At 41.7% G+C, this 144,179-nt stretch overlaps 1 protein-coding gene across 2 annotated transcripts; it reads left to right on the top strand.

Annotated features, from left to right (window-relative positions):
* The first annotated feature begins 59,182 nt into the window (after positions 1 to 59,182).
* On the top strand, positions 59,183 to 106,470 carry LOC148034400 (E3 ubiquitin-protein ligase APD2-like). 2 transcript variants are annotated; one of them, XM_087679352.1, is made up of 10 exons: positions 59,183 to 59,414; positions 59,556 to 59,662; positions 61,087 to 61,212; positions 61,310 to 61,406; positions 61,587 to 61,652; positions 104,909 to 104,994; positions 105,099 to 105,242; positions 105,432 to 105,501; positions 105,597 to 105,882; positions 105,964 to 106,468. In XM_087679352.1, the coding sequence occupies exons 1-10, from the start codon at positions 59,318 to 59,320 to the stop codon at positions 106,040 to 106,042; spliced, it is 1,158 nt and encodes a 385-aa protein (XP_087535478.1). In that variant the 5' UTR covers positions 59,183 to 59,317; the 3' UTR covers positions 106,043 to 106,468. The 2 variants fall into 2 exon arrangements, with proteins under 2 accessions (XP_087535478.1, XP_087535479.1); XM_087679353.1 differs by having other exon boundaries at positions 59,263 to 59,406; positions 105,964 to 106,470.
* Positions 106,471 to 144,179: the final 37,709 nt, after the last annotated feature.

The raw sequence follows: 144,179 nt of genomic DNA, 5'->3' as shown, positions 1-144,179 counted from the left end.
ACTAGGAAGATAGAAGGACAATGGGAAAAAAGGCTACAGCCAGCCATGTAAAAAAGGGAAGAGGGGATGACCGCCCAAAAGGGATTTAGGGTTTTGTATATAAAGTTGGAAAGTGAATGAGAAGCTCATTCTTGTGTGTGGCAAAAAGTGGCTCTCCTCTTCTTCTTCTTCTTATTCTTCTTCTTGCTTGCTTGAGCTTGTGCTTGAGAGAGAGTGTGTGAGAGTGTGAGGGAGTGAGTGTGTGAGGGTGAGGGACCGAGGAGGAGAAGCTCTTCATCTTCTCCTCTCTTCTTCTCTTCTCTTCTCTTCTCTTCTCTTCTCTTCTCTTCTCTTCTCTTCTCTTCTCTTCTCTTGCTCGCGGTAATGGAGCTTGGAGCGTGGAGCTTGAGGATGGAGCTTGCTTGAAGCTTGCACTTGGATCGTGGAGCTACCGGAGTGCGAGGGAGAGGAGGTAACTCGAACAGCATGGAGGTAAGCTCACTACACCCATAGATATGGATGGCGCGTCGGCTATGTGAGAGGTAGCCATTATTGCTCGGCTTGGAACCCTTGAAACAATAAGTGGTCTGTGGGTCTTGGTGATTGAGCGAAAGCTCCCACATCTACTATCAACAATATGGCTGAACAGTTGCAATGCAATGTTCAAAGTGCTGCTTCAAGTAGTATCCCTCAGCTAGACACACAACAGTACTTCAATGCAATGCAACAAGTAATGCAAAATCCTCAATATATTACCATGGCTTATGACTATGCCTGAGAAACTTGAAGCCTATTCTGGGGGAGATTGAGATAGGGAAATGTGTACTCCTAACTTGTAATGTCAAGCAAATTCAGGAAGCTTTGTCAACACCAGAAATGGGGAAACAAGGAGTAGCATTGGCAATAGCATCTCGGACAATAAAGTAGTGAGCTACGGACTTGCCATTTCCCAATAGCAATGCACAAAGGACTTGCCATTTTCCCAATAACAGTGCACAAAGGACTTGCCATTTTCTCAATAGCAGTGCACAAAGGACAAGTAGAGGTATATTCAAAATTAGATCCTGGTAGGAGCACATGCTGCTCCCTAATGACACCGACACCCCTTATGCACTCTGTTTTGCCATTGGCGTATGTTATAATCCACTGTTTTCTTAAGAGCTGCATAGGTCTAGAACATATGTTGTTGATACAAATACGATAAGCAAAGAAGTATTGTCGCTTGCAAGGTTGACTTCGATCATTCACATAGGTGCTCCGCACCTGGACCCGTATGCCCTATGTTGTTGTATCACTATGCCTCATTATAAATTTGAGCTAATCCTGATATTTTGCAACATCTTGGAATCTTTAGAATCTTAGATATGTTGGCTAGAATTTTAAGTTGACCTCAAATTGTTCTTCGACAATAGCTTTCTCAATTGCTAGCTTAAGGTTCAATAATGGTTCTTGCTCCAAAAGCATGTTGATAGTGTCACAGATACAGACAACTTGTGCATAGCCCTCTCATGAAGTTACTAATCCATTTGATTTTGGAGTTGTCCAAGCTTCAAAGTTTGTTGCTTAAACATAGTAGTTAGGCTACAACAATGTTGGCCATTTTCAACAACTCCATGGTTTCTGCACCTCAAAAGTTCTACAAGCCTTCATCAACATCTAAAACTATCTCCCTGTGGACACCAGTTCTTATGCTGGTATGATGCCTTTGAAAGCTCTACAACAAGCAGCACAGTTGAAGCAAAACCACCATAAATGGTGCTTGTAGGCAAGCTTAGTAGATGAAGAACTTGTTATGGAATGCCTTTACATGATAGAAGTCTTAGAGTCAAGGTAGGAGCAGGGTTTATCCATGGAAATCCATGAAAGAAAGAGAAGAAACCCTGTCTTTTATAAAAGTAACTCAAGTTTGGTCTCCATTAAAGACTGTAGCCTTCATTTTGTCCACCTTGCCCTAAATTTTGGTTAGAAATTTTGTCACAACCTACCAAAATAGCTGGAGTTTGCCATTATCCACTAGGTCATGCCAAGAACCTCCATATTGGTCACAATTTGTGACAGATATCCATGTCTAACCACCACGATTATGAAGGAACTAACTCCTATGACTCAATTTAAATTGTGGTTTTCACTCTCTAGTCACTACAACTAAATCTAATGCATAAAAATGACTTTTGACAGGATCTAAACTAATGCTCTGATACCAACATAAAGAAGGACTATTCTACCATGGAAATCAACAAGAAAACTAATGAACTAAACTAAGGAAATAATAGGAAATAACATGAAATGCTTCAATCATGGCCATGCCATACATCTTCCATTATACCACAACACAACATAGCCATGGAAGCTAAAATCCATATACAAGAAACAAAGTTTGGTGCTCACCCCAAGATGGTGATGAACAAGAAATTTCTAAGAAAATAGTGCAAGTGTCAAAAAGCTACCTACATTAGCACTTCTTGCCTTTTTATAGTAAACCCTAGTACCATCATGGCTAAGGTATTTACATTGTTTATTTTGGTAAAGGTAAGTGAACTAATGTGGCTAATTTGCTTCATTTGGATAATTTTGATGATCCATGGGTTTTGGAGAGTACTACCAATTGAATGTTTGCTCCAACATTGTGGAAAGAGTATGGAAGTGACATGTTTGAGTTGGAATATGTTGCTAACCATAATTTATTTGTCATTGCTTCATATGGAAGTCATGCATGAGACTAAGCTACCTTTCAATTTGTAGATATTAAAAGACATCATATATTGGGATAAAGGCCATAGCATCCTCTGTGTGTGTGTGTGTGTCTGTGTGTGTGTGTGTGTGTGTGTGTGTGTGTGTGTGTGTGTGTGTGTGTGTGTGTGTGTGTGTGTGTGTGTGTGTGTGTGTGTGTGTGTGTGTGTGTGTGTGTGTGTGTGTGTGTGTGTGTGTGTGTGTGTGTGTGTGTGTGTGTGTGTGTGTGTGTGTGTGTGTGTGTGTGTGTGTGCGCGCGCCCGCACACACGCAATCTCCATTCTCCCTATAATTCTATCAACTAGTATTAGAGTGGGTAGGAGTCTCCACCTAGCATGGTCAACAAAAATCTTCATAGTCTCCATTTTGGATGAGATTTGACATGTGTGAAGAGGTTGACAATTTCTTAAGTAAGCCATAAGGGTTAGTCTACTCCAATTTTTTATTTTAAGGCTATTTAAAGTTCCATATTTTACCTATAAATGGTACATATCTTGTTTTGACTTTTTTTGCAATTCTGCAAAAGTTATTCAATTGCAAAGTAGGTCATGGATTATAATGTTCATTGTATAGATGCCATATATAGATTACCATGTATTGGTAAACTAGCGGCAAATTGTTAGAAATAAGTAGTTTCAGCTTGCAAGTTCTTTTGACACAAGCTACATATTATAGATTTCACACTTTTGGAGTTTGTTGTTGGCTACTACTATAAGTAGCAAGTATTACTAGACTAGAGACTTTGATGTACATTCTATAGCAATTCTTGAGTTGTGTATACTATCATATTTTCTATGCATATTTTCTCATGAATGAGCAAGAATATGGTTCCTTGACATACTACATTGGTTTCAAGGATATTTGTCTACTAATGTAGTTTTGAATAGTTGGATGTTGTTATGTTGCTATATCTATGAGGAAGTATTGATGCACTAATACAATGTTTTGACTATAGATAGTAATTTTCATTAAGTAATGATTTATTTTGTATATTCTTTTAGTTTGGTTATGTTGACAAGGTGCTATAGAAATTTTGCCAATTTTGTAGTGTAGTTTGTTAATTTTCTCAATGTTATTACTTGACAATTACTTAATTTTTTGCATAAGCGGCTTCATTACTTGCAATGGACAAGGAATTGTAATAACATTAGGAATCTTAATAGTATTAACTTCAGTTTGTGGAAGAAGTAGATCCAATATGTTTTTAATCAAAAGAAGCAACAAAGAACCATAAGAGGCATATATATAAAACCAAGAGACATGTCTAAATAGGACAATATATGTATTTTGTATGTGTAAAAGAGATCATTACACATGACTTATGGAAGAAGATATATGACACTTATGAGAAGGAAACTACTTCTAATAAGGTTTATCACGTGAAAAAGTGTTTAAGCTACTAATGAAGGATGGCACTACTATAACCTCCCACCTTAATGAATTTGGCATCATATTCAGTTAGATGCAAACCAAAAAGTTGAGTTCAAAGATGAGGTTAAGGCAATCTTTTATTGTGCTCCTTGCCTACATCATGGAACACCTTTGGGATAGTCATCAGTAATTCGGCTCCAAATGGTGAGCTAAAATTTAATGATGATGTGGAAAATGTGTGGGCTAAAGAGATACACAAGAAATCCATGAGCCAAGGCAATGTTGGTTCGACATTCTCACTTAGGAAGAAAGAGAGCAAAAATAGCATAAAAGCAAGAACCAGGACCACAGGTGATCATGTAGCAAATCTAGGTCCATGAAAGACATTGAATACTTCCATTGTAGCAAAATAAGTCATATCAAGAAAAGCTATTATAAATGGAAGCAAGAGAAGAAAGATAAGAAGAACGAGGATACATATGCTAACATGAAAGAAGATAAAGAAAAGGTGGAGATTGAGAAAATAAATATAGTGATAATGCATAATGACAATGTAAAGTGTTATTTACTTCTACTATTCTTGCACATATACTAGTTGAAGTAGATTGACACTTGGCTCAAGATTGGATACTTGATTTTGACATATCTTTTCATGTAACTCCTCATAAGGAGTAGTTTTACTTATATAATAGTAACAGCAACCATGGATCGATTAGTCCATCTTGGTAGTGACTATGTGATATAGTTGATGCAAGTGATGCAATATGCTTTTTAAAATGGATCTACATTCACTCTTCAGAATGTATGCCATGTTTCTACTAAGATCTTGAAATCTACTAGTTAATTGGATGACTTGGGATGCTCTACTACATTAGGGAGTCAATCATAAAAAGTCTACAAGAGATCATTTGTTGTTGCTAAAGGAGCCAAATGTGGCATATTGTATCTTATTCATGTATATTCTATTAAAAATCATGTAATTATAGTAACCAAGTAGCTAAATATATCTTTCTAGCATTGTCAATTGGGACATATGTCCAAAAAAAGAATGGAAATGCTAACTCATTTGGTTGGCTTTCCTTCCATTTTTAAAAAAATTTTGTTTGTGAGTATTGTATATATAGAAAGCACACATGTTTAGCCCATAAGAAAAATTTAAACAAAAAAAAAGAGCAAGTATCTTAACTTAGTACACTGTAATATATGTGGGTCTATGTCTACAAAGTTCTTTTTTTGGGTGGGGGGTATCATATGTTATCATTTCATTAACGATGAGGGTTGAAGCTATGGTGGTGGTTGTATATTTCATAAGCAAGTCAGTTGATACTAGTTTGGATGGTGTCATTCCTAAAGATACATGGTCGGACAAGAAGCCCTCTTACAAAGATCACTTGAGTGTACTTGGCTATGAAGCTTATGTATATGTACCAAAGAAAGTTGTAGCAAGTTAGAGCCAATATCCACTAAATGCATCTTTTTATGCTATGGATAGAGTGGTCGAATGGGCTATCACATCTAGAATCCATAAGTAGAAAGATTGTCAGTAGTAATGGCATAATCTTCAATGAGAATAAGATGCATAATCAACCTCTCAAGGAAGTAGAAATAATATATCTTACTTTCTAGGATGTAGTGCCACTTATTATTTTACTATGTAGGCAAGTACTAGCGCACTAACTATGCACAAAGGGAGCACAAGTGGTGCTCATGCTAGTAAGCAGAAAGTTGTGAGATTTATTGAGGCCTATGGTGCCTTGGGAAGAAAGAGTGGAGGTTGAAATTCCCACTCTAAGTCAGCCCATTGTGCCACATCGATCTCCTCTTCAAGAGATTTTAGCTTAGGGTTAACTATGTGATGTTGACACATTGTGGGGAGCCATCTTGCTATAAAGAGGCTACCATGAGTCTTGATAACATGCCTAAGAGGGAACTAGCTATATAGTTAGAAATGGATTCTATCATGAAAAAATAGACTTGGGAGTTACTTCCTTTATCAAAGGGTAAGAATACTTTTGCCATATAATTCCGTTTACAAATTGAAGGTTGCAATTGATAAATGTTAAGCCAAAGTACAAAAAGGCACATTTGGTAGCCAAAGGCTTCAAGTAGGAGAAAGGCGTTGTTGGGAGCTCATGCTCAACCACCAAGACCCACAGATCACTTATTGTTCAAGTGTTTCAAGCCAAGCACTAATGGCTACCTCTCACATAGCCGATGCACTATCTCTCTCTACGAGTGTAGTGAGCTTACCTCCATGCCCAATTGAGTTGCCTTCTCTCCCGAGCACTCTGGTAGCTCTACAATCCAAGTGCAAGCTTCAAGCAAGCTCGATCCTCAAGCTCCATGCACCAAGCTCCATTGCCGCGAGCAAGAGAAGAGAAGAGAAGAGAAGAGAAGAGAAGAAGAGAGGAGAATATGGAGAGCTTCAGAAGAAGAGAGGAGAATATGGAGAGCTTCTCCGCCACGGTCCCTCACCCTCACACACTCACTCCTTCACACTCTCACACTCCCTCTCTCAAGCACAAGCTCAAGCAAGCAAGCAAGCAAGAAGAAGAAGAAGAAGAAGAAGAAGAAGAAGAAGAAGAAGAAAAGGAGGAGGAGGAGAGCTACTTTTGGCCACACACAAGAATGAGCTCCTCATTCACTTTTCAACTCTATATACAAAACCTCAAATCTCTTTTGGGGGGTCATCTCCTTTTTGGTCCGTGTGGCTTGGCCCATTCCTCTAGCCCTTCTCCTCCTCTTCCTTGTTGGCATGGCCTCAACCCATAGCTCTAACCATTTACAATTTGCATGGGTGAGAGCTCAATGCTCTTTTACAAAATAAATCATGGTGTGCCTTGTGCTCTTTTACAAAAGTATTGACTTGCGCTTTTTCTTGTGCGCCTCTCTCCTTGATTTAAGACTTTTTTACACTTCTTGTGTTTCTTAGTACACATTCGTCTTCCATTTCACTTTTGCCTTGGCCTTATCTTCTACTTTAGTTTTTTGGATTTTCCAGCTTGTTCGTTTTAGGGTTAACATTACCCCCTCCTAGATGAGTGCCAGTCCCATGGCACTCACTATTGTAGGTAGTAGGCTTTGGCATGCATTGAAGACATGGGTGGAAGGGACTGCTGTGGTTTGCTGTGGAGGAGTTTTGGTGGTGGTGCGGATAAAGGCTATTGGTGGTACTTTGTTGCAATGATTGGTTGGTGATAGGGTTGTTGTAGTTGGTGATAAGGCTGTTATTTGTTGGGAGTTGCACTCATGGTTGGCACAAGTGTTGGTTTTTGGGGATTTTGCGAGTGACAATTCTTTGGTGGGCTTGCATGATGATAAAGGACAAGAGTTTAGAGTTGAGTGTTGATGAAGAGTTGACGGGAAGTCTTCAATACCTGCAATTAAAAACCTTCATATGATCTCTCCTTAAGGGTTAGTACTAGTCTTCTTATCATGCGCACAAGACATAGTTTGATTAGTTTGAGAGATAGGTCAAACTCTAAGCAAGCCGAGAGTATTGTCCTACACTTGAGGACCCAAACTATGTATAGATTGCGGTGCATATATTATGTGAGTGCACCTGCATACTTAGAAGACTATTGGTTTGGTTCCTCGTAGCAATGTGTGGATGAAGCGAGGGTTCAATGGGATGGAAAAATTTGTCGATGTTAAGGAGAAGTACACTTGAAGGCTTGTTGAGACATCATTTGTGATTTTGACAACACGATGTAGCATAATTGAGCTCATTGACACCTTATCTTTTGGTAGCTGGTGGCTACTTGTAGTGTTTGAAGAGTATGGTGTACTTTCCATGGTCTTTCGTGCCTTGCTCACCACTATTGATTGCAATGGCATTGAGATGGAGTGCAAAAAATAATAGTGCAAATGGTTCAGCCAGACAAACTCCCTAGGTATGTTGTGCCCTCAATATGCCCTGAACAATTGTGGGGGATGTGGAAAGGGCTACAAGACTAGGGACAGAGAGCCAATCAACCAAGGTTACTGGATGTACCTAATTTGAGGGCCCCTAGGTGTTGTGTTGTGATCATGGGTGCTTTTTCTTTTCTTTTCTTTTCTTTTTGTTTTCTCTTTTTTTTTGGGATAAAATGAATGCAATCAATACAATACGTTGAGGCTATTAGCTTTTTATTTGGATTGAGAAATGTTGAGATCCAAAGGTTGTGAAAAATGGATAATACAAAGATGGATTGTGTTACTAGCCTTGATGCTTGAGGAACAGCTGTTGAGATGAAGAGATACACTTGAGATTTTGCAAATCTCTATGTAACATGTGACATATCAAAACAATTGAGGTAGCAATTAGAGTGAGCTATGCATGAACTAGGGACAAAGCATAATTGAATCCTGGTTGATGAAGAAATGTTTGTCATTGTTGAGAGTGTGGCTCCTACCCGGATGTAGAGTCTGGCCAAGAAAGAAATAGTAGCCAATGATTATGCTTTGGGCCGTGCTCAAGTGCATTGTGTGCTTTTTGCAGGGGTTGATTTTCTCTTCCAACGGGGCTTCCGTCATGGCTCTTTGTTCTTGGTATTTATGTCGCTTTCTCCATAATGGTTCTTTGTGGGTTTGGTGGTCTTGTGGTGACTTGAACATTGAACACTTTCATACAAAGACCTGTGTCATCCTACATTCACTTGGCAACTTGTGAGAGTACATGCAAGTCATATGCTTCAACCATAATGAACAATTGCAGCTCAATGAGACATCACTTATCTAAATCCCATAGCATTGACTTCGATGCATATCACCTACGCTTGATTATCACTGCTTGTGTGTGTGCTGGCTTTGCTTCTTTTGGTATTATTTATACATAGTCCACAAAAAACATTGTTTATTTATGTACACGTTCATGAATCCATGTCACTTCGTGAGGATAAAAACCAATTGTAGAACTCGTGATTTTACTAGAGTGTGGCATATGTATCCAGTAATTGTGGTAGCCTACTCAGTAACAACAGATATTTTGCAACATCGAGTAGCATGGTGCCTTGTCTGAGTCTACTCACAACATGTAGCTCCTCCTCAGTGAGAATTTTATCAATCACAAAGTTCTCTTAGCTAGTTTCAGCTAAGCCCATACCCCGAATGGTACTCGAAAAGAAGTTGGGACCACATCGGTTAGATCTCTTTGAGACTACCATTGGCCAGTTGCTTCTCTGAGACTGGGCTCCAAGTTTTTGGCCTTTGTAGTACGATTTTCAAACCAACATTTTTCAAAATTGACTTTGACCCTCTAACTGTTGCTTTAGTTGCTCTATCTCTAAGAGATTTGGTTGGCAAAGCACTTTATTAAATGTCACAATTAAGTGTACTTCATCGGCTTCCTCATCAGAGATGAGCTGCATGCATTCATGTGGGAGCTTGTCATAGTGCTTGTTAAGATATTATTGCTCTTCCTAGGATAGCGAATATGACAAATATTCCTCAAGTTGCTCCCTAGGGAATGTGCCCATGTCCATAAGGATGTAGTTACATCTGAATAATTTGAGTTTAGCATCCAACTCAGTCAAGTACTCTATGGCACTTCTATGTTCGATGAGGGCTTGCTCGGTTGTTATCTCATGTAAGGTTTTGGGAGTTTCCCTAGGCTTTAGCGTAGCTAGGGGCTCAAGCCTAAATGAGCAAGATTGGTCAATGCTAGGATTTCTCATGTCCTTGGGGTTTTCATGTTTCTCCTAAGGCTTTGCTACTATTGTGTCATGGTTCTCCTTGGATGTGACTTGTATAGTTTCGTCAACATGTTGCAACAATGTTGTATCCACTCTTGATTGGTCAATGTAAGTTATGTTATTGTCGGTGGATTGAGCATTGCAAGCAACTGTTGGTGGTAATGGTTGCTTTGATTTATCAAAATACATGGATGTGTCTGATGTTTCACCGTCATTAGGAGAGATGGCAACGGGTTCATTCGTGGGTGGACTCAATGCTTTATTCCTCAACTCTTCAGCACTCTTGATCTCAATCTTCTTACATCTATAGCCACTTGCAACTGCGGTTGTTTTTGTTGTTTTCTCCTCTTTTTCTTGGGGAATCGAGGTGCATCCTTTAAAGACTCTGGACCTTAAACTAGGTCACCCATTGATGTGCTTGGTTGGGCCTCAGCATTCTCTTTTTTTGGCATGTCCTTATGGGACATAACTGTGGCATGTTGAACCAGCTGAAGAAGTCAAGGTTGTATTGATGAGAAGCATAGAGATCTAGGAATGGAGGGTCTTGAATGAGGCAAAAGACATATGTGCTAACATCAAGAACCATGCTCCCTACTCCTAGCCTACTAGCCACATGTAGATCTTCTTCTAGAAGCAATTTATCGTACAATGGGATGTTTTTGGATAGTGGCAGAAGTTGGACCTCATGGACCATTGCCAACACTCTTAATGAGGTCGGTCCAACATACATGGGATCATGTATTGATGTCCAAAGTGCTTTCCTTTGCTTAACGAGTGTCATTAGTCGGTGGCCAATTTTGGTTGCCAAACTTTGGTTGAAGTACCATTTCTGCACAAAGTTACCTTGTCCTTTCCCTTTTCATTTGATTGCTTTGAGCTTTTCCTTGTTTTTCTCACATTGAGCAGTATAGAGTGAGGGTATCAAGCACAATTATCTAACTCTGGTCTTTGGGATGTCCTTTATGACTTCCCAACAACAACTACATAGTGGGAGAAAGCATGTCATTGCTCGTCCCAAGTCAGGGGTTCGGCCATGAGCTTTGTGTGCTCTAGTGTTGGCCTTCCCATGTCCACATGGACATATGCACATGTGATGGCTGTCAATTGTGATCAAGCTTCATCATGCACTTTATCTCTAGTTCATTGGTCAGATGCGCCATCTTCTTAGCCAAATCTTTAAGAGATTTCTCCTCAAGCTTAGGCTTTAGGTGCTTCAAAAGTGTTGGAGGTGTCAAGGATGTTGGTTGCGACACCTCTTCCACTGGCGAATTGCTAAGGACACAAGGGGCGTCATCACGGCCAAAGGCTGTGACTGCTATGATTCCTAATTGGAAGTAGTAGCGGCTAGTTCAGTGGACTAGCTAATGTTGGTAGACTACAGTGTCAAGTCCTTAAGCAGATCAAAAGCGGTTGTGTCTTTTGTTACCCTTTGCGCATTCACTTGTGTAGAGCTAGTCAAGGTGGATTGCATAGGCATATCCTTAAGCTGAGAACTAAGGGTGGTATCATGTCTCGTATCTTGGACATTTGGAAGCTCAGATGGAGATAGATATTGGGATTGAGTAGCTACACTTGACGACTATTGTTGTGCTTCCTGTGTCCATTTTGGAAAAGAGGGTGTAGGAGATTTGGGACTCCTAGGTGGACTTGGCATTGGCTGGAAGATTTGCTCATGGCTATTAGACGATTCTACCATTTGCTTTGTTGAGCAATCAGCCTTATCATGAGCATCGTTGTGCCTATGGTGCTCATTATCCTCTTGGGAAGACAATGGCTCCTTGGGCACTAGTGGTCTTTGTGCACACTCGATGATTACATTTGATATCTACTTGTTAACACGCTAGGCTAAGGATCTACCTTTCGAATAGTCACGTTTGGTTTCTTGATTTCAATCACGAGGGACTCAGTCACTTCAATGTTTTTGCCTCAAGACTTGGATTTTCATTTAGATTTCCTCTCTTGCTTCTTCTCTTTTGATACGATCTGGCCTTCAGTTTGACAGAGGTGGTTTAGCAGGGGGTTTTGGTACCAAAATACATCAATTACCTGCATAATACCCTTGATCATGTAGCAACACTTTGGATATCCATCACGGTGTTGTCTGGCTCTCCATTGATACCTTTGTCTATAAGGCTTGGGCTTCTTTTGTGGTCTTCTACAATATTTGTAAGTCCAAAGCCAATCCTTGGCATTGACTACTAACCTTTTTGTTTCAAGCATGGCCTCACTCACTGGTTCTCTCTATTTAACATGCACTATATCAACTCTTTCAACAAGTCCTTGCTCTCAATACTAGGCTTGCCTAATATACTAGAACGTTCCTTGCCTTTCCCTCGAGGTTTGATGAGGTTACCCTTACTAAAGGTTGTGATTATCCTCACACCTAATAATGTCAATTGTATCCTCTATGCTACATAATCGGCCTCACACTTCATCACCCTTTTGAAGGGTCTTCCTAGGAGGGTTTCCTTTCCACAATTAGCACTATTTGGAGGAATATGGAATAGGATAGGCAAGCTTTCAGTTTCAATAGTTACAAGGATCCTGCACTTTCCTATAAGTGCTTGTGGGTGTCCCACGTAAGGATTAAGAGATGCATTAGTCGGTGTGAGCTCTTGTTGGCCTAGTAGGTCCATGCTTCATAGGTCAAGATATTAAAATCAACTCCTTCATATATGAGAGCATCGACATAGTGCACTCTTTTTGCAGTGAGTTTTGACCCTAAGATAAGCAGGTGATAGGTACTATGTCTTCATCTTTTGGATCTTAGCTTATAAGTTCAAGCCTTTTAATACATGCCTTTGAGTCCCCAAGTGCATAAATAGATGTGATTCTCTACTAATGTCTTGGGTTGTCTCTACAATGCCATTCATTTAAGGTGCATCTATCGTCATGACTATCATTTCTAGTCATCCTTGCACTTGTAGCTTGATGTTGTTGCATTCTGCTTTGACTAGATACAATCTGAATGTAACATATACATGTTTTTGTGGTGTAGCCTTTTTACCTCTGTTGGCTAGATTGGCCCATTGAGGTTCTAGGGTCTCTATTTGTCTTTGCTCGGGTATGGGCTTTTGGTTGTTGTTTTGCATGTGAGAATGTATGCCTATGTAGAGCCATTATTACGCTAGGATCTAATTTGAAGGACGGCGTGCATTTTCTCTCTAGTCTACTTGGGGGAGGTGCGGAGGGGGCAAACCCCCTCTGTGGGGTCCCCTTGGACCACATGGCCATTACGCTAAATACCATGGGTGATTTGAAGGACCATTCATAGTCAAGTTTTGAACTACTTGCTTTAAACTTCAGCCCAGTGATAAATCTATGATGTGCTTTCAGCTCTATATGGTCTCTAGATCGGTTTCAGGGATTAGATGTTATAATTTTGGAAATTTGAAATTTGGCCCAACAGGTCCAAATTGCAAGGGCAGAATGTCTGATTTGACCTGTTCGAATGGTCGAGGGCCGGATGCAATTGGTTTGAATGTCAAATTTGGCCAATTTGAATGTGGTTTTCCAAGGGCTGAATGGCCAAACAGTAGTGGGTCGAATCGACCAGGCCGAGGGTCGAGTGGGTCGTCTAAATGGATTCGGGCCGAATGACCAAGGGCCGAGTTACGTGGGCTGAATGCAAAGTTGGTCTGAATGGTAAATTCGGTATGTGAATGTCAACTTATCCAAGTGGGGTTTGGCCAAGTCGACAGAGCCAAGGGCCGACGAGTTGCCTCCTCTCCCGAGCACTCTGATAGCTCCATGATCCAAGTGCAAGCTTTAAGCGAGCTCGGTCCTCAAGCTCCACACTCCAAGCTCCATTTCTGTGAGCAAGAGAAGAGAAGAGAAGAAGAGAGGAGATGATGGAGAGCTTCTCAACCACGGTCCCTCAGCTCACACTCTCACACTCCCTCTCTCCTCAAGCACAAGCTCAAGTAAGCAAGCAAGAAGAAGAAGAAGAGGAGGAGAGCTACTTTTGGCCACACACAAGAATGAGCTTCTCATTCACTTTTCAACTTTATATAGAAAACCCTAAATCTCTTTTGGGTGATCATCCCCTTTTTGGTCCGGGTGGCTTGGCCCATTCCTCCAATCCTTCTCCTCCTCTTCCCTAACAAGAAAGTGTTTATGTATTCTCTACTTTTTTGTTAAGCATGTGTTAAACACTTTGGCAATCATGCCAGTTTCATGGGAAAAGTTCTCATGATTTAGGCTTTAGGCCTGGAAAGAAAGAAAGGGATATGGTTTTCGAATGAAGCAAGAAATGTCAGGGTCAGCCTATGAATGAGGAAAATAGTGGGATCTATGTACTTGCCGATTTTAATCGAGCACTCTATAGCTCAATAGATTCCATTTTTCAAGCTCTTTCCAATGATAGGTCACATCATATGGTTTTGAGGAACCTATGGGCATGTTATCCGAGTGCCACCTTTTTAGTATTCAAAAAATGGGAATTGGGAGATTCCCAAACTCACTAATATTGTGTTAACCTATGGGCATGTTATCTGGGTGCTTCAATTCAAAGAAATCTATTTTTTTTTCCAAGAAAATGTATCACGTCATCTTTGCATAATACGCATCTTGCAATCAAGTTGTTTGAAGGAGGACAATTTGAAGTTCTTATTTTTGAAGACTTCGATCTCTTCAAAAGTTTTCAATGCTAGGGATTCAAGGCAGATCGTGCAAGTTTTATCTTCCAATTTGAAGTTCTTGCTTCTAAGTCAGGCTGAAATATTCAGATCTCTAATCATTTTGAGAGTAGCATATTGTTGTGTATTATATGTTTGTATGTCATTCTTGCAAATGAAGTAATGTTTGTGGCTGATCTTAATTCGAGAAATAAAGGAGCTCTAATATTCAATCCTTGCCAGTTTTCATGGAAATCATTTCTTAATTAAGGCGCATGTATGGAATGAATCCTATCCTGACCAAGAGCAGATCTCAGGAAATCAAGGAGGCCTTAGCAAGACAGCAACAATAGGTTGCAGGGCTGAATGATAGGAGTGAATTAGAAGGCTTGGGCATGCTAGATGACAAGCAGTTTATTGAGGCAGCGTAGACTTCTGTTGGCAGGGGGTACCTCAATAGCATATCATTCCCCTGCCACTTCAACTGACTCTCCAAATTTGTTAGATGATGAAGCAATATTACCTTTGGAGCAGCAGGATACTCCTCTTGGGTGAGCATTTGAGAGGCTACAACATATAGTGTTGGGAAGAACAATTTTGTTGAGGAATGTTAGAATTCCAACTCAGAGGGTTCTGAATTTTAATCCTTTACCACCTCAAAGGAAGCGTAAGAAGCAAACCATAATGAATTTGAATTAGTTAGTTAATCCAAACGTTCGAGCATCTAAATTTTTAGGCAAAAGGAAGGAGGACCCTAACTACCATGTGGCACAATTGGACATCCGGTGGATTCAACAAGATGTATGGGTATCATGTTAAAAAACAATAGTTTGCTGCAACCTTCCAAAGAAAGGCCATGGATTGGTTTGCTAGTTATGGTATGGTAGCCTTCAATTCATATGATGCTTTAAAAACAACATTATTGGGCAGGTTTTGTAAGGACAAGACTTCGGGAGATATTCTTAGGAAGATTCAGAAGATCAAACAAAAGACTATGTTGGTGGAGGACTATGCCCACAAGTTTAAGAATCTATTGAACATGTGGGATGCTAATGATACACCTTCAGTGGAAATGCAAATCACTTATTTTATGAAGGGCCTGAGGGGTAAGATTAAGAACCCCATTGCCAATGTGGAGATGGATCAAAATGATACTTTGAATACATTGATTATTCAATTAGGGTTGCTATGAGAGTGGAAAGGAGACTTGATACTTCCAGATCTAAGACTAGTAAGGATTCAGATTATGATGAAGACTCAGATTCAGATTCAAATATAGATAGTGCTAATGAGGACAACAATGAGAGTTCAAATTCAGATGATGATTCTGGTGACTCTAATGATGAAGAATCTAGTAGGAAAAAGTGTAAGAAGAAAAAGAAGAAATCAGGATCGGCCAAGACTAAAAAGAAAAAAGTAAAGGATAAAGATAAGAAGAAGTCAGAGGACAATAGGTTGGATAAGATGATTAAATAGAAGTTGAAAGATTTGGGTCTTTCTGAAACTAAGAAGAAGGAAAAGAATTGTGAGATTTGTCAAAGAAAGGGCCATGAAACTAGGACTTGTTGATATAATCCTAATGTTAGGATGGCATAGCAGATGCCAATGATGTAGCCTGAGACTTATTCAGCCAGCTGCAGTGAATTAGATTATTATTGATATTATACCACGACAACTCTTTAGAGGAACTAGAAGAATGCAAGCAAGACAGCCTTGGGGAAATTTTCATGCACAACAGCAAACCACCCACATGGGAGCATGACACTATTGTGGAGATCAAGGACACTTTGTTGGACCAAACTATGAACTTTGGGCAAGCATAGGACTAAGAGAGGAATGCCAGTAGCAAGGTCCTGCAATGATGGAAGACATGCATGAGCATCTCATCAACAGCATCCACCTGCCCGAGTTGTAGCAGTTCTTATAGAGTTACCTGATCAAGATGAGAAAATAAAATTTCCTAAAGGTGCAAGAACTGTTGGTTGTAGGAATATTCACCAAGTACAGGTTCAAGAAGGGGCACAAGAGGTGTCTGGTGACACTAATGCTGCAAGTATGCATGTTCATTGTGATTGTTCTAACTGTATTGAAATAGAGCAGTGTTAAGAGGAACCCATGGTTTTAGCAATAACTAGAATCCAAGCAAGTGTAAAGCTTGATTGGCAAGCACACTTTGTTGGACCAAACTATGAACTTTGGGTGTTAACCCCAACACGAAGAAAGCAAAAGGAAGTGGAAAAGATGCAGGGCAAAGGCGGAAAAAAGGTAGCCCGACTGAAGAAAGGAAAGGAGAAAAGGCCAAAAGCGCAAGGGCAACCTTAAAAGTCCAAGGCAAAGGCAAAAGGGGAAAGGTGCATTTTAAAATAAAAAGGCGCACCCTGAAATCTTGTAACACCCGTGCAATTTGTAAATGTAGACGGGCGGTGGAAAGGAAGCTAGGAAGATAGAAGGACAATGGGGAAAAGGGCCTAGGCTACGGCCAGCCATGTAAAAAGGGGAAAAGGGGATGACCGCCCAAAAGGGATTTAGGGTTTTGTATATAAAGTTGAAAAGTGAATGAGAAGCTCATTCTTGTGTGTGGCCAAAAGTAGCTCTCATCTTCTTCTTCTTCTTCTTCTTCTTGCTTGCTTGAGCTTGTGCTTGAGAGAGGGAGTGTGAGAGTGTGAGGGAGTGAGTGTGTGAGGGTGAGGGACCGAGGAGGAGAAGCTCTCCATCGTCTCCTCTCTTCTTCTCTTCTCTTCTCTTCTCTTGTCTTGCTCTCGGCAATGGAGCTTGGAGCGTGGAGCTTGAGGATGGAGCTTGCTTGAAGCTTGCACTTGGATCGTGGAGCTACCGGAGTGCGCGGGAGAGGAGGTAACTCGAACGGCATCAAGGTAAGCTCACTACACCCGTAGATATGGATGGCGCGTCGGCTATGTGAGAGGTAGCCATTAGTGCTCGGCTTGGAACGTTTGAAACAATAAGCGGTCCAAGGGTCTTGGCGGTTGAGTGAAAGCTCCCACATTTTGGTTCCGTTGTCGGGACCTACTGATTCAAGCCTTGAGCGCTTGCACGCTTCGAATCGAGCATTGGAGTAGGGTTTTCCCCGAACCAGTGCTTGAGGTAGATAGGTAGAAAGCAAGGGGGTTGAAGATGGTATTCGATCTCCTTGGCAAGTAGGTTTTTTGATTTTTTGAGATTTATGTTGTGTGATGGAGTAGTGTAGGTATTTACTTTGTGATTTGGATACATTTAGGATAGGAAAAAACAAAGAAAAAGAAACAAACAGTAGGGTTTTCTGTTGCTGTATAACAGGCTGAACAGGAAAATAGGGGCACAGATCCTTGGAGCGCCGCTCGATTCGAGCACCATAGTGATTCGAGGCATGTCTGGCACTTCTTGGTAGTGTTTTGTACCTATCTGGAAGGCGCTGGCTGATTCGGTGCAGTAGACGTCAGTTTAGAGGCATCGCGCACAACTCGCGGGCCGTCGGCCGCGTTGTCAGAGCAGGCCGTCCGAGTCCCAGAATCGGACCACCTAGAATCGGACCAGTCCCAGAATCGGACCGTCCGACTACTAGAGTCGGACCAGCCCTGTCTGATTCCCAGAATCGGACGGATGTGCCACGTGGCACTCGGACCACCAAAATCGGACCAGATCTTAATCAGATCATCTTATCCGATCGAACCACTCGGACCAACCCGTCCTATTCGGACACTCGGACCACCTAGAATCGAACCAATCAGAATCGGACCCAATCACGGACCAGGCCATTCAAACCCCAGAATCAGACCAGGTCGTCCGAGTCCCAAAATCGGACCAGGTTGTCCGAGTCCCAGAATCGGACCAATCAGTCCAGAATCGGACCCGTCCAACTACTAGAATCGGACCACCCTATCCAATTGGACCAACCCAAAATCGGACGTCCGATTCTGATAATCGGACTCCTGAAAATCAGACATCTGAGAATCGGACAAAAAATTGTCAAAATCGGACAAGTATCTAGAACGCAAATTTTGACACATCTAAACCCCGAGATTGACCCCAAAGGCTACGTAGAGTTAAAGGCACATCACAGATCCATCACCGGGCTAAAATTTTGAGCACGTAGTTCAAAATTTGGCTATAAACGGTCCTCCATATTGCGTATGGCATTTACCGTAACGGCCCTGCGGGCCGAGGGGGACTGCCCCCCCCCCCCCCCGGACCCCCGCAGAGGGGGCTCTGCCCCCTCCGCACCTCCCCCAAGTAGGTTGGAGAGAAAACGCGCGCCGTGACAGGTCTTCCAAATTGGACCCTAGTGTAGTAATGGCTCTACACGAGCATGGATTCTCACTTGCAAAAGAGCAACCAAAAGCCCATACCCGAATAGAGACAAACAGAGACCCTAGAACCTCTATGGGCCAATCTAGCCATCAAGGGCAAAAAGGCCACACCACGAGAACACAAAGACATTGTGTTCATACCATGTCTAGTCAGAGCGGAATGCAACATCAGTAAGATGCAAATGCTGAGATGACTAGACGTGACACTCTTGATGAGAGATGTACCTTGAATAGCACTGTACTGACGATCCAAGACAGCAGTGGAGAATCCACATCTGGTCGTGCAGTCGAGAACTCAAGGGCATCTGTCAGAAGGCTTAAATTTACAAGCCAGGACCCGGAAGATAAAGACATAGTACCACCTGCTTATCTTAGGGTCAAACTCACCGCGAAAAGAGAGCATATTATAGATGCTCTGATTGATGAAGGAGCAGATTTTAACATCTTGACCTATGAATCATGGACCCTACTAGGCCAACCAGAGCTTACACCGACTAGTGCAACTCTTAGCCCCTATGGGGGACACCCACAAGCACTCGTAGGGAAGTGCAAAATCCTTGCGACAATTGAAACGGAAAGCTTGCCTATCCTATTTCATGTTCCTTCAAAAAGTGCTAGCTGCAGGAAAGAAACCCGCCTAGGAAGACCCTTTAAAAGGGCGACCAAATGTGAGGCTGACTATGTAGCACAGAGGATACACCTGACACTACCGGGTGTGAGAATAGTCACAACCTTTAGCAAGGGTGACCTCATCAAACCTCAAGGGAAAGGCAAGGAAGCTACTGACGTAATAGTCAAGCCTACAAATGAGGGCAAGGACTTGTTGGAAGAGTTGATACAAGCACAGGTCGAACAACAAGAACCAGTGAGTGAGGCCATGCCGGAAACAAGAAGGTCAAGAGACAAGGCCAAGGACAGGGTTTGGACTCACAAATATCGTAGAAGACCACGAAAGAAGCCCAAGCCTTATAGGCGAAGGCATCGATGGAGAGCTAGCACAACGCCGCGATGGATATCCAAAGCGTTGCTTCGTGCTCAAGGGTATTATACAGGCAACCAATGGATTTGGGTACCAAAACCCCCTGCTAAACCTCCTCTATCAGCTGAAGGCCAGAGTGCCTCAAAAGCATGGCACAAGAGGAAATCTAAGAGAAACTCTAGGTCTCAAGGCAAGAAAACAGACATGATTGTTCGAAGGAAAGAACCTCAGCCTAGCATGCTGAATAGACAGATGTCATATGCAGCCATTGAGCATGCACAAAAATCGTTAGTGCCCAAGAAGCCTTTGATTTCCCAAGGGGAGAACAAGCATCATAGGCACAACATTGCTCAAGGCAAGGCTGATTGCTCAACAAAGCAAACGGCACAATCGTCTAATAGCCTTGAGAAGATCATTCAGCTAGTGCCACTTCTACCTAGGAGTCCTAGATCTCCTACGCCCTCTTCTCCCTAACAGACACAGGAAGCACTACAGCAGTTGTCAAGGGCGACTGCTCAATTCCAAACTCTATCTCCATCTAAGCTTCCAAATATCCAAGAGGTGGGACATGACGCCATCTGTAGCTCGCGACCCAAGGATATGCATGAGCAACCTAATGTGACTAGATCAGCTCATGTTCGATCTACACAGATGAGTGCTCAAAGGCCAACAAAAGACATGACCACTTCTGATCGCCCTAGGGACTTGACACCGCAATCCACCAAGGGTAGCGAGCCCACTAAACTAGCTGCTACTACTTCCAATCAAGGATATGCATGAGCAACCTAATGCGACTAGATCAGCTCATGTTCGATCTACACAGATGAGTGCTCAAAGGCCAACAAAAGACATGACCACTTCTGATCGCCCTAGGGACTTGACACCGCAATCCACCAAGGGTAGCCAGCCCACTAAACTAGCTGCTACTACTTCCAATCAGGGATCACAGCAGTCACAGCCCTTGGCCGTGACAATACCCTATGTGGAACGTGTCCTTAGAAGTTCACCTATGGAAGAGGTGTCGCAACCAACTTCCTCGAAAACTCCAGCACTTTCAAAGAGCCTAAAGCCTAGGCTGGAGGAGTTAAACTCAAGGGAGCTGGCAGAAGAGCTAGACCCTCTGAAACGGGAGGTAATTGTGCCCTCACAACCGGGCAAGGCTATTCAGCAAAACATGGCTATGTCCCATAAGGACACACTAGAGAAGGGAAATTCTGAGGCCTGACCAAGCACATCAACGGTCGATATAGCCCAGGGTCCTCAGTTGTTGAGAGAGGCACCTTCATTGACCAAGAAAAAGAGGAGAAAGCAGAGAAAACAGCAACAGATGCAAGTGGTTGTGGACCCAAAGAACATTGAGACGAAGGGCGCTGGAGAGCTGATGAATAAAGCATCGAGTCCATCCACCAATGAACCCACTTATGCCTCCCTAATAGCGGTGAAACCTCAGACACATCTGTGTGCTCTGACAAACCAAAGCAATAGTTGCCATCAACAGTTGCTTGCAACACTCTATCCACCGACAATAGAACTCATATTGATCAATCAAGAGTGGATACAACCATGTCACAACAGGGTGACAAATCTATACCAGTCACATCCGAGAAGAACCATGATGAAATAACAGCAAAACCTCAGGAGAAACGTGAGAACCCCAAGAGCATAAGAAAACCTAGCGTTGACCAATCTTGCTCATCTAGGCCTGATCCCCCAGCCATGCTAAAGCCTAAGAAAACTCTTAGAACTTTGCATGAGATAGCAACCGAGCAAGCCCTCGTTGAACATAGAAGTGTCGCAGAATGCTTAACTGAGTTGGAGGCTAAGCTCAAAGTGGTCACACGTGTCTACATCCTTGCGGACATGGGCACGATCCCCAAGGAGTAGCTTGGAGATTACTTGACCTTTCCTCTATCGTGGGAAGAACAAGAACATCTTAACGGGCACTACGACAGGCTCCTGCATGAACATATGCGACTCATCCCTAACGAGGAGGCTGACGAACTGCGCTTAACCGTCACATTCAATGAAGTGCTCTGTCGACCGAATCTCGTAGACATAGAGCTACTAAAGCGACTGTCAGCAGGCCAGAGTCAATTTGAGCAGCGTTGGTGCGAAAGCCGCATTGTAATGGCCGAACTAGGGGCTTAGATTGTGACGGTCTCAGAAGAGCGATTGGCCAAATGGCCGTCTCAAAGAGACCCAACCTACGTGGCACCAACTTCCCTTCGAGTGCTCACTGACATTCGGGGTACGGGCTTAGCGAGGACTAGGCTACAGGGCCCTTTGATTGATAAGGTTCTCACTGAGGAGAAGTTACATATTGCCAGTAGACTCGGTCAAGGTTCCATGCTACTCGACGTGGCAAAATATCTATCAGTATTAAGTCAGCTACCACGAATACTAGATGCATGTGCCACGCTCCGGTACAACCCCGAGTTCTACACTTGGTTCTTATCCTCGTGAAGTGACATGGATTCATATATATGTATATAAATAAACACTGATTTTTGTGTCACCATGTATAAACAATATCAACACACACAAGTAATGATAGTCAAGCGCAGGGAAAAGAGCCGGGTTTGACAGGCTAAGCTCCTCAGGTCCTCCTCTCATCACACTTTTAAAAGTCGTATGACCAGCCCCACCTCCAAGTGAAGGGCATGCAACCCATATTGCCACCATAGGAGGCCTTGACCAACAACTCTGATGGTGTAGACAGGGTGTAGTCCCTTCCTATACACCTTCTTCCCTTTTTGGTCTATCCTTCCGAGGATGTACCCTGTCCCACTCCACGACAACCAGTCCATGCGAATTAGCATAAACTAATATCCACTAATGACTAGAGGCAACGCGAACATCAGCATGGGGACAATTCCTCTACAACAATCACCGCATGCCTCACCCCTCCCCTTCTTGTCATATGCGCTTCATAAACCACACTAAAATCCCTTCCATGCAAACAGTTGTATCCTGTATCAAGGTCTAAACCCTTGGATTGCATCTTGCAAGTTTCCTTTTGCGGCGAAACGCATGGAGGATCATGGAGATCTAGCATGCAAAGATGCTCTTCGCAGAAGGCGGGAGCATGTGGCACGCGCCCCTCCACCGGAGCGCTATGTGCCCACCATCAAGAGGTATGCCAAGAAGCGAGGCCCTAAGCAACATTGCCCAGGGCGAAGGCCGAAGAATCCTCGAGTCAAGAAAGTCGAGACTCGAAACGCGCAACAGGTGGCAGCACTAGTGGTGCGCACTCCCAGCTCCCGCTCGGGCCCCAGATGCTCAAAGGCAGAAAGGGCAGCTCGGGAAAGAGAAGAATTTAATGAGTTATTTAAAGAAATTCTGGAGACGGTAGCGGGCCGGGATTACACCATTCATGTCCCGGCCGACATGTTCCCTGCTCACCCCCATGGGAGCCCCACACCAGCAGAGCCCCAATCGCCCGGCTATCCAAACTCGCTTCGCCTCGTACAAATCGAGTAGCCCATAATGCATAAAGGGCTTATCAAATGATAACTGGCCAGGACTTTTTGTTTTTAAATGGTTAAGTGTTCCCGACTTGTTAAGTGTTGACATGTTCCTGACTTGTATGAACTTATCATATCTGCGTTTAATATATGCTACGCCTTTAGCAAAAGAAAAAGCTAATCAAGCGCAGGTGATAAATGTCTAGTCAACTAAGTGATGTCTCCTTGCATTGCACTGATTTATTATAGTTGCGGCATACACAATGCATATGCTCTCATGAAGAGACAAGTGGATGCAGGATGATACAGGTCCTTGTGCGAAAATGTTCAATGCCCAATCACCGCAACACCCACAACCCCACAACGAGCCACGGCAAAGCCACGCTGCCGAAAGCACCCTTACCAACCGCCCACATTGCATGGCCCACAAAACATTCCTGGGCCACGCCCCCTTTCTGCATCAAGCTCTATAGTTGGCTCACGGCAGCCGTTACCTCAATTATACCCACATCGCATGTGCCGCAAGGAGGGTTGCAATATTTCAAGTGTATCTCCCCCTTTCGCCAACTGCTTCTCTAACAGCGAGGCTAGGGCACCATCCTCATTGTACTGTTCATTTTCTGAGCCTTCGAAGCTTGACATTTTCCAACCCATTGAAAGGCTGATAGCCTCAACATATTGTAATGGTTGTACTCAGGCAAAAAAAAGAAAAAAAGAGAGAGAAGAAAAGAAAAGAAAAGAAAAGAAAAGAAAAGAAAAGAAAGAAAAGAAAAAGAAGTGAATGGAAAAATAAGAAGCACCCACAATCACAGCACAGCACCTGGGGGTCCTCAAATTAGGTACATCAGGTGACCTTGGTCGACCGGCTTCGTCCCTAGCCCCTTACAATCACCCACAATTGTTCAGGGCACATCAAGGGCAGGACATACCTGGGGAGCTTGTCTTGCCTAGGGTTAGACCTGTCACCCTGACCCACTTGCACAATTTTCTTTTGCACTCTGCCTTAGTACCATTGCAATCAGTGGTGATAAGCACCGCACGATTGGCCATGAAAAGTACACCGTACTCATCAAGCAAGTCCAATAGTTTCCAGCTACTGAAAGTGCGGTGTCCTTGTATTCCATTATGCTACATCGTGCAGTCACAATGCAAAGGATGTCTCATATGCCTTCACGCATACTCCTTCTCCACATGGACAACTTTGCTTCATCCACGAATTGTTATGAGAAACTAGCCCACGGTCTTCTAACTATGTAATATCTAAGTATGCACGAGCACTCACATAATATTTGCACCGAAGTATATCCACAGTTTGAGTCCTCAAGTGCAGGACAATACTCTAGGCTTGCTTAGAGTTCAACCTATCTCCCCAACTAATCAAAATATGTCTTGTGCACGATGAGAAGCCTAGCACTACCCCTTAAGGAGAGACCACATGTGAGGTTTTCCAATTGCAGGTATAAGGTGTTGTTCGCTCTTCATCAACACTCAACTTTGATACTTGTCCCTTACCATCCAACAAGCCCGCAAAGAATCGTCATGTGCAGAATCTCCAACAAACCAACACTTGTGCTAGCCATCAATGCAATCCCCAACAAAGCATAGCCCTATCACCAACTCCAACAACCTTCCACCACCCACCCTGGCCACCAACAGGCCCCCAAGGCCTTCTACCACACCACCACCAACACTCCTCCATGGAAACCACAAGCGTCCTTGTCACCCACGTCTTCGGTGCATACTACAGCCCGCTACCTACGATGGTGAGTGCCATGGGACTGGCACTCGTCTAGGAGGGGGGTAATGTTAACCCCAACACGAAGAAAGCAAAAGGAAGTGGAAAAGATGCAGGGCAAAGGCGGAAAAAAGGTAGCCCGACTGAAGAAAGGAAATGAGAAAAGGCCAAAAGCGCAACAGCAACCTTAAAAGTCCAAGGCAAAGGCAAAAGGGGAAAGGTGCATTTTAAAATAAAAAGGCGCACCCTGAAATCTTGTAACACCCGTGCAATTTGTAAATGTAGACGGGCGGTGGAAAGGAAGCTAGGAAGATAGAAGGACAATGGGGAAAAGGGCCTAGGCTACGGCCAGCCATGTAAAAAAGGGGAAAAGGGGATGACCGCCCAAAAGGGATTTAGGGTTTTGTATATAAAGTTGAAAAGTGAATGAGAAGCTCATTCTTGTGTGTGGCCAAAAGTAGCTCTCCTCTTCTTCTTCTTCTTCTTGTTCTTGCTTGCTTGAGCTTGTGCTTGAGAGAGGGAGTGTGAGAGTGTGAGGGAGTGAGTGTGTGAGGGTGAGGGACCGAGGAGGAGAAGCTCTCCATCGTCTCCTCTCTTCTTCTCTTCTCTTCTCTTCTCTTGTCTTGCTCGCGGCAATGGAGCTTGGAGCGTGGAGCTTGAGGATGGAGCTTGCTTGAAGCTTGCACTTGGATCGTGGAGCTACCGGAGCGCGCGGGAGAGGAGGTAACTCGAACGGCATCAAGGTAAGCTCACTACACCCGTAGATATGGATGGCGCGTCGGCTATGTGAGAGGTAGCCATTAGTGCTCGGCTTGGAACGCTTGAAACAATAAGCGGTCCGAGGGTCTTGGCGATTGAGTGAAAGCTCCCACATTGGGCCAAGCATAGGACTAAGAGAGGAATGCTAGTAGCAAGGTCCCGCAATGATGGAAGACATGCAGGAGCATCTCATCAACAGCATCCATCTGCCCAAGTTGTAGCAGTTCTTATAGAGTTACCTGATCAAGATGAGAAAATGTAATTTCCTAAAGGTGCAAGAACTATTGGCTGTAGGAATATTCACCAAGTACAGGTTCAAGAAGGGGCACAGGAGGTGTCTGGTAACACTAATACTACAAGTATGCATGTTCATTGCGATTGTTTTAATTGTATTGAAATATAGGAGTGTAAAGAGGAACCCATGGTTTTAGCAGTAACTAGAAGCCAAGTAGGTGTAAAGCTTGATTGACAAGAGCAAGAGAAAACAAGGGAAAATACATCAAAGCAGGTTAGAAAGTTGCAAAAACTTGCTAAAATTTTTGAATTTGATCAAGTTGATGATGTATAGGATTCAAGTGTGTAGAAACCTGAATTGCAGAAGCAGTTTCTTGAATATCAGGAGTATGTTCCTGAATAGCAAAATCAGTTTCATGATGATTAGGAATAGATTTTTGATACCAGAGTTGCTAGAAAATTAGAACAAGGAGGTTCAAATGAGTTATTTCAAGCTTTAGCGAAGTGTTCTTTGAATTTAACCTTGGAGCAAATTTTGGACAAGTTCAGGTAATTCTTAACTGTCAAGTAGTTATACCAAAAAAAGAAGTTGTGGATTATCAAGTGCCTACTATTCAAGTTGAGTATGCAGGAAGAAAACATGATAATGTCCTATTGGATGGGGGTTCAGGAGTTAATATACTCCCTAAACATACATATTTATCAACCGAGCAAGAAGAGTTATTGCCAACTCCATTTCAGGTTAGAATGGTAGATCAGAGAAGGTTACAGCCCTGGGGTATTTTACGAAATCAGCAAATTCGAGTGAGTAGGTGAGTTTTGTTGAGTTGAGAATGTTAGAGATTGGAGATTCTTTTACAATGCTTTTGGGGAGACCGTGGTTTAAATTGGCTAAAGTCAAGCAGGATTGGGAAAATGATTATGTGTGTATCCCAAGAGGACTAAAGGAAATCAGATTATCCATAGTTAATAAGGTTATTTTGAAGAGTTCTTCTAGACTTGTTGTAGCTCAAACTAGTAATTTTGCTTATGAAGTAGAAGATGATGAGGAGGAATTATTTCTTCAAGAAAATCATTCGGTGGTTCCGATTTTTGAAATAGATGTTGATGGTATCATACAAGAGTATCAAGAGCAGCCCAATGTGGCTAGAAATGTACTTTTGGAGCAGCAAAATATTCAAACTATAGTCCTCCGAAACCAGTCAAGGTAGATTTTAGAAGGGAAGCCTAAAGATTAGGAGCATCCTAAATTTCAGAAAAGATCCCAGAATGATTAGAGTAAATTAATTCAGGACCAAAGTACTACTCATCCTAAAATGTTTCAACAAGAAGGACTTGAAAAACAACAAACTGGTATGGACAGTTTTGGTGTACTGGAAGAGGAAGGGTAGAAAGCTATTGTTCAAGCTTAACTAAGATATGAGCATATAATGAGAAGATCTGCAAGAGTGGTTGAAGATGAGGTTCAAGAGCTTAACCTTAATAGTGAAGGAGAACCTAAACCTATCAAGGTCGATATTTTTGTTGAAGACAATTTCAAATAGGATTTGATTCAATTGTGTACTAAGCCTATTGTTCAGAAGAGGTATAGAATGAATCCTAACTATGCCAAACAGGTAAAGGAAGAAATTGACAAGCTTTTGAGAGTTGGGTTTATCAAACCTGTTAATGAGATTACTTGGTTATCTCCTATTGTTGTAGTGCCAAAGAAGAATGGGAAGATCAGAGTTTGTGTGGATTACATGTAATTAAATGCAGCCACTATTACTGATCCTTTCCCATTTCCTTTTACTGATTCTCTTTTGGATGATGTGGTAGGCCATGAGAAGTATAGTTTTCTGGATGGATTTTCACGATATAATCAAATTAGGATGCATCTGAAAGATATGGATAAGACAGCTTTTATTATAGAGTGGGGAGCTTATGTTAGCATAGTTAATGGATTTTGGGTTGAAAAATGGATTGTTTGAGTTTTAGGGAGCTACTCATAAAACATTTGAACCATACTTAACAACTTTTATGAGAGTATTCATTGATGATTTTTACGTTTTTGGCAGCAAATGGAAACATTTAAAACACCTGATATTATGCTTTTAGAGATGCAGAATGTTTGGCATGCCATTAAATCCTTTCAAATCAGTGTTTGCAGCCAAAAGGAGCGTGTTGTTAGGTCATATCCTATCTGAAGAGGGTATGAGTATAGATCCTAGAAAGATCGCAGTTGTTCAGAAGGCTAAGGTTCCAAGTAATGTGCAGGAGTTTATGTGGTTTGTGGGGCAAGTTAAGTGGCATAGCGGATATTTAAGGTATCTGTCACATATTTGCTCCACCTTATAGCTAAGGATGGTAGCTTGATAATGATAATCTTATATGTGGATGATATGTTGATTACTCGGACAAACCAATAAGATATTAAACCCTAAAGAAAATATTAATGGAAACCTTTGAGATGAAGGATTTGGGACATGCCAATCACATTCTTGGTATGTAATCAGGGATAGAACAAATAGATTGAACTATTTTTTCCAAAAGAATTATGTAAGCAAAGTGTTGCAATGTTTCAATATGGCAAGGGAAATGAAAATAAGTACTTCACTGCCTCCATATGCAAAACTTAGTAACAATAATATGCTACTTACCTAAACATTGTATTTTCATTAGGAGTTGTGAGTAAATACGTATCAAATCCTAACAATAAACATTGGAAATCAGTGAAAGGCAACTAATTGAGCACCACAATAGTACAAAAGATATGTGCATATCTTTTGTGAGGAATAGGTTGGTCTATTTGGGTACATAGATATAGACTATGTAGGAAATGTTGAAAATGGAAAGTCAACCATAAGATATGTATTTAGCTTGTATGGTGGTGCAATCTCATGGATGCCTCATTTGCAAAAATGTGGCATATGGGACCCTTACAGTATATGTCCCATTCAATTGGTTGATCACTAAACTGTGAATCACCTTTCACTTAATAACCAACAAATACCACTACATCTGGCTAGATTTAATCTTTTTTTATTTATTATTTTTATTTAAAAGTAGATTATTTAGTTCTAGTGCACAGATCGGATGCCGTAAGCGCGCGTAGTGAGCGTCAGAAGGTCCCCAAGAACAAAAGAACTCTACTTTTTGCACACAAATCAATGTAGAAAGCTTGCACGATATGAACAAGAGACCAATTGGGTGCAATCTCCCCCCATGCCTTGTGTGAGCGCTCCACAAAGCATGTATTTCATGTATTAATCATCTTCAAGCTCAAATAATAGCCCAAATTACAAAATAGCACGCTTTAGCTTTTGAGTTTGCTTTTGTGCCAAATAGAAATAAAGCTAATGGGCGCCCAAGAAGTCAAGCATACCCAAATACAATGCCCAAATACAGTTATCTAAATCGTGAGCCCATGCGCATAAAAAAATAATAAATAAATATCAAGCGCCTTGATAAATAAGCGCGACAAAATATAGGCGCCATGCCTAAGACACGGGCCCATCAAAATATTTGACGATAAATTTGAATACATGCTATCCTCCAATGCTTTCCACTGCCACCGCTGCTATTTGTACACATCAACTGAAGCATTCACAATCGTTAGTAAAATAATACAATTAAACTGACAAAAGTGAATACATAGCAGTCTTCAGCTACATAAATAAATAAATTGGTTAGAAATCAATCCTAACCTTAATTTATCACAAGTGCGCACTCTAAACTCATAAACGTTTATTAATTAAATATGTATTTTGTGGAATCACCCGCTATGGAATCACCCATGTACACATAAAATTAACAAAACGCCCGAAAAGGATAGGCATCCCCATCAACTTCTCGCACAAAGAATCCACTTTGTGTATGAGCCCCAGTAATAAAAGTTTACAGAATCCTCCGTAAAACCTCACGGAATCCACCATGTAATATGCCTCCTGGCATCATACCCCTGGGGTGGGATAGCAATTGTCCTCAATTGCTATTAGCTCAACGTGGAGCTAACAGAGTGGGAAAAGCATTTAAGTCTCTAGCGTGCATCCATTGGGCCTCTTCAACAGGATGGTTTTTAAACTTGACCAAATATCTAGAATATCTATGGCCAGTTCTAGTGGTCATAAAGTCAGTATCTATAATAGTTTTAGGCTCAAGGATTTCAGTCTCATCATCTAGCAAAGGTGGGTTTTCATAGACAGGGTGTACAAGTAATGGGCCTCTAAAGGGTCGTAGTAAACTAATACAAAAGGTGTTGTGGATTTTCTAATGTTGTGGTAGTTCCGGTTTAAATGCATTGTCATTGATTTTGTGTATGATCTTGAATGGTCCATAGAATCTAGGTGCTAATTTCACAACTGGGTGTTTATCTACACTTTGTAATCTACGTTTTTCTACTCGTAACCAAACATAATCATCAACTTTAAAATTCATGGCCTATCTTTTCTTATTGGCTTGTTTTGTATATGATTGCTGGGCTTTGGCAATCATATCTTTAACTTCATCAAAAATAGTAGCGTGCATGTTAGCAATATCATTAGTAGTTTGAATTTTGTTTGATAATGATGCAACAGGTGTAGGCAATCTATAACCATAAATAACTTCAAATGGTGCTTTCTTTGTAGCTGTGTGTGGTGTATTGTTATATGCAAACTAAAGTAAATGTAGATATGTATCCCACGTGTGTGGTTTTGAAATAATGTAAGCATGCAAAAGATCTAAAATAGTATTGTTAGTAGCTTATGTTTGACCATTTGTTTCAAGATGAAATGCAGATAAAAAATCAATCTTTGTGCCTAAGTTAGCAAACAAAGTAATCCAAAAATTATTATAGAATCTAGAAACACGATCAGAAATAATAACTTTTGATAAACCATGATTAGTAAAAACAGTTTTCAAAAATAATTGAGCTACTTGAGATGCAATTAAAGTTTTCTTGCATGGAATGAAATATGCTTGTTTGCTAAACCAGTCTCTACAACTGTCCAAATCATATCATGGTTAGCTTTAGTGTTAGGTAAACCAATAATAAAGTCCATTGAAATTTGTTCCCATGGTCGTGATGGAATAGATAGGGGCATTAGTAAACCATATTGTTTACCATGGTGTCTTTTAACTCGTTGACAAACTAAACATTCAGATACAAAGTTAGATACATCAGTGTCCATATGTGGCCAATAAAAATCTTCAGTCAATGTACGCAAAGTAGATATAGTACCTCTATGACCTTGATATGGAGGACAATGAATCTCATTCAAAACAAAAGATCTAAATGAAACTGTCACACATAATCTCTTTTCATAAAACATGAATCCATTATTGTAAGAAAGTGAATCAATAGGAATCCAATTATTTGCAACTAATTTATTCCAATTAGCTTGAAAAGTAAAATTCTGATTATAAGTATCTTTCATAGGGATAAGGGAATCAAATGATATGACAGAAATATTATGAATTGACAGTCTTCTACTTAAAGCGTCGGCTACAACATTCTCTTTTCTTGGTTGATATTGTATAAGGGGATGAAAACTTTGAATGAAAGCTGCCCATTTAATATGTCGGTCAGATATTTGGGGTTGACTAAGGAGATGTCTAATGCTTTGTTGGTCAGTTTTAATCATAAATTCAGAACCCATTAAGTAATGTTTCCATTGACGTGAGGCTTGTACTACAGCTAGCAATTCTTTATCATAGGTAGAATATTTAAGTTCAGATGGTTTCAGTTTATAGCTAGAATAGTCTATGGGATGATTATCTTGCATAAGGACGGCTCCTATTCCAGATCCACTAGCATCAGTAACTACTAAAAGAATGGTCTATTGAAATCAAGTAGTTGTAATACAAGAGCATGGGTTAATGCATGTTTCAATAAATCAAAGGATTTTTATCGATTATCAGACCAGTTATAAACAATACATTTCTTTAAAAGGTAAGTAATGAAAAATTTCACACAAACTTTCTGTAAAAACTAGCAAGACCTAGAAAAGAACGTAACTCATGCACATTTTTGGGTATGGACCAATTTAAAATTGCTTCTATCTTTTTAGGGTCAACCTTAATACCTTCTGATGAAACAATGTGTCCTAGATATTCAATTTTTGTTTGAAAGAATTCACTCTTTTCTGGATTAGCATACAATTGATTATCTTTTAACAACTTGAAAACTAAAGACAGATGTTCATAATGCTCATTCTCATTTTTACTGAATACTAATATATCGTCAAAGAATACTATAACACAATGCTGATATTTCAGAATATGCGATTCATCATGCGACTAAATGTAGCAGGTGCATTAGTTAGACCGAAAGGCATCACTAGAAATTCATAGTGTCCAAATTGTGTTCTAAATGCAGTTTTGAATATATCAGATTTATCTAATCTTACTTGATGATAACCAGATTTAAGATCTATCTTACTGAATATGGCAGAACCTTGTAGTTTATCCATAAGATCATCTACCCTAGGAATCGGATATCTATTCTTAACATGAATTTTATTCAGGGCACGATAATCAATGCACATGCGATAAGTATTATTATTCTTCTTTACTAATAAAACAGGTGCGCCAAATGGAGAACTACTAGGTCTAATTAATCCTCGGTTAAGCAATTCTTCTATTCAAATTTGAATTTCTTTCTGTTCAATTTGGTTATGCCTATATGGTGCTTTACATGGTGGTTGTGTACCAGGAATTAAATCTATTTTGTGATCTTCAGGTCGTGAAGATGGTAGTCCAGGTGGTAAATCATCAGCAAAACAATCTTTAAATTGAGCAAGAAATTGTGTATGCCTGGGATGCATATGTTTTTCTTTAGCTTGAAGTTCATTTACCCATATTAAATAAGATTTGCTACTTTTACGTAATGCACGTTTAGCCTGAGTATGAGTAAGTAGTGGAAAATTATTAGAAGCATGCATACCATGCAATGTAATTTGTTTTCCTTGAAAATAAATTTTAATTGAATACGTAGAATAATCTATATCAGGGTTATACTGATGACGCCAAGGCATACCTAAGATAATATCACTAGACTGCAAAGGTACAACTAGGAAATTTCTTCGTTCAGTATATTCCCCAATTTTAATTTCTAAGTTATGCACTTCTTGTGTTCCATTATATCTTGTGCCTAGGAATGCTGCTTTAATGCGATAATGTGTAGAAACAGTTTGTAAATTCAATTCTTTCACTAACTTTGCAGAAATAAAATCATGTGTGCTACCATATCAACAAAGAATGTGAAGTTGGCATACCTAGCAAAATATCCGAAGTAGTACCAATGTCGTCATTATCTTCCGTAAAATCAGGCATTTCCTCACGTTCTTCTTCTTCCATTGCTCCAAGATAATTGATATGGACATGTGGCTTTTTCGATTGGCAATTGACTGCTAAATGTCCAGGTTGATGGCATTTGTAACAAACTATAAGTTTGGCTTTAAATACATTGTTGATAATGGCAGGAAGTCTAGGAATATTAGGATTTGGCTGTGAGGATGGCTTGGTATTTGATGGCAAAGCAGGTGGTCGTGTCCAAAACTTACGAAATGAAGATGGAAGAAAACGACTTTGATTGAATCTTCTAAAATTTGAATTGAATTGTTTGGAACCATAGTTACCATTAGTTTGAAATTGTTGTGGACGCTTGTCTCTTCCTCGAATCTTGTCTTCAGTGTCATGAGCCAAGGAAATTGCATCTTCAAGGGTTGTTGGCTTGAACATATTGACTTCAGCATAGTAATGTCCAAGTAAGCCAAACATAAACTTGCGTTTGTGAGTCGCTTTAGGTACATCTTCGAGCATGCGTAGTTGCAGTAGGGCATTCCAAAAACGTTCAGTGTATTGGGAAATAGGTTCGCGATCTCTTTGCTGTAGAAGATCCCATTGCTTTATGGCTTTTTCATGGAATTGAGGAGGAAGGAAATTCTGCAAAAACTTCTTTTGGAAAGTCTCACGGGTAGTGGGACAATCAATGCTCTTGCGAACCACTGTCCACCATAGAGATGCTCGATCGACTAAATGGTTAGTGACACATTTAATTTTGTCTTTCTCAGCATATGTCTCTTCATGAAAGTAATCATCAAACTGACTGATAAATGCAAGTACAGTCTTTCCATCTCGAGATCCATTGAAAGTACGAAATTTGAAGTTTCTTTTACTTATCTTTGTTTCTTTGCGGATGGATTAAGCTTCAAGCGTCGCATCGATGGTACGTCATATAATATCTTCAGGTTGCGGTCCATCTTTATCAGTGGTAGATCGTTGCAAATTGGCCAATTGAACTTGCAAAGCTTGTCGGGCTCTTCGTTCTTCATCAAGTTGCAATCAAATCCAATTTTTGTTCCATCTTTGGTTCGGGTAAATCACCTTTAACCATTAAATCGTCCATATTTTATTCCGTCATCCTGTAAAATTCAAAAGACCTCACACTCTCGAAATCTGATTAGCAGGATGGGCATAGCTCAAAGTCGGGTATACAAGGCTTATAAATTTTGTTTGGCTTTTATAGTCTTTCTCTTTTGCAATTGCGGTTTTCGTTGTCTTCGTAGAAGTTGCGTATAATCTTCGTATGAACTTCTGCGTTTGCACTGAAACTGGTTCAGCAAGTCTGCAAATAGGAACAGGGTCTTCCAGAGAGCAATTCTGTGATTCTGTGCTTCTGCATATGAACAGCCTTTATGGGAGTGGTTGAAATAAGTAGTTGTTGACTTCTGCGGACTTAAGTGACTTGCAAAAGTAATAGAACTTGGAAGACTTGGAGTAACTTAGTGGATTAGAGAGCTTTAAGCTTGATAGGACCTGCATGATCATCGTGTATCTGAGGACGTGGACTGCCGTTTTGACGCCGCCCAGCACATATTCATGCCGCTCGATGACGAATTTTGTGTTTGAAGCTTTTATAAGCTTCTTTTAAAGCTTATTACTTAAGCTTAATAAACTTTGAAGTAAAGCTTTTAAGCTTTTGGATATGGAAGCTTACTGTCAATCTAGTTCAAAACGACTTGAAGAAGGAGATGTACAAGTGGTCCTCCGCCTCCTCAGGCCGGTCCTTCGTGATCAGAGGATGCAGATAGGGGTTCTTGACCGCCAGGAAGTCACCGGTATCGACCGTTTGCAACAAAATTGATTGTAGAGCTTGATCGTTCCAAGAGCTCTGCCTTCGCGCAAGATGGTAAGCGATTGGAAGCTCTCGATCTCAGCTTCGCTCTGATACCACTGGTGCACAGATCGGATGCCGTAAGCGCGCATAGTGAGCATCAGAAGGTCCCCAAGAACAAAAGAACTCTACTTTTTGCACACAAATCAATGTAGAAAGCTTGCACGACATAAACAAGAGACCAATTGGGTGCAATCTCTCCCCATGCCTTGTGTAAGCGCTCCACAAAGCATATATTTCATGTATTAATCATCTTCAAGCTCAAATAATAGCCCAAATTATAAAATAGCATGCTTTAGCTTTTGAGTTTGCTTTTGTGCCAAATAAAAATAAAGCTAATGGGCACCCAAGAAGTCAAGCGTACCCAAATACAATGTCCAAATACAATTATCTAAATCGTGTGCCCATGCACATACAAAAATAATAAATAAATATCAAGCGCCTTGATAAATAAGCGCGACAAAATATAGGCACCATGCCTAAGACACGCACCCATCAAAATATTTGACGATAAATTTGAATACACGCTATCCTCCAATGCTTTCCACTGCCACCGCTGCTATCTCTACACATCAACTGAAGCATTCACAATCGTTAGTAAAATAATACAATTAAACCGACAAATGTGAATACATAGCAGTCTTCAACTACATAAATAAATAAATTGGTTAGAAATCAATCCTAACCTTAATTTATCACAAGTGCGCACTCTAAACTCATAAACGTTTATTAATTAAATATGTATTTTGTGGAATCACCCATGTACACATAAAATTAAAAAAACACCCGAAAAGGATAGGCATCCCCATCGACTTCTCGCACAAAGAATCCACTTTGTGTATGAGCCCCGGTAATAAAAGTTTAGAGAATCCAGCGTAAAACCTCACAAAATCCACCGTGTAATATGCCTCCTGGCATCAAGTTCTTTAGGCACTTTTTTAAAAAAAGATAGGTTAGCATGGATTTTGGTCTTGTATCATTTGCTGATAGTAGTCAAGCGCATCAAAATAGTATGTTTTTGGCAAGTAACAATATTTTAGTTTGTGTTTTCGGATTCATTTTTTAAGTAAGCCAATGATATATTATCGTCATTGGTAGATTTATGATCTATAAACCAGGTTTCATTTTGGACCTAGCGAAACACTAGGGATGTTTAGCAAATTTAATTAATGGAGATTGAGACATATGTACCATAATCTTTTAAATAGGGGAATTAGTTCACCTACAAAGGGTTTGACAAAGACCTCTCAGTCCAACAACCACTAAGCCAAAGTAACAGTATCAATCACAAAAACATGTAAATAAACTATATGAATTGCTTCTCCAATGGGAATTTTGGGTTAGAGAAGACATGCCATTGTTGCATAATAATAGCCAAAGTGCCAATAATCATGTATTTTATGCAAAGACCAAGCACATAGAAGTGAGTAGCACTTCATTCATTAGGTCCTTGAGGATAAGCACATTGGACCTGTCAAAGTTCATATTGATGCCAGCCCTATAGACTTTCTCACCAAGAGTCTATCCTTTGAAAAGTACACATTGTAGGGAGTCGATGAGCATTGGGTGAGGGTACCTCACATGTATTTATCTCATACATTCTTTTCTTCTTTTATCTCACTTAAAGGAATATTGGCCTTTAAGTGGGAGCTTGTTGGGGTAAAGGCCAATGTGGTTGACCACCCATCTCACTCACTAACTCTAACTAATATATGTACATGCTCATTCTTTATGTGTTAAGTGATAAGGCAATAAGTTTTTACTCACAAGGGAGTTGTTGGAGGCACTACAAACATATCATATTGTGTGTGTGTGTGTGTGTGTGTGTGTGTGTGTGTGTGTGTGTGTGTGTGTGTGTGTGTGTGTGTGTGTGTGTGTGTGTGTGTGTCTGTGTGCATGCGCGCGCGTGCGTGCGTGCGTGCGTGCGTGCGTGCGTGCGTGCGTGCGTGCGTGCGTGTGTGTGTGTGTGTGTGTGTGTGTGTGTGTGTGTGATCTCCATTCTCATATGCATCTTCTAAATTATTATATTATATTAACTTCCAAGTGAGCAATTTATCATTCACAAGTGCACCGCTCTAGCTCCACAAACCACCTAGAATGTTGCAAAAGAGCATAGCTCTCATGATGAGGATGAGTGGGGTGCTCATGGGTCAGGTGAAGTTTAGTTCATTGGTTAGGTGTGAGTTTGTTTACTCCTTGGTCAAGCAATGATTTATCATCCAATAAGTGATGCTTTTCATGGGTTGCTTGGCACCCACATGCATGGGCCAAATAGATATATTATCCCATCATGAGGTAAATAAGTCTCTTGAGGCATAGGTTGAGTTTGGTTGGGTTGTTAAAATTTTGATACTCTTGTAGCCAAGGACAAGAGAACTTTCACTCATGTGTCCAAGGCTAGGTCTTGGAGAAGGAAAATGATATTGTTTTCTACTTTTTAGTTATTTGTTAAGGGATCACTTTGAAGAAATGTTGTGTAAGGGGTTACTAAAATAGAAGTTGATTTTATATGTCATAAGAATATGATACACAATTTGATTCAAACAATTAGAATTAGCTATCTATGTTGGATGGAAAGTGAAAGATTATGATCCAAATGGTCTTAATTTATAAATGGATGGACTCAATAAGTTAGTTAACTTTCTAAGCCTTACGTTAATTGAACAAGTAGAAGTGTGAGACTCTAACTTATAAAGGTTGAAACCCAATCAACTTCATTTTGGGAGAACTATCATCAATTGTGGCTTGGTTAATGAGGAAATGGATGAACTCAATTAGTCAGTTAACTTTCTAAGTCTTAAGTTAATTGAACAAGTAGAAGCGTGAAGCTCTAACCATAGAGGTTGAAACCTAATCAACTTTATTTTAGGGAATTTATCAATAATTGTGGCTTGGTCAATGAGGAAACATGCACCAACATCTATGAACAAAGTACATAATCAATTTACCTCAAGGTCAATCACATCTACCAAGTGGTTCACTCGAGTTTAAGGCTAGATGGCCCTAGATGATCTCAGGTCCATGTAAAATAGAGCTAAAGTTACTTGAGTCAATTAATTATATGAATCTCTAATGGTTTCAATGGCATTGGCTAGGATCTCAAGCTTTAGTCACCTATCAAGTGGTGTTGTTCTTGGACCATCGAGGGGGGTATCTCATAGTTGTAAATAACACAATGTTTTCAAAAAGTTAAAACAATTAGCAAATTTACATTTTACAATCCCAGTGGTATGTGAGGCCCTATGGTGTTGACTCATAAGAGAATAGATTAAGAAGTGCAAGCTAAAGGAAGCTAAATGACTATAAGAGATGAGGGCCAATATGATGCATTTGCCTTTGTGAATGCAAAGAGGATGACTATACATGTGTATTGGCCCAATTTGCAACTTGACCACTCCTCTTGTGAGAAGACCAAATTTGATAGCCTAGATGCCTAGGTTTTCCATCCTCACCTTGGGACGAGTGAGGAGAAAGCCTCCCATGAACAATTGCTACATCTAGAGGTTGATGATTATAAGAAGTTGAGGCCTAGGTAGGGTTGATGGCTTTTTCAGAAAGCCTTAGCAAGGAGCATTATAAGAGGACTCAATCACATGTCACTTGTGGCTATTGGGGCAAAGATAGTCCAAATTGCTAGACTAGTTAAACATTGTGCCAAGTTGATGAAAAGCTCTCTAGTTATCTAGAGCTCCAAAAGTTGTAATGTCCTTAGCCATTATAGAAGTTGGGTGTCACATAGGATGAAGGAAAGCCTTGTTTTGAAAGGCAACTAAAGTTGTATCTTTGGCATTGGTGAGATATTTCTTTACTATCACCAACTCATTAATCGAAAAGCTGTAGAGAATCACTCACAAGGAATAGGATATCTAACACGTCTATTGAAGCTTTAGTGGAGGGGTTGACACTTTAGTTAATTAGCATATCATATTCATTAGCAAAGCTTATCCTACATTTCTAGTGTACCTCTTAATCTAGAAAAGTGTAATTGCAAGGTGTAGTGAAAGTCATTATGTGGAGTAATCCATAGGGAATTGCCATCCCTACTAGGTTACTATAGCCATATGTTGGAGATAGCCAAGAAAGTTGCATCACATTCGGATCATCATCAAGAAAAGTGGGTGTGTTATGTCATAATTACTCAAGGCCACTTTATTGAGCCTCACCACAAACATCATGAAAATCCATGAGAAACATTTTGTAGTCCATACTTGCATTTTCAAAAGCGTGATTTTGTTGTACTCTCTTAGGTTTGTGAACCAATATTAAGTGAAGCCTCTGCATTAGGACAACCATCCACATTAACAATGAGGGAGGGCACGGCCCCTATCTTCATATACTCACATTAGAAAGGAGTCATGCTACCATATGGACTCCATAATTAGTGTGCAAATAAGTGATTTTCCACCCTATGCAAAAGAAGAATTGAACAAAGAAGGAGAGCTCATCACTATGGGATTACTATAGAATTAGGTATAGAAGAGAATATCATGATCGATTGTCAACTGTTTTATGCTCTCAAATCATAGTGGCTAGGAGATGGTAGGCTTGACTATTATGGTTAAGTATGGTTAGGGAGGCAACCAAGCACTATCAAAAGTGTGAATGCTAATTAGGATCTTTCAAAGTACAGGGGTGCCACAAGAGAAAGGAGCCATGAAAGAGACATTTGAAAGTAGATACTTGTGTGTTCATGATTGTCTTTAAATAGGTAAGAGACACATTATTTGTTGCTCCTAAAGGTTCACTCACAATCACCTTTCAATCTCATTGATTAAGAAGACACATTCGTATATTCTCTCCATCTCTTGGTGACTAATAAAGTCCCATTATGATTGAACTCTTCATAAGTGATTCATGGATTACATAAGTGCTTACATCATTGGTTTAATGTACTACTATGCTCTAAGACTAACCATAAATTAATTCACTAAAAGGTGAGCTAAAGACTAATCTACAATTCCATTCTTAGACCCCCTCAAGTAGTCTCCTTCCCTCCCTTAATCCTAACCTATTAGCTACAAGATTTACCAATGACTTAATAGCTTCTATAAGTTTTGATGTGTAGTAAACTTAGAATCCCCCCTCTTGTAAGGGTATAGGCTTTGTAGCTATACCATGGTGTTGGAGCCAGAAACACCTATGTAGAGAGTAGCAGCGACTCTGAGCCCTGCTTGGTTTTCACTCTACATGTGATTCCCATTGAGTATAGGGAATCACATGTAGAATGGAAACCAAGGAGGGCTCAGAGTAGCTACTACTCCCTACATAGGTGTTTCTAGCTCCAACGCTTGGGATTGCACCTATAAAGCTTTGCATGCAAAGCCATAAGCGCAAAGCCACATAAATTTAGGACTATGAAGCCTCCACTCCTCAAATGTAATTGAGTTGAGGGTAGACTAAAATGTAAAAGAATAACAATAACTAACTCTAGATACATAGACCCTATCTAACTTGATAGAAAAAGATATGTTAAGACCCCCAAGTCATAGTGTTAAGACACTGACTAGCTTGATAGAAAATGTTACGTTAAGATCCTGCTAATGAGTCAAGTCTTAGACTGGCATACACTAACCAGTTTGATAGAATGAGCTATGTTAAGACTACAGAATGAGTCAAGAGAGCCACCCTTGAATTGCTGAGGACAACAATCTATTAAGTGGAGGTAAGTGTAAGAGTATAGCCTTTGTAGCTGTACCATGGCATTGTGAAGGGGAGCTTCAAGCTCTACCCCGAGACCTACGGACCACTTATTGCTCAAGTGTTTCGAACCGAGCGGCCATGGCTACCTCTCACATAGCCGACGCGCAATGCCTACCTTACGGGTGTAGTGAGCTTACCTTGTTGCTCGATCGAGTATCCTCCTCTTTCTTGCACACCGGTAGCTCCACGATCCTTGAGGCAAGCTCAAGCAACCTCAATCCCTCTCCCATGAGCTTCATCCCCCATAGCCACACGTGAGACAAGAGAAGAGGAGAGAGGAGGGGAAGATGAAGAGAGGAGAAGGAGAGCTTCTTCTCCAAGATCCCTCACTCCCACACAATCACTCCCTCACACTCTCTCAATCCCTCTCTCAAGCACAAGCAAGAAGGCAAGAAACAAGAGAAGAAGAAGAAGAAGCTTTGGCCACACACAAGAATGAGCTTCCCATTCACTTTTCAACTTTATATACATGCGCTACTTTTCATGGGCGGTCATCCCCCTTTTTTACATGGCCGACCATTAGCCTAGGCCCATTTCTCATTTCCCACCGTTCTAGTCTATCCTATCCCCAACTAATGCGTACAATTTGCATAGGAGTGAGCCTGGCACTCTCTTATAAGGTTTTGGCAGCGTTTTCGCACTTAATGGTGCGTTTTTTATTCTTTTACTCTCCTTAGGCGACTCTAAGACTTCTTGAGGATCGTGCCCGTGCATTTAATTTTTTCCAGGGTCTAGTTGCCAGTTAAGGCGCCTTTTTCTTCTTTTCTTTTTTCCATTTCCTGCTCTTCTGTGCTGCGGTAAACATTACCCCCCTCCTAGCCAAGTGCCAGTCCCATGGCACTGTGGTGGGAGGTAGTGGGATAGATGATGATGTCGCAAGATGGACTGGTGAGTAGATGACGCTAATGCTTGTGAATGAGAAGTGATGGGGTTTGATGACGATGATCAGGAGAGATTCCGGCGTGCTTTAGGCTCCATGAAGATCCTAGGCATCTTTCACACTGTTGTGGTGCCCCTTTAGGTAGCTGGTTGTTCTTTGAGTATCTGAAACGCTTGAAGCAATAGCAAATCCCCTAGGAGGATGATATTGGAGGGATTTATTCTGGAAAAACTCCCCAAACACTGTTGGCCTTGAAAATCCACGACTGTGGTTGAAGATCCTTGTCTTTGAGTAGAAGGTCTTTAGTTTTGAGTTGAAGGTCCTCAGGCTTGTGGAATCAATAAGCGATCCGTAGATCTTGAGGCATTGGGCAGGGATCGTTGGATGATGAGGTTCCAAGATGTATGCCAACGGCAGATCCATCAATGGGGTTTTCTTCTGCTTGATTTGGTTCAGTCATGGCAGCCGTCAATAGACGGATGTTTGGCAACACAAAGTGTGTGGAGCCCTTTAAACCTTTGCAGTGAAGCTTCAAAGTTGTGGGAATGGAGTCATGTCCGACTGATGGAAAAATTCCTTGTCATTGAAGGATGTAGTGGACGATCTTCTTCAGCCAAGTAGCCGATTCGGAAAACACGAATATAAGCTGCAAGAAAAGTTGTGCACTTCCTAGGGGGTGTGTCTGTCCCACTGTGTAGTGCATGGTGCCCGTGCCAGTGGAACTGGGAAATGGGTCTGCCCTTAGTAATGTCCCACTCTTGAGGACCCAATTCGTGCGTCGTCGGAGGTGTGGTGCAAAACTTAGGGTGACAGGTCTAAAAGTCCTGCCCTTGATGTGCCCTAAGTGTGAAGTGGGGGAGGGGCTAGAGAGAACCCTAGATGTAGTGAGTGTGGTGCACAATAATAGTGAAGGAAGACTGCAAGCACATGTGAAGTGTCCTCCTTGTCAACCTGTTTAGTAGTAAATTCATCTTTCAACTTTGCTGTTTTTGCTCTTGTCTGGCTCTCCATTTTTTATTTTTTAAAAATAAGAATGAGAGAGAGAGTACATTTGGCAAGGTATATGGCACCTATTTAGTCATGGGGCAGTTGCAGGCATTGTGATAAGAATGCGCGACTTTGTAGGTATTCTTTAATATCGGCTTTAGCTCTCAGAGGAGTGGTGGACAAGAAGGGGTGATTACACCTTGCAAAGCGGGTGTCACTCATATTTTCTAAGAGCTCTAGACAGAAGGAAGGGAGGAGAGTAGCCCGCATCATCAACCTAGTCATAGATCTACTATCTATTCCTAGGTTAATATCAAAGAAGAGTGGGGGGAGATGGGCTTCCTCTGTTGCAGGTTTCTGGAGTAGCATGAATTTGATAAGTCGGAGGTAATTACAAGTGGTCAAAAATGCTGGATCAGGGCAGGAAGAAAAGTCTACAAGAAAATGGTTTATAGAGGGAAGTATATCTTCTACCCTAAACACTAAGCACTCCTTAGGGCTCCTAGCATTTACATTATATATTTTCAGGAAGTCATAATCCCCATGTAAATCTCTATCATCGTCCACTCCATGCCTATGAGGGTAGGGCATGTATATGGGATCGTTGCGCTCTTCGGGGAGTGAACTACAAAATGCGGTCCATGCATCAAAATTGGTGTCCCAAATCCTCCTTCGCCATTTCGACTGTGCCTCGTAGCCTTGGACGGTTTTGGAAACCAGATTGACCTTATCTTCCCAGTACTCCTATGGCTCTTGTCACCACCTAGTCATTATCATGCTTCTTTCTTCTATCCATCTGTTTGCAAGTTCGTTAGCCAGATCTTTGATCTTGGCTACAACTCCTAGAGACAGGGCCCAGTCCAGAGAGCGTGGGAAAGCAAACGAAAGCTCGAACGGCCTCTTATGTAACTCTCGCTGACACCAGATGACCAACTCCTAGGGCCAGTCTACAGGATGTGTATCATTCCTCAATGGCATGGTCTCCTCAGGGAGCTGTCGGGGAAGTGTGCATGCTCGGCGTTGGGCCTCCTCAGCTAACTCTTGTCTCCTTCTCCTTGCTGCAACTATGTGCTCAGGTAGACGGGCATCTGCAGATTCCTCCTATGGGATATCACGTTGAGGCAGACTCAGCATTCTTTGTGGCTCTTCGTCATCATCTTGCTCGAAATCAGGACCCTCTTCAACATTCCGCTCAACCACAGGTGGGATGACTGGTGGTGGTGGTGGTGGCTGCTCCTGCTCCTGAAAACCTAACTTGTTGAGCTCAACAGTGGAAAGGCCCGTACATCGTAGGTAGTAGAATTGTTGCTCTTTAGTGATTCCTGTACTTGTTGGAAGCTCCCACTCTTGAAGACCGTATCTTAGAGCTCGGGTGGTTAGCTCCAACTTTCTTTTCACCTTTTCCACTGGATCATCGCCCTCAGCTTGCGTAACGTGGAGCACCGTGTTGAGGAAGGCATTCCGTTGGGTTTTAGTGGTTATTTCTGCAGCCTCAACCCTAGCTTCTGCAAGCATTATTTCGCATTCTGCCACCGCCACGCGTTCGGTTAAGTCCCTCACCCTGTCAAAATTTTTCCTTTCCCATTCCATGGCTCTCTCCTCCATTCTTTTCCTTTCTTCCTCCAGTTGGCTCGCCAGGGTGGTTACTACCTGTTGCTGCTCATTTGATAAAAACCATAACTGGTTTATTTCTCTTAATTTCTGAGCCAGCTGCTCTTCAGCAATCCCTTTGGCTTGATCGATAATGCTGAGCCTTTGGTGCACCTCGGCCAGGATTTCTGATTTTTCCTGCACCAGCTGCTCTTGGCTTTGGATTTCAGCGAGGAATAACCTTTTTTGATTGAAAGCCATGGCCATGAGGGCTTCTACGTCTTCCTGGGAGGTCTCCAGCGCAACTTGTAATCTTTGCACTTCATCTTGTAGCCGTTTTGCTTCAGCTGCTGAGACTCCTGGCCCTTCACTCTTCAGGAATTCGATTTCGCTTATTAACCTGTTCTGTTCTTCTAGCTCCTGACTGGGGCTCTGTTGCATGTTCTTGTGGAACAGTGGCTTCACCTTCCTGAACCCCCTGGTAGAGCATTTCCACTTGAGCGAACCTTTGCTGTAGATCACTGTATTGCTGCATTAGTAGCTTTAGGCTCCTTTGTTCTGCCACCAAGCTCTGCTCCTCGTCTTCCAGCCTTTGTCTAAGGTGGCTTTCATTGTCTTGGGCTTCCTTCGTTTTTTCTGCTAGTTGGTCCTGCAGGGCCTTTATTTCTCTCCGTCTGTTGGCTTCCTGCCTTGAGACTTCTAGCCTAAGGGCCGCTGACGTTTCTTTTTCTTTCTCTAGCTCCAGCAATGCCACTTTCTTCTCTTCTTTTGCCTTGTCCAGTTGTGTCAGTAGCTCGGCCACATATACATCATAGTCGGTGTCGGCAGGCATGGGAGTATGGGGCGTGGTGGTCGATGCCTCTAGCCTTTGTCATTTAGGGTCTTGCCATGACTCTGCATCTGCGGCCGGCAGTGGGCCTTTTCAATCTAGTTTCTGGCACAATTTCGGCCACTTTGCTCACTAGCATCTACACCATGGTCATGAGATATGCCGTGTCGAGGGGAGATGTGGGTTGTGCAGTGGTTGCAGTCGTAGTTTCAGCCATTGTCGGCACAAAGGAGGAAGGAAGTGGATGTATTAGGGACTTGCCCTTGCCTACGACCACTGGAGTTGCTTCCACACTTGCACTAGCTTCGGCTTTATGGCGGGGGCTTACGGGTTTGAGTTCTCCACTCCCATGGGTCTCTTCCACAGATCTTCGTGTAGCTTCTGCCAATTCGGCCAGTTCCTTCAGTCGCTGCTCTTCGGCTTCTTCTCCCGCTCTTCTTTTCATGTCCTCTTCTGCCTTCTTCGACTCCTCTCTTATCCTTGCAAGCTCCTCCTCCTCTTTCCTCCTCCTTTCTTCCTCAGCCCTCCTAGACTCTCTTTGAGCCCTCTTGATGTCAGCCCGTTCTTCTTTACTTAATTTCTCTTTCTTCTCCTTCTATCTTCTGTCACTTTTGTTTTGTTCTTCGGGTTTGCTCACTCGTGTAGGCGGCACCACCTGTTCTCCTTTGTCACTTATTGTTCTTTCGCTTGATTCCCCTCCTTCGTGGTGAGGTGGACTTTGATGCGGTGGGCTTTGATGCGTAGCTTGCTCCTCCATGATGCCCGCATCCTTTATTGCTTCATCTATGATGGCTGTCAGAATACCACCGTATCTGATTGTAGCTGCCTTTGACGCAGGTTTCTTCCTTGTGGAACGCGCGGTTGAGGCAGGGGATTCTCCTCCTAGTGGTGCTTCCGTCGGAGTGAGGAGGGCAGCTGAACTTTGAATGGTTTTTTACACGAACCCATTCTAGTCTACCTCTTCAAGGACTCCTGCTGTGATGCTTTCCAACAGCGGGACCCCGATCCTGTTCATCAATGCATTGTACCATTGGCCCGAGAAGAGGGTATGGATCATCTTCGCTTGTAATTTCACTGCTGGCTCCAGGATGTCAGCCAAGCTGATTCCATCCACAGTGTGCACCTCTTCTTTCTTTACCCCCAGTATGGCGTAAACATCCCGTCTCGGTCGTCTCTCTTTCTTGGGTACGAGCCCCAGGGCCTTTTCTATGATTGTTGCATTGAGGGCACTTCGATTCTTCTTTCCTGCTCCCCTGTCCTTACTGTGACAGTGCCACAGTTCCTGCCTTTGTCGAAGTTCCTCAGGAAATCCGCACACATGCCGTAATCCACGGCCTGCCCCACCTTTTCCACATACTTGTGGAGGTGGCATCTGTCCACCAAGTCTTTGATCGCAGGTTCCCCTAGGATGGCCTCATCCAGATTCAGTGTGTGCTTGAAATTGAATTGACTGAATCCTCATGTCTCGATGCTGATGCCGAATTTGGTCATCTCTTCTTCAGAGAATGGGAGTTTGCCCCCTTTGTCTTGTCCTGCCATAGTGGTGACCTGTCAACACACCATGCCAACATTAATGCCTAACACTCGGCTTATTTCTAATCAAAACTCAATTTGAGAGAAAAATGTATGTGCCCAAAATTGGTATACTTGCTTAGAGGCTTGAATTTTAGAGATCAGCCCACAACAGCAATTGCTATTGTTTTCCCTTGCAGTATTCTTCCATAAAAACATTAATTAATTATAACATTCTGCTAGCTAGATAACATAACTCTCATTTTTGCTCTGCTCTTGCTCACATTGCTCCTCCCCTCCGTCGCGGATCTTTCAAGGAATCCTTCCTAGGATTAGCACAGGAAGGACAAGGTAACCGCTGTTTCGCGTGGGTTGACTTACTTGGCCAATAACCAATCATAGAAGCTTGGATTATATTCGAGTTGGGCAAGACAATCAAGAGCAGATGGTTGGATGGAGACTTGGGAAATGTAGGTCAAGACATCGTGGAAGAGATCTCCAGTATTGAGGTGACTGGCAACATGTAATTCCTCTTCGGTGAGGAATTGGTCAATGTAGGGGTGAGCGAGCACCTGATCGTCTAAATGCTGGTTACGGCCAATGGCCAAAATCCTAAACGATATAGGTGCCACATAAGTAGGGTCATATTCGAGGGTTTTAACGGCCCTGCGTTGCTCAACATTGGTCATTATCCGGCAAACTTTTGTCTCCCATTGGATCCTTAGAGTAAACCACTGCTGCAAGAACATGGAAGGCGAGCCTACCATCTGCGTGAGCTCTTGCAACTCGTGTTCAGGAGCAGAATGAGGGGGCTTACGATACGAAGTGATAAGTCTTCTGAGGGTAGCTTGTTCCTCTGAGATTTCGTCGTTTGCTATCAATTCGGCAATAATTTTGGGAAATTTAGTGGTCATAAGTTCGTATTCTTCCCAAGTGCATGGTAATGCATGAACATCCGAAGTAAGCATTTTGTCAAGAAGACCTAGGTCTAGCCTCTCATAACTTCTAGCGAATGTAGTGAAAGTTTCGTCCAACATCTTAGTGCAGGTTATTAAGTCATCCCCAGAAGTCGCGGCAAGGTCCTTAGCCCAGGAGAGGAAAGGTCGTATCGCATATGAAGGTTTAAGACCCGCTGGTGGGGGTGGTGCAACTGGACTGGATAGTGGTGACTCCCTCATCGGTGTCATGGGTTGGGCCTTGCACTCTGAAGCACTTTGAGGTGCTGTAGGAAGCTCCGGGGGCATGGGGGTTGTGCTGGGTTCTGAGTGAGCAATCATAGGGGTTTTTAAGTTCTCTGGATTAGGTAGGTTTAAGGCCTGTGGCATTTGCTTTGGTCGATAGATGAGCTAAGACTTACTAGCCATAGCTGGCAATGGCCTGCTGACTATGTTCTGGGCACCACTTGTGCAAGCCTCCCTCACTAGGGTGAGATTGCTTGTAGATGAGCTTTTTAGCTGGCCATTTTTAGGCACCCAAATCCAGGGGTTGCCCTCGTAGTATCCTTGTGCTCGCAAGAGATCTTTGGAAATCCATCGCGGCGTGGTTGTGTGTCTACGTCGATAGCACCTAGGCTGCCTCTTAGGTCGGGACGGCTGATGATTTTGGCGGTTAGGATCGCGTTTGGGTGGTGTACCCGGATGTGGTTTCTACCGTTTTGGCACCCATATAAGCTTGGACTCCTTGGCCTTGTGAGCACTCTTGGTGGGTTTCGGCCTGGGGTCGAGAGCATGGCACGAGGCCGTAGTTTCCTTCTGTTCAGACTCGGGCTGAAGCGTGGTCGTAGGGTTTCTACCAGTGGCTTCGTAATGGTGGAGGAATCAAGATAGCCCTTGCCGAAGGTCGTCATTATACGCACATTGCCGATAGCAAGATGTATGCGGTTTAGGTTGTAATCCACATTACAGTTTGTTTGCTTCTTGAAAGTGCGACCCAATAGTGACACATTACCGGCTCCTTTAGTGTCAGGCAACACATGGAAGAAGGCTGGTAAACTTTCAGACTCGATGGAAACGACCACCTTGCACTTCCCTAGGAGTGAATAAGCAGTACCCCCAAACGGGGTGAGTTTGGCCTTAGTGGGCTGTAGTTTCAGTTGACCAATGCGTGTCCAATGGTCATGCGTCAAGATGTTGTAGTCGGCACCTTCATCAATCAAGGCCTCGAAAGAATACACCGCTCCTGCTGTGATTGTGATTCGTAGATACGTCAGTGCCACTACTTCTTCGTCCTGATCTGTAAGGTCGGTTACAGTAGCCATGCGGACGTTCAGTGGGGGTTCTAGCATGGGTGGCTCATGTAATGGATGGGAAAGAGGATAGTACTTCTTTATGCGGATGCCGTTAAAAAAGCCTATTCCTTCACCGTCAAGTGTCTCCAACTCGACATTCCCGGTCCTACCAATCATGCGTACTCTGAAAGGCCCTAGCCCCCGAAACTTCATCTTCTGTTTATGTCCTTTTACCGAGTATAGCAGAACAAGGTCCCCTTGTTCGAAGTCTCACTGCTTGACATGCTTGTCAAACCACATCTTTCGTCGAGCCTTTTCACAAATCAGAGAGTGAGTGGCGAGGAGTCGGGTCTCCGTTAAGCGCTTTAGCTCCACCAAGCGGTTGTGGTCCAAACCTCTCTTCCCTCCCAACGCTCCTAGAATGCTAGCCTCAAGCTAGGGATGAAGAATTCTAAGGGTAAAATGGCTTCAATTCCGTACGTCAGCCTAAAAGGCGTTTGTTCTATAGCTATTTTATAAGCTGTGCGATAGGCCCACAAGGCCGCCATTAGCTTGTTGTCCCAGTCACTTCTTGAAGTAGACACGACTTTTGTAAGCACGTTGACTAAGATTTTATTTGTGGATTCAGCTTGGCCATTAGCCTGAGGGTAATAGGGAGAGGACTTCCGATGAATTATTAGGAAGGTAGAGAGCAAGTGGGCAATCACTTCATTAATGAAGTGTGTGCCTTGGTCGCTTACAAGTTCGATTGGACAGCCAAACCGTGAAATGACCTGCTCCCACAAGAACTTTGCGGTGGTCCTAGCATCATTCTTCCTCGTGGCTTGTGCCTCTGTCCATTTCATTAGAAAGTCGACTGCCACTATGATGTAGCAAGCTTGGGAATATTGTGCCGCATGACTAATAGGTCCAATAAAATCGATGCCCCATTTTTCAAAGGGTTGTCGGGCTATAACAGGGGTCAACTCCATCTTGTCCTTTCGCACAGGCACTTTGGTCCTTTGGCCCTCATCGCAGTGCTTTACGAATTTAGCTGCATCGCGGAAGAGGGTGGGCCACCATAGCTGGGATTGTAGCACTTTTCGGGCTGTCGTGTCCCCGCTAAAGTGTCCTCCAGCGATTCCTCCATGTGCTTCGTTCAATGCATCGTGCATCTCGTGCTCACACACGCACCTGCGCAACAAACCGTCTTGTCCCAACCTGTAGAGTTGACCAGCTATCAGTTGGTATGGCTGAATTTTCAAGATAAGTCTTTTTAGCCTGGTCTTCTCAATGGGTCGCTCTGGTAGTCTATTTTCTAGCACTTGCACTATGTCATCGGTCCAATACAACGTCAGATCAGCTTTAAATAATTCTCTCTCACTAGACAGGTTAAAGAGATGGGCATCCGGCAAATCGTCAGGCATGCCTTGTCCAGCCACTTCTCCTGTGGGTATGCGGGACATGTGGTCAGCCATGTAATGCTGCTTTCCTTTGCGTACAACCACAGAGAAGTCAAACTCCAGTAAGAGGAGTAACCATCTAGCTATGCGCCCCGTAGCGCAAGGCTTGTTCACAAGATACAACAAGGCTTGATGGTCAACAAAGAAGACAAAGGAAGTGGCCAACAGGTAATGCCTAAATTTCTTTACAGCAAAAACCATGGCCAACACCTCCCTTTCTGTCGTGGAATAGTTCATCTCGGTCTCTGTGAGCTGCCTGCTGGCAAAATTCACCGGGTAATCCAAGTTATCTTCACCAGGTTGGCATAGCACGGCTCCAATAGCGAACTTAGAGGCGTCTATGTGTACATGAAACGTTATGTTCCAGTCAGGGGCTCGTAGGATTGGTGCAGTCGTAAGAGCCTTTTTCAACTCCTCATATGCGTGCTGGCATTCCTATGTCCACTCAAACACTATCAATAGCTTGTACAATGGTCTAGCTATTAGTGCATAATTTAGTACAAAGTGTCAATAATATCCAGTGTGTCCTAAGAAGCACTGAACTCCCTTGTATTTATCGAGTGGTGGTAAGTTAACAATGACTCTGACTTTGGAAAAGTTAGTAGCAATGCCGTTCCTTGACACTACATGCCCTAAGATGCATTCGTGTTTTACCCAAAACTGGTACTTCAAGGGGTTCAACGAGAGGTGGTACAGCCTACACCTTTCAAAAACAGCTCTCAATTTCTCCAAGTGTTCAGCCCAACTAGAGTGTAAACATAAGTCGTCTACGAACACTTCCAGTTCGCGCCTAAGCATGTCCTTAAAGATAGTGCATATTAGGCGTTGGAAAGTTGCAGGTGCGTTCATTAGCCCAAAAGGCATGACAATGTAGGTGAACACGCCCCATTCCGTGGCAAAGGCAGTCTTGTGCGTGCCGTCAGGGTGCACTTGCACTTGATTGTAGCCCGAGAAACCATCCAGAAAACTGTAGGCTTTCTTTCCTGCTACCCTCTCAAGCATGTGCTCGGTGTAAGGTAAAGGATAGTTATCCCTCTTTGTAGCGGCATTCACTTTTTTGTAGTTTACGCACACTCGGATTTTTCCATTTTTTTTCATGACAATCACGATAGGTGATACCTAGTCCGTGTGCTCGATCTCATATATGAAACCTGCCCTCATGAGTTTATCAATCTCCTCTTTTACTGCATGGGCGTGCTTGGGATTCATGGGGTAAGGTCGTTGTTTCGTTGGCACTGCATCTGGGATCATTGGGATATTATGAGTCACGACCCTAGGGTCGACTTCCTTAAGTTCGGCAAATACGTCAATGTACTCTTGCAGGAGCGCAACGAGTCTGCTCTCTTCATCCTCCGCCAAGTCATTTGCAACAAACACCGGTCTTGGTTTTTCACCCTCCCCAGCCAAGTTAACCTCTTTGACTTTGGCGAGTCCCTCGATTGGTTCCCTAGTTTGACCTTGTCTTTTTGCACCTAACAGAATCACCACTCTATCACCCTTTTTAAATTTTGTAAACCGTTTGGGCAGATCCTGTGGTTTCTTCTGCCTTTCTGCTTCTGAGTCCCTTGCTTGCTTTCTGGCCTCCTCTTTTAGCCTCCTGCACCTCAAGTGAACTCACAAGTCTCCCTTGGTGCGTTTGACCTTAGAGGGTTGCGGTATCTCGGGATCACTCTCAGTGCTAACTTTCGACTCCGAGTTAAACTCGCATCCCTCACTTGAGGAAGGTGTTTCCCCAGGGGGTCATAGTTCCGTAGGTGCATCTGTCTTGAGCACTGGGATTACCTATGGTTGTGCTACTCCGGCTTGCTCATAATCCAGGCTCCTATGCGTTTTAGCCAGGATCTGTCACACTCCATTTGCATGACTCCTTTTTCGTTCCGACTGATCCCTTCTTTCCTAGGCCTCAAGTCTGCCCTGATTTGTTCTATCTATTGTGTCTATCTCTTTTGCACTCTCTTCTCCCGTAGAGTGATAGTCCTCATACTTCTCATCATCCAGGTCCTGTCCTTCTGACTGCTCATCATCCCCTAAGCTTCCCTCTTCAATGTCCTTGTCATCAATAACTAGAGCCTAGTTATATAACAAGTTCAGGTCGTGGACCTTGGTCCATTTCCATTCTGGTTTAGCTAAAAGGTCACGTAGAGGTTTTAAGTTAGCAGCCAAATTGCCGTCCAATTTATTGGTCAGATACTCTATGATTTCCTGAAGCTCTAATTTGTTGTTGGGGATGTGGGACGAGGCCGGTTTGCTCGGGTTGAGTGAGCTTCCTACCATCATGCAAAGTGGCACAACTGGCTCCTCAGTTGGCATGGTTGCGGCTTTAGCAGCCTACTGATGTGGTTCTTCCTCATCCGAGAATGGTAGGTCAATGGTCGCCAAAATGTGCATCCAATCCCTCTCATCCTTAGGGCAAGGAATATATCTAGCGAGCGATCCATAGGGTTTGGTCATTTGAGTATCGCCTTTTAGCATAGCCGAGATGGCAGCTAGGTCAACAGGTGTCGTCGTCCAAGTGTCCATCTCTACCCTTACTGCACTAGTTCTATTCCCTAGGAAAATCAACCCATTGCCCCAGTCCTCTATGACACGTGCATTCCTTATCCAAGGTCGGCCTTATAGTATGTCGTAATCCACTCCCTTCATGACAATGAAGTTTATTGAAAATTGTACACCGGCCAATTCTTTAAGACCCCAAATGGTCTTACCCTCATTCTGTTTGCTAACGTGACATTAAATCTAGCAGTCTCTATAGGAGGGTTTCCCCATGCCTCTAGGACTGCATGGTTTAGCACACTAACACCGGCGCCTATGTCTACAATTCCTTTTCGAGTCATGTCTCCTAAGGTTAGAACGGGCAAAACTGCGTGCATTTCAATGTCTTCCCAAAAAGCATTGATGTGCAAAGACTTAGGATTTGAGTGTAGAGTTAGACTTGGGATCCGTGTAACTGCATCATGATCTTGCGGATCAGCAACCGCAAGTCCTGTGTGTCCCTCGATCAAGTCTTTTAACTCCTACCACAAGGAATGATTTTGCCTAAGCAGATCCTCCAAGCTTAGAGTTACTGGAGTGGACAGCAAGGTTGTGAGGAGGTTACTGGACCCTTGTCTTCCTCTAAGGCTAGCAGTTCTAGGCCATGCGTTCTGTCTGCCCTGGTAAGTCTCCCCCCGGCCTTGCTGCTGAGTCGCTCCCAGTGGTGCAGGTATGCTCCCAGCCTGTGGTTTTGAGGGTGAGACTGGTGTGCTCACACTGGAGAAGTCGTCCATAGGATCTTCCAATATAGGTTCGGCATCCTCGAGGTGCTTTTGGGCATCCTTGACCCACTCCTTGACCTTGGCTATAGCCTCGAGTTGCCGTTTGGGGTGGGGATATTCCCCTACCTTGGCACTCCCTAGCTCAGCTGTCTTAGGAGCCGAGGTCTCTGCCTCTGCGTCTGTGACCTTCTTTCCCATTACTAGCGTAGTCGTTTCCTCGGTTTTAAGGGTTATCTTTGTATTGGTTCTCTTTTTCCGTCTCCTTCGGCTTTTCTTCCCCATTGAGGTTGCATCAAGGTTACTTGGCCCTGGCAAGGAGATGCCTGCTTGTTTCGTTTGAGCTCGCGTCATAGCATGTAGTGGGATGGGCGTATCCTCGCTACCAAGAGTTTCCACTCCAAAGAGCCCCAAAGGCACCGATGGCATGTTGGCAGAGCTGGTTGATGGCTTCCGCCTAGGACAGTCAGGAAACAAATGTGTGATTCCACACTCTGCGCATCGGAGATCCGCTTTGTCCTTGCTAGCTTGTTCTCGCTCTGGGCAGCGTGATGAAATGTGGCCTGGGTGGCCGCAAGTCCAGCATGTGACTGGCTGGGCCCTCCAGAGCCTCTGCCTCTTCCTCTTCCTAAAGCCATCACCGGCATTGGCCGATAGTCCATCAGGACTGGGTTGCCCTCCTCGTCATAGGATATGTACAGATTGACATATGTCTCTTCCTCATTAGGCTCTTCCACAAAGTGAACAGGAGCATCGCTAGATGGGTGAGTCACAAAAGGGCCTGGTGGCCTGGGTATACCAGTTGGGTTCATCTCTAGCCTAGGCACGGCAGGTCTTGAGTCAGTTTGGTGTTGGAAGAGCTAACTGGGCTCCCCTGCCAAAGAAATTAGGTGGCCTATTACCTAAGTATGGAGGGTTGTACTGCTGCGTGTATGGGAATCTCCTCGGCATTTTGCAATGCACTGCATCATGCCCGAATCTACCGCAATTTGAGCACGGCCGAGATCTAGGATCTCAGCACTCAACTGGGAGGTGATTGCCGCCGCAGTACACACATTGTACATGCAATCTCACAGACTTTCTCACGAACTCTTGCAACTGTGCAATCTCCATTCTCATCTCTGCCATCCCTTGGTCGTGGTCTACACTCTTTCCCTTATCCTGCACGCTAGCAGTTGCTTTTTCCCCCAAGGTGGTTGATCTCTCAGGGTCCCTCTGGCTTGCACTATCTTGGTTGGTAGTCCTCATGCTATGTTCCCTGAGTTGATCATCTATGCGTATTGCCTCCTCGAAGACTCGAGCTAGCACGTCTCGTTGTAAGGTGGAGTTACTGGCCAAAGCCTTGTAGAGCTCCTCACTCCGAATCCTGTTCATGAACACTGTAGACACTGCCCTCTCGGTAGGTCGCTCATTGGCAGGGATTCTCTTGTAGAGGCTGCGCACTTGAGTGACGTAATCCCTAACGTCCTCCTTCTCCCTTTGACTGATATTCATCAACCTAACAATGAGGTTATCGGAATACCCCGCCTCCAAAAACCTCTTGATGAAGAGGCCCTTAAGGCGAGAAAAGTTTGAACATTCTACGTCATCCAAACTAGAATACCAGGTCCTCCCCTTATCGCCTAAGCATAAGCCGAAGGCTTGAGCTCGCTGTGCAGGGTTAGTAAGACCGTTCGCCTCACATACTTGCTCGAACTGCTCCATGAAGCTGTACGGGTCACTGTTAGGTTCGTATCGAGTTAGTTGTTTTGCTACTATGGGGATTCTAGCCTGCCCTTTAGCCCCTTGTGTGACTCCTAATCCTGACAGTAGCGCGGTGACTAGGGCAGTAGCACTCTGTTCCACGGATGTATTGTCCATGAGTCACTTTGCCACCAGTTCACTCAATGTCATGCCAGCCTCTACTGCCCGTTTCCTCTCTACGTTCGGTTCGGACTTGGCTGCCCCAGCTAGGTCTAGTACTCGTCTAGCCTCGTACATGTCCACGTCTTGCTGCAGCCTTCTAGCCCTTTGCTCATGGTTGTAGGCAATTATGCCTTCCAGCGCTCTCTTGATAGCTCTTCTCTCTTCTTCCAGGTTAGCTACCACTTTCTCTACAGGTCTGCCTTGGATCACGGTCCTAGTGAGTAGATCGTAGTCGTGGACCAGTTCCTGGACCGAGGTTGAAAATTCTCCTAAGTTTAATTGGTCTTCCCCTTGTTCGCCTCTTGATCCCGACATTGTTTCTGCTTCTAGCTCCACGAGGTTGTCAATGAATCCAATCAGCTTCAACAGCTTCCACTCCTCTATCTTGTTGCTTCCCGTGTCTTCGTGTCTTCTCCAGGTACTGCTAGAAGGGCACTCATGCACCTGTCTAAGTCTTGGGGTCTTCTCCTACTAGTAGGTTCCTTAATGTTATTAGATATCCCGGTGTGTTCCTTGTTATTCGAAAGCAGCTACGATCCTTATTCACACGTTGTGCTTAGTGCCTTCGTGGTGCTTGGTGCGAAAACATGCTTTTCTCTTTTCTTGCTATGCAGACTTAGTGGGGCACAAGAGTGAAGTGTTGATGCAGAAAGTGTTTAATGCAAACTCCACCTTGTTTCCATCCACATTCCCAGCCTAGTTTAAGTTCTCAACTCGGTTCTCGGTTATTCTATGGTTTTTCTGCGGGTATGTGCTGCGTTTTCTGTTCTGCCCTAAGTTTGATTGGTCTCCGAGGTTGTAATGGTCAAACTGGGTCTTGGGGTGTTCAGGGTTGCGTCCTGGGGTCAGGTCTGTGGCAAGGCCAGCAAAAGATCCTTATCTTTTCCTTCTGGCAAGATGGTCTGATTTTGGGAATCGGACAGAGCCGGTCCGACTCTTGCAATCGGACAGGTCTGGTCCGACTCTAATAGTCGGACAGGGTTGGTCCGATTCTAGGACTCGTCCGACCCTGGTGGTCCGATTCTGGGAATCGAACCAGGAGGGTGGTCCTATTTTCAAAGTGGTCCAAAGTCCAAGTCTGGCTACGATGGTCCGACTCTAATGGGCAGTCCGAGTGCCACGTGGCACGTCCGATCGGGGTGTCTGATTCTGGGAATTGGATAGGGATGGAGTCGGACGGGTTCGATTCTGGGAATCGGACGGTCCGACTCCAGGACAAGGGTGGTCCGATTCTGGGAATCGGACCACTACGAGTTGGTCCGACTGCGTTGGCCCCGCATGTGTGATTCCGACGCGTTTGGATCCCTCTTAATGTCTGCTACACACAATCACTACAGACTTCCCATATCTGATTAGAGCACTATTACAAAACACCAGACTCACCTGGAGCAGCACGAATCGATGGCACCTAGAATCGTGGTAGCGTTTCCTCTTCCCGTGAACCAGAAAAGCTCTCTCTCTCTCTCTCTCTCTCTCTCTCTCACAAGGCTAACCAAAGAAATGAGGTTTGTCCTGGCGTCCCAAGCCTCTTAAGGTCCTTTCCCAACACTGCAAAACCTTACAACTAGTTCCCTTTCCCTGTTTTACCCAGAAACTTGAATCTGGTCCCCTGTTTTCCTATTTCCAGCAGCGGTCAAAACCTCTGTTTTCTCTTTTCTTACCCTAATCTAACCTTAATCTAGTGCAGCCAACATGCAAAACAAAAATGCAGAATGATAGTCCTAATCTAATGCTTCCAACAAACCCAAATACTTATTTGTTTCACGGATTAAACCCTCCTAAATCTCCTAGTTATCTCGAGCACCGGTTCAGGCTGCAAACCGTACTTCTATGCTCGATTTGATGCGCGCGACGCTCAAGGCTTGATTCCGTCTGTCCCGAAAACAGAACCAAAATGAAGGGGAGCTTCAAGCTCTACCCCGAGACCTACAGACCGCTTATTGCTCAAGTGTTTCGAATCGAGCGGCCATGGCTACCTCTCACATAGCCGACGCGCAATGCCTACCTTACGGGTATAGTGAGCTTACCTTGTTGCTCGATTGAGTACCCTCCTCTTTCTTGCACACCGGTAGCTCCACGATCCTTGAGGCAAGCTCAAGCAACCTCAATCCCTCTCCCATGAGCTTCATCCCCCATAGCCACACGCGAGACAAGAGAAGAGAAGAGAGGAGGGGAAGATGAAGAGAGGAGAAGGAGAGCTTCTTCTCCAAGATCCCTCACTCCCACACAATCACTCCCTCTCTTAAGCACAAGCAAGAAGGCAAGAAACAAGAGAAGAAGAAGAAGAAGCTTTGGCCACACACAAGAATGAGCTTCCCATTCACTTTTCAACTTTATATACATGCGCTACTTTTCATGGGCGGTCATCCCCCTTTTTTACATGGCCGACCATTAGCCTAGGCCCATTTCTCATTTCCCACCGTTCTAGTCTATCCTATCCCCAACTAATGCGTACAATTTGCATAGGAGTGAGCCTGGCGCTCTCTTACAAGGGTTTGGAAGCGTTTTCGCACTTAATGGTGCGCTTTTATTCTTTTACTCTCCTTGGGCGACTCTAAGACTTCTTGAGGATCGTGCCCGTGCGTTTAATTTTTTCCAGGGTCTAGTTGCCAGTTAAGGCGCCTTTTTCTTCTTTTCTTTTTTCCATTTCCCGCTCTTCTGTGCTGCCGTAAACACATTGGAGCCAAAATCACCTATATAGAGAGTAGTAGTAACTCTAAGCCCTGTTTGGTTCCACTGTACATGTGATTCCCTAAACTTAGTGGTGAATCCTCACATGTGCGACATCATAAGGGTGTAGTCTTGATATGTGCCTCAATGTTGTATCGTTCTATATCATGAACATAAAGGATTCCTTACTGATATATCTTGTGTGCCTTTCCATTGTGCCATTTTTGTATCTCATGTGACTCATGTGATAGGTTATGACTTGAAGTCCCATGAAGGTCTGTAACCCCCCCGAAAACCCACCTTTTGGTGGGTGGTTGGTCTCTTAATTAAGATGCACTCATTGCTATAAAATGACAAGGCTACTTCAATATTGAGATTTGTATGCATTTTGGAGAGATGTTATCTTAGCTCAATGGCTTTTTTACAAGCATGAGATTTGAGACATCGATTGACCCCTTGGATAATACTATGGCTTTGGCATATAATATCAGATTGGGATATTTAAGATTTATCTTCATGTTTGAATGTAGGCTTTTGAAGATGCTATTACTTTTAGTGAGCTTATAGCCTTCAATAGGGATACCTAATCGTATTTACTTTTTCCCAAATAGATGATGGGTCATTTTTTGAGCTTGACTTGTGCATATATTGATGGAAAGGGAAATGTATTTGATAGTTAGGTCGTACCACTAAAGTGATGGTGTTTGAACTCTTACAAAAACAGATCTTGCAAGCCTTGCAATAATAGAATGTTCATTGTAGCTCTTTCCGAGTAATTTACAAACTAAAATGAGGCTTTAAGTCCCAATGCATGCGTCTTTCATGTATATGATAATGAGTGCCTTCGAGAGAAATGCATGCCACCATGGGCTGACCAAGTAAGGCTAGGTTAACCTCATAGACCAAATTAGCTTTGGCCAACACTTAAAAAAAAGAGATGCCAATTTTAGTAATTGAATTGGTACCCTTACAACTCTCCTTAGAGATTGAGTTACAAAATCATTAGTTAGTGCCAATGGGGTTGAGTGGTTTGGATGGATTCATTAGTGTGTGCCAATTGGGTTGCATTATGGATCTTAATTCATCATTTTGTGCCTCGGACTCAAACCCAACGTCTCAAAAGAACACACATGCGCACAAGCTCTTGGCCGCGTCACGTGCCATACACACGTGCCTTATCGGCGGCTCTAAATGCAGCTGGGTACGATAGCCAAACTCTTCTCCGTGTCACGTGACTTTTCTCAGGCCATTGGGTCGCATCCTGCTAGTTTAGTACATGAATGAATGAGCCCTTCTTCGAGCGGTGAGAGCTCTCTCTCTCTCTCTGTGCGTCTGCCATACTGCGATGCCGGAAAGCCGCCCTCTGACACGGAGGCAGGAGATCCTTCTCCAGGAGGAATACTGCGCCTGCTTCACAATTCCTGTCCTGTTCTGGTTGCTCGGTCGTTCCTAAACCTTGCCCCCATTTCTATCTCAACATTCGGCACAGCAGCTATGAGACTTCCGTTAGCTATCATCTCCTAAATAATGTTTAGGTCTTCATTCGCTAACCTCAGTGACGCTCGTTGGTTTGTGCACTTCAGCTTCGTTGACCATCATAATGGGCTTTTATGGAACAAAATCAATGGTTTTGGGACCGAGCTACTCTCACCTTGTTGAAGCCAATCCGCTATTCGTTAGCGGGATAAAGGTAAGTATTTGACTCTTAAACCTGCAGTGAGGTGGTAGTAGGAAGGACCAAATCTAAACAAACAAAAAGCTGTTAGGAAGCTTATGAAAGGGAAGTGAAAACAACAAAACACTTTCTCTCCCTTCCACTCAACAATTATAATGATAGAGGGAAAAATAGTACAATGATGTGAGGTTTGCACGATCTTAGGGACTTCATTTTAGTGGATCCCAACCCTTTGGACATAAACTGTACTTAGACTTATATGGAGCTCAACACTTTATATGAAAACCCTCTCTCCATGGACATAAACTGTACCTGACTAATGTGGAGCTGAAAACTTCACCTGAAAACCCTCTCTCAATGAAATTTTGCGAAAAATGGGAGACTAACGAACTTGAAAGAGAGTGCCTACTAATGTTAGACGGATGAGGTGCAAGAAGCCCACCCCTCTCAAATGCTCAGGCGATGGATGCTCTCAGAGAATAGCTAATCCGGGCCCCTCCAAGGTAAAGCTTCATTGAAGACATCAATCAACTTGTCCTTGGTAGGAACATGTTTGAGGAAGCCCTCAAATCCTGGGCCGCCTTCATCTATGCCCATTGCCTACTCCATCTTCTATTGTGCCGTTTGAGCCAAGGTCCCCTTTGAGTCCCTGACTCACCTGCATGCTGCGATGTCTGAGGGACCTGTTACTTTGATAGTACCAGCACACTATGCGGGATTTGGAGATCATTCCATCTGATCCATCTTAGAGGGGTGGAGACACTTTGCTAGTGTCATATCTTTGGAAATCTAGGATGGATGCCTGCAACATATGTTGATGCCCTTTGCCATGCTCTTGAAGTTGAAACTTATGGAGGTTCCAAGTCAAGCACCAAATTGCTATGCAAGCTATAACATAATCTTAGTTTAAACTTCTAATGCGGATAAGAGAAGCTTTAAAAAAATCTAATGATTAATAAAAGAGGTTCAATCAGTGAGTCAGCAACTATTGAATTGCCTAATTTAGGTGAACTAGCCAAGTTTCTTAAATTTGGCCATGAGTTCTAAAGCTGGCCTAATCATTGTTTCAGTTCCCAAATTTACTGGGTTTTAGAGAAAATACTCAAGTTTATGCTCCAAGCATTTCTCATATGTGGGTTGTGGAGTGCTTCACTCAGGGCACTAATAGGTACATTTGTGGTGTTTCTGCTGCATTGAGAAATCACTACAGTTCCCCCAAATTAGGTCTCTTGAATGCCTTTGTGCCAGGATTTATCCAAAGCTCAGTTGAAGTGCAGGCTGTTTGTCCAAATACTAAGTTCAATTGAAGTGCAATCCGTCCAAATACCTAGCTGTTTGTAAAATTGTACTGTTCTGGTTGAATATTCTTTTCTCTGGAAAATGCTGAAGCCTCTTAACTGTTCCAAATGTGCAATGCTTTATTGTTGTTTGATTTTCAGTTCCAAGCAAAGGCAAACCATCAAGAAGGCCTTGCATTGTATAGCTTCTTTGTGCAGCCAATTCTCGGCTTTCGATCTCTGTGGAATGAAAGTCATTCTGTTTCTCTGAGACCAGATCACCATCAGGTTAGTGTTTATTCACCTGCGATATTCTGTGTCTTCGATTTTTGTGATAGGTGGATTCGTATACTGAGGTCTCTGGATTTCCTTTTTAAAAATTCAGGAATTCAGCCTGTGGCTAAATGAGGGATCGAGACTTCGTCTAACCTGCTTTATCAAATCAAGTGGTTTCTACAGTGTTATAATGACAGTTTCACAAGGTGGCTGAATGCATTCCCAATGTCTCCTCTATGTCTATTTTTACTTCTTTGCTGTTAAAGCAGTACTTGGGCTTTCTTTCTCTTTGATCTATTCAATATACTAGTGCCATTGTATAAGATACCGGTCTGGTGTCTTCTTGTTTTGGGCGAGCTTACGTCAGTCTTCTGCACTGTGATCAGGACACAATGGCTTGCAAAAATGGTTAAAGCATCCCAGTAATCGTCATGCAACAGCATCCTGGACAGGTATGTTGCTTAGTTGAGTTGCTATTGCAGGTGTATTAAGCTAGATGTTCAACCTTGTTCTAGTGGAACCTCTTGTCTCTTTTTCTGGTAGGGAAAGTGTATGTGGGGTGAATGAGTATCTTATTATATTTGGTGAAAATCTGAAACATACAGTAGTCTCTTCAGCAACACTACTAGAGCAAACAACAATTAAAAGAGGGGGCTATCTCAAGCCTATACTAGCACCTTTCTAGGAGTTTTGGGGTTGCTTTTATTTGATTTTTTGGTTTTGGTTGTGTGTGTGTGTGGGGGGGGGGGGGGGGGGGCGGGTTTTCAAACCAGCAGATTTTACCATACTGCAAACTGAAAAACAGGCTGTGCTGCCCTCAGTGCAAGGAAATACTCGAACATAGAAATATATGACAAAGCACAAAGTGATAATGGAACTCGAAGGTGAATAGTAACTCAAAGACAATGAGCACAGTAGAAGAATCAATAATGAATAGATATAATGCTCAATGCAGTAAACCCACTATGCAGAATGAATACAAAACTTTGAACTCTTGTGTCTCTAAAGAACTGGGGCAGAGAGGAGAGTTGGAGAGTGTGTTGTACCTTTTTATAGCTCGAAATGCAGCAAGCAGTCTCCGGATGGGACTAGCAGCTACAAATACGGATTTGGGAGATTGGATGAGGAACACAACAGTGGCAGCTTGGAATAGTGGGCAGCAGACTGAGGAAGATTAAGAGAATGATGGTGACAGCAGCTGGCGGCAAAAATCAGCTGTCAGCTGCCCTCGGAGAAGAAGGTGACCGCTATACACTGCAAACACAGGGTGCAGATGAGCTGTCAGCAGCAAACACAATGATTTGGAGATGCTGATTGATGGTGGCGATGGTTGAAAATAGTGGTAACAGGCCAGAAAACTGCCAGTTAGCAGCAGATGCAACGCTAAGAGGCCAAAGACTGATTGCTAGGAGCTGATGGAACGCTGATCGTCACCACAAATTAAGGTAACCGCCATGAAGGGGTGGAGACAGTAGTGGAGAAGTAGATGTCAGCTGGGGGAGAACTTGCAATGAATAACTAAGATGGGTTGAGCGGAAGGGTAGTGTGCTATTTATAGATGTGGATCCTCTCAAATTAGGGTTCGACTTATGGGACATAGATACTACATGCTTTACAGCTGATTAGCATTTTTAAATAGCCCCAAATCGTGCTTAATAAATGAAAAACACAAATTTGGTGTGCAGTTCGAGAGAGTTTCAGTGGTCCCCCCAAAACCCAAATCTTTTGGGGCACCCTTCAACATCTATAAATAGACAAGTTGCTCACCATTCAGTCTTATCCTTTTGTGCAAGTTTCTCACTCTATCGTGCAGATTTCAGCCATTAGCCACCTACCATCTGTTGTCCAGCCATCACCAACTACAACCCATCACTATCTAGCCCTAGGTGACTTATTTTTAGCCATTGCCCTGTTGTTTGGAGGTCTCTATTTGTTGTGCCATCATAGCAATTGATCAGCTTGCATTTTCAACATCTGGTATCGGCTGACAGGCTGTTGCCATCTCTCGCATCGGGTGATTGTTGTAGTACCTGCGTTTTTAGTAGGCCTTGTATTTTAAAAAACACCTCTCTTTTATTGCCTGGTGGTTCTCTACCTTGGGTGATCAATTTTCAGCCTTCCTCTAGTGGTAGGCTGTTGTGTTTACTAGATTTCAGCCTTTGATTGCTATGTTTTGGTGACTAGCCTACTGCCCTTCATTATTTAGCACACACTCATCTCCAATTAGTGGTTACTGCACTTGGGATTTGTCTCCGGTGGACATTACTCTTTGACACTGCATTGCTCTATCCTCGGGCATTTTGTACACTTTTACATTCATTTATAGCATTCATTCACTTCAGAGTTTCTTCTCTGTGTGCTCGTCTTTGTGTTTGAGTTTTGAGTTTTTGCGTTTTACGTTTAGGGCTTGAGTTTTACTCGTCTTTGTTTGAGTCTTGGTTGTATATGCCGTGTTTCCTTAGTGCAAATCCTAGCATATCTTCACATGGTATCAGAGTGAGTGCTCTTCTAAAGAGTATCTTGCGGTGATTGTGGAGGCTAGTCTTTGTGTGAGACTTAGACGCGACTCGATTCTGACTCACAATGTCTGAGACACCTCCTTCGGATCCTTTGATGCCCTATTATGTTTCTCCATCATTGGAGGCTCTGAGAAGGCATTATGGTCTTGAGGAGGAGGTAGGTACACCTTTAGCATTACCATCTTCTTCTTTTTGTTTTGGTCACCTTACAAATGAAGAGTTTGAGGAGTACTTGCGCATCATGTATAGCTTGCTTTACACTCCTCCAATGAGTCTTACTACTCTGTTTGGACTGATTGGTAAGATTGACTATCTTCTTGATCTTGGAGGTGTCAGAGTGAACCAATGCAGAAGCGAATGAGTGTGATAAAGACAGAATAGAGAGAGGAGAGAGAAAGAGATAGTAAAATGCAAAAAATCTGCAGTGAAGAATGTTGTATAAGGATGTAAAATTATACACGAGTGCAGAGAAAATATTTGTATATGTCTCCACCTCGATCTCCGTTAGCCTCGAGTGCAGTTTCTGTCACTAGCAGGTTGAAATCTATTAGGTACCAATGTGGAACAATGTGTTGGAGAGCTGCTATATATAGCAGGAAAAAAAAATCAAATAATGACCAGGTCGGCTGCATTAAATACAGTCGAATGGTGCAAAAATTGTCTGACCTATATTGGCTGATTGCAGACTGCCACATGGCATTTGCCTGGCAGTGATGTCGTGGTTGATGACGTGGCACTTGCATGTCTACTGCTTTGACCTCAACTTGCTCCGCACACTATAACACTCGAATGGCTACTTGGCTATAAAATACATATGTATATAGCTTGACTGAGAAAAATGCTTGTCCAGGGGATGACAAGCTTTAACACCCCCTCTTAGATCCTAGATAGGACATAAGGCTGAGGGATCTGACATGTCTTTGAAGAAGAGCCCGGGGAAGCACCTTTGTAAACAAATCTGCAAGGTTATCTTCAGTCTTATATCCCTCTTAGATCCTAGATAGGACATAAGGCTGAGGGATCTGACATGTCTTTGAAGAAGAGCCTGGGGAAGCGCCTTTGTAAACAAATCTGCAAGGTTATCTTCAGTCTTATAGTTCTCTACATCAATGGTCGCATCTAGAAGCTTCTCCTTGATGAAGTGATATTGGATCTCTATGTGCTTCGTCCAGGCATGGAAGATGGGATTTCGTGCCAAGGCAATGCAACTCTCATTGTTGCATTGCAAGAGAGTAGGACGAGTTTGGGGGTAGCCAAGGTCCTCCAATAACCGTTGAAGCCACAGTCTCACATGTGGTAGAAGACACAGTTCGATACTCTGCCTGAGTCGAAGATAGGGCTACTGTGGGTTGCTTCTTGCTACCCCAAGAGATAGCACCAACACCCAAGGTAAAACAATAATTTGTAGTAGACTGTCTTTGATCCACATCACCAGTCCAATTTGAATCACTCCAATCTGCAAGAACAAGATCAGAAACACCTGTACCTGCTGGATAGAAAATCTTGATGTTGGAGGTCCCTCTTAGAAACTGAAGTATCCTTTGAGCAGCTTGCCAATGCACTTGTTGAGGTGCACTCATGAACCCAGCCAAGAGACCTATAGCAAAACATAGATCAATCCATGTGTTGAGCCAAATCGATGATCCAATCAGTTGATGGTAGCGAGTAGCATTCACCAAAGGAGAATTTGCGTGTAAAGTGGCCTTCCAATTTAGATCTATAGGAGTAGAAATGGATCGACAATCCTTCATCTTAAAAGTCACCAAGAGCTCCTGTATATATCTGTGCTGAGAAATAAAAATCCCCCTCTGAGACTGATAAATCTTGTGCACCAAAAAGAAATGGAGAAGTCTTAAATCCGTCATCTCGAACTTTTGATGTAGGGCTGCCCTCATCTCTTCGACCTTTTGGATATGATCATCTGCAACAATCAAGTCATCAACATACAAAACAAACAACATACGACCATCCTCGGAAGTGTGCACATAAAGTTGCGGATCGGCCCTAGAGCACTAATATCCCAACTTGGCTTGGAGGAATGAATCAATCTTCTCGTTTCAAGTACGTGGAGCTTGCTTCAGGCCATATAAGGCCTTCTTCAACGTGTAAACCTTCCCATCGGAGAAACCAAAGTTAGGAGGCTGCTCTACATAGATCTCCTTCTTCAAATCACCATTCAAGAAGGTCGATTTTACATCCAACTGAAAAACAAGCCATCTCTTATGACCAACCAAGGCAAGGACAACACGAATAGTTGCCATGTGAGCTGTAGGGGCAAAAGTATCATGGAAGTCAACACCCGAGCATTGTGCAAAACCTTTAGCAACAAGGCGAGTCTTGTGCTTGTCCAAAGAGCCATCACTATGATACTTGGACTTGAAGACCCATTTGACACCAATCACCTTCTTATGAGAGGGATGAGGGCCGAGGCACAAGGAACCAAGTGCCATTCTGCTCCATTGCCTTCTGCGAATGATCAGACTGTAAAGCCTCCTGCACGGATGTAGGCTCTCTATCTTGCATAACACGGGACATCAAACAATAGTTAGAGCAAACAAGCTTCGTAGAATATACTTGGTGCCTCCGTGACCTTCGCGGTCCATCATGCGGTTTCCACTTCTCAGGGACCCCCTCGATCCTTGAATCTTGGAGTGTGTCACAGGCCCAACAAGGAGGAGGCCAGATCTCTCCTTGGCGCTCTCCATCTATTGAAGACTCGGGTACATCCACCGGCGCGATCTCCACTGGGGTGGCTAGTGGAAGAGAGAACTCGGAATCTGAAGAAGAATCTTTATTAAGAGGCTCTAGCTCCTAAGGAACTATCTGGGGAGCCCAACTCTCCCCTGTATCTCCAAGTATAGGGTGTTCCTCACCCCCCTCTGTGGCCAGAACTTCCACGAACCGCACATCTCAGCTCGTGTAGACATCTTGCTATACAGGATCATACAAGCGATAACCTTGGGATTGGGAGCTGTAGCCAACAAAGACTTGTTATCGGAAAGCTGCCTCAAACTTGCCACGTTGCGTCTTTTGGATGTGCAAATAGGCATTACACCCAAAGATCTTGAATAAGAGACATTAGGCTTAATCCCAAAGTAAGCTTGAAAAGGTGTCATCTTGTCAACGGCCGAAGTGGGGGACCAATTTAAGATGTGGACTGTCGTAGCCACTGCCTCGGCCCACAGAAACTGAGGTGTTTGTCAGTGCTCCATCATGGTGCGTGCCATCTCAATCACACTTCGGTTCTTCTGCTTCAAAATGCCACTCTCTTGAGGAGTGTTAATATTAGCAAACTCTTGGTGAATGCCATTCTTCCACTCCAAAATGTCACTCTCTTGAGGAGTGTTGGTATTAGCAAACCCTTGGTGAATGCCTCTATCTGCACAAAAACGAGCAAACTCATTAATAACAAATTCACCACCCTTGTTTGATCGCAAGGTCTTCAATCGTCGGCCCGATCAGCTGTCCTCGAAGAGAAGCCAATCCTTGAAGTGGGAGGAAGCCTTCGACTTTAGCGCCAAGAAGTAGGCCCATGTTATCTTGTTGTAGTTATCTATGATCAACATGAAGTATAAGTTCCCCTTCAAGGACTCATTCCTTATCGGGCCATAAAGATTAGTAGATACAAGCTCCATAGGTGACGTAGACCGCCTTGAAGCTTTGTTGGGAGTTGCATCCCTATGCCGCTTTCCACGAATGCAAGAGATGCATGGTTGTTGGCTCACCACTATGTCCGGCAAACCTCGAACAAGCAATCCGCGCAACGCCTTCCGAAAGATAATCATTGTTCAGGCGGCCAAACCGAGCATGCCATATCTCGGACTGTGTCTAAGAGGTAAGAAGAAGAGAGGTAAGAGCGGAAGAAGACTTCAATTTGTAGATGCTATTCTCCTCATACCCTAAAGAGGGAACCTTCCTCGATCCATGATCAAGGACTTGAACATCACTGTTAAACTCCACCAAGAGACCAAGAGAACAAATCTTATGTATCGAAAGCAAATAATACCCTAAACTTGGCGCATGCAACACCTCGGAAGTGTGAGTACCACTATGTCCATCTGGAATCAGTTGCATCTCACCCCGTGCAGCAATAGACACAGAAGAGCTGTCTCCTATGAGAATCTACCCACATGAGGGTTGCAAATGGGCAAAACCAACTGTTGAAGGAGTTATGTGGCGTGAGGCACCACTGTCCACGATCCACTCTCGAGCCTGGGGAGCTGCCATCGTAGTATCAAACGTCTTCGTTGTAGAGTCTTCAATGACCGCTATGTGGAGAAAAGCAGCTGATGAGGGTGCAGCTACCGCTCCAGAATCCTTTGTGTCCTTCTTGGTGTTGTTCAATCCTTCTTCCAATGGCCAGTCTTACCACAAATATCGCATGTTGATTCTTTCTCTTTGTCCTTCTTGGATTTGGTATTCTTCTCCTTCTTTGTGCTTCCCCTTCTTTTGAGAGGCTTGACCAATCAATGCCTTCGATTTGGAAGCATTTTGACCCTTCAATTGTTTCTCTTGGTCCAAGACCATAGGAACTAACTCTTCCCAACGAAGAGTTGACTCCCGTCCTAAAGCAATAAGAGCGGAATAAAAGGTACCGAATCGTGGCAGCAATTGGGACAGTAAGGTGATCACCATGTCTTCGGAGGAAATGGGCTTTCTCACATTTTGAACTTGCATCTGAAGCTGCCGAAGCTTGTTGACGTGTTCCTGAAGTGAAGAAGACTTATTCACAGACAGGGTCCGCATCTGCACCTCCAAAGAAACCCTCTTCATAAGGGTCATCCGGTTGTACAATTGGTCAAGCTCCAGCCATATCTCTCGAGCCACCGTCAAGTGCTCTATATGGGCTACTACAGTTGTTGTACAAGATAAAAAAAGAAAAAAACGGATCTTGGCATTCAGCTTGTCCCAATGAGATTGGGCCTTGGTCAACTCCGCACGAGCATTGGAAGAGAGTTTGGACTCACCTCTCATCGAGGGCCGGTTGATCTCCTCCATCACGAGCTTCGCCAAATCGTAAGACTCCAATATGGCCAACATCATCACACACCAGATGCGGTAATTGTCGCCATTGAGCTTTTGATTTGATGGAAGAGCCGGTAAGACAGGCACCTTCCGCTCCATGATCGCCTGGAACTCCACGTTAGTCTCTATAGATATCTTCACATGCAATGCTTGCACAAACGCAAAAGAAACCCCTTTTGACTGTGAAAACACAGCCTGCTAGGGTTCTCGTCTCTAAGTCCTGAACCTTCTTCAGCCACCAGAGGCAATGAAAAGGTAAAATCTGCACTTGAAGGCCAAAAACACAGCCTTCTTCCTTCTGTAACAGCAGCTTCAGCAAATCTTCTCTTTTCTCGAGACTCGCATGCCTATGCTTGCGTCAGCCTTGTTCTGATGGGCAGCCCACCTGCTTGCACTTGAACGCTGAAAATGCAGCCTTGTGCCGCGCTGAAAACTCCTCTTCAGATAGGTCCACTCCTTCAATGCTCTGATACCATGTTAGAGTGAAGCAATGCGGAAGCGAATGACTGTGACAAAGAGTGAACAGAGAGAGAAGAGAGACAAATAAAGAGACCGTGAAACGCATAAAATCTGCAGTGAAGAATGTTGTATAGGGATGCAGAACTATACACGAGTGCGGAGAAAATATCTGCGTATGTCTCCACCTCGAGGGTCTCGATCTCCGTTAGCCGCAAGTGCAGCCTCCGTCATCAGCAGGCTGAAATCTATCAGATATCAATGTGGAACAATGTATTGGAGGGACCAAATAATGACCAGGTCGGCTGCATTAAATGCAACCGACTGGTGCAAAAATTGTCTGACATATACTGGTCAACTGCACTTGGCCGACTATAGATTGCTGCATGGCATTTGCCGTGGCATTGATGACGTGGCTGCTGATGTGGCACTTGCATGTTTGTTGCTCTGATCTCAACCTACTCCGCACATTGTAATACTCTCGAATGGTTGCCTGGCTGTAAAATACATATGTACATAGCCTGGCTAAGGAAAATGCCTATCCAGGGGATGACAAGCTCTGACAAGAGGAACCATGACATTCATTTGGTGATCCATCTTTTTCATTGCAGCTAGGCCTTGTGTCAGGTTTGTATGACTCTTTTGAGTCATATGAGCCAAAACCCTCATTTCTTTTTTTGTTGTACAAAATCTAGATGATTTTCAGTATGTTAACTTAAATAGAGGAGGCTCTCGAAGCAAATATCCTTTGTCACGTATATCTCTACCATCTAGTTCATTTGAGCAAGTACACCACACTTCTCAACTCCCTTCCATCCCACCACTATCTTTTCCACATTCTGATCTACTCACATCTTCATTCCAAAATCTTGGATTACATTTCACTTCCGCTCAATGCACACTAGGGGTTGGATTTACTGGGTGTAAAGGCCCTTTATGCTCTCCAGTGTATATATTACTTCACACACGTGAACTCACCCTAGCGGGTGTAAGTGTACCGTACCCTAAGTATAAATACATTAATTCATTCTTTGTGTGTACCACACTAGTACTCACCTATCTGTCGACTACTCACACACTTACTGTTCAGCACTGTTCAGTTCAGTCTGAATACTGTTCAGTTCAGTTCAGTTCAGTACTATTGAGCACCTCAACTAATGTGCCAGTCTTCAACTCTACAAACTGGTATCAGAGCAACACGGTGCAAGGCGGCAATCATTGTAAACTGTGTAGTCGTCGTCATTGGGAGTAGGTAATAGACGCAGTCGACAAGAGCAGTTTGTAGTTGTAGGCAACCGGACTGTGATAGTCGTCAAGTTCAGGCGACACGCAGGCAAGTAGTGCAGGTGTCAAATGGGGCCAGCGACAGGTCAGACGGTAGGTCAAAGGGGGTCAGTCAAGACCTGCTAGCGCGACAGTCGCAATTGACTGCCTGCGACGGGCGATAGGTGCCGGCGGGATCTCGGATCATGCGGCTGCACAGACTGCCGTTAGACGGGCAGGTCAACAGCCCTATTTTCTTTTAAAAACCAGAAATTTTGGGTTCATTTTATTTCCCCTCTTTCGGGTGTTCACGTGAGCAAGCACAGAACACAAATCTGTGCAAATTTGCTCCTCAAAATTTGGGGCTTTTCCCTGATTTGGTGTCGGACACATGTTTTAGTGGTTCTTGATCCATAAATTGCAAACATTGAGTGCACAGGTCTTAGAAATTTTGGGGATTTTCAGATGCAAGTGAAATTTTTGCTTGGTTGGACCAATTTCTTGGAATTTGTGCGCTCTTGGACCGTGAAAATTGGGGCTTTTGCAGAATTCGTGAAATTTCTGCAACATTAGCTCGTACTTGATGCTTGGGAAGATGTATTTATGCAATTGGAGCAGATTCAGCTTTTCACATTGGTATGTATTTTTAGTTGATTTGAGACTGGACGATGAAATTTGCAGTAGATTCACTGCTAAGTGGGAGTTTTTTGAACTTTGAATGCTTCAAATGTTGAAAAAAGGGCAGCTTCTCTTGGTATATGTATTGCTGAATACTCACTATGTAGTGAAACAGTGGTAAATACATCATTTGGGTATTATGGTGATGTATTACTGAAGTGGGAGATGTCTTTAATGCAAATGTATTAGTTTTGATTCATGTATATGCTGTAATCAGTACTTGAGACTGAAATTGCAGCTAAACATTTACTTCTTTGGACACCTTGGAAGTACAAGAGTGTGTACTTGCTGTTACAATTCAGCAACCTTGCTATTGGCTGAAAGCATTCAGCCCCTTATTGCAGTTGTGTATTGCATTCAGCCCCTTATTGCAGTTGTGTATTGCTGAAGATGGCTGGTAGTGCATTTACATCTGACACAAAGAATCTCTTTGAGATTCATAAATTTGATGGCAATGGTTTTGATCTTTGAAAAGATCGTTTACAGGGTATGCTCTTTCTAAAGGATTGTGATGGTGCTTTAGCAAAACATTAAGTTTGTTACTTTGTCAGATAAGGATTGGGCTAAAATGAATAAAAAGACCATTACTTACATTAAAATGGCTGTCATAGATGATATCTTGGTTGATATAAAGGGGTTTGATACTGCCTATGTAGTTTGGGAGAAACTCAAGGCTACTTATGAGAATACAATTCCTGTTAATCAGATACATCTCGTGCGGAAGTTGGTCAACTTGAAGCTTGATGAGTCTAAGCCTGCCTTAGAGCATTTGAATGCTTTCACTCATATTTTGTGTCAGTTACAAGATGCAGGTTTGCCAGCTTTTGATCCTAAATTGAGGGCTATCTTCTTGCTCATGACCTTGCTCGATTCATGGGAAGCATTGGTTGTGTCATTGAGCAATAATGCCAACTTGACATTTGATGGTGTGCATGGTTCTATTCTAAATGAAGAGATTAGACACAAGGCAAGTGGGAAAAATAGTGGATTAGTCTACAATGTAAGAGCAAGAACTGAAAAAAGATCTAATGCTGCAAATAAAAACAAAAATTGCAGCAAAAGCAAGGAAAAATCGCAAGATATAACTTGTTATCAATGTGGTCACAAAGGGCATAAAAACCCCAATTGCAGGTACTTTAAAAGGGAACAAGAATGCAAGAAGCAGGCTAATGCAAAAAGCCAAAAGAATGACAAGGATGGCAACTCTCCTCTAAAGAGATAGAAAAAGCAAATGTGGTATCTAGTGTTGTTATTGAGGAAATAGAAGAGGATAAAGATGCTGATTTGCTGGTTGCATTTTCAAATCAGCTTGCTATGACAATGGAGGACATGTATATCACTAAAACAGATGTGATAGATGCTTTGTTGTTAGCTCATGATGGTTTATCACAATCGTGGATTGTTGACAGTGGTGCTTCATTTCATGTAACTCCATCTTTGGAGTGTTTTTCCACTTATACAAAAGGTAATCTTGGAAAAGTCTACCTTGGCAACAATCGTGCATGTGATATTGAAGGAATGGACACCATACACTTGGCTTTAGAAAATGGTCAGGAATTGATTCTTCATGATGCTAGGTATGTACTTGGCATCAAGAAGAGCTTGGTTTTTGCTGGGCAGCTAGACAACAAAGGTTACTTCACTACTTTTGGTGATGGAATGTGAAAAATACAGAAAGGGTCTATGCTAGTCACTAGAGGTGGTAAAAAGGGGACTCTGTATTTTCTCTACTGCAAGGCACTTCCTAGAAAGTTTGTTGCAGTTTTTGAAGAACAATCATACATGGAGTTATGGCACAAGCGTCTTGGACACATGAGCCAAAAGGGTTTGTAGGCACTTCCTTCGCTTGGAAGAGTTGATGTGAAAAACTCAAAGCTTGAATTTTGTGATGATTGTGTTCTTAGTAAACATGTAAAGAGCCTATACTCTCATGGAGCCTCTAGGAAGGCATGTGCCTTGGATTTAGTCCATTCTAATGTATGCACCATGGCAATAAAAACTCATTGTGCCTTTTGTTATTTTGTGCCTTTTATTGATGACCATTCTAGAAAGCTATGGGTTTACTTGCTTAAGTAAAAAAATGAAGCATTGGATGCTTTTAAAAGGTCTTATGCTTTGGTTAGTACTCAAAAGGGTGTAAAATTAAAATGCATAAGAACAGATAATGAGGGAGAGTATATATCTAAAGAATTCAATAAGTTTTGTGATGTCAATGGGATGAAACGAGATCTTACAGCTCCTTACAATCCATCATCTAATGGTGTGGCTGAGCGAATGAATCGCCCGTTATGTTAGAAGATTCGGTGCATGCTATCCACAACTATTCTCTTGTAATCATTTTGGGGAGAGGCACTTAAAACCGCGGTGCATATTTGCTGAAACCAGCCTTCCTTCTCGGATAGGGTGGTTTAACTTGATTAAGCACTTAATTACAGCAATCAACAAATGAACATAAACTGAAATGCTCACTTTACCTTCATAAACTTGGACAGTGGACACCCTGTTGGCCCCAAAATTGGCGCCTCTTTTGGTATTTCTTTAATTTCAATTGCTAATGGATAAATTACAAGCCGAGATTTCACGATCTCCTTGGCTGATTCAAAAGCCCCTTGCTGTTCCAATAATCAGCAAAGCATTCGGGCAAATTGCCCCTTGATTTTCACCCACGACTTGCTCTAATGGAACCCCGACTGGTCAAATGCTGCCCCAAATTCACAATAGATGGGCTGGCATCTGAAATCCTCACAATTCCACGAATTTCCAGTGCTGATTTTAGTGGACAATGCCTTTGACTGATGGCACGGGTCCCAAGGTGGCTGCTAAACCCTAATTATTGCTGTAATTTAGGGTTTACAGCAGTAAACACTCTGTTGTCCACCAAATTTGGCTGTACTCTGCTACCAATGGCTGAGAATTACTGAGAATGCTTGAGCATAGACTGGAGGAGATGAGAGAATGTTGTAGAGAGAGAGAAAATCAGCTAAAATGTATCTTTTGATTTGTAGCTCTGATGGCAAAAATTTTATGGCACCAATAGCTTCAAAAGGGGGGTAAAACACTAGCTCGATTGGTGAGCCCTCCTATTCTACCGCCGCCTCTCTTGAGGTGGAAGAGAAAACCTGCTGCCCCCTGTCCTGTCGCGGGGCGCGACTAGTCGTCGTCGCCTCTTAGAGCCAAATCTGATCACCTTCTCTTCCTCCACCAAGCTCAGAATGGCTGTAGTTCAGCTTCCACCACCCTCCAACAGCCTTCTCTCTAGTTGCATGGGAAAGTTTTGCTAAGTGGCAGCCTTTCTAATGCATTTTCGGCCATTAAATTAATTTTTTAGAATTAATTAATTCTGAAAATTAATTTTAGCCCTTTTGACCTTGCCCAAAATTAAACATGCCCATCTGTAATGAAATTGGCTAGGCCATTTGTAACTTGGAGTGGTTTCCAACCTTTGTTGACCCTTAGACTAGCATTAATTAATTAATTAATGCTAGTCCCTAGTGTCACCACTGACACTTAATGGCCAAACAATTGTCCTAGGGTCCAACCTGGCACCAAGTGACCACCAAAACCCAGTTGGCATAACTTAACACAACTTTTGCCTTTAACACCCACTGCATCCTCGAGGTCCTTGGCCTGTTCCCATGAAATAACTGCCATGTGCATCACATGTGCTAAACAACCTTGCACATTTGATTAATAACTTAATCAAATGTTACTAGCAAGATTAAAGCATCTCAAAATTTCACGTCCCCGTGACATTTGCAATCGATCTCCACATTGTGCACTTGAAAGTGGCATCCCTGAAGAGGTTTGGTTTAGCAAACCTGCTTCATATGACCACTTAAGGGTCTTTGGCTGCGAATGCTATATACATGTACCTGTTGATAGCAGAACCAAACTTGACATGAAATCTCATAGAGGCATCTTCATGGGTTATGGAGATGAAGGTGAAATGGGCTATAGAGTTTGGGTTCCAAGCATGAAAAATGTGCTATGCAGTCGGGATGTGATATTTAATGAGTCAAAGCTGCTGAAAAGTGTCACATCTAATGACTCAGACAAAAAAAAAGTTAAATTTCAGCATGATCAGTTACTTGAGCAGCCATCAGCCATTGAAAATTCAGCTCTTTTTGATGCTGATTATGACAATCAGTGTATTATTATTGAGCCAAATGAAAATGGGCAGCAAGGGAATGTTGAATATCGGCTTGAGCACCAAAATTAGGATGCTGAAAATGAATTACAGCAGCCTGAAATTGTATTATAGCAACCTGCACATGTAGTTCAACAGCCAAACAATGAGGTCATTGACATTCCCTTGGATGTGGATCCATTAACCGATAACACAGATCATTGGGTAAGAAGGTCTACACATGTCAGACGACCTATACAAAAATTTGATCCTTCCTTGGATTGCATTTTGCTTACAGATGAAGGTGAGCCTCTTACGTATAAAGAGGCCTTACCATGTGAATTGAAGAAAAAGTGGGAGCTAGCTATGCGGAAAGAAATGAAGTCATTGTATCAGAATGATACTAGGGATTTGGTTACATTGCCCAAGGATAGGAAATCCATTCCTAACAAATGGCTCTATAAAATCAATTGTGTGGATGGCAAACCCAAATACAAAGCCAGACTTGTGGCTAAGGGCTATACACAAAAGGAGGGCATTGATTTTCATGAAGTGTTTTCTCCTGTTGTCAAAATGATCACTCTTGCCATTGTAGCATTTGTGGATCTTGAATTGCATTTCTGCAAGGTGATCTGGAAGAAGAGCTGTACATGAAACAACTTGAAGGCTTTGTTATACAAGGAAAGGAGCATTTGGTATGTAAGCTTAAGAGAAGCTTGTTTGGTTTGAAACAGGCTCCTAGAAAATGGTATAAAAAGTTTGGTGCCTTCATGCTCTCACATGGATTTAAAAGGAGTAGTGCAGATTATTGCTTATATATTAAGAAGGTTGATGATGGAAGCCTTATTATACTTGTGCTTTTTGTGGATGATATGCATATTGTTGGTAAGCATAAAAGCCAAATTAATGCATTGAAAAGATAGCTGAATTTAGCCTTTTCCATGAAGGATTTGGGTGCAACTGAACATATTTTGGGCATGCATGTAACACGAGATAGAGAGCAACAACTCTTATTTCTCTCACAAGAAAAGTACATCAGCAAAGTACTTGATCATTTTTCTATGGCTAATGCTAAGCTTCTTGGTGTATCTTTTCCACCTTATCTTAAGCTCAACAAAGCAGATTGCCCAAAATCTTAAGCTCAGCAAAGCAGATTGCCCAAAAGATGATAACGCAACCAATTCTATGAAGGGTGTTCCTTATGCTTCAGCTTGTGGATCACTCATGTATGCTATGGTTGCCACTAGACTTGACATTGCTTATCCCGTGGGAGTTGTAAATAGGCTCATGTCAAATCCTGGCAAAGCACATTGGGAAGTAGTGAAATGTATCTTACGGTATCTTAAAGGGACACAGAAAATGTATTTGCTATGGCAAGGGTATGTTAGATTTGCAGGGGTATTGTGATGCGGACATGGTAGGTGATTTGGATACTCGCAAGTCTACTAGTGGGTACATCTTTACCTTGACTGGTGGGGCGTTTTCTTGGTGCTCTAGATTGCAAAAAATAGTAGCAATCTCTACCACTGAGGTTGAATATATTTCAGCCATTGAAGCTTCAAAAGAAGCAGTTTGGCTTGGTTTTTTGGTCAAGGATTTTGGGCTGCCCATCAAAATACCTGTACTTGGATGTGATAGCCAGAGCGTAGTATGCTTGGCTAAGAATGCCATGTTTCATGCATGTATCAAACATATTGATGTCCGGTATCATTTTATCTGATAGGTTCTGGATGATGGTCTAGTCATCCTGACTAAGATCAAATCACAGGACAACCATGCAGATGTTCTCACTAAAAGTCTTGCAAAGGCTCAATATGAGCATTGCATTAGACTTGTGGGAGTTGGTTAAAGGTTCGCTTTGGACCTTTAAGTGGGAGGTTGCTGGGTGTAAAGGCCCTTTATACGCTCCCATGTATATATTACTTCACATACGTGAACTCACCCTAGTGGGTGTAAGTGTACCGTACCCTAAGTATAAATACATTCTTTGTGTATACCACACTAGTATATATCTATCCGTTGACTCACTCTCACACTATCTCATTGTTCAGCACTGTTTAGTTTAGTTCAGTACTATTGAGCACCTCGACTAATGTGCCTGTCCTCTCTCTTTGCTTCCGCTTCAACTCTATAGGATCTTTCATGTTCACTCCTAACACTTCCTCTTTTTCTATTCTACCATCTACCTATCCTTAAACCACTTCATCTCTTGGTGCATCGTTAGGGGAAATGCGACGTATCAATTTTGATTTTGAGCTTCAAGAGTTTTCCATTAAGGAAGGGTATGATTTGAAAGTCAGGTTAGCCAAGTATGGGCATTTGCTAGTCAAGTTTGTCACTACTAGCTCCTTGAAGTTAGATAACGATCAGGTCACATTCTTCTTGAACAAGTTGCTCGACAAATACTTTCATTTTATCCAACACATTATCTTACTACCTAGATTGCTGATCTTCTAGGAGTTTAAGTGTTAGTTTTTGCGTTATGCAAGGCTGTACGATCAAGTCCACAAATCCATTCAAAGGGGTGAGGGTTGGTTACCTCTTCTTTGGGAGGGAAAACTAACAGTGGCAAGAGCTCGCAAGATGTGAAGGCAAGTTAAAATAAGGGTGACACCATATATTTTAATAGAAGCAAAGAAACACAACCTCTTTGGTAACAAATTCCTAAGAAAAATAGGTTTTGCATACATTGCCAGAGTTTAGGCCATATGGATGAGTAGTGTTGTACCAAGGCCCAAGGTCTTCCTCCTAGCAGACCATAGTAGACTGTTGCAGCTGCCTCCACTTCGGCTAGCCAATCCAGTGGGGCTACGCCTTCCGTTGCTACACCATTTGTTCCATTTACCCTAGCAGCTATTGGACATGTGGCACGTGGATAGTCTCAGTAGCCTATCTCCTTCACCACTCTCGAAGGATTGGCTGATTGGTTTGTTAGTGGCTTACCTTTTGCACTTTATGTATCCATTCCTAAGGTATCCACTGCACCTTCTAGGACCACTTCCCTACCTCACTGTATATGATGGTGGTCACACTCTTAGCCTTTCACTTTTTTAGACTTCTGTTGCATATTTACATACTCATTGCATTGCACTTAGCTTTACTTTTTTTAATTTTCAGTTTTGTTTTTTTGAAGTATCTCACTACTTATTTGTGCTTGTAGATTTTGATCTATTTTGTAGTGATTTGTATTTCAGTACGGGGCTAATATATAGGTTTACACTAGTCCTTCCTAAGCTGGAGATAGTAGATGGTAGCCGTTCCTTTCATGGTTTCATCTATATGGAGTTTTACTCTTCTATCAATATGGAGGCTTTCCCTATTGTGGTGGATCATGCAACATCTCTCTTGATGCTATCATGGTGGTGTCTTCTATCCTTGCTCTTCTAGTAGTAGGGATGCTTCATCATTTTCATCCACATGGTTCTCAGCACAACATAAATGCCGACATCCTTAGGCTCCTCTTTCTTCTTCGGCATCAACATCTAGGTTGAGGGGGGTTTTCTACCCTTCTTGGTATTCTACAGGTTTTGGCACTTGTCTTTGACATGAATCCTTTCCCTCCCCACCCCCACCTCCCCCAGTTGTACCTTCCCTCGTGCATTGCATGATTTCATCATCTTTGTACTAGGGTTCTTGGACAGGTAAACAAATTTCCCACGAGAGACACTGTCTAAGTGGCACCTGCTGCATGAGCATTCTTTAGCATGTAGCATACCATGTATTCCATTATGTAGAGCACCACTAGACGGATCCTTAGCTGTTTCCATCGGCGGATTATACCACCATTCGTCTTCACACTCACCTTTCTTTTATCATCGCAATCCTTGAGTGGATGGATAAGCTTATACTGTTTTGTGATGTGTTGCGTGTACCATCCCTACTTTGGCCTTTTGGGTCATTCTTACTTAATTGGTCGCCACCCCTAAAATTTACTTTTTACAAAAAAAAGAAAAAAGTTGAATGTGGTTTTATTCGTCTTGGTAGGGCTTGGTAGGCCATTGGGTAGTTAGAGCACCCTTTGTCCGATGCCATGTCCTCTTTGGGGCGACTACTTGGATTCCCTTGGTAAGATAACCATCACCTCTGTAGTCTTGGTAGGCCATTGAGCAGCCGATGTGCACCCTTTGTTCAATGCTCTGGTTGCTTTGGGGTGGGATGTTTGGGGTAAATATTTCTAGCCTTTCCTTTTAGGTTCAGTTTGGGTTTGAGAGGGAGTGTTGAGCTAAAACATGTTTTATAACTAATTAGCATTTTTAAATAGTCCCAAAATACGCTTAATTAATGAAAAATGCAAATTTGGTGCGTGGTTCGAGAGAATTTTAGGGGTCTCCCAAAACTCTAATTTTTTGGGATACCCTTCAATATCTATAAATAGATAGGCTGCCTACCATTCAGTCTTATCCTTTTGTATAGATTTCTCATTCTACCATGCAGATTTCAGCTATCAGCCACCTACCAATTGTTGTCCAGTTGTCACTGACTACAACCCATCACTATCTAGTCCTAGGCGGTCTTTTTTCAGCCGTCGCCTTGTTGTTTGGAGGTCTCCATCTATTGCACCATCATAGCACCTGATTAGCTTGCATTTTCAGCATCTCTAGTGCCAAGCAACAAGCTGTTGCCATCTCTCCCACTGGGCAATTGTTGTAATACTTGCGTTTTTGCTGTCCAGCTGACCATCTACATCAGGAAACATCTCTCTCATTATCGCTTAACCATGCTCTGCCTTGAGTGATCAGTTTTCAGCCTTCCTCTGGTGTTACACTCTTGCGTTCACTAGATTTCAGCCACCGACTGTTGTGTTTTGGTGACTAGTCTCTGTTGCCCTTCATTATTCAGCACTCTCTCATTTCCAACTGGTGGTTTTTGCACTTGGGATCCGTTGTTGGTGGATGCGACTCTTCACCATTGCATTGCTCTACTGTTGGGTATTTTGTATACTCTTACATTCATTTACAGCATTCATTCGCTTCAGAGTTTCTTCTCTTTGTGTTTGTCTTTGTGTTTGAGTTATGAGTTTTTGCGTTTAGGGTTTGAGTTTTACTTGTCTGTGTCTGAGTCTTTGTGTTTCAATCTTGGTTGTACTTGTCGTGTTTCCTCAATGAAAACCCTAGCATATCTTCACACTCTCTAGGATAGGTTTGTTAATAATCATGTTTTGGGCTTGTAATAAAGAGCTTTGTAATGCATTTTTTAGGTCAACACTCCCTCTTAGGGTCAAAACTAGTACCTAAGAGGGACTGGAAAACATAGCTCTTTGAGAGTGCACAATGAAAGAAAAACATGAACATAGAAAGAAAGGAAAAGAGAAAGATAGCATGAAGGGAAGAGAAATCTGCACTGAATCTGAAATGAATGTTGAATACAATGGATTGATTAGTCCTACATGCAGCCCAAAGCATTAGTGAGGGCACTGGATCAAGCTGAAGATGATGACAGCACCAAGGATGGAGATTGATGTCAGAGTGTGCAACTTGCAGAAAGGTCCGCCCCCAATGGGTGGACTGCTATATATAGCAGCTAATTAGCTGAACTAACTGACTTGATAAAATAGGATAGGAATATCTGATCTAGCTGACCAGCCATAAATGCTGGCCAAAATGTGGACTTCACATCCTTTGGGGCAGATGGCAAATAAAGAGGCTGTGCTGCACCTGACAAAGCTGGAAAATGGCTGCATACCGAGTGTGAATACATTTGACACTAATTGGGGAAGAAATATACACAAACTGAATGAGCAAATGTAGGAAGAGCTCCGATGTCTTTGTTAGACTTTGGTAGAGTTCACAACCAAGAGAAGACTTACTAACAAAATGGCAGGCTAACAAGCTTAGCTTGTAATACCCTGATGCATGCCACCCCAAAGCAGCCCAATAGCCTATCAAGACTTATAGGGATGATTGTAATCTTACCTCTGAGAGCCCAAACGGTCACCTCAAAGAGGCCAAGATATCAGACGAAGGATGCCCATTGACTGTCCAGCTTGGAGTTTGGGAAACGACAAAGCAGAAACACGTTTGGAAGTTGTGAAATGGAGTTTCGGCTAAGGACAAAATGACAAAACGGATTTTATGTCTATTTCTAAGAATATTTTAATATTAGACATGTACGAAAGGATAATACCATTTGTAACTTGAATCTTTACACAAAAATACTCAAATTCTTGAACAATATAGAGTATACATGTAACATTAGGAGAGATTTGACAAATATACATGATTCTACAAAGTTTGTAAAATCACAATCCGTGAGTTTCAAAAACTTTGAAGATTAGGATCTAGAACTCAAGATGATAGACCGCAATATGCTATGAGTGATGATGCCAATAGTGAATAGTCATAGACTCATATTTTCATTTATGTCGTTTAGACTAAAAAAGAAGAGTACTTATTAAATAGTGACAAAAAAACATGCAATACCAAATGCTTCATGAACATGATCAATAGGTCTACAAAGTATAATGTAGATTCTATTGCCAAAATGATAATGATCTTGACTCTTAGATCTATCTAGTATGAATCATGATGTATCCACTATCATCTATGATCTAAAGAGTCACTCCATATCATCTAAAATTGAGGGAAAACTATTGCACATTTGAGGGAAAAGAGTTTTAAATAGTATGGATTGGAAAAGAAAAGGATTAGGCAGTTTAAGGATGAGAGGTTAGGGTTTAGGGTTGTAGACAACAATAGATCTACAAGGAGGGAAGCGAACAATAGCAGCAACTAAGGAGAGTGAGTAGTAGTAAAAGAGGTGGAGAGTAGAGAAAAATAGGTGCAAATTGCATGCAAGGAAGTAGGACGATCAAAATGACTTGAAAGTGGGGTTTTTCCTTATCTGTCTCGAAATGTGTTTCGGACAGCCGTTTTCGTTTTTGTTTCCATTTTTAGTTTGGGTAACTATGCTACTTGGACCTTTAAAGACAATAAAATTGCTTTGAACTTATATTTAAAAAAAGTATCTGTGTCCTCGAGGAAAAACCAAGCTATGGTTAGATTCAACATCACAAAACAGAAAGGTATCCTAATCATAGTGGGTGCCAGTGATGAAGAAAGTATGGCAGGTATGTGTGGAATGCGGCCATAGAGATTGCCATACGAGGTGTTATGAATATGATGGATCCATGTAGAATGTGTCATGCTAAAGTAAAATGTGATGCATCCACTTGGACAGTGCCCTTGTAGGGGAATTGTTTACATGTCCAAGTGCCCTTTTACAATCATGATTATCAAATGCTATGGATGATGATACAAAGTATAAAATGCCACTAAAGCTATGGTAACCAAAATCTTGTAAGGCTTAAGCACCAATAGAAGAAGTTGTCTGCTCTGATCATTGGATAGTGGAAGGGAAATCTAGAGGTATCCCTCTCTATCCATCAAGCTAAAGTAGAAGGGGAGGGGGCACCAAAAGGGAAGGGAACACCCATGTTGATTCGTGGAAGTAAATACTGAATGATCGGTTATTGGCTAGGATGTTTGTAAAATTGTATGATGAAGGCACAAACTCTAGATAGATTGTGTCTAGCTCAACATGCTCTTTGGTGAAATGATATTGTATTCCAAGGTGCTTCGTTTTGTGGGGTGATGATGGATTTACTAGCTAGTGCAATGGCACTCTAGTTATTGTAGAAGATGATAGTTGGAATATCACTTGGAAACTAAAGCTCTGCTTGTAAGCTCCTCAAGCAGACGGCCTCTATGGTACCATTATAGAGAGCCCAATACTTAACCTTGACATTGAGGGCAACCATAGTCTCTTGCTTAGAGTTGGATTAAACAATGAGAGCCATATACAAGGAAAAAATGTAACTAACATGGGAATGTTGGGTATCAAGATCTCTTGCTCAGTCAAAGTCAATATACCCTTGCAATATCAAACAGTGTTTATAGTATAAGCCATAAGAAAAAGTATACTCAATATATCTCAACATATGCATGAGCAATCCAATGAGACAGTTTAGGTGTATTGAAATACTCACTAAGCAATGTCACTGAGAATGCAAGATCTAGTCTACTGAGTATCAATCAAAGAAGCTTTCCTACTATAGATAAACTATCTTCATGCCCAAGAAATAGGACAATTGATTGAGGTCAGTCATCTCAAATTTAGTACTACCACTCCTTTAACAATGGCCAATAATGCCTTCACAGATAAGACTCGCTTTAATGGGTCGAATTTCACTTCTTGATAAGAATCAGCATTAAGTTGCTATATTTTGTACTTTTGTGGACACACATTTCGAGGCGGGTGTGGTATACAACAGTATAGTGCTGTAATTTACTGGCTGAGTGCTGATTTGGGTGGCATTGTGCACACTTTGACATTTTAGTGATAGTTTTATACTTGTTTCTTAATCTCGTGGGGGATTTTGGTACTCTGAGGAGTATACTCTATACTTAAGCATTGAAGTATTTGGCTATAGATTTTTATCTATCATTGACAGTATGGCACGTCAGGGGAATAACGATCAGAGCAACATCCTTGGTGTCCTCACTCAGGAGGACAAACTTGATGGCGCAAACTCAAACTACCTACTGTGGAGTTTTATGGTCCGTAACCTTTTTGTGGCAAAGGACTCGTGGGACTATGTTATAGGTGATTTGCAGCGACCAGGGGGTATTGCACCCTAGACACCTCAGCGTAACGCTCGAGGATAGGTTGTTGGTGGTGGTATTGGTGCTGCTACTGTTGCTGCCCCTCCTCTCCCTTCTACTGAGGATCATAGGAAAACTCTCCCTTCTACCGAGAATCAGAGGAAATGGGACTCAAAAGATGCACAAACACTTTCTTTGATTGCCTTGTCAGTGAAAAGGGCAATTATTCTGCACATTTGGTCTTGTAAGACCTCAAAATCAGCATGGGATGTACTTGAGCGTATGTTTGCAGCACACAATGAGGCCAAGATATCCTATCTCCGCAAAGAGTTGGCCAATGTGACTATGGATGAAGGTGATAGCATGATAGAGCACCTTACTCATATACAGGATTTGCATGAGCAGCTACTCAATGTTGATGAGGTTATTCAGGATGGTGAATTTTTAAACATCACACTAAACTCTCTTCCAAAGTTATATCTTGGTTTCCACACCTCTTTGATGTTGTCTTTGGGGGGGGGGGGGGGGGGGCAATAGCCCCTTACATTTGTGGAGTTGGAAGGCCTCTTGCTGCAAGAGGAATGGACTTGGAAGAATGTGGCATTGCGTTTAGGTGATGTGGCTATGCTTTCCAAGTTCAAAGGCAAAGGAAAAGTCAATCAAAATGTAAAAAATCAGCAAAAGGGTGATGCTGGACAGCCATCAAATAAGGTTGTCCAAGACATAGAAAAGACTAAAAAGAAGGGGAAATGCCATTATTGCAAGAAGCCCGGTCACTATGTTGATGAATGTAGAAAGAGATTAGCCAAAGAGAAGAAAAAGAACTCTGGTTTGGCTGTCCAAGAAACATCAGCCAGCAAATCTACTGAGGATGATACTTCAGCCAACTTTGTAGAGGAGGACTATGCATTTCTCACATGCAATTATGATTCTTCAATGGCTGATTTAGCATTTAATGCTGCTGAGACGCAGCAAACATGGTATTTTGACAATGGGGTGTCAAAGCACATCACTTCAAGAAAGTGTTTGTTTAGCTCTTTGCATTCAGCCCCTGTTGAGAAGCGTGTTACATGTGCAAACAATAGCAGTTATGATGTATGTGGCATTGGGACGGTCATTTTTACTGCTGCAAATGGTTGTGATTTCATGCTTCTAGATGTGTTGTTTGTACATGGCATTACAAAGAAGTTGTTTATCTTTGCTTTTAATAAGCATGGCTTTCAGGTCATCTTTGAGGATGACAAATGCATTGTTAGAGACAGAGAGATGGATTATGAACTTAGGCTGTCTGGCACCCTGCACAAGGGTCTATTTTTGTTGGATACATATGATGGACAGTCTCATGATGCTTTAGCAGTCACTACTCTTTTGTCCGCTATGCAAAATGCAGAGCTATGGCATGCCCGCTATGGACACATGAGCTTTGGGAGTTTGATGAGCTTTCAGAGGTGTCATATGGTAGATGCATTGCCTCAAGTGGAGACTCCACCTCCTCATGTATGCGAGGGATATATTTTGGGCAAGACGCATAGGTTTGCCTTCAAAAAGGATAGTGTAGTGCGTACTGTTCGAAAAATGCAGCTTATTCACTTTGATGTTTGCGGTCCCATGAGGACATGTGCACTTGGAGGTCATTAGTACTTTGTTACATTTATTGATTACTACTCTCGGTATACATGGGTGTATGGGTTGAAGGCAAAATCCAATGTGTTTATGCATTTCAAACATCTTGTTGCAAAGCTTGAAGTTGAAACTGACTTAAAAGTGTAGACACTTCGCATAGATAGAGGGGGGAGTACATGTCTCGTGCTTTTGAGACATATTTGCTTGATCATGGCATTATGCATCAAGCCACTGTTAGAATGACTCTTAAGCAAAATGGTGTTGTTGAAAGGAAGAATCCGACTCTTATGGAGATAACTTATTGTATGCTAAAAAGCAAGGGGCTACCTCATAAATTTGGGCTAGAAGGCCTTTAGTGTGCAAATCATGTGTTGAATTGTGCACCCACTAAGGCATTGAAGACGATCACATTGTTCGAAGCTTGGCATGGGAAGAAACCCAAAGTAGACTACTTTCGGGTGTTTGGTTGCATAGCCTATGCACATGTTCTGAAAGAGCTTCGTGGGAAGCTTGATGACAAGGCTGTAAAATGTATATTTATTGGCTATAGTTCGAAGAGGAAGGGCTATCGCTTGTATGACCCACGCACGAAGAAAGTCTTTGTAAGTAGGGATGTCCTATTTACTGAAAATGTTGCATTTTCATATGATCGGTTTCAAATGCCAGTCACCCATGACATTGGTAATGTCTTTGAGAGTCTTTTGCCACTTACTTTGGAGTCTGTGCTCGTTGTAAATGGCAGGACAGACTTAATACAACAAGCTGTTGCTGCACCGTATGCTCCCGAAGAGCAGGGTATCGATGATGGTTCGCCACATGTAGTGGAAGAAGCAGTACAACATGAAAGGGCTGCTGTATATGGAGCTAAAACAGTGCCAAGATGGCTGTTATAGACTATCTAGGAGAGTAAAATTGATGCTCCTATATCTCAATGCACTAGAAGGGCTGCCAGAAATGTAGCAAATGATATGGGGGGGCACATTTGATTGATTTTACGGAAGTAGATGATTGTGATGAGCATGTGTTCATGAGCTCACTATTGGATGATGATGAGCCTACTTCCTTGGACGAAGCTCAGCAAGATGTACGTTGGATGCACGCCATGCAAGATGAGTTAGACTCTATTGCCACTAACTCTACATGGGATCTTGTGGATTTACCACATGGCAAGAAGGCCATTGGCACAAAATGGGTTTTTAAACTCAAATGCAAGGTTGATGGTACGATTGACATGTACAAAGCACGGTTGGTAGCAAAAGGCTATGCACAGAAGAAGGGCATAGATTATGAAGAAACTTTTGGTCCTACATCCCGTATGAGTACGGTGAGATGTGTGATTGCTATGGTTGCAAATTATGGTTGGAAAGTACATTAGTTGGACATTAAGACATCATCCTTGAATGGGGATTTGCATGAGGATGCTTATGTGTCACAACCTCCAGGGTTTGTGGTTAAAGGGAAAGAGCACATGGTATGCAAGCTGCATAAAGCTCTTTATGGTCTCGAACAGGCTCCTCATGCATGGTATTCCAAAATTGATGCTTATTTGGCTAGCAAAGGGTTCAAAAATAGTCCAACTGCTCCCACTCTATACATTAAGAATGAGGAGGGGGGACTTGCTGATTATCATTCTTCATGTAGATGACATGTTGCTCATTGGACCTATAGAAGAAAAAATTGCAGATTTTAAGGCTGAATTAAAACATGCATTTGCTATGTCAGATATGGATTGCCTACACTATTATTTGGAGATTCAATTCACCCAAAATCAGCATGGTATCATCATGTCACAGTCACAATATGTGGATAAGCTGTTACATAGGTTTAGTATGCAAGATTCCAAACCTATGTGCACCCCTATGGAGCCAGGTTTAAAGCTGTCTATGCATGATGGTGAAGAGATGTCTGACGTTGCAATTTACAGCAAGGTTGTTGTTTGTCTTATTTATATTTGCAACACACGCCTTGACATTCAGTATGTAGTATCTCAGGTGAGCAGGTATATGCATAGCCCACGGACCATACATTGGCAAGTTGTTAAGCGGATCTTCAGATATTTGCAAGGTACTCAGTCACATGCATTATTATTTCCTAGGGGGGGAGACTTGCACTTATAGGCTTACAGTGATTCAGATTGGGTTGATGATGCAGACACTAGGCAATCTACTAGTGAACACTGTTTCTTTCTAGGCCGTTCATGCATTTCATGGCTAAGCAAGAAACAGCCTACAGTGGCTACCTCGTCTTGTGAGGTTGAGTACAGGGCAGCCTTCACGGCAACAGTGGAATGTGTATGGTTGCGTAGATTGTTGGCTGATCTACATTTATCATTGGAGGGTCCTACACCCATTCTTTCTGATAGTCAGAGTGCTATTGCAGTAGCACGAAATCATGCGTTTCATGCTCACACGAAACACATAGAGGCGCATTACCATTATGTCAGAGAGATGCTATGCAGGAGAGATCATCTTGATGTATGTATCCACATAGAAAAATGTTGCAGATATTTTCACCAAGTCACTACCATGCGAGAAGTTTGAGGCTTTTCGAAAGTCCTGAAACTTGTTACCCTTTGGTGATTGATCATCCTTGTACTTCATCACATTGGCACTGCAGGGGGGTGTTAGAATTTGCCGATTCTATGGGCAGCGCCCAATGTAATTTGTGTGGTGTGGACACTTATTAAAGTGTCAATGTAAGGTGTGTACACCTAGTGTCTTAGAAACTTAAAGTAGTGACACTAGGCTCTAGAGTAAAATAAACCTAACTCTAGTTAGTTGGTGGAAGGTTGGTTAAGTCAACCCTTGACCTAAACATAAGTTGTACTTTCACTCTATTTTTCATTCTAGCAAGTACACTCTTCTCTTTTTGCTTCAACTCACTCTCTTGCTCTCATTGTCTCTCCTCTCTCTCTCGATAGAGCTGGCTGCCATTTTCCAACAAAACCTTTATATTTATTTATTAAAAAGAAACCACATAGTTCATTGTGGTTCCATTTGCCTTTATAGGACTAGATAGGTCATTGGGCAGTCAATGGGCACCCTTTGTTTGATGCATGTCCTCTCTAGGGTGACTACTTGGACCTCCCTTGGTAAGATATCAATCGCCTCTGTAGTCTAAGATATCAATGGCCTCTACAGTCTTGATAGGCCATTGGGCAGCCATCGTGCACCCTTTGTCTGATGCCTTAGTTGCTTTGGAGTGGGATACCTTGGGTAGACCTTGCTTGGCCTTTCTTTCTAGCTGTGGTTTGGGCTTGAGAGGGGGGTGTTGAGTTAAGAAATGCATTCCATGCTGATTAGTCTCATTAAACTGTCCCAAAACATGCTTATTTAATGAAGAATACAAAATTGGTATGCGGTTCAAGAAAGTTTATGTGAAAATCTAATTTGGGAGGGTCCATTCACATCTATAGACAGGCTGCCCCCATTCAGTCTTCATCCCTTGTATGCAGGTTTTTCACGTTCACGTGAAGATCTTTGTCATCAGCCTTCATCCACATGGCTTTCGAGCCTTTGTGAGTGCTGACGCCAACTGTCTGTTGCTCCAACCCTTGGTGAGTGCCCTTCTAGTTGCCGTTTGTTTCTTGCTGCTTCTTCCATTGTCGCGTTTGGACCCAGACAGCCATCACTAGTCCCAATTGACACCTCTTGTGTTGCATTTGGCAGTTTTAGCCATTGCCGGGATCCTTGTGCATCTCTATTGCTATCGCCATGCATCCTACTGCTTTTGATGATCTACCTTTTGTTCTTCTACACCCTTCAATACACTTCGACTGGTGGTTATAGTAGCACTTGGGATCCGTCTTCGGTGAACGTCACACTTTGATACTCACCGCTCTGCGCTTGAGCATTCTGTACACTCTTACATTCATTTACTGCATTGATTCATTCACTTTAGACTTTTCTTTCTCTCTTTGTTTGCGTTTGCGTTTTTGCATTTAGGGTTTGAGTTTTGCACATCACTGTTTGTGTCTTTTTGTGTGTTGGAATGCTCAACTGCCGAGTGACAGAAGTTCGAGGAGTGAGCGTAAGAGTGTGACGCGTGGAGAGAGAGCAAGCAGAGTCAAGTATGATTTGATATGAGTGTACCAATCATGTGTTGGTACACAAAGAATAAAATGTATTTATACTTAGGGCACGTAAGGGTGCATTCACATGCACAATGTGTGTGTACTATACATGGAGGTTAAATCGGGCCTTTATCTCAACAACCTCCCACTTAAAGGTCCGATGTGAACCTCTAACCAACTCCCACTAGTTGTATGCAATGCTCGTATTGAGCTTTGCTTAGACTTTTAGTGAGAACATCTACAGGGTTGTCTTGTGTTTTGATCTTGGTCAATGTGATTTGACCATCTTTCAGAATTTGTCTGATGAAGTGATATCTCACATCTATATGCTTTGTGCGTGAATGATACATGGCATTCTTAGCCAGATACACAGTACTCTAGCTATCACATCCCAAAATTGCAATACTCATAGACATGCCGAGATCCTTTGTAAGTCTGCTCAACCATATAGCTTCCTTAGAAGCTTTAGTAGCTGATATGTATTCAGCTTCAGTGGTACTGAGTGCAACGATGTTCTGTAACTTGGAGCACCAAGAAACAGCCCCACCAGCAACTGTGAAGACATACCCGTTGGTGGACCTACAAGTGTCCAAGTCACCTGCCATTTTTGCATCACAATAACCCTGCAAACCAAGTGTACCTTGCCCATAGCAAATACACTTTCTTTGTGTACCCTTTAGGTATCGAAGAATACACTTGACAACCTCCCAATGTGTTTTGCAAGGATTTAACATAAACTTGCTAACAACTCCAATTGCATGAGCAATGCCTGGATGAGTAGCAACCATAGCATATATAAGAGAGCCACAAGCTAATGCATAAGGGACTCCTTTCATAGCATTTGCTTCTACGTAATCTTTTGGGCTGTTGGCTTTGCTAAGCTTAATATAAGGAGATAAGGGTATCCCAAAAGGCTTAGCTTCAGCCATGTTAAATGTGTCTAGTATCTTTTCAATGTACTTTTCTTGAGATAAAAACAACAATTTCTGCATTCCATCTCTACGAATCCTCATGCCCAAAATATGCTATGCATTTCCCAAATCTTTCATGGAGAAGGCTGATTTAAGCTGTCACGAGGACATGAAAATTTGATGCTTTGCTTATGTTTAATTGACATTTGATTAAAGGATTAATCAAATGTGCAATTAAAAGATGCACATGTGTTGCACATGTGAGGGGCAAGCTACTTTTTTCACAGTCGAAGGCCAAAGGACCTTGTGAAAAAGATGGGTGTCAAAGGCAAAAGTTATAACAAGTTACACTTGTTAGATTCTAGGTGAACTTTGGTATTAGTTTGCCCCTAGGACCATTAATTGGCCATTAAGTGTCAGTGGTGACATTAGGGACTAGGCATTAATTAATGGATTAATGCTTGTCCAAGGGTCAATTAATGCATGGGACCACTTTGGGTTGCAAATGGCCTAGCCAATTAATTTTTGGATGGGCAAGGTTAATTTTTTGGGCATGGATTAAGGGTTGAATTAATTAATTCTGAAAATTAATTAAATGGCTGGAAATTGCTAAAAATGGATTTAGAAAACTGCCACATGGCAAAACTTTCCCATGCAAGTGGAGGAAAGGCTAAATAGGGCTGAAGGGAGAGGGAAATCTCTTTTTTTCATTTTGGAGCTGTTGGGAAGAGGTGTTGGACTGTTGTTGCCAGCTTTTGGGGCCATTTCCCAGCCATTGGAGACCATTTTGGTGATGGAGATTGCATATTCTTGACCTTGGGAAGTTAGCAATTACTGCTGATGCACTTTCTCCTGAAGATCATAGTCTCTGACGCTCCTATTGTTGTTGGTGCATCCGTTTGGGGCTGGTACAGTAGGGTAGCAGCTGATTTTGATCAGTTCTTCGCGACAAATCTCAAAATTGTCTCTCTCTACAGCATTCTCTCATCTCCTTCAGCCTATGCTCAGCCATTCTCAGCAATTCTCAGCCATTTGGAAGAGATTTCAGCCATTTTTGGTGGGCTGATCTGTAATTTCTGCAGTAAACCCTAATTTACAGCAGAAATTAGGATTTAGCAGCCACCTTGGGATCCGTGCCAGAGATTGAAGGCTCAAGGGACTGAAATCAGCAGATAATTGAAGATTATCAAGGGATTTCAGGAGCCAGCCCATCCCGAATTGATTTGGGGCAGCAGTTGGCCAGCCAAGGGTCAAATTGGAGAAGAAGTCCGGGGTGAATCAAGGGGCAAATGACCCAAAAGGCTTGCTGCAACTTGACTTAGTCCATATTATAGACAGGCTATTTACATGTTAATTTCAATTTTCTTTGTATGATATGTATAAATCATAATGTTTGAGTTCTAAGCCATAGTATAGCTTTTCCAAAGACTAACTTTGACATATGTGACAAGTCAATAATGGATCATGGATATGTAATGTATAATGTATTATTCTCAATTGACTCTATTATCACTCAAGCCCAATTACCCATTCTTTGTCTAAGAGAGATTTTCATAGAGGTTTAGAACCTCTTTCTCCGGTCAAAACTATTAAAAATCCCTATATTAAAAAACTCGCGTTTCTTATTTTACCCCCTTTTGAAAGAAACTTCCGAAACACGTTTTCAACATTTCATTTCTAAACTGTTCTGGGTGCTATGACCCCCATTATCAGTTCTTAAGCATTTAAGTTTTCTACATGTTTGAGTGGTCACAAATGTATGAAAAGTTTTAAAAACAACAAACACTTTTCTTTTTCAGTAAGTATACCCAAATCTTCTTGAAACAGTCATCAATGAAGGAGACAAATTATGTAGCACCATCCAACAATTTTACGGGCATACTACATACATCAGAATGCACTAAGTCCAAGACATTGGACTTACGAGAGACACCCGAGTAAAAGGAAAATTTTATTCGCTTTCCAAACTGACACTCATTACAAAAGCCAAGTTTAGAGTCTTTTCCATCAACCCTCTTCAGAGAGGTAAGGACATCAAGTCCTTTTTGGCTCATATGGCCTAATCTCTTATGCCATAAATCCAAGTGGCTGCAAATTTCAGCAACTGTAAGAAACTTGCCATTCAAGGCTTTACAATGCAAACAATACAAAGTGCCTTTCTTGGTTCCTTTTGCAATCAGCATGAAACCCTTTTTCACTTTCCACAAACCACCACCAAACAGTGTGGTGTAGCCATGCAAGTCAAGCTGACCAATAGATAGTAAACTCTTTTTAATGCCAGACACATATCTAACATCTTTCAACACAAGCTCTTGACCATTGTCTAAAGATAAGTGTATAGTACCAATCCCATCAATGCTGCAAGCATGGTTATTTCCAAGATACACCTTTCCATAACTACCTGCATTGAACATAGCAAAACACTCCAAGCAAGTTACATGGAAAGAGACACCAGAGTCTACAATCCAAGTCTGAGTGACACCATCATCAACTGATAAAAGTGCATCAATCACATCAGCCTTGGTAATCTGCATATCCTGCATGTGACATCATACAAGGGCATCATAATCAAATGCACATAATACATGAGCCTCTATATTTGAAAGCTCCTCTATGACCACACTAGAGGTCACATTGGCCTTTTCTTTGCCTTTGGTTGCCTTAGATGCATTTGTCTTATCTTCCTTCTTTTTTTTTCTCTTGCATTGTTCTTTCTCTCTCGTTCCTTCTTGTAATACTTGCAATCGGGTTTCTTGTGGCCCTTCCGACCACAATGATAGTAAGTAATGCCACTCTTTTTCTTTCCTTTGCTTTTGCTCTTGTTTCTCTGTCCTGCACTTGCATTTTTCTTTTCAGCCCTGCCTCTTACATTATAAGATGAGTTGCTGCCTTCTTCACTAGACATACGTCTAATTTCTTCATTCAAGATAGAACCCCTCACCCCATCATATGAGAGGTTGGGGTTATTGCTGAGTGAAACACCAAGGTCTCCCAGGAGTCAGGCAGTGTCAGGATAAAAAAAATCGCTCTCAACTTATCATCAAAGTCCAAATTTACATCTTTGAGCTGATTTAGGATCCTTGTAAATGCACTCAAGTGCAAGCTTTGACTCATCCAGTCACATATTCACCAACTTGCGCATTAAATGCACCTGATTAACAGGTGTACTGATCTCATAGGTAGTTTTTCAGCTTTTCCTATATTGCTTAACTTGTATCTAAACCCTTAATGTCTGTCAAGATGTCATCAGTGATGTCCATCTTTATGTAAGCCACAACCTTTTTATTTACTCTGGCCCAGACATTAGTGCGGATTTATCTTCTTGCAAAGCATTCTCACAATCCTTTAGGAACAAAATGCCCTGCATACGGTCTTTCCAAAGGTCAAAGCCATGGCCATCAAACCGTTTGATTTCCACCAAACTCTTGATATTTGAATTGGAAGAAGTTGCAGCCATTTTATCACGAACACAAAAGTAAATGCACTAAACTGCAGAAGCACAAGCTGAACCAGCAAAATGCAATGCTGTTCTTTCTCAACTAGGAATAAATCTCTGCTGTTTGTACATGAACCGGCCACTACACAAGCAAAAATGCAAAAATTTACCAAATTCTGCACAAATCCCCTAAATTTTGAGTCCAAATTTGCATAATTGTCAGTCAATTTGACCCAGCTGAGTAGAATTTTGCCAATATATGAAAAGTCCCAAATGTCTGGGATCCAATGTCAAGAAATTTTGCTCGAAAGTGCAAACTTTTGTCAAATTCTAGCAAAATCCCCAAATTAATTGAGGTCACCACACACAATGTCTGTAACTTCTGACTCGAAAAACACTGACGAGCATAAACAATGTCAAATCCGGCAGAAGCTCCAAATTTTTGGGCCAAGGTTTGCACAGATCTGTGACCTATGCCCCCAGCGCGCGAACTCCCGCCAAGGGTAAGTGGTAAACTAGAAGATTTAAAAGAAAAAGTTTGATTTTAAGAAAAACCTAACGTGGGGTCCGTTGACCTGTCAAGTGGGTTGCGTGGCCTGTCTGTTGACGACCTGGCCGTCACTGCCCGTTGATGCCGGCAACTCCTGCTTGGTCCCCTCGCCCCCCTCGTGTCACTGCCCGTTGTTGTCGATGACTATTGGCTGGTCACGCTCGGCCTGTTAGTTGTGTGCTGCGTCAGTGCCCTGCTGGGACCCCTTAGCTATGGACCCCAATGATTGGTCTTAATCGCGAACAGTCCCTTGGTCCCGCTGGTCGTCAGCCAATTTGCCTGTGGCCTGTCGATGGCTCCCATTGAAACTTGCTCCGCAGGCTGCCTTTTTGTTGCTTGGGCTATTCGTCTAAGATTGTAAGCTATGCGTCTCCTGTTAGTTGTTAGTCAGCTGCACATTTGTCTCGGGAGATGTGTAGAACCTTGGCTTTGATACCAATTGTTGGAATACTCAGCTGTCAAGTGACAGAAGTTCAAGGAGGAGTGAGCGTGAGAGTGTGACGGTTGGAGAGGGAGAGAGAGCAGAGTCAAGTAGATTCGATATGAGTGTACCAACCATGTGTTGGTACACAAAGAATAAAATGTATTTATACTTAGGACATGTAAGGGTGTATTCTCATGTACAATGTGCGTGTACTATACATGGAGGTTAAACCGGGCCTTTATCCCAACATTGTGTTTGTCATGGGTGTACACTCTGTGTTTCCTCAGTGTAGACCCTAGGAGTTTCTTCACAATCTCTTCTTGTGATGACTTGGTTTGTTTTGAGATCAAATAATCGGTATACTTTAGCCTCAAAAGAGCAGCCTACAAAAATCAAGAGCTTTGCTCGAGACATATGCATTCCTATCTTATCATTAGGGGGTGTGCATGTATGTATGACTCTCGAAAACTTTGAGGTGGGAGATGACATGCTAAGAGCCAAAAAATGCTTTGTAACGTGTCTTCTTAGGGATTGTTGGCTGTTGGTCTTTGTTGAGGATGTACATCAAAGTGTTAAGAGTCTTGATTCATAGGCCATTAGGAAGCTTTGTTGTGAACAACATAGAGCGCGACGTGCTCGTCACAGTTGGGTTCTTATGCTCTATGACTTCATTTTGTGAGGGGGAGTTGGTAGAGGTTAGTTATCGTTGAATGCCATACTCATTTAAGAACTAGGAAAACTCTTGGGAGACAAACTTACCACTACTATCACTCCTTATGGTTCTTACATGGACATATCTTTGATTTTTCACAAGATATATTCAAGTGGAGAAATATGCAAAGGTGTCAGATTTATGCTTTAGAAAATAGACCCAACATAGTAAGAAAGAAATAGAGTATGCCATTAATGGTGGTTGTGGATGTTGGTATACATAGGGCAATGTAAAAGCAGCATGAGAGGCCCCTTAGCTCTATGAGTGGATTGTTGAAGAAATGGTGTGTGGTGTTGTTTTCCAAGCTGACGAGCTTTACAAACATCCTTTAACAGTTTTAGGTGAGGAAGGCCCTCAACCATCTAATGGTGTGACAACTCATAAAGAGGTTCATACCCAAGGTGTCCAAAGCGGAAATGCCAAAGCCATTCATTGTTTATAGGGTCCCTAGCAGTGGCAAGGGTAGGAAGCTAGTGGAACTCAAAGCTCTTGGATGTCAGTTGGGAAAGACAGTGTGTCAATATATATAGGCCACTAGGTTGTACATCTCCACGAGAAGCAATCACTAAACTAGTTGTGGTATCAAGGACCTTGATTGTGGTCATTGTAAAGCAAATTGCTAGCTCTAATTGGCAAAACTGTCGAATAGATAAAAGATTCACCCCAAGCTAGGAGTCATAGTTAAATATTATCCAATGAAGCGAGATTAGGATATGTGTCAGTATCATACTTGTTGCGATCGAGACTCGAGATTTTGGTTGAGAAGCTATTCCCACATTTGACATTCTTGGGTGCAGGGGTGTGGGTGGGCCTCTACGGTCGCCTCATTAGGAGGCAACTTGTATATATGGACAAAGTTCGCGACCTCTAATGGCTCTTAGAGACAAGGTGGATGCGAGGACCGAAGTCCATTGATGATCCAAATTCTAATAGACCAGCTAGACATGCCCTTTGGAGTTAAGAATGGTGCTGATTGTGATGGTTGACTACATGGTGATTCTGAGATCTCCATCGCCTCTGATTTTGTTAGTGGCCACGGTCCACCACCCTATCCCCCTTGTTGGGGGTCACCTTGAGATTTTTTTTTCGTTTGGGTTGGGTGTCTTTAGCCTTTGAGCAACACTTGGTATCAAAATGGCCAGACTTTGATAGTTTTGGTAGTACTTGAAACCGAACTTTCTTCTTGGCAAGGGTGGTATGACCTGATCATCCACTTATTACAGCAAGCAATAAAATCCAAATGAATTGGAATACAATAATTACCACTTAATCTTGGACAGTGGACACCATGTTGGCCCCAAAACTGGTGCCCCTTGCAGTATGACTTTATCTTATATTGCAATTGGATGGAGTACAGTGAGATTCCTTCAAACTCCTCCGCTAATCCAAATGCCTCTTGCTATCACAAATGACCAAGGAGCTCTCAAACCAATTTGCCCCTTTGGTTTGCTTAGGATTAGCCTTCACCTTGCTCCTTAGATGACAAATTTTACCTTGTTGGCCTCTTGGAATTCTTTGAAATTCTCAAATCCAGCTGAATTAAGTACTAGGCTTTATATTTTGAGCATGCCACCCGAGGTGGCTGATAAACCCTAATTTCTGTTGTAAATTAGGGTTTACAGCAGAGAATCCTTGAATTCTCCACCTCCAATGGCTGAAATGGCTGAGATTTGCTAAGACAAGTGGAGGAATGGCTGGAGAATGAGAGAGAATCTGAGAATAAATAAAATTGAGACTTTCATTAAGGGAAGTGGGCTTGAACTGCTGCCAAAACCCTCAGGGCTGCCCCTAATACTGTTGCCTGCAGCCAATAATGGCTGCATTGTTGTTGTTGTTGCCAACTGTTGTTGGGCTTCGGAGGTGGTCACCAGCATCTAGAAGTCCTCATCCTGTTGTTGCCAAGTCTTGGGCTGGTCTCTCTTGGCTGGAAATCAGACTATCAACCTCTATGCACACTTTGTCAGCCTCCTTCCCTAGAATGGCTAGAATGAGGTTTCACCAGCCTTCCACAACCTTTCCCTCATTTGCATGGGAAAGTTTTGCCAATGTCAACCTTCTAATTGCATTTTCCAAAAAAATTCAGCCAAATAAAATGAATTTTCAAAATATTGATTTTGACAATTAATTTAATAGTTAATTCTTGCCTAGAAAAATAACGAGACTAGTCAACAATTAAATTGGCTAGGCCAATTTGCCACCCAAGTATTCTTGAGCATTTGGTTCCAAATGTCACTGCTGACATTAATGGCTAATAAAATGATCTAGGCCAAAATTTATCACAAGGTACCACCTAGTACTTGCTAAGTACAACTTATTACAACTTTTGCTTTCGGCACTAATATCTTGGGGCCTTAGTTGTGAAATAACTAACTTGTGCATCACATGTGCATCTCACACTTGTACATTTGATTAACAACTTAATCAAATGCTAAACAAAGCATCAAAATTTTACATTCTTGTGATAGTACTTGTTTTTCTTGGGTATGTTTTGCCATCCCGGTTTGAGTTGTGATCGGGTGTTCCATGGTGACTCATTGTTTTGGTTTTGAGGCTTCTTGCCCTTTCCTTGTTGCTCCTTAGTCCTTGTGAGAAGTGCTAGTCCTTCTGAGAAGTGCTAACAAGTGCCCCCTTTGAAGGTGAGAGAGAGACCATTTTGTGGAATTTTTCAAACAGCCAAGAGTAGCACAGGAGCTAATGCTTAAACTCATAAAGGTAGGCATAAATGGTTGTGAGATCACTTGTTGAACAAGATTGGCAGCTTAAACTCATAAAGGTAGGCATAAATGGTTGTGAGATCACTTGTTGAACAAGATTGGCAGCTTGGAACCATGGGCAGCAGACTGAGGGAGATCAGAAGAATGACGCTGACAGAAGCTGGTTGCAAAATGCAGCTGTTAGCTGCACCTGGAGAAGAAGGCAATTGCTGTAGACTGCAAATGGCTGCAGATGAGCTGGCAGCAGCAAACACAATGATTTGGAGACTCTTCGACTGATGGTGATGGCTGGAAATAGTGTGGACAGGCTGGAAAACTGCTGCCAGCAGGAAATGCGACGTCAAGTTGCTGAAGATTGATTGTTAGGAGCTTCATCATCACCTCCTTTATTATTGGCTGCCTGTGGAGTTTGTTACGAGTACGACACACTTGGAGTTGATATTGGCAGGCATCTGCAACACACCTCTCAGCTCACCTTCACCCTAGTCCTTTAGACATGGAGATCCAAGATCCCTTTGTATTAATTCACACCCTCAAAACATTTATTCCTTGAGCATTCTATAGTTTGTATTCATTGCATTGCCATATATTTTGTGTTTCTTTGTGTTTGCCCTAGCTTTTCTTTGCAGAACCCATACAAGTTAAACATAGATGAGAAACATTAGGCCTTTGACTAGTAAAGGCATACTCGGGACAGCGTCTCCCTAGGTAGATCTAGAGCCATGGTTAAGGATGTGGACTGCAGTAGACAAACACTTTGGTTCAACTATTTCTGAAACCAGCCTTCCTTCTTGGAATGGGTGGTGATAACCTGATTTAAGAGTTAATTACAGCAATAAATAAATGCACATAAAATGAAATACACACTTTACCATAACATTCTTGGATAGTAGACACCCTGTTGGCCCCAAAATTGGTGCCCCTTGCGGTATTTCTTTAGCTTTTATTCAATTGAAAGGAATACAACTTGAGATTCTTCAATCTCCTCCTGCTAACCAATTGCTCTTGCTGTCATAAATGTCCAGCAAGCCTTTTAGGTCATTTGCCCCTTGTTTCACCCAGGACTTCTTCTCCAATTTGACCCTTGGCTGGCTAAATGCTGGCCCAAATCAATTCGGGATGGGCTGGCTCCTGAAATCCCTTGATAATCTTCAATTATCAGCTGCTGATTTCAATCCCTTGAGCCTTCAATCTCTTGCATGGATCCCAAGGTGGCTACTAAACCCTCATTTTGGCTGTGAATTAGGGTTTACTGCAGAAATTACAGATTAGCCCACCAAAAATGGCTGAGATCTCCGAATGGCTGAGCATAGGCTGAAGGAGATGAGAGAATGTTGTAGAGAGAGAAAATTTTGAGATTTGTCGCGAAGAACTGATCAAAATCAGCTGCTGCTCTGCTGTACCAGCCCCAAACGGATGCACCAACAACAATAGGAGCATTAGAGACTGTGATCTTCAGGAGAAAGTGTATCAGCAGTAATTGTCAGCTTCCCAAGGTCAAGAATATGCAATCTCCATCACCAAAATGGTCTCCAATGGCTGGGAATTGGCCCCAAAATCTGGCAGCAACAGTCCAACACCTCTTTCCAACAGCTCCAAAATGAAAAAACGAGATTTCCCTCTCCCTTCAGCCCTATTTAGCCTTTCCCCCACTTGCATGGGAAAGTTTTGCCAAGTGGCAACTTTCTTAATCCATTTTCAGCAATTTCCAGCCATTTAATTAATTTTCAGAATTAATTAATTTTGAAAATTAATTCAGTCCTTAATCCATGCCCAAAAAATTGACCTTACCCTTCCAAAAATTAATTGGCTAGGCCATTTGCAACCCAAAGTGGTCCCATGCATTAATTGACCCTTGGGCAAACATTAATCCATTAATTAATGCCTAATCCCTAGTGTCACCACTGACACTTAATGGCCAATTAATGGTCCTAGGGGCAAATTGACACCAAAATTCACCTAGAATCTAACAAGTGTAACTTGTTACTGTTAGCAGTCATGTTTGTCATGCCTTGTCATCTCCTGCCTGTGAGCCTCAATCTGAGTCAGACGAGGACTTTAGGAGCTTTGACTTGTCTATCACTTGTTTTGACAGAGGAGGTAGCTCATTCTAGAGCACTCGGTTTATTGCATTTCAGTGCATTTTCTTCTCCAGTCGAGATTTTATGTGCATTTCCCGGTGCAGTTTCTGCATTCTTCAGCCTGCCTCACCTGCCGGACATTGTCCACTCTTTCCGGGATTTTTCTGAGCATTCCTGGCATTTTTACCAGCATTAAATGCTGGTCGGACATATTTATGGCCTCAAATTTCAGGTCGGCCAGTTTTTGGGTTTTTTGGCTATTTATAGCCATTTCCCACTTGGCAGTCAGTTGTATTATCATCTTCCCTCCTTCTTTGGCAGGTGCACACTCCGACTCCGTCATCTTCCTTCGTCTTCGGTGCTGCCGTCATCATCAGCCTGATCTGGTGCCCTCACTGACGCTTTGGGCTGCGTGCAGGGACTGATCAGTCCATTTCAGTGTATTCAGCATTCATTTCAGTAGTCACATGGTATTAGAGCCGAAGGAGAGTACACGGAGCTGAGTTTTACGCGGGAGAACACCCACAACTTTGCGTTTGCTGGTCAAGACGTCTCCGTGGAGAAAGCTCGCGTCTCTCTATCAACAGAAGACGTTTGCCCACCGGATATCTCTTGAAAAGAAGTTGCGGATGCTCGCTATTGATGATAGTCCTTCCATGAAGGACCACATCAACAGATTACAGGATATGAGGGATGAGCTTGCATCCCTCGGTCGGACGATATCTTCTGAAGACATGGCTATGATTCTTTTGACTCAGCTGCCATCGCCTCGGTTTGATGTCTTCTACACCAGCCTTCTTACATCGAGGACCCGTGAGAAGCTTCTATGGGAGGAGCTATCCCCGCTTGTCTTGGAGCATGACGAGCGACTCAGAGAGGTCAGTGCTAGTGGATCCGACTCCACTAGAGCCTTTGTTGCAGGTTCGGGAGGACAGAAGAAGAAGAAGAAGAAGTCAAAGGCTACGAAGAAGGACAGTTCTTCAGGCTCTGACTCAGATTCAGAGAGACCGAAGTGCCCACACTGTGGGAAAGGGACACATCCCGAGGAGAAATGCTGGAAGAAGTACCCTCACCTTCGTCCGGGAGCGAAGGGTGGATCTACATCGGAGCCTTCTTCTACCTCTACACCAGCTGTTACCCATGAGTCAGTGTTCCTTCATATCCATGCTTTGGAGGAGGATCCTTCTTCCGTGGCTGCAGTGTCTTCTGCGCAGCCTTGGTTAGTGGACAGTGGTGCTTCGAGTCATATGACTCCCCGAGGTGATTTGTTACAGGATCTACGTCCATCAGAGGGTTCAGTCACTGTTGGTGACATTTTATCGGTGCCTATTAGTGGTATTGGCACATTGCCTTTGTTTACCGACCGACCTTCGAGCTCCTTTTCACAGGCCCTACATGTTCCGGATTTGGGCCTTCCCCTCCTCTTAGTTTATGGCCTTACGAGGCTTGGCACACGAGTGATCTTCACCGAGCATGCCGTTGTTATTGAGGATTCTCTTACAGGAGCTGTCTTATCTACAGGTTGGCAGGAGAGCGGGCTTTATAGGCTCCATTTCCTTTCTTTGCTGCAGGGACCTCCGAGGCAGTCTATTGCTACACCCGTTCCCGCTTGTGCACCTTCTATTCCACAGGTTCCTTCCCATCCCATCCCTTTCAGAGGGGGACGATCTCGGTGATGCGGCTGTGGATTCCCTGGCCCCTAGTGTTTTAGAGGGGGCTTCCCAGGATCGTGAGGAGCTCCTTCAGCAGCAGTCTACATCGACGGACTTCATCGACCTTGGCATTCCTCTTGCCACCCCAGGATCCGTTTCTCCCTTGGCCTTCAGCCACATCCAGGATCTGAGAGGGGGTGTTAGCAGTCATGTTTGTCATGCCTTGTCATCTCCTGCCTGTGAACCTCAGTCTGAGTCAGACGAGGACTTTAGGAGCTTTGACTTGTCTATCACTTGTTTTGACGGAGGAGGTAGCTCATTCTAAAGCACTCGGTTTATTGCATTTAAGTGCATTTTCTCCTCCAGTCGAGATTTTATGTGCATTTCCCGGGGCAGTTTCTGCATTCTTCAGCCTGCCTCACCTGCCGGACGTGGTCCACTTTTTCCGGGATTTTTCTGAGCATTCCTGGCATTTTTACCAGCATTAAATGTTGGTCGGATCAGCATTAAATGCTGGTCGGACATATTTATGGCCTCAAATTTCAGGTCGGCCAGTTTTTGGGTTTTTTGGCTATTTATAGCCATTTCCCACTTGGCAGTCAGTTGTATTATCATCTTCCCTCCTTCTTTGGCAGGTGCACACTCCGACTCCGTCATCTTCCTCCGTCTTCGGTGCTGCCGTCATCATCAGCCTAATCTGGTGCCCTCAGTGACGCTTTGGGCTGCGTGCAGGGACTGATCAGTCCATTTCAGTGTATTCAGCATTCATTTCAGTCAGTGCAGATTTCTCTTCCTTATTTTCTGCTTTCTCTCTCTCTCTCCCTCCGTGTTCGTATTTCCTCTTCCGCAGCGCACTCTCACAGTTACAACTTTTGCCTTTGACATCCATCTTTTTCACAGGGTCCTTCGGTCTTCAACTGTCAGAAAGTAGCTTGCACCTCACATGTGCAACACGTGCATCTTTTAATTGCACATTTGATTAATCCTTCAATCAAATGTCAATTAAACATAAGGAAAGTATCAAATTTTCACGTCCTCGTGGCAATTTCCCTTGAAGCGTAGTCTGAGACATTTGAATAATAGTCTAGTTCTTTTGATCTACCAGACCATTTCGTTGAGGAGTGTAAGGAATCGAAGGCTGAACTCTCATGCCTCTATTGTTGCAAAACTCCTCAAACTTGTGTGAAGTAATCTCCCCCTATTATCACTAGGATTTGCTTGTTAATCCCAATCCCCATCTTAGAGACCTGCTTGATAAACTTCTCACTTCTTGGCCAAGAAGTAGACCCAAGTCGTACAAGAGAATTCATCAACCAATATGAAGGCCAAGAAGTAGAGCCAAGATGTACAAGAGAATTCATCAACCAACATGAAGAAATATAGAGATCCATGTAATGAAGGAGGTGGTGTAGGCCCAAAGATCTAAATGAAAAGAATTCAAAATGTTTGTAGCCTCTTGGGGAATTCAAGTCTATGCTACTTGTCCTCCAAGCAAGCCTACTTCTTTTGTAACATGATGTGAAATGAGAACAACTCGGACAATGTTTCTTGAACCTTAATGTCAGCATTGAATTCATGGAAATAATCAGGCAACTTTTGCATAATGTACATCAGATAATCATCATCCGAGAAGGTCTTAGCAGCTTTCCCTACCCGACCCATCAAATCAATCAACTGTTGTACCTTTTCCGTTAGGTCAGGTCCTTCTAGCTTGAAATTGACAAGCTGCTCCTCCAGCTGGTAACAATGAAGGTGGTTCGTGCTAGCATATCTGTTGTTTAAATAAGTCCAAGATTGAGTAGTTTTGTGTTTATGTGCTTTGGCAAATACCTTCTTGAAGAGGAGGGAGATATGGGCACTGAAGGCCACCTGCTCAGCAGCAGTGAACTTGCAGAGCACATCTCAATCACTCTCATCTGGGAGTGAAGGAGAGAGTTTGATAAACTCCTAGTGTGAATGCATTTGCGAAATGGGTTTGATGGACTTCGCATGGTATGAGAAAAATGCACTATCTACAAGAAAAACATAAAAAAGCCTGCAAACTGCAGGTAGAGTCAGCAAAAACATAGGTAGCTGAAAGTCGCCTGGGCTGGAAACTGCAAAATGCAGCTGGGAATGCTGTCAGCTGATGCTCAGGATGATGGCACCAATGCTGGAGCTGCAAAGGGCAGCTGATTTGATGACGACAGGAGTTGAAATGATTGGCTTCTGCTTGTAATGACAGTGCTGTGGTTGGAGCTGCAAAATGGGCTGATCATACATGAGCCACTACTGATTTCGTCTGGCTGCTGCTGCTGAAACATAGCCTGGTGATGATGTGCAGGGATTGGGAAGGCTGGGCAGAAAAGTTCTGAAGAACTGGATTTCCCTATTTTGCCTTTGCCTTTGTCTTAGATTCATTGAAATCTTCTCTAGAGTGTTGGTTCAGATGAAGGAAGAACAGATAAAGTATTTCCAGATGTAGAATCCAGAGATTTGGGAGGAAATGCTGTTTTTCTTTGCATTTAGGATTGTTCACTGACTTCTGTACAAGACAATAGGTGAAGGTGGAGATGCCATCAGTGCTGAACTGGCGGGAATTCTTGGCAGGGATTCAGGAAGTGAGGGTGAATACTACTACTGAACAAACATTAGTATGAAATTTGTTGAGTGTGGCTTTAGAGACAAGGTTAGGAGGTTTAATTTATGAAGAGGTCCGCAGACAATTAGGATTATGAGAGATTTTCCTCCTTTTTGGAAGTTCCTGTGTACGTCACTGTTTAATGACCTTGCTTTAGGCTAAATGTGGTTTACCTCTTGCTGCGGCTTGGTCCAATGCTTCTTGTGCGCTGACTAATGTTTTTGGTCCTGTTTTGTTTCTTCACAGGCCAAATAGGGGACCTGGAATATGAGGTGCAGCAGGATGGTGACTACTTTATCACAATCCGTAACCTGAATGAGCAAATTGTAGAAGTGAGTGCATTTAGTGTTAAAAGAGAAGTCATCACAAACCAGCTATGTTTACTGCTGTTCACTGTGATAAAAATATGCTTATAATTTTCATTCTTAGAGTGCAGATTGAACTCCAGTTAGATGTTAATGCCACACTGTATGAGCTTGAGTCAGCGTACTCTAAGTGCTCCTTTGCTGAAGAAAGCTGTGAGGCCCAGCTTCCACTTTGGGGAAAAAGATATGCTTTGCTTACAAGTCCCGCATCTGAGGTCCTACCTTTTGAAAGCCTTCTTGGCTCACTTTACGTTTGTAATTTCTTATGGTGTTTGATGTTAATTCAGAGCATTTTCTAATACTACAGAAATGTGATCTAAAACTGTTAAACAGCAAAGTAATTGTTTCATGCTGTATAAGTTGCAAGGCTTCAGCTTTGCTCTGAAAGCCCTTTACTTTTGCAGAATGGTGCTAAAAGTTGGGAGGTGGAGCTAGTATACAATGCTCGATGGACTTCATATTACAGTGTGTTAAGTATGGACAGCAGACTTTTCTTCTACTCGTTTTGCATTAAAATCTAGGGTCTTGCTACCTGAAATTCTGAAGAGATTTGTGATTTTTGTCTGCAGTTGCCATTCTCATCTTTGTATCAGCATTGTTGAAAGTAGTAAAGAAGTTTGATCTTCACATTCCCGAACCATCATCTGAGATTGGTGAGGACGGGTCAAGAGATCCACTTCTATCTCCCAAGGCTACGCAAGCAGATTTGGGCCCATATGCTGATTTGCTTGCTTCAAAGTGGGACCACGGAGATGCCTATGACCCTCAGCTCTGCGCAGTATGCCTCGATGCTTCAAAAGCAGTGTTTTTCATTCCTTGTGGACACTGTGCAACATGCCTTCCATGTGGAAAGAGGTACAATTGGAAGCCATAAATTTATCAACATTGTGATGAAATGCTTGAGTGAGGAACTGACGGAAGGTTGTTGATGTGCAGAATACAGCACAGTGATTCGGGAAGTTGTCCTATTTGCAGAGAGAAAATTGAGAAGGTAAAGAGGGTTGTTCAAGCATGAAGAGACCAATGTAATAATTTTTGTGAAAAAGATACTTTCTTCAAGGAAGTGGTTCAATTTGTACACAATTCCTACAGCTATTCTTTCGTTCTTACACAATGCAGTCACAGCATCTACTTCTTTTGCTTCATTGCAGAAATTGACCTGTTCTAATAATTACTGCCACTACAAGCAGCATCTGTGCAGTACTCTTTACAGAACAAACTGTATATGCTTCATGTGTGAGTTTTCTGTATTCCTGTTGTATCAAATTTCATAGAATAGACGATTCCTAGTTTCTCAACCATTAGAAAGTTCAAGAAGGCTAAAGTCTATGTGCTGAGGAGTAAAGAGCTACTATTCCCCTGACCCACTGCTCTGGAAAGCCCATTTTCATCACATGCCCTTGTAATCTTAGAATGCCTTCTTCAGTTATGCTCTGACTAAATGATCTCAACAATCAACTGGTTTGATGTCAAGCTTTTGTTGTTTGCCTGTGATCACCCAATGTATGTACTGTTCAAGCTCTTGCCGTTTGCCCATATGGTATTCAGTGGATGTAATTTTCAAGAACACCACCAGTCTGGCCAGGAGATCAAGTCTTGCTGTGTGCACACACAGTAGCAACTCCAACAGAAATGAGCTAAAAACCCACAGGTACAACTTGGCACGGCTGTCCACTAGCCCCCTTCTTGTTTTTATTTGTTGCAGAGGCCATGAACTCCTGCCTGAGAGACAGATCTGCAGATATCACATCAGGTTATCCATCCTTGAGTTTGAGGAGCTTCTTGGTGTGGAGTTTGCAAAGCCTTAACTGGGTAAGCTTATTGTTAGGGGCTTGATTCCAAGCGAGGAGCCCTGCAGAAATGTCTGATAGGGAGGTTGCAGGATATGACACCTACACATGGAGGACCATGGTAGCCCAGTATCTACTGGATGTTTACGAGATTAGGACCAGAGACTAAGGGAGGAGCTTTGGGGTCAGATTTGTGGCTGCCAGTATAAGAGCATGGAGGTCTGTGTCATCGAGGCTCCACCAGCTACCCCTGACTACAATTGAAGTGACCAGGAGGTAGTCTCCTCTCTTCAATCACTATTTGAGATTAAGAGTTACTTGGATAGAGGACATACCTATCATGGGAGAGATTCGCTCTATAGGTGGTTGTGTTAGGAGAATGGTTTGTATTTTAGGAGTTATCACAGGAGATTGAGAGATAGAGACTATAGGGTCTAGGGGAGCTAGAGCTATGATTAAGGCTGTGACAGAAGGAATTCCATTAGGTTGGCGTACAAAATCATGTACTTCTCAGACTTGGATTGGTCTCTTCTCTAGAGGGGATATTCTAGTAGCAGTTATTGCAACTAGTAGAGATAGGACATTTACTTTTATGGTTGAGGAAAATGGCTGCCTTAAGTGAGAGGACCTTGATAAGGCAACATTCATTGGATACTCTAGACATGATGAGAGTAGTGGCACACTTGGAGAGGAAGTGACACATTGACCTGGACCTAGCCACTTGATCGTGGATGGATGGAGATATTGGGCTTATTAGAGGAGGCATCTATAGAGATTCCCAATGGGATCTAGGCGAATGGGTGTCAAGGGATTTGTTCCTTGATAGACCATTTGATGTGCCCTTCTTTGGCTACCCTACTAGGCTAGGGAGGAGGATCTAAATGAGTAGGATCAGAGCACAGCCAACAGCCACCCCTCATTGGCACAAATAAGGAATTTTAGATGAGTTATTATATGGTTTTTGGAGGATGTTACATAATAACTTCAAGCCTAGGAAGAGATCTCTCTTCCCATGGCTTGTAACACATAGAAGCTTAGTGATGGGCACTTGACTTGAATATGGTAGGAATCTAGTGGCATATGCGAGGAGACACAATGACATTGCCTATGGGCCTGCCGTAGAGTCAAAGAGGTATGGAGGAGAGCCCTCGAGATGATATTCCATGGGACAATTGAGACTATGGTGGTGACATAGAGGCGTCATAGATAGAGGCCTAGCGTATGGCTGTGAGGATGTTCAAGGGAGTTCTTTTCTTATCATTGGGCAACATTTGAGTGGAATCCCTATCCCAAATTACTCACAAGCACAGTGGACTTATGGATGTTGTCATAGATGAGAGTTGATTTTCAATATTGTAGCTTGATACATGTGGACTATGAGATGCGGCCATGTTATTGACCTTTCATTGTGTAGACTTTATTGAGGATTTGGATAGAGATCATTTACACTGTGTGGGAGGGAGAGGATGTGGGGTAGCTACGAGAGAACGAAGAGAAGATAGGCTTTCTTGTGAACATGGGACTTGGGGCATTTTTTCATACCACCGCTCATGGTTTGGCATTATAGCCCATCGGAATGGTTGTTCACACAACCATTATATTCATGAGGTACTTAAGGTACTCTTTACCAAGTTTCTTGTACTTTGTATTTACTTCAAGATTTTCGTTGAGGTGCTATTAATATACTTTTTGAAGGCATTCTAAGATTATACTTGATATTATACTTTGAACATAGATAAACAAGAGAGCATGGTTGTGTTGCCATGCATAATTGCCAAGAGCAAAGGAGTGCAGAGTGTTGGACACACACACACACACACACACACACACACACACACAAAACTTGTCTTGGCTCCTACTACATGCATTTATATGCACAAGTCGGGTGCACGCACATGGACACATGTGTGCGTGTGTGTGGACATCAACACTTTCTCTTTGTATAGTTCATGCATGGATCTTCCACAAACACATGGGCTTAGAGCCAACAATCAAACTTTATTAGCATTCGCATATGTATGTCTCACAATGTAATATGACTTGGAGACATGGGCAATAATCTTGGTAGGATATACACACACAAACACAAACATGCATACAACACGTGTCCATATTCTTTCTCTAACACACACTTACACTCATATAATAGCACCCTTATACACACTACCGTAAAATTTAATTCTACACACCCACCGACCCACCCATGCACATTGTGATGTCTTTAGGATTAATACATTCATATATTGATAGGCTATCTTTAGGTTGTACACGCTTACACACCAATCCCTAACTAGACACCCTTATACACTCACATACCTTGTGACCTAGGACTTTTTATACTTGCACATATACACATATACTTTGGCACCCTATTGCAAACATGGGATTTAAGTTTATGTTAGGATGATTAACACAATGTCCTTTTGAACACTCTTTTATAAATTAGCCATATACATAGCCATATACATCAGTATTTAGCCTTCCCACCCTTCTCTCATATACCTTAGGATTTACCCCTTATATTAGAAACACATAAGACTTATGACTCTTACTAGGATGTCTTTTGGAAGACTTGTTGTCAATATACACTCTCTACGTGTTATCTTACACACTCTTCTATATAGACCTTACCTTACGTAAACAAATTGCTACAATTGCCTCTCCCTCATGATAGCCCTAGTATCTCTGCTTAAAGTTGTGTATGTTGGAAGATCTAAAATCCGCTCCCATGATAGCAAGTCATTTATACATGCTCCTTGCAAGTGTTGCACACTCAGTTATATAGTTGTCACATAATCACACAATACAATTGTACTCTTTCACATAGGTGCTACCCACTCACACCCACATGATGTAGTTCTTTGTTCTTTTTATCATTTTGGATATTCACATCCACACTTCTTGCAGGTGTTGAATACTCAATTATATAGTTGTCACATAATCACACAATACACTTCTATTCTTTCACATAGGTGCTATCCACACTCTTTTCTATAAATGGTCACTTAATGAGTTAGAATTACTCTATGGATCTATTTACTACACAGAGTATAATATTCTTGATTTTGAGGAAGTATGTGTACATCTTAGTTGAATGGTGAGGTTGGAGTTGATGGAGCTATGCATGATATGGATGCGAAGATGCACAATGCCAATCATAGCTTCCCCTTCATTCAATGTTTGAAAGAAAACCACGAGCTCATTCAGTAAACTTCCTTTAATTGAGCCACGACTGGTGGTCCTATATTCTAGGCATTGATTGACAGTAGGAATATGCTAAACTCTCATGTCATATATCTTTGTAAAACCCTACCACTAAAGTTGTAGAGAACACTACCTTATCGTATGTAATTACACCTATGTCATCCTATATTGAGTACGAGTATAATGGTAGAGCTTTGGGGTTCAAGTAGTGAGACTTCATGGTTGTGTTGATCACATATTTAGCTTGTTCCTAATTGATGGCTTCCCATAAAGGCATATGTCCTAATCAAGTTCACCTATTCTTCATTAAACATTGCAATAGAATATCAAGTGCATATTATATACTCACTAAATAAATAGGACACAATGTATCATTCCAAATATGTGCTTTAGAGCCGAGCTATGAATTTATCATGGTTTTGAATGTTTTGAAATCGGTTCATTTATGCTAGATCACTATGCTGGTTATGGATACTTGTGTTTAGTGCTTCACCTCCCCAAACATGCTACATGGACAATGCAAGTAGGCTATGTTGATTATGGATACTTGTGTTTAGTACTTCACCTCCCCAAACATGCTACATGGCCAATGCAAGTAGGATTATAGTTACTTATTTTTTGTCTTTCGGCTATAGTACTTTCATGGCCTTGATCTTGTAGTTCTAGGCTGACCAATTGTTGTCCCATGTTAATTGGTTGGCTAGTCTTCATTCTAGCATTAATGAAGGCCTAGTGTCATGTCTCTCCAACTCAAATATCTAGGTTAGCAAGAAGTATTTGCAACAGTTCTAGAAACATATGAGTGAATGGATGATGAAGGCCGAACATTTGCAATGCAACATAAAGGAAAGGTCTTCACAAAGAAAAGTATGAATAGTCGAAGTACAAGTCAATAGCCATAACTTTGAACCATTGTATATACAAGAAGTACAATCTCATCAATAAGCCAAGCATTACCAGACACTCCAAGGACACCCATCACACTTACACACCCAATCATCGTGTTATTTGAAAATAACCATAACTTGTATCGTATTGGAAAAAAAAAACACTACACATGGATCTAGGAGACATTCATGACACAACTTTTATATTTTGTGTACACAAGTTTCAAGAATTATATTAGGATTAGGTTGTTTGATAAAAACACAAACTATCATATATTTTTGCAACAAAACACTAAGAATACATAGAAAAGCCCCAATCCCCTTAGTTGCAGTAGCTAATAAAGAGGAGAGAGTATGCACATAGCTTCTACAAGAAGAACCCCTAGTCCACCAAGATGAAACAAACCAAGACATTGAATGCATGCTAAATCAAAACAAGTAATTGTTTTAGCCTCAAACAACCATTAATACTATAAATCTCCCAATTTTTCATGAAATAAGGAGAGGTACATCTCAACTAATAAAGGTGGCCATGTGAAGGAGATCACCAAAGGAGACACAATACATCAATGAAGCAATAAAGGAGATGACAACCAAAGGAATCATAAAGCCATCCTTCACTCATTGGGCTTCAAATCCTCACTTAGTAAGGAAAAATGATGGAACCTACCATTTTCATATTGATTTTCGGCCACTAAACAAGGTTACACAACATGATGTTGTTTACTTGTTGCCAAGGTTCCACAATGTGAAAAAAGTTTTCAAGAGTTGAAAAAAGAAATGTAAAAGGCACCAAGGCTCACATATCTAGATTTCAATAAAGATTTTAAGTTGCAAATAGATGCCTCCAATGAAGGATTAGGAGCCGTACTTTTATAAGAATCACATGATAACAAGTTGCAATATCCAATATCTTATATCACTCACTCACTTGCCAAAGTAGAATAGACTTTTAGCACAATGGAAAAAGAATTATTAGCAATTGTTCGGGCAATGAGTAAATTGCATCCTTATCTACATGGTAAAATAATTCACCATAGAGATAGATAATCGGCCCTTGATATAAATGATTCAAAAGGCACACCCAACTTGTAGATTGGTACCTTGGATCCTAGCATTGCACGGATATCATTTTATCATCAAGTATACAAAGGGAAACACGAATGTCATTGCAGATTGCCTATCAAGGAAACCTGAGATCCCAAACAATCAAATATGCAACATACCAACAAATCAAGACACACTAGCAAATTTTCAATAGTAAGATGAAGACATCAAAACAATAATGATTAGCATACAATTGAATGACCCGCAGTAAACACCATCAATTACCAAGTCAAAAACAATCTTGTGTGCTTCATAGGGTTAGAAAAAGAGCCTCATTTCTATGTCCCTAAAGCATTGAGGGACACATACATGGAATAATTTCACTTAAACCTAATGTTTGGTGATCTAGGTTTTCACAAAATGTTAGAAAAAAAGAAAGAAAAATGTACTACTAGTTGCAAATGACAAAGGACATATGACAATACACAAGAGAATGCCCTACCAGCTAGTCATTCAAGAGCCCTCCAATGAATCATGGGAAGCTATAACCCATTACATTTAACGTGCCATTTGAAATGGTTTGCTAGGTTCTAATGGGACCATTCCCTAAAACAAATGCAAGAAATAGATACATTGTGGTGCTCATAGATTATCTCACACATTGGTATGAAACAATAGCTATACCAAAATACTTTAACAACAACAATAGTAGATTTCATGTTACATAGGGTCATCTTGCAACATTCATGTCCAAGAATAATCTTATCAGACTAGGGAAGACAGTTCAAAAGCGAAGTCATGCAAATACTCTCCAAAAGGATGTCCATTGATAAAATATTCTCCTCTCCCTACCATCCTCAAATGAATGGTCTTACAAAGATACTAAATAAAACTATCAAGTAGATGTTAGCAACATATATTGACCCCCTACATCAGCCATGGGATGAAATGTTACCATTTGTAACACATGCTTACAGAGTCTAGTCATCAACAAAAATAAGCCCATTTCAGGGACCTAATATTTCCACTTGATTTGGCAACAATGTAGTTGCACTCATGTCACAAAGATGTAGTGGATCAGCATGCCCACCTATAAAAAAAGTAGACCATGATAAGAACAACAATCCAAAAGAATCTGGGTCAAGCACAAGATTAACCAAAAAGAGAATATGATGAGAACCATCACCATAAAGAATACAATAAAGGTGACATGCTAAACATATACATCCTCATTTGTAAGGCTGTATTGTTAGAATCATTTGTGTACAAGTAGATATAGCGTTACAAAATTGAGGACAAGATAAGGGCATACACATATAGAGTAAGACATGTACAAAAGGGCACAACAACATACACTCATGTGTAGCATATGAAACCATTCTTCACACCATTTTCGAGAGACAACTTGTGACAATAGCAATATCAAGAACTTGCTAGGAATAACATAGATATATGAATAACCCAGCAACAACAAACAATAGAACATCAATGAGATACTTGCAATACAAAAAGGGAAGTAAAGAATCATGTGCCATAGCTATAACAAAGACAAAAACACAAGTCTTCATCAGCACAAGCCTGCAACATAACTATCCAATTAACAAAAACACAAGCCAAGTCATGAAATGGAAATATAATAACATATAAATCTTTTAGCTGGAAAATGAACAATCTACATATTATGTGCCACATGCTCGATGGTCATGTGATGATGAATGACAACAAGGTGTAGATTGTTGCCCAAAAGCTAGCCAAACACAAGTAGCAGTGCACCAAAATGGAGAACAATGCCCGACATCCATAAACTCACTCCAACAACAAGTAGTAGCGAGTCAAAATGGAGAGTGTTGCCTGACATCCATTTACTCAACACAACAAGACCACCATGGCTAGGAAGCACTGAAACAAGACTAGTAGGCTCAGAATGCACAAGGAAAGAAAGGGTCAACACTCAGAATAGTGTTTCAAAAATTCATCTACTTTCCCTCCACAAACTAGGACACAAGGATAACATGCTAAAGGAATCCAAGGATAAGGGTCACTTCACAGACAATAAAAGCATCCACTTCCTTTTTCAGAGGGAGGTGTAATGTCTCTCCAACTTAGATTTCCATATCTACACCACATGGTGTTGGGAACTCAACATCCAACTGGTGTAATAGAATCCAATGGTAGTTGAGGCCACAATTCTTGGAATGACATTAGAGTGTGTAAGTAGAGAAAAACAAGGAATTAGGAAGGGGGTTTAGAGTTTGTTACACACACACACACACACACACACTCTCTCTCTCTCTCTCTCTCTCTCTCTCTCTCTCTCTCTCTCTCTCGTGGCCTGCTTTACCTATCTCTCATTAGCCTATTCTACAAACACAATAGAAACATGAGATGTTGGACTTAATCCTTTATGAAATACACAATATTTTTTTGTTCGTTAATCCATATATATGTGGTATAAGTTGGTGCTCCATCGAAGACCCAATATTGCTGTGTATGTTCTAGAGTTGCAACTAGTGAAACTCATGGCATATGCATTATGCAAGTAGCATGATACTTGCAATTTGTTTTTGCATTCACCAATCCTGTTGTTTTCGTGCTTGATCCTTGTATTTATCATTTTACTCAATATTTTCACCAATCATGATGATGATGCATGGATAGGCTATAATAGTATTCTCGAAGGTGTATTTCAAGCATATATAAAAATGAAAATATTCTGTGACTTATTCACATTGATCATAACTTACATGGGAATTCACGAATGGATGTGTGTCACATGCACATTATCCTCATTGAGGGGGGTTGATTTGAGTCCCAAGAGTGATACTGTAGCTTAATATGTATGATTTGGTGATTTGTAATTGCCTTTTGATACCTGATCTAAATTGTCATTAGATACTGATTGGAGTACACATCAACACTTGGTATTTGTGGTCAACATAGCTTGCAATATGAATTTCTAATGATAGTTTTTAAAGCTAGGCATTATTGCATGTCTAGATCGATGAATTTGGTTTGATCAGTTTACACTAAAGAACGCAACTTGTGTTATTGGTAGAAGGCATATGAATTTGGATTCTATGCTAGATTTTCTTGGATGGTGGAAAGTTAACTTATTATCATTAAATTTAGGCATTTGGTACTTATCTAGATACCAAATAGTCCTACACGGCTACCCTTTGTACACTAGGATATTGGATATGGTACTAAAGTTTCTTATAAGGAAGTTAACATCTTTACCACATGGATGCATTTACTAGACTTGTAAGACAATGGCTTGCTAAGAAATTTTTTGAAACTTGGCATAATATGTCCTAGTGGTCTTCATAGTTTGTAAGGATTGCCCTTATCTTGGCAAATTTAGCTCAAAGCATCTACAATGTGTTGCTTTAAATACAGTGGGGAAAGTGTGATGGACCTTGCTTATCATATTATTCTACCTCCAAAGTGTTGAAAGGGTCTTCATGAGCTTGAACTTCCTAGGATCTAGATACACCCTACTCTATATTTCAGCCCCCTTTTTACATTATGTTTAGAGTAGACAAATTGTACAATTTCTTTTGGGTTTGTTTCTATGCTTACCCGTACTTATTAGATAGTGATAACCTTCTATTGGCCTTAAGGATCCCTTTGCATGGCCCCTATTTATAATGCTTACATGCTGTTCCTAATAGCCAAGGAGGTGGTCCTAGCCTTTGTCTCTTATCTTAAATTATAGCAAGATATTCTCTTAAATTTTCTCTAAGTATCTAGGTAGATTGATTAATCAAGAGTTGTTTGATACCATTAATGCTTTCAAGTAGTAGATCATATATTTGTCTTAATATTTACACTATAACTTGAGCTCAACTATATTTAGATTAGGAATTACATCTATATAAATGGCTAGAGATGGATCTATAAGTATTTCTTGATTTACTTTGATATTGATTTATCAAAAATTATTTTTTGAATATCATTTTGATTAATAGTTGGACTCCATCATTAAAGCATGATATAATACATTTAGATATAATTGTACAAGATACACCTTTGTATAAGTCCTTAGAGTTTGTTTTTCTAGTGTCTTTATAGGTGTGATTGAGATGACAATTGGGTCTTGTGAGTGACGGCACCTGTAATACTCATTAGGTGGCATAGTTATTACATTCATCTTTTGTATGGATACAGGTAACAATCGGACCCTTTACCCAAATTATCTGGCTTGGAAAAACTACTCAGGCACACATGCTTACCTTTAAATATCTTTTTGTAAGTTTAGACATGCACATACCCATGATTTTCTAGTGGTAAATTGTGTATTTTTTGCTTTTATATGCATAATAATCTGCAAATTGTAGTGATCTTTGTGTCAAGTACTGGTAGACGTATCCATAAGCTACATCATATTCTGAATCATTCCATAGACTATATATTTACAAATTCCATATCTCATCCTTCTCTCCCCACAAGTCTTAACATACACTCAATTTGATGATACCTTTTTGACATTGAAGTAGGCCAGATATCCTAAGGCCCCTTATAGAGATTGGATGGGCAGGTGGCCATCTAAATAAATGCTCATGTGATTAAATGCTTTGGAGGTCGAACACTGTCATCAAATGATCTGAATAATACACATGTAAAAGTTGTTGACTTCTTGCAACATGGAATTAGTTCAAGACCCTCATCATTTTCGCCACACGCATCCAAGGGAACATATGCTTTTGTGGATGTTCGCTCAAGGGTCTAATTTCTAAAGATATTGCAATCAACTCAAAAAGATGGATATGTAAGGGGCCTAAAGATATTGCAATCAACTCAAACAGCTAGATATCCTAAGTTTAATTAAGCACATTGGTAGATCTAATTTTGATAGAGTCTAGCCTTTGATTTTGTGCAATCAGTGTCCCCTACAACGTGCTCTTAAATTGGTAAGGCAGACCACACACGGTCCTTTCCTTTAATTGACCTACAGGCCTTAATCTCGTATACCTATGGCTTGCAATTAGGGATGGGGTGCATAAGAAGTCGATGAGATATTATGCACTGAGCTTGATAGAATGATTTGCTCATATGGATAATTTGCCACCTACTTGGAGTACGGATCTGAGGAAGAATGCTTCCAGCTACAACCAGCCGAAAAAAGCCAGGTTCTACTTATTGGGTGTGGATAGATTACAAGCGGGGTTTTTTGTCGGATGTACACATAGGCTGGAAGAGACTTCGACGACAGGCCCCACACTCAACAAAGTTTTTGCTTTTTGAGGTGGTTATATGCAAAATAGACATAGGGTAAAACTACGATTCACCATGGAGCTATGCCCATGCCATGGTCATGCATCCATGAGGTCTGTCGATGCGTTGATTCCTCAGGCTCTGGCCCCTATTAATAGTCTTCACCACTACTAACATACATTTTAAAAAGCTAATAAAATATATGACTCTCTTTCCCTTTGGAGACCCTCTACCATTCTCTGTTCAGGAAAATAGTGACTTGCTCTCCCTGCGGTCCTCCTCCATTACGAAAGGACCCTCCTCCATTCCCCTTCCAACACTCCTTCATTCCCATCCAGTCATTGCAGCATACCAAAGCTACCATTCTACCATGTTTTGAAGCAACCCAAATGGCATTGAGGAAAGCAAAGCTACTGTTTTTGAGCCATTTCTACCAATAGCATAGCAATCAATACAACATCACAAAGTACACATTTCTACCATTTTTTAAGCCTAGCAAAGGGGCTATTTTTGGAAGCTTAGCAACTTAGCTACCATTCACACCATAGGCTATATTTGCAAGCACTTACATAGCTCAATCCCCAACACCATGATTCCCATTTAAACATCCCATACCCACCAATGCAAATCCAAAAATTAAAGTTCAAAATCTCCCATCTGGTCCATTTGATGCCTCTAATCTTCAATGGGAGGCACATATGAATCCGTCATCAAAATATGACGTCCAAAACATTGCGTACATCCAATGCAATCGGTTGGATGATTTCATATGCGGTGAGTCTCAAAGAAAGGATGCACAACTGGCTTCTGCAAGCACTGGACGTCAAAGAACGCACTAGGCAAGCTATTACGTCCAATGGAAAATAGTCACACGCAACTTATTGGGTGAGTTTGTATTTCCAAAGCACAATGTGATATTTTTTAATTAAGCAACTATTTACGAACATGGAGTACTTTCTAATTAAGGATCCTTTTGCCAATGTCATGTCCTTTTTGCCAATACAAAACCACACAACCTAGTTCTAGTTTACGAACCTTCAAGAAGTTCCATTAAAGAATCTTGTTGCATTGCATTCTTCACAAGGTCTACTTTCCCAGATTGCCTCTACAGTCAATCCTAGACAATTGCATACTCACCTTGTGGTGCAAGTTCATGCACCTCTAAGTATACCCTTGGGTTAGAATCTAGAACTAGGTTTGTAGCCACATCATTAAGTGCATCTTCTTGCATCTGAACCGTAGATGAAAGGGGAAACAAATTTCACTTCATTGTGTAGCAAAGCACTTAAATCTTTGATGCATTATCTTCTATCCCTGTTGCGCCTTGCTTTTATTATGATGCACTTGCAATGCTCCATTGAGCATTTGCAAGAGCTTCTACATCTTTTGAATTCTTTCATATTTTATTATGATGCATTTGCAATGTTGAGATACTACATCTTGTGAATTCTTTCATCTACCTTTGAGATTGACAAGAATTTTATACATTTCCATTGACACTTGTCAACTTCAAAACCTACTAAAATGGGGATATCTAATGGACCTTTACTCCTTTTGGAGCACAATTTCTTTATTAATGTAATATGTTTCCACCCTTGTAAGGTTACTTTAGGTTCAAACTTTTCAGTAGTGTGAAGTACTTTTTGTAATGCTATATTGAATGCTCTATTTTGTTGTATAGTTATTGGTGCAACTTTGGCCCCACTGATGCTCGTGATAACCCACCAATAATGAAAGCCCAAAAGAAGGCATGCAAACACAGGGTGGAGTCCCAAACCTATGCCATGGGCTATCAATGCCACTTTGTGGCTGCACAATTATACCTTTGGCTCACAAATTGTCATTTGAATTATGTTCAATACGAGCATGTTGATGCAAAAGGAAATGTGTGTCATGGTGCATTATACACAGGACAATACAATGCAAGGATGGCCTTGCACCATGGTTGTCAATGGGGATGCGATCATGGATTTGTGACAAGCTTCATAAAGGGTTCACCCTACAACAAGTATTGCAACATCACATACTCACAGTGCAAAGGGGTGCTACAAATGGTAGCTTAAAGACCACAAGAGACACTTTTCTTACATTGCGAGATATTTTGAACATTTCAAGCAAGTTGGAAACCGTCACTTTACAAACGGACTAAGATGATGCACGTAGCGTGCACAAAGAGAGAGAGAGAGAGAGAGAGAGAGAGAGAGAGAGAGAGAGAGAGAGAGAGAGCACCCATGTGCCTGTTGTTGTAGAAGATGAGCTTGGCTTCAGAGATCTACGAGAGAGCATGGATGTGTCATTTCAAAGAGCCGCGAAACGAGCTTGCTATGCTTCAAAGGGCCACAAGAGAGCATGGATGTGTGGGTTCAGAGAGTTGAGAGTTGAGAGAGAGAGAGAGAGAGAGAGAGAGAGAGAGAGAGAGAGAGAGAGTAGTGAGGGTTTGGCATTCCATGTCCATGGCCATGCCGCATGCATGTGCCCCCCCCTTTTTTTTTCTCTCCATCCCTTTTTTAAAACCTTGCAGTCAATCGGCCACATCAGACCTTGACCGCCGCTGATGTGTACGTTAAGACAAAAAACCCCACTTGATATCTAATCTGAGCCTTTCGGACAGCAGGGCGTTGCATGGATCGGGTAGCATCCGTAACACAAGGAACTTTTAATCATTCCCTAAATAGGCAGAAAAGAGAATTCCCCATGGAATCCCCTAGTAAGAAACTTAAGTAGGGAAATGTCCCAAAGTAGGGCAAATGGGATATTTCCCACTTAAAGTAACTAGAGAATCATCTTGAATATTTCCTATGTAGGAAATAATTACCTATATAGGGAAAAAATTTCAAGGTGGTTTCCTAATTGCTTCTAAGTAGGAAAGGTCCCAAATTCTCTATATATGTCTATAAATTTGAATGTCCCAAATTCTCTATATATCAAAGAAACTCTTTGCACTATCACAGATGATGCGGTTTAGGTTGTGCTCGCCTTGAGATTGAAGCCCTCACTCCATATTGCATACTTGGAGGATTGGGAGAGCATATCCATTGAAAATCATATAAATAGGGTTACAGGTGCTCATGAAGGTGTCAGTGCGACAATTGAGTCTATCAAATCAAGGTCGTGCACTAACGTGTGGAGCCATGGCACCCCCTGGCTAGCACTATCCCTGAGGACTTTTAGCAGCTACCGTCTCACAGTTCTGGCACTCATCTCGTTGCTGGGCCTTCCATTAGGCCTTCCACCACACAGAGGCCTTCCATCAGGCCCTCATCGAGGTCTTTGTCAAGGGTGGCAACCATGGCTTGCCCGTCTTCCACCCAAACAGTTTGCTGGGCACAGTGGGAGAGCTCACAGCCGTCCCCACACAGAGTCTCCGGCTCGGCCTGGGCTGCGACTCCACCCTCGACACTGGCCATCTCACCTCCCAGCAAGCATCCTACTAGTCCAGCCAAGGCCTCTAGACTATAATTGTGTTGCATGTGAATACTATCAATACAGCACGCCTACTTCATTTTAATCGGAGGAGAGCTGTAGCGTGTGGGATATTCTGACTATGCAATTGTATTGCTTCATCAATGCATACAAGTGTATAGAAGTTACTGATCTGTGATCATTCCAAGCATCTTTGAATCATATATTCATCTTAAACAAGTTCAGATTCTTATCTCTTCATATGAAATATACTCAATGTTGTTGTGGGATGCTTCAAAGTATGCATATGATTGAAGAGATGAACTCAATACTCCCTCACAATCATATGATGCAAACATCATCAAGCGGATAACCATGAGACTTGGAGTCCATAAACACATATTGTTGATGTGACTTAGCTTTCAAGTGTTCAATCGATTAATTCTTAGCTTGCTATCAAGCTACTCTTCAACCATGTGGATGAGTTGTGCCTTTTGATAAATAATGTGATCAAAGCCTTTATCATCATTTAGAATAAAGGAAAAAGACATTGTTACCTCATCCAAAAGCAAAGTCTGATCATTGCAATGCTCCAAAGAAGTGCATCTTACATGAGGAAGTGCAAGGAGATGAAGTCATCTCCTCTCAATGCTCAAGTATAGTCTTCAATATGGAAGATAATGTTGATATTTGATCATAGAGCTTCCTTCGATGAAAGATTTTGTTGCCAAACTGCAAGCAAAGACTATAAGTTCTTCCAAGATGCAAAATGGGACATGGGTGTACAAATGAGCAAGTTATTTGTCCATCAATTGGTCTTAACATAATATGGTATATATCTCTAGTTTGACAAAGAACTAGAACATTGAGGGGAACATTCAAGGAAATAAGTATGGACTAGATGTGTTTTGATGTGTATCCATTTATTTTATGTACATAGAAAAACTTCAAATAAGAAACAAGTTTAAAGAGGCAAAAGTGCGTCTTTTCCCCCTAAAAAATAAACACCCTAAAGTGACATGTAAATGCCAACTCAATATGATGGAAAGGATTAACCTAGTAGAAGTACATTTATTTTATGTACATAGAAAAACTTCAAATAAGAAACAAGTTTAAAGAGGCAAAAGTGCGTCTTTTCCCCCTAAAAAATAAACACCCTAAAGTGACATGTAAATGCCAACTCAATATGATGGAAAGGATTAACCTAGTAGAAGTATTTGAACTTTAAGAATATTTCTTCCAAATACCCTTCTAGGGATCACAATATTGTATCTCCCTTGAAACAATCCCAAAAAAGAAGCATGGAAGAGCATTTTAGAAGAATCTCTCGAAAACATTGAGGTGTGTCTTATTGACCTATAAAGAAAGATTGTAGTTAAAGCAATGACATCAAACAAATACATTAAAAGATAGAGTCAAATAGGAAAACAAAGGTCTAACAATGATAAAAAGGTCAAATGGATGTGTGTGTGTTATGCCAATAGGGTTGCTTCATATGCACGGTAAGTGTAAACTATCATCTTTGTATATGTGTGTATGGTGCAACGACTCTCTCTAGTTTTGTAATTTCCAAAAACGTTGATCGAACTAGCTTCTCTATTGGAAAATCAAGGGCAATAGAATAATAATGAGCTATCTGCAAGTAATGATGTGATTGGCATTGACTCCAAGGAGATGGAGAGAGAATGATTCAAGAAATGGTGGATGTTGCAAGATCAAGCTCAACCAGCTCTTACAATTGTAGGTTAGTTATACCTCATGTATGCTAATACATGAGTCAATAGGACCTAACTAGAATTAGTTACTAGGTTAGGTATTTACACAATGGTTAGTGTACTTTGGCTTTGGTGTGTTGAGTATAATGAATAATGAAGAAGATATAGAGTTGTATCTCATATAGAGTTGTATGCTCTATGAGATTGCCTCGTTCCATGTCTCTCTCTCCCCCTATGCATCTTGAACATGGTATTAGAGCCATGAAGCCATGAGACCTTGAGAGCCTATGAGCTCAGCATTGGTATTGTAGGAGCTAGAGTTTGAAGATAGGAGTTGCATTTGACTTGCAAAGATTCATTTGAAACCATAGCCATACTTGGATTGATTTGTGTTAGAGATTTGAAGGCTTACACTGGAACAGCTTGTGGAGGCTTACAAAGAGCAGTGAGCATTAGAGCTTGTTAATGTGAGCTTATCTAGGACCAATAGAGCAAGCAACAAACCATCATGGACTAGGCATATTGTGCCTATTTTATTAATGAAAATGTGTTATTGCTACTATGAGTGCTATAAACTTATTGCTACTATGAGTGCTATAAACTTATGCTCAAGTAAAGACATTGAGAAGACATGGGGTTTAACTTCAACACCTAAGTGTATGATGAGACATAGATGTAATTACATAGAAAAAGAGAGAGAGAGAGAGAGAGAGAGAGAGAGAGAGAGAGAGAGAGAGAGAGAGAGAGAGAGAGAGAGAGAGAGAGAGAGAGAGAGAGAGAGAGAGAGAGAGAGAGAGAGAGAGAGAGAGAGAGAGAGAGAGAGAGAGAGAGAGAGAGGGTCACTCCAAGGATAATGTAAAACATTATGCAAATACTAGAAAATTTCGACATCAAATGGTTGTGAAAACCAAACAAATTTAAATCCTCAAAAGTCAATGTCATGTAAAGATATGTCCATATGTGTTGATGCAAGCAAAATAGCCATTAACTTGAAGCTTGCCATGTTGCTTCATCCTCACATGCCTTATCTAATTTGTCTTGCATTGTTTCCTTCACTTTTTTAGGAGGCTTTGGGAAAGAGGGAAGAACCTCCCTATTGCCAACAAAATACAAAGAGTCCCCAAATAAACATCTAATTCCATACACAGTGCAACATAAAGTCCAATAAAATAACACATTATATAGAGTAATTAATCTATGCATAGCTTACCTAATGGCTTGTATTTTTGCAAGGGCGTCGTTGACCATAAATGCATTAGGTTGCCATGATTTTTTGGCATCAAGCAATCAATTTCGAAAGGCCACCAACCACAATCAAATGTCAACCATGGCGCAAGAAGATGTAATAATCCAACCAATAGGGATGCCATTCCGATGAGAGTCAAATGCTAAGATTGTGTATAGTTGAAACTGCAAAAGACCATTCTAGTCAACATTAATTAAAAATTTTTCAATGCACACAATAATTACAATATAATACCTTATATTTATTGGTGCCAAAGGTGGCATCCATTGCTAGCAACCCATTGTCCCCATGTGTTTTTGGCATCTCTAGTTGCTAATCGGTTTTCACACCAAGCACAAATGTATGACCTTTTGCTTCATCAAAGATTTGATTAAAAAAATTTTGGCTCTTATTTGCGACGGCCCAATTGTGCACGCTACGTGCATCGTCTTGGTCCGTTTGCAAGGTGATGGCTTCCAACTTGCTTGAAATATTCAGAATATCCTGCAACGTAAGAAAAGTATCTCTTGTGGTCTTCAAGCTACCATCTCTAGCACCCCTTTGTACTGCGTGTATGTGATGTTGCAATACCTGTTGCGGTGTGAACCCTTTGTGCAGCATGTCACAAATCCATGATCGCATCCCCATCGACAACCATGGTGCAAAGGCCATCCTTGCACTAGTTTGTTTTGTGTACAGTGCACCATGGCACACATTTCCTTTTGCATCAACATGCTCATATTGAATATAATTCAAACGGCAAATTGTGGGCCAAAGGTATAGTTGCATAGCCACAAAATGACAGTGACAGCCTACAGCATATGTTTGGGACTCAACTCTGTGTTTGCTTGCCTTCTTTTGGGCTCTCATTGTTGGTGGGTTATCACGAACATTAGTGGGGCAAAGTTGCACCAATATATATATAATATAATAGAAAATTCAATAACATTTGGAAAATTACTCCACATTGGAAAAAAATGCTTAATTAGTGTATTTTACATTGTGCTTTGGACGTATGGATTTACCCGATAAGTTGCATGTGACTATCTGCCATTGGACGTAATACTTTACTTGGTGCATTCTTTGATGTCCATTGCTTGCGAAAGCCAATAGGTGCATCCTCTCTTTGAGATTCACCACATATGAAATCATCCAATCGATCGCATGGAATGTAGGCAATGTTTTGGACATCAAACTTTGATGATGGATTGGTACATGCCTCCAATTGAAGATTCGAGGTATTAAATGGACCAGATGAGGGTTTTTGAACATTAATTTTTGGATTTGTGATAGTAGGGGTGGCATGTTTGATAGTGACGGGAATCATGAAGAATTGTGTAAACACATGCAAAAATAGCTTTAGGTGTGAAGGTAAACTTTGCTAAGACTTTCAAAAAAGGAAACTTGAAGAAAAGGACTGCTTTAAAAATAGTAGAAGTGATAGCTCTGCATGTTAAATGGGGAGGGGAAGAGGTTGTTGCTCAATGGAGAAGGGGAGGAGCTTGGAAAACTTGAAAAAAGGACTGCATAAAAAATGGAGAGGAATGGAGAAGGAAGGCGTGTTGGTGCACGGAGGAGGGGAAGAAGTGATTACGTTATCCTCCCCGGCCTCCATCGAGCTTTCGTAAGCTCTGTCAGTTCAGACCTGACCCCATACAGCTGTCCCTCGCCTGCATGTCGTGATTGACGCTAGCTGCCATGATGATTGCGCGCGGATTACCTTGCTAAGTAGTGATTACCTTGCGTATTCATTACGTCGAATATAAGCCCTGGCAATGGGTTAAACTGATTGTGGGTGGTGACGAGGTGGGTAGACGATTCACTTGTAGTAATAGTCTGTAGCTGATCAAAGAATGTAATGGTAGATACTGTAATCAGATATCAAATAATTTAGTCCTTGGTCCGTCATTAGACTGGGTTCATTGGCAGTGCGCGTATTGATTCGGTTGCCATTGGGTGGCTAAATCTTGGAAAAAAAATTGAAACAGCCTAACTAAATCTGGTTTAGTTATTATTCTATGCACTATTGGGACTTTGTGTACGCGTTCTGGATCAACCCATGATGTATACTATTGTTGAGGCCGCTGCATGTAACCTGCAGGCCTCATTAGAGTTCCCATCATAGGCCATATGTAGCACTTGAGGATATATAGGTACATAATCATGCGAGTAGCACATATTGTCCAACTTGAATCCTTGCCTCTTCCATGGTAAGTTATAGGAAGTACACGATACCCTCTATCCTTGATGTTTTATGCTCTTGGTCACACGTAAGTGATAATAGTCATCTCTATATTCCAATAAGGGTGACTCTAGCTGTTTGTCTTCGATTCAAATATGAGTAACTCTAGGTGGTTCTGTGTTGATTAGGTACTCAAGTTCACACACACACACACACACACACACACACACACACACACACTTGCCTAGTGGTTGAGTTATATTAGTTCGTTATGGGACATATATAATGAATAGTTTTCTCAAGTTCTTTTAGGGGTTGCTAAGTGGTTGGCTTATAGGCTTTTATGGGACATACACTTTGAATAGTTTTCTCTAGTCCTTTTAGGTACATTACAACAGAAACGAGGCATAGACGCGCAAAGTCGGGCGCGTCGACTATCAGAGCGTCTATAAATGCGTGTAAACTTGCGTGTAAATAGACGCGAATTTTGCGTCTATATATCCGCGCAAATAGATGCTAATATAGACGCGCTAGCAGACGCACAATTATTTAACCACCTAAAATTAGCAATTCACATGATTGAAAAACCAAAGTTAATAATTATTTAACCACCTGAAATTGATTCTTGAGCACGTACATGTGCGCATGATAAAAACCATAGAATTAAGAATACACATTGAATCATTGAATTAAAAAAATAGAGTTAATAATTACTTTTTCATTGCTCTCTAATGAATGGCAGTTCCTCCAGTTAACAAGCCTGATATAAGTAATTAGCGGCAAGCGACAGAAACCTTACAATTAGTAGCAAACATTTGCAATATGTATCTCGTAATTTCTCTATGTACTTGAAGATGATAAAAGATACTTCCTTTTTATTATGGAAAATTCAATGCTTGCTTTAAAATTGACTATTGATTCTTGACTATACACGTGTGCGCATGATAAAAAGCATAGAATTAGGAATACACATTGAATCAATAAGCAAATTAAGTATGTTACAGTGAATGATCCATCTCATCTTCAATGAGATCAGCCCTTGCTAAACTATCTACTTCTAGGTCTATGTTACCAAGAGGTAACGAAACAAATAAATCTATCCCACTATCAGATGTGTTGCTATATTGCTCAATAACTTTATCAATATCATCGACAATCACATTATTGTCTTCTTCTGTGTTTCCTTGAACATCATCGCAAGGTTCATCTTGTACTATATCACGCATATCATCCATTATGGTGTCATCATGCACATCATCATTAATTGTTGGATTGTCATCTGTTATCTCCATGTCGGTAATATTACCATATATTGGTTTTGAACGATTAGATATAGGGATGACATACCACCATCGGTTATTGTTTACCATTGGATGATACACAACCTGTATTTGAAAAACAAAAGCAAAAAACTTAAGTACTTATTATATTGTGTATATGTATCACATGTATACATATAAAAAAATTAGCCTTTGCATATATACCTGCTCGCATTGTTGAGGTAGTACTAATGTGTCATTCTTGTTTTGGTGAAATTTTGTAGAGTCAATGATTACAAAACCACTTGGATGATGTCCGATTGTGCAATGCTCACCATTTGTTACCACTTCTTTAAACCACTTCACATCCAGTATATATATAAAGAATCATCTGAAGTCAAGCTTCAGAATATCTTGGATCAAGCCACAATAACCTTCCATGGTACCATTGGCAGCCTCGAAGTGAGCAAGGACACCACAATCTTGGGTATTTCTCTTTTCATCTATACGTTGAGTTCGAAGATGTTTACCCTCACACCAAAGCGCATTGAATAATGTGCACTAGTAGTAAAAGATAAAATATCAAACATGTCAATTATTTATATAAAATAAAACTTATAGAAACAAATTAATTGATAGTATGTCTCACCTTTGATAAGCAACCTCGTGCGTATTCCCACTCTTCTTGAGATATATTAATTTCCTCCTATTTTTCCATTCTCTCCATTTCCTCATGTAACCAATCTATGTCAATATGACGTGGGAGCGCATTTAGATGATCTGGAAATGAGACATTACGTCCATATCTAGTGCGAAATTCTTGTCTTTCGCTTTTTCTTCTTGCCCTTGCTTCATTCATTAGGGCCAAAAACGCTTCAAAAAATACACTTTTGTTAATCATGGGATTAAGGAAAGGGCCAAAGAGAGTTCGCCACGTGTGCAAGAATATGGTATTCTTGTCTCCTCTTTTTTAGAGATAGTGGAGTCCATTTCGTGATTCTCTCTTCTTTTTTAGCCAAAACCCCTAAAGTCTGACATGTTTTGGAGTCCCAAAGACGTTATTTACTTACAAATCTGACAAAATACGTGACAGAGATGTGATGAAATTAATAATGAGTTTTTTGAAAGTTGGGAGATCTTTCAATATTGTTTTTGGTGCCCAATACATACTCATTTGGGTTGTTGGCGCTACTTTTTAGTTCATTCACCCCTCTTTGAGCTTCTTTCTCTGCGCTTTCATTCTTTTCATGGCTTCCTCCAGGCGCCCTTCTCGTTTAATACACTCTTGCACAGTCTATAGCTAGGGAGTAGATGGAAATTTTGAGCCCAAAACCTTTGCTGTAAACGATTGGGTTACCATGCTGCCATCTTGCAAGGGCTCTCATAAGGTGAAAAGAAGAAAATGAGATGATATAAAACATCACTGGAAGGGGCGTATCATTGCCTTCAAAATTATGCCCGAAGGCTAGTTTGTCAAGGTGCAACATGTTTACATGGCCAAGGATATGCACTTGCCTCCAAACGAACGTGTTCCCCAACAAACACATTGTAAGTTATAAGTTGAATAACGTATATAATTCTTTTCCATTTATGCAAGTTCTAACAAACTGTTCATCATTGTAGATATCTTTCCGTCAACAAGTATTGAATGGCAACCTGTGGAAAGCCTAAGTGGGACTTTCCATGCTATTCATAAGGTATTGGCAGACATTATTTATGCCGATCAAACTGTGTCTTTTTTTAGTGAATGCAAGGTTTTTATATATTATGCACAGTATGTGGTTCCCTCTAAAGCGGATAGGTATGGGAATATCGAAGATTTGCCATTGCCAAGTCTTTCATCTCTAAACTGGGAGATTCCTGACAAGGTAACGGTGCAGAGTTTCAAATTCAAAATATCTCAGGATATTAAAAAGTCCATGACAGCTGGAAGGATCTCAAGAAGAATACGTTTATCATGGTTTGTACCCCTCCATATCTTCGTGGCTTGCTTCAAAACAGCAAATTTACAAAGAACGAAGGTATCCTAGCTAAGTAGAAACTTTTCGGAAGAGGATTTGGACAACACTATAGGGACGCATTGGAAATCTAGAGAGTGCAACCATAAGGGTGATATCTTGAGGTGCAGTGCATGCCCTCAATCCTTGGCTTTGGCTTACAGTATCCCTCGCCAAACTCTTGCTTTGGGCTTTGATTACAGGAGATACAAACTAAGATTGGGTATTTGGGTTCCCTTGGATTCCGATATAGATTACACATTATATAAACTTGCGGTGCACGTTTTGCCGCATGAAGAAGTAAAGAAGGTGATTGTTACTTCCAATTGGAGTCTGAAAGATGTGAGGGATACCTTGGAATTGCTAGATAATACATCCCCTAGATATAAGTCAGCCGAGCGCTCTTTCTCTTGTACGAGTTGTTTGTCTCCCACAATTGTGAGTTTTGAGCCTTGAGAATGAAAACTTGGCAGGAATTTATCTTAATAGACTGTCCTTAAGATATTTTTTAATGGGAACTCATAAGCTATCATGAAGCAAGTTGCCTTTCGAATGTATATAAATAAAATGTACATTACATTCGATTTATAAGTGAAAATTTTCATTACACAATGAGGTACAAAAATTTCATATAAATGTGCAAAGCCAAAATAATAAGGCTCGTATATGCTTATGTTTGCTATTTTGATTATTTATCGATTTCTTCAAAGATATTTTTTCTCACAGGGCCTTTCTTTGATTGTTGAAAAAATTTCACCTTTACAGGTAGTCTCTTTTCTTGGGGCTTAAGAGGGGATGGATCAAATTTCAGAGGAGAGAGCATTGGCATTCCTTTTTTCTTAGACTCTGCAGCAGTGGTCCCATTGCCTTTGCCCTTGCCCTCGCCTTTACCATTGCCATTGTCCTTACCCTTTCCCTTGCTTGTGCCCTTGGCCATTGAAGTTTTGGGAGGAAGAGGGGAGTCAGGATCATATGGTGTGATTGCCTTGTCCAGAATCAGCTCAATGCATCTCTCCCTTATCCACCAAACATATGAATCAGGATAGTCTCTACACTGTAAGAATAAATGTTATAAGTTAGTGAAAAGAAATCATGATAAGGGTTACACAAACATCAAATGAAATTAACTTACATTCACTCCTTCTATTTGTAACAACTTTGAATCCACTGTTCTGCAAATGTTTGAGATAACTCTCCATCCACAAGAATGCGCATCGCTTTGTAATGGAACTTCTTGTAGAAGAAAAGTATAAGGCCTTTGAGGATCAGCAAGATCCTCGTATGTTGTATCCGAAAATGTAGAAACGAGTCTACCAGCACTGCAAAAGGAAGCTTTGTAAGTTCAAAATATTTTTTATAAATAAAATCAAAGTAAGTAATTTTCTTTCAACATACATTCGTGCTTGACCATGAACACCGCCGAGAGAATTCATAAAGATAATTTCTCTTGAAAGACAATTAATGTAGATGAGACTCCAATGCCCTCTGCAAATTCATAAAAGAGGTGAGTAGAAGGGTGAAAGCAAATGAATATAAATTTTCCTCTACAGAAAAAGAAAAATACATTTCTACATAAGGGAAAAAGATGTGGTAATTTGTCACACTATCGAAGCTACGAAAAAACGGTGAAATATTAGAACCAGATTTTGTAAATAGTTCCACAGAGAGAAGTGGATCAACAATATATATGGTTCTTCGGATATCGAGAGCGAGAGAGGAGACCAATGCCCTGCAGTCAATAGCAAAAGCTATTCAATACAAATTTCATCCAAAATATACATGAACCTATAAGACTTAACTTACGCAAAAAAAAAAAAAGCCTTACCTTATGCAACAAAAAACCATGGAGTCAGATAGTTGGACATCCCTTTTTTCCAACATGGGCTTGTCCTCGGGAGATATACTAAGATATTCCTCCTCAGGTTCCGCAGAAACATTCACAAGAATCTGCCTATACACTTTGCCCATCCTCTCGTTGTTGACGGGAGCAAGTGATGTGGCTTTCCTCTTGTAAACATCGTCTTCAGTTTCAAACACCTCCTGATTTTTTTTAACTCAAGAAAGACTCCTGCTGGGTGGCACCCCTTGTAGAGTAAAGGTGAGTAACATCCTCAACATTTAGCTTTTTCTCTTTCCTGGACAATTTTGGGGGAATGTTAAGGATTTCAAGGGCTTTTTGATCATTGGAAGGCAAGGGCCTCAGCACTTTGTCAAACCTATACCTGACTCTGCTGATGATGCTGAAATCTTTATTCATAAGGGTGATTCTATGAGCATGGGCAGCAGCAATGTAAGCATCGTTCATGAAATCAATAACAAAATCTTCTGCGGCCTCTTGCAAGGCAAGAATGGCTGAGAGTTGCCACTTCTTATTTAGACCAGAGACAGTTGCCACTTGAGACAATCTATCAGAGATCTCTTTAACGACCCTTATAAAAGCAGCTTTTGGAATGACATGCTGTGTAGCTCTCTAGGCTTTCCTGATCTCACTGAAACATCTCTGCATATAGAAGAACCTGGACTTCCTCTTTCTCTTTTGTGGCTTGGGAGGTTCAGTGGCTTCAGCAGATGTAGGCTCAGGTGCAATTGTAGGGGATGAATCTTTCACAGGACAAGCCTCACCCTTTGCTTCCTCAACTTCAGGAGAAGAAACATTCACTGCACTCAAATTCTTTAACTCCATGGAAGATGTTAGGCCAACACCTGGTGTAGGGGGGATTTCTGTGGTAAAATGCTCTGGGGCCTGTGATGGCCCAGCTTCAGGAAACTTGGAAGAGGGCTCCTCCTCAGATTCATCAAATTGTAACTTTCTTCTACCCCCACTGTTCTTCCCATCCAGATACACTCTTCTTGCACTTTGCTTTGTCCTTGCCATCCAGAAAAGCAAATACAACAACCAGAAGGACAATAACTGAAATAGCAAAAATCTGTAAACCCAACAGGCTAATTGGCGCGAAAAGGGACGAAATGAGCAATTCCGATACGGCGCGATATGAACAAAACGATGAGAATGGAACAGTGCCCTAGCTTCGTATTGGAGATTACAAGAGGAGAGATGCCGAAATGGCGCAATAGGAGGAATGCGTAGACGGAGGAACCACTCCCTTGCTCCGTATTGGAGACGACAATGCTGATACGGCGCGATATGGAGGAAACGAAGACAGCGTAGAGACGCCCTCGCTCCGTATTGGCAACGACTCAAGGTCGATATGACGCGAGGGGGAGGTTACGAAAGCCTCGAACGATCGTATTCGCTCCGTATTGGCACACCTCGTTTTGACCAGCGAAGCAAGGACTCAGCCAAAAGACCACCGATACAACGCGAGAGATTAGAAACGGAGAAGACGCAAGACTTGTATCGCACCGTATCGACAAGCAAGGTGGGAGAGCTCGAGAAATGAAAAGTGTACACGTAGGAAAAATAACACCTTATATACCCACGTCAATCATGACACGTGTCGGACACGTGTCCGACGCTGATTGTGCCACGTGTTTGCACATATGGTCCGTATGCTACGTGTCAACTAACGATCGGTCCACGTATTTGCCACGTGGTTATCGGCCACATGTTGGCCAACGGCTACTGCCACGTGTCGAAGACCAACGGATAGTGCCAGGTGGCATAATTCCGCACCTACATAAGGGTGTGTCCCTAATCCGTACGGCTTTTTTCGGTTTTTTCGGGACCTCTGTCTCTTATCCTAATACGGCGCGAGAGCGACTGTTTGCCTTCTTTGCTTTCGTCTCTTCGCGTCGTTTTGGAGGTTCTGCAGAGTCTTCTTTCAGCTTTTCTCCCAAGCTCATAGTGCCCAAGCTCGTGTGACCACCATTGTGGCTCTTTCGCTTCTTGTTGGAATCACCGATATGGCGCGAGGGGGCACATCCGTCTGAATCGTTTCTCTCTTATCGCGCCGTATCGGAAGAAGCTATAAACATGTCTGAACCCATAGAATTCCTAGGATCCAAGGTTCCTCCAGGAACTGGTAAAAGAAGAAGGCTTTCAAAAGGCTCAAGGGCATCAACATGTGATGAGCCTGTGCATTCTTTTTCTTCTCCATCCTCTGCCACCAGTGTGAGAATGCCAAGTACATCTCCAGGGAAGCGAACGTCGGTAATGAGAGGTCAAGGAGTATCAGAGCTCACTGATATCACTCCATCAGAGAGGCTACTTGATTTTATCCTTCAGAATGGAATGGATCTCTCATTCTATGGAGTTGTGAAAAATGTGTTTAATCCTGATTGGGACCTTGACAAAGTTCTGAAATCTTGTGAAATATATTTTGGAGGACTTTTTGGAGTTTGAAAATCTTGCAGGTCCTTTTGTTGAAGTTGGCACAATTGAATATGTCCATGTTCCCATTGGGTCAACAGGAAATGAAAAGTCAGTATTTACTAAAAAGTGTGGTGCCCACTCTCTGGAGAGGTTTTATTCAAGAGACATATTTTGCTCCACTCATTCCAAAAACTGCAAGATGATGAGAAAATCTGCTGCTTTTATTGTTTTCACCCTTGTCAAATACCCTGTGAAAGCTGAGGAGCAACAGTTGGAAGGAGCAAAGTCTGCCAGCTTTTGCATGTTAGATGATCTAGTAGATGAAAAGGAAACAGAGGAGGTTGTAGATGCAGATTTTGAGGCTTCTATTGCAGAGAATTTGGATGTTGCTCACTTCAAAGCTGAGACTATCGTTGAGGAGAGACAAGGAGATACAAACCCTCAACCTGATGAGAGTTCTCACCATATTATTCATTCTCTACCATCTATACCTTTCAAGGACAAGGAGTACATTTTACTGTCAGATATTCAAAAACTTTTTAATCTCAGGGAAGATTATTGTCTAGCAATTATTGCAGAGGCTTCTGATGCTGCAAATGGGATAATTGACACAGAAAATGAATCAAAGGAAGAGATTCTCAAACTTGATAAAGAAACTCTAGACGATAAGTTTATTGATGCTGGTGAGGCCCTCTCTCTTTGTTTTGAAAAGGCGAAAGAAGCTGAGAAAGAGTTGAGTATTACTTATGAGGACTTCGATCCCATTCAAAGCGAACTTGGGATTTCCAATTTTGGAAGAGAGGAGTCTGAATATGTTAAAGAATTGACTAACACCAATGAGACAGCATCATCAATTAATTTATGGAATCCATTTAAATTCGAGTACGATGAAAATCAAGTGGTAAGATAATTTTGAATTTGCTTTTACACATTGGTAGGTTTACATTTCATGCTCATTCAGTTGGGTTTTATTTGCAGTTGGAGATTGCTGATACAAATAACTTCTTGGGGCGTGGCAAAGGATCGAGAGCTGCTAGTAACACATTCAAAGACATTGCACTCGGCCACTACTTGGCTAGGATTGACCCTGATTCCTTTTTTGTACTTCATAGTAGTTTCTCAGAGGATGCAGCATGGCCCATACTTTGTATTAAAGCTCTTACAAGGCTTCTAGGTTTCTCAGGATTACAATATAATGCCCACAAAGTAATGTTTTTGGAAAAGACTGCAACAATTAGGATTTTTGGCTACGGTTCAGGTTACTCTGCTTCTAGAGCAGGATACTTTTTGGCGTTTTCATCCTACACCTTAGCTACAAACCGAACTGATGTAAAATCTATAGCTGGCTACAAGAGAAAAAAATTTCTACGTTATAGAGGAAAGATTCCTGAGGAGGAAGAGAATGTGAGAGTTTTGGAAAACTAGCTTTGTATATATTCTTTCTTATATATAAAAGTGCGATTGCTCATGTGTCATTGCCGTCTTTTATCTGCATTCTTTGAAATTGTCGTCGAAAAAACTAGTTGAATAGCTCCTCCAAATCATTGCTTTTTGTAACTCCTCCCCCATGCCTTGTGCTTCGAAAATAACTTGTGCGTGCTTGATAGTGGGATTTTTCCATGCCTTGGTTACTATAAGTTGCTAAGGGGCCATGCTCCTCCACAAAGAAAGGTCCATGAATATGAAGAATATGCTGCAATACAAAGTAACACTAATTTTATACCAATTGAAAAACCTATCAAAATAAGCCCATATTAAATAATTATTACTTTACCAGATAAAAAGTGATATCTTTTTCTCCCCATGCCTCTTTTATCGCCTGAACAAGCTTTGTGATTGATCTTTTGAACTCTTCCGCATATGTATATGTTGTCTTATGTTGCCTGAGGAGTTTCAGAAAAACATCAAGGTGTATCCAGACCTCCATTCTAAGAAATGCAAGCCTCGGCGTGCTTGCAACATTTGTTGTGATCTCACATAGCTCTCTCCAACACTCCCAAGCCGCATTCACCTGCCTTCCTGAATGGTTTCCTAAGAATCGTCTAGCTTTTGAGCCTCCCATAGAGACATCAGCCAAGATATCTCTTGTTTTTCCTGAAAGTATTGGATCCTTTCTCAAGTGAACTTGGCCCCCATGAAATCCCATTTTCGATAGCAATGCCTCGCATTTATCAATACACTCATCTGATAAAGATAATGGCTTAATGGAATATGCGTTGTCAAGATGCAACCTGAGAAGCTTATCGATTATTCTAATCTCTGCATGCAAAGTACAAATATGAACATTCTTAAGAGAGATGGAAAGAATGGGATCCCAGATGTCTTCTATGTTTTTAAATTTACTCAAATCTATAGAGTCTCTATTTGGGGCTCTTCTTACTGGTCGCAAACTACTCCAATCTTTGGATCCAATACTTTCCATGCAATAAATGCAAGGATATTTTGCATTTGCACCATTACATATTCCAAGCATATATTTGATAGTTTTCAAATCAGCACTCATATGCCATTCCACATTAAATTTACCAACCCCATCAACTACCAACATTTCGCCTTCACTTTGAGACTTAATGATATTTGGAACACCTGTATGGTTGAACAACCATTTCAATGTTTGATGATTTTCAATTGGTACCTGGGCTGCACCAATCCACCAAATCTCCATCTCGGATTGGATCTTATGCAATGGAGCTTGGCCCTCACCATTGCCATGGTCCAATGCCATGTTCATGAGGCAAATGCTAATTCTTTCCATCTTCTGTCCCTTTTGAATCTGTGCTTCATCCAACTTTAAGGCAAACTTTAGAACACCATAACTTTCTTCTACTGTGATTTTATACATGTGAACCATTGCAATTTGCACCTTTTTTAGATCAACCCATATATTGTTAAACTCATTGTAATAAAAAAAGGCCTGTTTTTTTTGTTTTTCATAGGACATAGACCTTTCGATGTGAATGTAATCTCCAAAAACATGTGGAATCTTGCGATTCATGGAAATTCTTGCAGTCGAAACTGCAAGGGCTCGGGGCAATCCAAATATAGTTACCCTATTGCGTTTAAGATTTTTAAACTGTGGAATCTTGCGATTCATGGAAATTCTTGCAGTCGAAACTGCAAGGGCTCGGGGCAATCCAAATATAGTTACCCTATTGCGTTTAAGATTTTTAAACCATAATCCAGAGATAGCAATATAACCTTTTCGACTTATACCCACAGTATCACATGTCTCTACGATTTCATTTGCTTTCACTGTGCCTTTTAAATCCTTCACTAACTCTCTGAGAGTTGGACCTCTCAAATCCACATTTTCTGGTGACTTAAGAATCCTCAAAATATCTTTCTTATTCATGGTTTCCTTCAAAAGTTTGATTCTTTCCTCATTCTCTCGGATATTTATGCCTAGTATGTTAGAGACATATTTCTTTGTAAGATTTAGTCTCCTTTTCTTTGCTCTCTCACACAAGCTGGTTATATTTTTTAATGGTCTCTTCCTCTCTCTAAATCCTACTGGAGTTTCTCTCAAGCGTGTTAGCTTATCCTGCAATGACTTGTTAACATTTTTCAAAATATCAATCTGACTTGTCAACTCTAAAATATTTGTTTGTGTAGTTTCTAGTGCTTTTTTCATTTCGTGCATTTGAGCTATATATGTGTAAGATGCAAGGTATAACCTCATACAGTAGCCAAGCATTCCATTGTAACCTTCTCCAGCATATCTTATATAGTCATGGACATTCAAAAAAGGAGGTGGTTTACCTGTAGAAGGATCCCTGGGATAGATATTTCCATCAACCCACAAATCTATATGCTTTATTCCTTGTGTTCACAACCTGTTGGCTTCAATCTCATCTATCAATACTCGATGATGTATTCTTCTCCAAGATGTGTAAGTCGGATCTAGCTAAATAGATAGCTTGTATTTACGTGTGCTTGCGCCTGTGTTATTTGAAGTAGTATTGCTAGACATTCTAGCAAATGAACCGAGCAAGAATCTCACAGTGATAGGAAGCAAGTGCAACAAAAGGAATGGTAAAAGAGAATAGTGTGTAGAAAGAAAACGCGGGAGCAAACAAATACGAAGTTCGTACGAAAATCTTGAAAATACAAAATCTCTCGAGTTCCAAGACAATAAACGGCCGAAAAGGTGACCCCTGACCTGGATTAAAAGATGAGGGCAATTAATGGCCGACCTCTTCAATGAACCAAATATTCTCTCATTAATCACATCTGGACAACCAAATTTAGAGGTTTTATTCTTCCTAAACCTCAACTAATTAGCAACTTAATCACTTTCTTACAAGTACCATTTTTGAAGCGTTTTTGGCCCTAATGATATAGTGTCACCCATTTGCTCATAACATCACTATTGAGCACACAAAAACTATTTAACTTACGAAGTTCTTCTTTTGTTAGCACTTTACTCATTCCTTTTCCTTGAGGTACTATAGAGGTCATCCTCAAGTCTTCATCATCTTTCCATAGTCGTGGTTGAGAGGGATCCACTTCAGCAAGATATTCAAAGATATAAACAAGGGATGATTGCACTAACCAACCCTCAGCCATGCTTCCCTCAGGCCGTGCTTTTTGCCTCACAAAATCTTTCAAGGTTTTCATGAAGTGCTCAAGAAAAAACATCCACCTTACATGAACTGCCCCACAAAGTGCGATCTCATCAATCAAATGTACGAGTAAATGTAATTGAGTAGTCAAAATGGATCGAGGAAAAATTTCCTCCACCAAACAAACCACCTTAATAGATAATACTCGAGCATCTTGCAATGTGTTTGGATCAATTTCCTTCGAGCTTACGTATCTGTCAAGATGTATTTGAGAATTGTTTATTTTTGCGTAGAAATTCAAAGATATATAATGAAAAAATACAATGTATACACACCTCACAAGCTCTCCCATCTTGTAAATGATATCACGTACATCTTTGGAGGCACAATGCGATATGCTAGTAGGAAGTACGAACTGAATGTAAACAATATTCATAGATCAAATGATTAGTTGAGGAAAAAGTCATCATACCCCAAAGTTTACACATAGTTACGCCACTAATTACTATATTCATGGTTAGAGATACCCTTACTTGAATCATTTTGTGCCAATCGTGGGACTTCAAACCAGATAGTTGCTCCACACCTCTTTTCTTTTTCTTTATGAAGGCTCCCTTGAGACATCTTACATCCTGTGGGTGTTCGAAAGCTATATATTTGCTCCTTCACTATTTTTTCCTCGTTCTTTGACAATATCCAAGGTGCATGGGGTAGCTCAATCTTTCCTCTGGGTCCAATGCGTGGCCAGGCTCGTCTCATGCGACCAATGTTACGTAAATACTCCCTTACATTAACTGAATCACGAGCCCCTATCAAGTGATCCCATAATGTAGATACAACATTTTTGAATATGTGCATGGGGTCCAACAGGTGATTGATCTTGAGTTTAGTCCAATACGGAAGACGAAAGAATATAGAGAACCTAACAAACAAACAATATATTATGTAAACAATTCATCATGCTAAATACTTTAAAGTCAATCGAGAGAAATGCACTTCTTACTGACTCATGCCGAGTGGAGGGTGGCTGTCGGCATTAATCCATCTCTCCTTCCAATCTTGAATGGTTAGAGATTGTGGAGTCATTCCATTAGGGGGAGAACATATTTGGGATGGTCAATAGGAAGAAATCGATGATGATTGTCGTAGATAACCTTCTTTAAATGTGCCGGCCTAGAGGAAACTAGAGAGGGACCGCAAATAGGACATGCATGATATCCTGACGTGGTTAAACCTGAAAAAACAAGTGAATTAATAAAATGCAATTGATTCAAGTCTTGAATTTCAAATATAGAGTTATATACATGTACCTGAACACTCTCCGTAACCTAGAAAGTCGTGCATGGTCCACAACAACATGGCCTTCAATGTGAAATCTCTAGAGGATGCAGATGCACTTGTATCTTGCACCTCAATACCTTCCCATAACATTTCTAACTCTTCAATCAAAGGATCTAAGTAAATGTCCATGTTTTTTACCTTGTGCTTTCCAGGAATCAGAAGGGACAACATCACATGTCCCTTTTTAATTGCCATGGATGGAGAAATATTATAGTTCACCAATACCACTGGCCATACACTGTATGATGTGCTTTTTATGCCAAATGGATTGATTCCATCCATACCTAAACCAAATCTCAAATTTCTTGGCTCTTCTTTGAAAACGGGCCACAAATTATCTATATGTTGCCAAGCGGGTGTGTCTGTAGGGATCCTCCATTTTCCATCACTTGAACAATGACTAGTATGCCATGATATGAGCTTTCCAATAGACTTACACTTGAACATAAGTTTTATACGTGGAACAATTGAAAAATGTCGCAAAACCTTACGAGGCACATCCATTGACTTCATCTGCACTTCGTATCTTGATTCGCCACAAACAGGACACTCTCGTGCGAACTCATGAATCCCACGAAATAAGACACAATCATTGACACATGCATGGATCTTGACATAATCGAGGCCTCCCAGAGATGTCAAGTAATGTCTTGCTTGCTCTCTCTTAGTTGGCAATTTGTTTCCTTTTGAAAGCATTTGTGATAATAACCTATATATATTTTAAAAGTGAGTTAAAAAACCACCAACATATATTTCTGTCTGATTTCAAAATAGAATTAACAATTAATATTATGATTCATATATAAGTCAAACTGAATTGATACCTACTTCAATAACGCATCCAAACTGACATTACTCCATCCATAAATTGTTTGCAAGTTAAGTATCTCGAGGGACGCACAAAGAACAGAGTACGTATAACCTTCATACAACGGAGTAGATGATGCTACATATAGTGGATCATCTGGCTTCGTAGAGTGACCTTCTCCCTGAACTAGTTGCGAAAATAGATGGTGTACCATGTTGTCCAAAATCTCATCCTCTACGACTTGATGGGGCATTTCATGAGGGCTACTATCATGTTCATCAGTCTCTACTCTTCTTGAAGACTCTGCCTCCTCGCGTCGACGTTTTGCAGCCTCTCGACGCCCGGGAGGGAGCATCTGAGGATGTGGCACCGCATCCTGCTCAACCACAAAAGGGAGTTTCATGTACGTTGATATATAATTCCCGTAACATAGACATGCAATCTTAGTGGTAAAAAAAAACTATGAATACCGGTGATTTTTCTCGGTCCCATTCTCCATACAAGCTGAGGTGTGACATTGCAATTCGACGTGCTCGAAAAATACACCCTCGACAATGATCACACATGCATTTAATTTTTCGTCGTAGCCATGCATCTCGATTATAAAGACACAATGTTTCATCCTCACTTGAGGATGTGCTCATTGACTCACCAGCTTGCACCACACTAGGTGATGACGACGTCGACATGATTAAACCTAATTCATGACAACATCAAAATATTTGTCATTCATATGTTTACATAAGATCTTAATTTTAAATACACAAAAATCATCATCTTAAAACTTATCTTAACTTATCAAAACTTAACAAGAATTCACTATCAAAACTTATCTTAAAAATAAAAAATTATGATAAATCCCAAATGCGCGTCTATATCCGCGTCTATATTCGCGTCTATATTCGCGTCTATCTGAACAATAGACGCACATATACACGCGAAAATAGACACACACATCAAAATTCAAACCATATTTAAATCATTTCTTTTCAAACTGCGCCTTTCCTTTCCTGCGTTTTTTGCAGTTCTGAAGCTTGAGTTTAGCCGACATGCAGTCTCTTCATGCCTCACCTAGTCTCTTCATGCCTCACCTCTTCTTTCATTTCAAACACACAAGAAGGAAAAAAGGAAAGCCAAGGAGAGGAAGAAAGAGAAAACAAGAAAGAGGAGAACAAGAAGAAGCAGTAAGCAAGCAAATAAGCATCAAGGGAGGGTAACTTACCAAGGACAGGAAGAAGGAGAAGGAGAAGCGCCACCACCCGCCACACCAAACACCCAAGGTGAGTCTCTCTCTCTCTCTCTCTCTCTCTCTCTCTCTCTCTCTCTCTCTCTCTCTCTCTCTCTCTCTCTCTTTGTTTCTCTCTTCCTCTCTCTGCTGTGTCTGTGTATTTAGGATTTGTGATTCCATTATGTATTGCATTATGTAAATCGTCAATGGCTGTCGTCAGCCTAAAATCGGCCGACCGAGTGCGTCTGCTAGCGCGTCTACCTCTCAGTGTAGACGCAGACATAGACGCACAAAAATGTTTCCTCTAAGAGCGTCTGAGGATGCATCTTAGAGCGCATGTGCTGGCGCGTGTGCTCTGCAATGTACACGCGATGATACACGTGCTGCACAGAAGGTTGACCTGCAGTCTACACGCGATTATACATGCGCATTGACCTGGGACGCGCGCCTGGCAGCGCGTCTGTACTGCATGTTAGATGCGCAGATAGACGCGCTGGACAGAAATTGACCTGGGATGCGTGTCTGGTAGCGCGTCTGTGCTGCATGTTAGATGGGCAGATAGACCGTTGGACAGAAGGTGAACTCTGGAGCGCGTCTAACCTGCAATGTAGACGTGGGGATACACGCGCCAGGTCTCCCATTTCTAATATTAAACAATATGTTTTTGCAATGATGAATGTGACCAATCCCATGTTTGTGTTTATCAATTTTCTTGTTTAAGAGAAACATTAGCACTTAAGTGTTATGCTCAATGTCTAAAGAAAGCTCTTTGAAAATGTAGGTAATATATGATTTTTTGTGTGCAAATAAATTTGTCTTTTTTCTGTGTTTTTTTTACAGATGTCGTATCCTGGTTCATCTAGCAATGATCTAGATGTGGATCGCATGAATGATACATTGTCCTCCTTTGGCAGGGGGGGTTAATGCATTTTTTGGAGGTTTTTCTAGTAGGGAAGATTTCATGGGAGAGATGACCAGACACTTTGGCCGCTCTCCCACAACAGACGAGGTGTTCACAGTGTCATGTCTGGGACGCCTCTGGCGTCTTTACCTGGCACTACTTCCCAGACTCCACATACAGGTACTCCACATATAGGTACTCCATATGCAGGTACTCCATATGCAGGTACTCCACGTGCTCCACGTGCATCAGCTGAAGCACGTGCATCTGCAGAAGCACGTGCATCTGTAGAAGCTCGTGCGTCCAGCGAGGCAGAGGGCAGTCGATAGTGAGGGAGGAGGGAGAGTCGAGGGGGAGGACGAGGGTTGTGTGGGGGTTGCCCAGGAGGTGGCGAGCAATCACCCTCACCAGTAGATCATGTAGAGGAGGTTATACGCCATTACTATAGAGTTACAGATGCCGGTGGCATCTTTCATGATGATGAGGGAAGGGATGTAATGGCATACATGAGGAGCGTCGTGCATGCGACGTATAAAGATTGTTTCATTGCCTTCAAAAATTAGAAAAGCGGCTTGTGGTAGGAGGTGTTGAGGGCAGTCCATAGGAGGTATCCAAATCCTGAGGGTCAGCGATTCTCAGATGATTGGGGACTTACAAAAGTGAGGGATATGCTTCACAACAAAAGATCCCACCTCATGACACGGGCCAGGGACTCACTGTGGAGGCTGGAGGAGGGGCATGGAGCCTACAGCCAACCACCTATGTGCCACCGCGTAGAGTGGAAGAAAGCTAAGAAGAAAGCAGGTGAGAAAGTGAAGAGTCGCCAGCACGCAGAGACGCGACGGATCCAAATGGAAACAATGGGATCGTCACATTACGGATCGGGCGGCAGAGAGTCGTGGGAGGCAGAGTTTGTAAGTATATTTTGATTTCTAGTTTTTTTAAATTTATATTTCTTTAAATTCTTTATATATTTTAGTCTAATATATTGTGACGTCTAATTGTTTGTATATCTCTAAATATTTTGCAGACTACCATCGTTGGTAGGACATCTACCCCTAGAGAGGTAGGTTACCATCGAGGCCATAACCGCACAACGACATGGCTTCACTTTTATGAGGAGGATCTCATCTCACTGAGGACCAATGCAACCGGGCCATGAGGATTCGACAGCTAGAGGAGGTATGTTTTTCTTACTTTCCTATTAAAAGTATAACTAAATATAACTTTTTCTCCATCTTGTCTATGTAAGCAACCCTGATCTTTTGTGTGTGTAGGCGAACCCGGATGTGGAGCATAGCGAGGAGGGGGATAGCGACGCTAGTAGCCATGGTGGTACTAGCGAGGATGTTTCCTCTTCAGATTCGTAGAGGAGCACCATACCTCCTCATGAGGCCTTCTTTTCTTGTATATGTATGATATCTCTTTGAGCCTACTGCTTGCGGCCACGCTTTAGGTCGCAAGCACTCAAAACTTCCCTTATAAATGCTTTGATATATAATGAATACATGGACTTTTACTTTCAATTCTCGTGCCCGTAAGATACATTGTCTTTTTTCCAAATACACAATCTGATGTATGGAAGCCAGTTCTGTTTTGCGCGTCTATCAACGCGTCTAAATTGCAGGTAATTTGCGTTTATTCGCGCGTCTATAATGCAGACTACACGCACTTATACACGCGCTATATAATTCAAATTAAAAAAAGAAATTAAATATTTTTTTAAAAAAAAGGACATTTTTTGTTTTCCGTTCACGTCTATCAGTGCTTGTAAAAGCGTGTCTACCAGCGTGTTTATATGCACGTGTATATGTGCGTCTATTGCGCATCTATTTGTGCGTGTAAATTCGTTGATACATGCGATTATAGACGCGGAATGATAGATGCGCAAATAGACGGGCGGATAGACGCTCCCGTAAGTTTTTCTCTGTATTCAAAAATCGTGTCTAAATGTGTGTCTATGAGGCCTTTTTGTTGTAGTGGTATTACAACCTTTGTTGAATTGTGATAAATAATGCTTGTAGATGGTGCATCCTTAGTTCAAAAAATGATATAGATATGAGGAATGAGTAAATTTGTTTATAATTAGGATATATTTGAAATTGGTATTGCCCATA

The sequence above is a fragment of the Lygodium microphyllum genome, chromosome 6 (genome assembly GCF_053477565.2).
Source record: "Lygodium microphyllum isolate KBCC chromosome 6, Lygodium_microphyllum_v1.1.10, whole genome shotgun sequence".
In the NCBI taxonomy this organism is placed as follows: domain Eukaryota; kingdom Viridiplantae; phylum Streptophyta; class Polypodiopsida; order Schizaeales; family Lygodiaceae; genus Lygodium; species Lygodium microphyllum.
Note: the sequence above shows the minus strand (reverse complement) of the source record. Positions and strands in the feature narration are given on the sequence as shown.

Coding starts and splice junctions, on each gene's coding strand:
- LOC148034400 (XM_087679352.1), top strand. CDS start 59,318: ATGCCGGAAAGCCGCCCTCTGACACGGAGGCAGGAGATCCTTCTCCAG. Junction 59,415..59,555: donor TGTCCTGTTCTGGTTGCTCG/GTCGTTCCTAAA, acceptor TGTGCACTTCAG/CTTCGTTGACCATCATAATG. Junction 61,213..61,309: donor TGAGACCAGATCACCATCAG/GTTAGTGTTTAT, acceptor TTAAAAATTCAG/GAATTCAGCCTGTGGCTAAA.